Source organism: Acomys russatus, chromosome 12, assembly GCF_903995435.1.
Source record: "Acomys russatus chromosome 12, mAcoRus1.1, whole genome shotgun sequence".
Taxonomy (NCBI): Eukaryota; Metazoa; Chordata; class Mammalia; order Rodentia; family Muridae; genus Acomys; species Acomys russatus.
The window spans coordinates 40,009,457-40,153,635 of NC_067148.1; positions in this window are offsets into that span (position 1 = coordinate 40,009,457).

Sequence of the window (144,179 nt, forward strand, 5' to 3'; positions counted from 1 at the left end):
CTTCTGCCTGTGAGCCGGAGGAAAATCTTTGGGCATGTCAAGTTGAAAAGACACAGAGCAGACACTGTTCTTTCAGGGTTGTCATGTTTTGGACTGGAATCTCTGGTTTCACTGGGTTCAAGTCCAGCAGGCTAGGAAACACCTTCTGGAGTCCATAGAGGCCTTTCCACATCTAAAGGCTGCCTGCAATCCTTGGCTCAGGAATCTTTCAAGCCAGTGATATTGGCCTGAGTTCTTCTTGTAGCCCATCACCAACCTTCCTCTGCTATCACGTCTTCTCTCACTGCATCCTCTTTCCTGCCTCATTTTCTCATTTTTAAGGCTCTTCATGGTAACATTAGGGCCAACTATCCAAACGTAATTTCCCTAATTTAAGGCCACCTGATGAACCACCTGCAGTTTTGTGTCACCTGATGAACCACCTGCAGTTCTGTGCCACCTGATGAACCACCTGCAGTTCTGTGCCACCTGATGAACCACCTGCAGTTCTGTGTCACCTGATGAACCACCTGCAGTTCTGTGTCACCTGATGAACCACCTGCAGTTCTGTGTCACCTGATGAACCACCTGCAGTTCTGTGTCACCTGAACTTCAGTCACCCTTTGTCATGCAGCATCACATGCAGACAGGACAGGAATTAGGATGTCACCTCTTCAAGGGACTGTTATTCTGTGTTATAGTAGTGATAAAGATGTCATGCAACAGATCTGGTATAAAAGGAGATTTATTGTAGGAAAAGGGTACTATACAAACCAAAGAGTCCTACACAGAGACAACACACACAAACACTGCATCCATGCGCACACACAATACTCACATATTATTTAATTTTATGTGTCCTGTGAGAGGGCAGAGGCCTACCATGGCATGCATGTAGAGGTCAGAGGACAACTGTTGTGGGAGTCAGTTCTCTCTTTCCACCACGCGGGGCCCTGGGAATCTAACTCAGGGCTTCAGGCTCATCCGCAGGCATCTTCATCCAGTGAGCCATCTCTCTGGCCCAGAGTATTTGCTATGATGCCTTAGCAGTGTCTTAGTTAGGGTTACTGTTGCTGTGATGAAATACCATGACCAAAAGCAACTTGGAGAGGAAAGGGTTTATTTGCCTTAAAATACCACATTGTAGTCCACCAGCAAAGGAAGTTGAGACAGAAACTCAAACAAGATGGGGGAGGCAGGAGCTGAAGCAGACACCATGGAGGGATGCTGCTTACTGGCTTACTCCTCATGGCTTGTTCAGCCTGCCTTCTTATTAGAACCAAGAATCACCAGCTTAGGACTGGCACTACCTCCCACATTGATCACTAATTAAGAAAATGCTCTGCAGCTGGACCTTATGGAGGCATTTTCTCAGTTTAGGTGCCCTCCTTCAGATAATCCTAGCTTGTGTCAAGTTGACAAAACTAGCCAGCGCAGCCTGTTTCATTGATAGGATGATGACCGTTCTCAGGGAAGAGAGGAGCCTGGGACTATAATGCTTACATCTGAGAGGAGAGGTCAGCCAATTGTCCACTTCGGTGCTAACCAAAGACTTGTTCCAGGTAATGGCATGCCTGTACATATCGGTGTCGTTTTTACTCAGCCACCCAATGATATTTACTCCCTTTACACAGCTGTGCTGAGAATATGGGAGAAGTCTGGACTAGGCTGAGTTCTGGTGGAAACCCATGCCCCTGTAAGTAAGGAAAGACCATGGCACTGCTCCAAGGCTCAATGGCCCATATTTAGAAAATTGCACCAGTGGCTTCCTGGCCCCCTCTCAGCTTGATTATTTATGTTTTGGTCCATGTTTAGGCAACAGAAAGATCTTCAATGAGAATAAAATTCCATCACACATCTTGGTGATGGGCCATTTTCTAAGGTAGGGTGTGTGTGTGTGTGTGTGTGTGTGTGTGTGTGTGTGTGTGTGTGTGTGTTTGTATTGATGTGTGATGCGTATATTGCCTCATTTTTGCATATAAGTGTATTGCATCCCCTGGAACAGAAGTTGAAAGTGGTTGTGCACCACTTGTATGGGTGATGGGAGCCAAACTTCCTGTCCTCTGAAAGAGCAACAGGTGCTCTGGTGCTCTTAATTACTGAGCCACATCACCAGTCCCATCGTTCCCCCGCCTCCCCCGCAAACTGCTCTTTCTGTTTGTTGAGGCAGTGTCTCACTATGTAGATCAGAATGGCCTCAAATTCACCGGTCTACCTGCCTCTGCCTTCCAAGTGCTGGGATTAAAGGCATTCACCACCACACCCAGTTACGAAGTACCACTTTTTTGTTTGTTTGCTTGTTTTTTGAAACTGGGTTTCTCTGTGTAGCCTTGCCTGCCCTGGACTTGCTTTGTAGACCAGGCTGGCCTCAAACTCACAGAGATCCTCCTGCCTCTGCCTCCCGAGTGCTGGCATTAAAGGTGTGCGCCACCACGCCTGAACGCCTGGTCCTGAAGTACACTCTTAAAGGGAGAGCTGCACATTTATCTCTAGCCAGCACCACCCACAGGGCTTGATATTTTCTGTTGCCCAGAATGTTTAAAATGGAAAGAAGGTCATGAGAAAAAAAAGCCCAACTCCCTGCAGGATCGGCGACAGCGGCTTCATCTGTAGCCACCGCTCCTTGTTACGGAACCTCTGCGCCAGGTACGTGCGCCTGGGTGATGTTCTGTCGTCTGTGGTTAACCCTCATGTAATCTCAGTGGGTAACAAGAAGCTGAAGTCCCAGTGTGACTCACAGCAGTTACCTATTCTGGGTGGCCCGAGGCACATCTCCGAGAAGCGTGTACGGGATCGCTTTAAGACGTATGATGGGAGCTGAAGAGACCCACCCTCTTCTGGCTTCCTTGGGTATATCAGGCACACACATGGTGAACATACATACACACAGACACCAGCACATAGACACAAAGAAAAGATAAGTAAATCTTAAAAGAACAGAGGTCCTGAGTTCAATTCCCAGCAACCACATGGTAGTTCACAACCATCTATAGTGTGATCTGGTGCCCTCCTCTGGCCTGCAAATATATATGCAGGCAGAGCACTGTATACATAGTAATAAATAAATAAATCTTTTTTAAAAAGGAGCAAGAACAAAAAGTCACAGAACGTGTTACTGCTCCGGTGTGGGAGGGATAAAGGATCAGGTGAGCCTTATGGAGAAGGTTACCCACAGTTCCTAAGTAGAGGCGTGATATGCCTCACCATGCAGGGCCACAAGGGGGCAGCACCATCAGCAGGTCATCAGGAAGCAGAAAGGGAGTGGAAAACAATGTGTTTTCAAGGGAAAGAAAGGCTAAGGTAAGTTAAATCTAAAGAGGGACAGTTAAAATAATTTTCTCAGGCTCCTGATGTAAGCTATGTCCCCAGCTGTCTGGTACCTGGCCTGGGGACATTGGCTGAAGTGGGGAAAATGGATAATGGATGTAGTTGGGGTGGGGGGCTTTGGAAGGCCTCATGTGTGGAAGGCACACTTAATAAGAGAAGAGTTAGCTACATGTTGGGACCAGCTACCTGGGAAGAACAGTTGTTCCCAAATCAGCAAGGCCCAAAGACATCAAGTGTCATGAAACACAGAAGACAAAAACTCAGAGTTAGAACCAGTGCAAACCTGTAATCTTAGCTCTCTACAAGAGGAGTTCAAGGTCAGCCCCTGCTACATAGTGAATTCGAGGATAGCCTGGGGTGCACAAGGTCTTGTCTTTTAAAAGGCAAGACTCAGAGCACAAGATGAGCATGGAGTGGACTGGCATGCGCTGGCTCAGCCCCCTCAGCAGCAGCTCCCAGCTCCCCAAAACTTCCCATGGACCTCTCAGATGCAGAGAACACCTCTGGATTGACAGTAAGATAACTCTACCAGGGGCTCTGGGAAAAAAAAATCCTTTGTTCTTAAGAAGAAAACCACAGGATAAAGAAAATAAAATAGGCACAACGATCTGTTATCGGGCCATGAGAAGGATTATACATAATGCATACAAGCTTGAAAACATTATGAAGGAAAAAACACTAGACGCAAAAGCCCACAATCTGCATGGTTCTGTTCCAGAAATGTCAAGGCTGTAAAGACTGGAGGCAGAGAGTGACTGGCTGAGGCTGGGAATGAGAACAATGAAGAAAGCTTTGTCACTGGGGTGCAGACTTCCTTTTGGGGATGGGAACATTGTTGGTGGCTCCAAAGGCTGTAGAGGTACCTCTGAAGTGAGTTTTGACATGGTTAGAGTGGGGCCTTTGTATCATGAGAAGAAAGAGAGAATCCATGTGGGATCGATGCCTCCCTCTGTGTGGTAGGTGGAAGGAGACACACAATGCAGCCATTGGAGCAGTCCTGTGACAGGGACAGGCCCAGGGCTCAGAAAGATGCCCTTGGACAGCACTGCTCAATGGTGGTACAGCAAGCACTGGGCCACAAGTGGGAGATATTGGATGCTCCATGAGAAGCAGACATTACTAGAGTGGTCCACCTCCCTTCAGACCTCTGCCCAACTCTGTTTCCAGTAGGGGCCTTCATAAAAACCTGTGGGCCAAGGAATAGCCCCTGGGATCATCAAAGGGCAAGTTGCTTCCCTCCTGTCTTCCTCATAAAGTCCCCATCACACAGTAGAAGCAAAGAACAGGCTTGACTCCACCTCCATGCTGGAAGGGAGAAGCCAACTTTGTTCCTGGGTAATGGAAGAAAGAGGGCAGGAGCACCAGAGCAGATGGCCTCCCCTTGTGTTGTTTCCCTAGAGCCTGGTAGTTCTTTTGAACTGAAAAAAAATCTATCTCCTAGTAGTCCTGGAGTAAGCAGTACCCTTGTGACCAGCAGTTCAATGGGAATGGTTCTCTGCAGGATGGACACAGACCAGCCACTAGCCATAGAAGAGCTTGCTGTCGAGGACCAAGATTGTTTCGACTGGCTGACATTCGTACATATAAAAATAGTTTTATGACATTTAAATTTGGAAATCAAATTTGAGCTTGCAATGTATGTGTGTGTGTGTATGTGTGTGTGTGTGTGTCTGCGTGCGAGCTTCAGAATCTCTTTAGGAGAGAAAGAATAAAAGATTTTATCCCATGGGAATCCACAGGAAATGGTTTGGGGGTGAAGATCCCAGCCATGGGGAAGGAAAGGGGAGCAAACTACAAGGTGACAGTGAGACTGGAAGGAGCTAGCTGTGGTGGAGTCTTGATCCCAAAACTGGAGAGACAGGGGCTGGAGGGTCACCTTCGGCTTCTCCCAGGCTAGGCTAGGCATTGTTACACTGACAAAGAAAAGATTACAGAAACCCCAGGAGCCACATGCCCACCTGCAAAGGGACACACACACATTCTCAAAAACACATACATGTGTGAACACACTCATACATACACACATTCAGACACATTCACATATATCTGTATGCATGCGCACGCGCACACACACGCAAAATGCCTAGTTGTCAGGAACTTGGAGGAAGAGACATTTTCAATAGGAACTGAGATCTCTGCAGATTTTATTTTCCTTATTGGATTTTGGTACTGAATCTGCACTATTTTCTGCAAAGGACAAGTCTTATTTTCCAAATAAGAAAATACAGTTTGCCTTTAAACATATTTTTAAAGTCATGATGTCCACGAAGAGGAGGTTCCATAAGGCAAGGAGGTGCTTCCACATCCTCTCACATGCTTAAGCCCCACCCCTAGCCCCACCCCCATCTCCATGTGTTTGAAATGGTTCAGAGTGTTTTCCTGGCATTTTTAGGTGGCAATTATTCTCTGAATCCTCAGTCAGTCATCGGTTCTCTCAGTGGCTCCAGCAGTAGTTTAGGGTTCTGACTGAAATGCTGCCAATCACATACCAAAGATGACAGGGCTCAGCTCATTGAGAGAAACCTATGGAAATGTGTGCCTTGCAGTTGGAAGCTTCAGCAAAGCCCAAGTCTCTGCTGTGAAGAACAAAGAACACGCTCCGCACTTTGCACTGAGCTACTTGAAATTCAAGGTGTTTTCCTTGGTGGAGAATGTCAGGACTTCTGGGTGGACAAACACTGCTGATGCCGTCTGCTTCATCACCAGTCAGCCCAGGCACTGTCTTCCCTGAGGAGCTCCTATGCCCTGTTTTGCTTTGTCTTTTACCAAAAAAAAAAGCTATCCAGCAGTTTACCACAAACAAAATTGCCAGCTTCACCCCACTGAAGCCCAAAGAAAAAGGGCTTGACTGCCAAGTGTATTATGCTTCCCTCAAAGCTTTCTCTTCTTTCTAGTTTTAATTTCTCTTTTTAAAAAACCAAAACAAATGTGTGTATGATGTGTGTGGTTGTATTATGTTTTGCATATGTGCATATGGTGTATGTGGTTGTACGTATGTTTTGTATGTGTGTGTCTGGTGTGTGTGGCTGTCTGTGTGGGAGGCACATGTGGATTTAGAGTACATGGTCACATATGTATATGCGAGTGTATATAAGCAGAGGCCCAAATTTGATGTCCAGTGTCTTCCTTTTTCCACTCTAGTCATTGAGGCAGGACCTGCCAATTGAACCAAGATCTCACCAATTGGCTTGCCTGCCTTAACTAGCTTGTCAGGAAAATCTCATGTGTATGTCGGGAATACAGACAAACTGCCCCACCAGCATTTATAAGGACGCTGTGGATCTGAACTCTGATCCCCATGATTTTATAGCAAAGGCTTCATTCACTGAGCCATCTCGTTAGCCCTAAAACTTTCAAATGTGTAAATTTCTACAAAGGCCGTAAGGTACCCACTTATTCCATGTGAATGAAGCTCTTCCCTCTTGAGACCTTCTGGGTTTCTCATCCATGTCTCTCCTTCATAGAACCTGTCCCAACCACACTGGCTTCACTTCCTACACTATAATGTTCTTCAGACTTCCACCTTCATGCCTGGGACAGGCCAGTATCATGATGTCACCTTATGACTCAGGATTCGGGATCAATAATGCCTGTAACTGGGTAGTGTAAAAAGAAAGAAGTCTGAGGACATGATCCAGGCATCTGCTCTGTCTCCTTCAGGGGCATTTCTGCTGCATCATAACTCAGTGAGCACACCTCACGCTGAGATAGAGAAAGCTGAGAGAACCCTGGGGCGACCACTGATGGTCTGAATCAGGTATTTAGCAAGTGCAAGTATAATCCTTTGGGAGGAGGGGGTATAAAACCATTTTTGTTTACCAAAATCCCCAATCCTAATTTCCTGGGGCCACTTGAAATTCAGGCACGGTAATAGTTGATGTTGATTGTCAATTTGACAGACTCTAGAATCTCCTGAGAGCTGGGTCTCTGGGCATACCTGCTGGTAGTCACCTTGAATACATCCATTGAAGCGGGAAGACCCGCCCACTGTGGGCGGCACCATTCCCTGGCTGCGCTCCCTCCCGACCTTGCTTCCTGATCAGGGTCCTGTTACCTTGTCATCCCTACCATGATGGATCCCAGCACCCAGGAATCAGAGACATGGGTCCCCTGGCAATCTGGCTAACCATAGAGGAGCTGGTTGCTGGACTCTGGGTTCAATTGATAGATGCTGACTCAGTGAATAAGACAGACAGCAATGGAAGACCCTGGATATAAACTTTGGGCCTTGAAATGTGAGTTAAAAATAAACCCTTTCTCCCTTAAGCTGATTTCGTCAGGGTATTTTATCACAGCAATGGGGAAAGAACTCAGGACAGGCACCTTCTATGTTAGCACAGATCCCACAAACAGGCTGGTCTAGGCCTGACAGGCAGCTTCTGTGGTGACCTCCGTGTGTATGTCCAGGAGTACAGGTCCATCTTACTGCGCCATCTCAATACTAGATGCCAAAGGGCCACTGACTTAATACACTACAGTCCAAACCACACTTAGATACTTGTGAAACAGAAACTGGCCTCTTATGGCCTGATTTTTCTTGCTCAATAACGATTAACATTTATTTAAACTGAGGTCTAGGGTCAAATATTTGTGACCCTATGCGTCTAGTCTCCTCTGTCATGCTTTTACAGCCCATCTCCCCTTGCACAATTCGGAGGACCTCCAACTCTGACCCACACAGATGCCCCACCTCCCCCACATCTCATGGCACCCCATGTTGTAAGAGGAATCCTCTCCCTCTCCCTGGGGCCCCACTGTAGAACAATGACTCCCACGAAGGTCCAAGCTCAGGCCTAAAATTAGAATGAGGCATGTTGAATTAAATCTAGGTTTGGCAACAAAGTGATTCCTGCCTCTGGGATTCAACTCTCCAGACAAACAAAGAAGCCACCCAAGGCATGTGATTCTTTCTTGGCGAGACTGCTCGGGTCATTGGCCATGCTTGTGAATCAGAGGTAACATCCGGCCCTCAGCCAGCTGGGTTTTCCCAACATAGCACCCACACCCCAACTTAATGATTAGCTATTATTCTTTCCTCCTCTCCTCCCCAGCCTTCTTTCGTGTGGTCCAGAGTTATCCCACAGATGCTTGCGTCGGGGCAGATGATGTGAAACCCAGATGAGAACCGCACGAATGAAGGGAAGAAAGTGATTTTGGTTTGACAATGAGAGACCTCAGTGCACATGTGATGCAGGGACGTTGTTGCGTCCCTAACGCCCTCACAGGAAGTGTGCAAAAGGATCAGAGAGCAGAAACGCTTGACTGTGTCTCTTGACAGTGTCATGGCATGTGTCTATTCCCTGCCTCAGAAGACGGTAGTCTCTTCTAGTCTCTCTACTGTGAGAGTATCTACACAGGGGGTCTCACGGATAGGGAACTCAAAAGCACACACAGAGCCTTGTGACTCTCTCATGCATGCTTGCCACGGGCAGCATTTAGATGGAGACTGTCAGGTTCGGGGAGTAAGATCCATGGTACAGCTGAAGAGAAGCCATAAGCACTCAAGGAAATCTTGGGCTGGGAGATGCTTCAGCCTACAAAGGACTCATTGCACATGTATGAGGTCCTGACTCAGATCCCCAGGATGCAAAAATTAAAAGCCTAGTGTCCTAGTTCAAATGATACGGGCATGATAAACATCATGACCAAAAGCAACTAGGGGAAGAAAAGGTCTGTTTCATCTTTACAGCTTGTAGTCCATCATAAAGGGAAATCGGGGCAAGAATTCGAGCAGGAACCTGGAGGCAGGAACCAAAAGCAGAGGCCATGGAGAAACACCGGCTGCTTACTGGCTAGCTCTTTATGGTTTGCGCAGCTTATCTTTTTTTTATAGTACCCAGGACCAACTACAATGGGCTGGCACCTCCCACATCAAACATCAATCAAGAAAATGTTCCACTGCCCTGCCCACAGGCCAAGAGGATGGTGACAACTCCTCAAGTGTGTGCCTGACACAGTAGATCTGGTGCAGATGTTGCAGAGACTCTGCTTTCTTGCATCCCCCTTGCACACCAGGCAAGAGATCTCCAATGCCTATCATCCCAGTCCTGGGGAGGTGGAGACAGGTAGATCCTAGGACCTCACTGGCCAGCCAGTCTAGCTAGAACAGCAATCTCCAGATTCAGTGAGAGACTTTGTCTCAAAAATTAAAATACAGAGCAACTGAAAAAGACATCTAACATCTACCTCTGATCTACACACACGTGTGCACATTTGTACAATACACACATGTCATATATGTACACACACAGAGACCAAAGAGATCGTAGCCAAAGTTGTTTAAATTCAAAAGTTCCTCATTGAATTAGCTGATTTCCAAGTATCTCTGCCTTCTATTCATCCATCCATCTATCCATCCATTCATTCATTTGTGCTTCTTCTTGAGTATTTACTACATGTGAAGTGCAATTCTACCAGTAATTTTTCTCCTGGAACTCACTATATCCTAAAAAGGAACATCTGAGAGAGAACAAACTATCACATGAAATTAAGTTCAATTTACTTTCTCTGAATCATATTGGGTAAAGTCAGAGTATAAAGTCAAATATAGAAAGACCCAATATTCTTTGCTTTTCCAGATAATTACTGGAAGTCTGAATCTGAAAATGTTTGCTCCCTTTTGTCTGACAATTATTTACAAGTCCCCACAACAGAAGCCATCCTTAGAAACACTTGATGGATTGGGGACGTCAACATCATTGTATTTTGCCTGTCATTTATTATGCAAATATTTCCTTTTGTTCAAATGTCTCTGGAGACCATGAGATTGAACTGGATCCAAGGAGAATAGGTAGGAAATTCTTCTATGGTTTGGATAAGAGGCCCCAAAGGCCTAGGTGTCAACAGTGTGGCCACAGTCCATGGTGCTATGGGGGTGGAGGTCTATAAGGCGGGGCCTGGAATGAAGTGTCAGGTCATCTGGAGTACATCCTCAAGGTCAACTGCAGGAACCCAGTTCCCTCCCATCTGTCTTGGTTTCCCAGATGCCTTGAAGTGAACTACTTCCTCCACCACACACCCCAGCCACCACTTGTCATTCCCCTCACAGGGGTCCAAAGGCAACAGGGTATGGTCTGATGCTTTCAAACTGTGAGCCAACGTAAGTTTTCCTCTTTTTTAAGTTGATTGCCTCAGATATTTTGTGATAGCCATGCAATTCTGAATGACATAAACTCACAAGGATGATAAACTAAAAACCCTAGTTTGCCAACTTAGACCTGCTACTTCCTCTTCTGGGACTTGGTATGGGGGTGACAATTCCTCGGAGCAAATATTTCCTGCCTTAGAAATGAGAGCCATTTGGGCATCTATCACACTGTTGCTGCTGCTCAGATGATGGCCTGATTGACACGTTAGGTCTGGTGCAGACACTGCTGGAGGCTGTGTTTCCTGCCTCTCCCTGGTTCACAGATCTCAGATGTTTTCATTTGTTTTGGGTCCAGATTTCAGTGGTGGAGAAAACCTATTCGGAGTGAGGGAGACAGCGCAGTGGGTAAAGCACTAGCCTCCCAAGCATGAGGACTGGAGTTCAGACCCCAGAACCTATGTCAAAATGCTGGGGACAGGGCTGGAGAGATGGCTCAGAGGTTAAGAGCACTGACTATTTCTCCAGAGGACTGGAGTTCAATTCCCAGCACCCACATGGTGGCTCATGGCCATCTATAATGTGATCTGGTGACCTCTTTTGGCCTGCAGGTATACATGCACTATGTGCATAATAATAAATAAATAAATCTTTCTTTTTTTCTTTAATGCTGGGTATGATACTATAGAGATGGCTCAGAGGTTAAGAGTATTTGCTGCTCTTCTAGAGGACCTGGGGTCAGTTCCCAGCACCCATATCAACTGATTCACAACTGTTTGTTACTCCAACTGTGGGGGATTTGGCATGTATGGCTTCTGCTAAAACCTTCATTCATGTTCATGTACACACATGCAAACACACACACACAGTACACATAATTTAAAAGAACAAAAATTAATCTAGAAAACACCGGGCTTGGTGGTATACACTATCACCAAGAGATTTTTACGTGGCCCTCGATATGTTGGTCTACTGATTACTATACAACTCACAAACATTTGATGATAGTAATAAATCATAAATAAATATATTTATGCTACACCAATTCTTTGGCATACATACAGTTTTACCATAGTCAACAAGGACATCAAATTTGTATACAAATGAGATGAATATGCTTATTTGTTTTTACATGAAAATTTTAAATCATGGCTGAATGTTTGATGCTGAAGAACACAGATTCTCTTCAACGTTTTCCAGTTGATAGATGCTTTGATTTTATAATCGTCAGTACTGAGAATGGCTCCCTGCCGGAAGTATGTAATAGTCCCATCAGGAATTGCTGGGAATTCTGTCTTCCATGACCCAAATTAATTGAATGATAGTTTTAATGAAATTAAAGTCAGAATCCAAACAGCGATTTTTTTTTTCAAACAGCAATTTTTTAAAATCAAGGTTTCTAATATAATGCAATCCAAAGACATACTAACTCAGTACTTTAATACTGAGAAATAAGTGTGTGAAAATATTAAAGTTTTGTGTTCTGTCACTAAAACCATTATGCCATTGTAAGAGCAGAAAGGTTTGTATGTGCCAGGAGAATCACGGCCTCTCACGGCACAGCAGAGTCTCCAGTCTGAGCAGAGGTTCTTAAGACATGCCAGCATGCACAGAGCTAGGCACGCGTGTTGTGTGTTCAGAACCAAGGCTGCAGCGAGGTCAGGAGGTGCGATACGATAAGGCCTGTCAGAAACCCCCTGGATTTTCACTGTGTACTTCATTTTGAAACCTCGGTGCATCTTCTGTCACTAGAAGAAAATATTTGACTCTGTAATTGACAAAGAGTAGATGTGATTCGGCTGGTAACTCGGGAGGCTGGGAAGTCTGAGAGGTGGCGCTGGCACCTGCTTATCATCTGGTGAGGGCTTCCTTGCTGCATCACAAGGGGGCCGAGAGCACACGGTGAGACTGGGCAAGTGTGTACACACTCCAGTCTCGCTTTCTCTTCTCATAAAACTCTCAGTCCTGTCATGGGGGCTTTCCCCTAATGACCTCACCTGCTCTCTCCTCTTACTCCAATACCGTCAACATCAGGATTTGAGGATACGGTTTCAACATGAGCTAAAATCATGGGCACTGGAGCAGTGGTTACTAACTATACCTCTCTGTCCAGTGAGTGGCATGATTGGTTGGTTGCTTTGCCTGAAGGTTTCTCCAGCAATGAAGATCATGTAAGCAGCTAGTAGCCAAACTTGCTACCATGTTCTGCTGAGAATAAAACTATTGCTGGGTGACGTAGCATGGAAGCATGCACCTGTAATCTTGGGAGGATCATGGGTTCAAGGCCAGCCTTGGCTACACAGAAAGACTCTGTCTCAAAAAAAAAAAAAAAAAAAGCCAATGAGATGTTTCAATATGTAAATGCACTTGCTACTAAACTGGATGGCTTGAGTTTGAGGGACCCACCTGGAGGAGGAGAGAGCTGCACCTCACACAAGTTGTCCTCTGATCTTCTCACAAGGCATTTAAGCACCTGAAAACAAACAAATAAGAAAGAGATGATAAATGTAATTTTTAAAAATCTGTGTCAAAAAAAACCCAACCAACCAAACAAACAAAGAAGTTTTGCTAAGGAAAAGAACATTAAGGATGAGGGTAGCAACTAAGAACGTTCTCAGTACAGACAGTGATGTTTAGGACCCGGATCCATCCGTGTCTAAGCCTGGGTCCCTAAGCTCCTCCATGGTGGACTGGTGATGTTGGTGGAGTTGGGTGTGTGCTGCCCTGCGCTGCTTGCACTTGTCTGTGTGGAGTTTCTGTAAGATGACCCAGAGTCTAGACAGAAACAAAGGGAGGGCAAGATCTGCTTCACTCTTTCTTAATCCCGTACAGCTGCCTTGCCTCCACCTTCAGCTTTTCTTCCTATTTCCCATATTTGCATTATCACTTATGTTCACATTCCATCCCATGCAGCCTGCTCCAGGCTAAGCTTTCCAGCATGGGTCCAGGGCCACTTCGTCCTTTCCCTAGGAACCATGGGGAACGTTTGATGTCACCCTGTGTTCTGAATCACAGTGTTAGAAGGTGTGGGTCCCAATCTGCCCTCTTCCTCTCTAAGAGTGGATCTGCACTGTCTCCCCCCATCAGAAAGGGAGAAGAGGCACCTCAAAACAGTCTGTCCCCTGGGAACTTGACGTTCTGACTGCGCAATGGCTGTTGGGATGTTGGGTTTCCTTATTTAACGTGTACCCTGCTTCGTGGGAAATACTTGTGTGTTAAGTAAAAGTGTGATGGGCTGACTTAGAACAAATCCAAATAAAAACAAAGCAAAAACTCTAAGCTTTTCCTGTGGTTTTAAATTTTTTTAAAATTTTGTTTGTATTTATTTATTTGTGTTCATTGTTTTCATTTCTAACCATTTATTACTGCTTAATATAACTTGCTTATGAGCAAATATAAGTAAAGTTTGTGATTAATTTTTTGATACTACAACTTAATTACATTTTTCCCCTTTCTTTTACTCCTTCCAAACCATCTCCACTCTCCTTAAAGTTGATGGCTTTTTAAAAACACTAATTGTTATTGCATATATACATTTATATATATGTATGTTCTCAAGTATAACCTGTTGAGACCATATAATGCTATTGGCATGTATAGTTTCAGGGATAGCCATTCGGCATTGGATTACCTGTTGGTTTGTTTGTTGTTTTGTTTTGAAACACAGTCTTTCTATGTAGTCCTGGCTGTTCTGGAGCTCGGTTTCAAGATTTTTATCTAGGGTTTTCTAGTATAGGAAGATATACAGTGATTTGATATGCAGCTTTGATAGTTGCATGCTGAAGACATAAATACATGACTGAGGAAGTGTAAATAAATAAATGTTTTCCGTGAATGTTTGAATAATCATGTTACAAATCTTTGCATTTAATGATACAGGCTCAAAGTGAGCATACTCAGAGATTGGCAAAAGCCTTCCCTTTCAAAATGTAATGGATTTTCTTGATGAATACCAAACTGTTTAATTATATCTGTAGCTTTAGAGTAAAAAAAATTAATTGTCATCAAACTAGTCATGGGATAGTAAAACATTCAAAATCTGTTGAAGAAGTAAATGAACAGTCTGCATCATGCTATCCTGGTGGGGAAGTCACCACCAGGGACATTGGGAGGAGGTATCTGGCATGCGGTTAGCCGGAGGGCATCAAGACGCATAGCATTGATTAGGGAGCTATGGCTAAGATTGGCTGAAGGCCACATTACAAAAGAGCTGGGAATGGGGAGAGAAGGAAAGCTTCACTTACTGTCAGTATCATAATCATCACGATGGCACTGAGAAAGAAATGGGGATGGACCTGTTTCTGCAAAGCTCTCTGGGTCAGAGGAGATGTATGGTGCTGCTGCCGCCATAAGAACCAGGGGAAAAGCATCTGTGAGGATGGAGATAGCCACGCAGACACAGGATTGAGGATGGAGATAGCCGTGCAGACACAGGATTGAGGATGGAGATAGCCACACAGACACAGGATTGAGGATGGAGATAGCCACACAGACACAGGATTGAGGATGGAGATAGCCACACAGACACAGGATTGAGAATGGAGATAGCCACATAGACACAGGATTGAGGATGGAGATAGCCATGCAGACACAGGATTGAGGATGGAGATAGCCACGCAGACACAGGACTACCGAAGCTCCGTGTAGAGCCATCAGAGATTTCACTAGATCCCAAGATCAGTGCAAGAATGAGGCCACAAGCCTCTCACTGAGGCCTTGTCAATTTTTCATTTTGTGTTACAGTGATAAAATAATCCTGACAAAGGCAAGTTAAGGGAGAAAGGGTCAACTTCAGCTCATGGTTCAAAGCACAGTCCATTATAGTGAGAAAGTCCAGGCAACAGGAACTTGAAGCAGCTGACCATATCACATCTGCAATCAGAAAAAAAATTCATTTCTCTTTCTCCATATTTACAGTCCAGGATCCCAGTCAGGGAGTGTTTCCTCCCATCTCAAGTAATCAATATAATCCCATACAGAGGCTCATTTCCCAGATGAGTCCAGATCCTGTCTAATACTAATCTTCACAGACCTGAGGTGAATGAGGCTCCCAGCAGCCTTTTCTTGCATTGTCTGTCATGTTTTATTAAGGTCCGAGTAACAGAAACCCCTAACTTATGCTAGGAACGATGCTGTTCAGGCTTTTGTTTTGTTTTATTTTGTTGGCCATCTTTTTAGACTTTTTTCTTGCATGTTGACTTCTTCCTCAGGTAGTCTGCCCTGATGATGTAAGATAGATGTCCTCAAGATCCAAGATGGCTGTCATGAGGCTACAAGATGGCCACCTTCAGGATACAAGCTGGCCACCTTCAGGATCTAAGATGGCACTTAAGAAATAAGATGACCTCTTTGATGAAATAAGATGGCAACCCCCATGATGGCCTCATGAGATGATTGCCAGTGACAGTCAAGAATGAGTTTCTTCATCCATACTTAAAAGGGAAGGGACTCACTTTTTCCAACACCAACACACTCTGTACACATCTGCCCATCACAAGCCTAAATGAGTAACCAAACTGACTGAGTAGTTGCTGATGGGACTTGCCTACAAGTCTCCTGGCATGCTGGAGACAACTCAGAGGACCATTCATGTGATCGACAACAGATTAGGGAAATCTTTGTAACTTTTACTAAATAAGTCTACATCATGAGCCCTAGTAATCCTCCTAGAAGCCTTTTGATATAAATACTATCATCATTTCTATTTCACACTTGAGCAAACCGGGGATCAGAGATTTGACTCATTTTCAAAAAGTCTCAAGGGTAATTACATGAGAGAACACAAGACCATCTACCTCTAGACTTCTATCCATCTTTCCCAATAGAACAAGAGACTCACTTTGAGCAATCCCTTGGTACGGTGACTATGAGGCTCCACAGGCCTCCAAGGCCAGGGCATCTCAGTAGCTGTGCTTTGAGCCTTCAGAAAGGCTACACCATTCAGCTCTGTTATCTGGTATGGCAAAGAGACAAAGGTAGGCCCACTGCTGAAGGATCTAGTGCTCCTCCTCTGCCAACTTTCACCTGAGTTCTCCCAAGCTTATGATGTTTCTACTATCATCCTCTCAGGCCCCTCGCCATGAGATACCTCCTTGGCTAACTCCCCAGTCAGTCATGAGACCCTGGAACAGGTCTCTCTCTCTCTCTACACTATTCCTGAGTCCACCCATTCCCTGTATCTCCTGTGATGCTGAGCAATCAGAAATGTCAAAACTAGACAAAATAATAAGGTAATAATGGTCATAACTAGGGACTCTTTGTCACTTGCCCCATACCAGTTCTCTGTGATTTCTTACCTTTGTTCATGCTGCCTTCAGCATATGCTAGAAAGGAATTATTGTTAGCTCTGTTTCGGGAGAAACTGAGGCAGGCTGAGGCTGAGGGATCTCCCCAGGGTCTGACCCAGGCAAGTGAGAAAGTCTTTAGCCTAATCACTCCTCTAGCCTTCTTGCGCAATGGCCGCTCCATTGTGCTGTATTTAGAGAACTTCCCCCAGCCTATTGGAGGCATGCAAGGAACCCGGAGCCTGATATTCTCAAGTAAGCTGGTTGCTGTATACTGTATAAAGTCCACAGGACTCTTACATATGGGCATTGCTGAAGTTCTTTGGTGCCATCACACAGCATGTGAGACCACAGGCCCCTGCCTTTCACAAACACTGCACCATACATATTCCCCATATTGTCCATTGTCTTCAAGTATGTCTTCTCTCACACCAGTAAAACAGCTGGACTACAAAGCCTTGACATTCAATTAACCATTCGCACTGTTGTTAAACATCAGAGCAGCTAATTCTTTGCCATAACAAATGGTGCCGTAAGGAGCGTCTCCCTGTATACAGCTTCCCCTGTGGCAGTCGAATTAAAATTACCTGCAAGTGTGGAGATAAGGACGAAGGCCTCAGTGAGTGACGGCCTGTCATTTGAGGTGAGAAAGGCAGCTCTTGCATGCTCTGTTGAGCCAGCCCATGCTTCTGCCTGCTTCTTGTTGCCCCAGATATGACACACACACACACACAGGCACCTCGACTTGCAGCCCCTGAAGCCTGCTCCCCAGTCTGCCTCACCCTGAGGCACGTATTCATCTCCCTCTTAGCTGCCTGCCCTCAGTGGAAGGCCATCCGGGGCCCAGCACAAGACAGCTAGCACTTCTCATTCCAAGTCAGGTGGCCTGGGTCTAGACAGACTGGTCCTGCCTTAGTCAGAGCAATGCTCTTGGCTGCCTCCTCTTCTATTTGTATTAAGTACATTTTATTTTATGTGTATGGGTGTCTTGCCTGCAAGTATGTCTGGACACCATGAATATGCCTGGTGCCCTTGAAGACCAAAAGAGGGCATCCAATCCCTGTCCTTGAAACTGGAGTTATAGACAGTCGTGAGCTACCATGTATGTGCTGAGACTCAAACCCAGGTCCTCTGGAAGAGCAACAAGTGCTCTAAACCACTGATCCATCTCTCCAGCCCTGGCTGCCTCTTCTGAGATGAGGATGGTGCCTGGTGCATGGCCATCTATTGAATAGGTAAGTGAAAGAACGCTCAGACTGTCAATCACTCACCAGTACACCTGCCTCATACAGGCAGGCAAAGAACCTGATGCCTAGAGAGTGCGGATAGCTTATACAGACCACAAATCCATTCACCTAGGGAATAGTGCCCAGGCCAAGTCACCCCTCACCATTCCTCTCCCATGTTACTCATCTTTTCAGATGCGGCGTAGTCCGTTCTTAACCCTGTAGCTGGTTTTTTACACCAATCTTTATCAAAGTGCTTCTGCCTCTCAGTGTCCATGTAGAATTCAATCTCTAGAGTGTGCAACATCTTAAATTCAGCAGGCAAACGGTTATCCAAGCTGACTCTCAGAAAAAAAAAAAAAAAAAAAAAAAAAAACCATCACACTTAAGCCCTAAAAGACTATATCCAAAGATCCCTTTGTGATGTTCTTTGTCCAAGTCATATATGCATTTGGACACATGAACACATGTGTGTATACACACAGACACTTCTATGTCAACTGGCAAGGAAGAGAGAAGAGGGAGTTCTGCCGTGAAGCACGTTCCTCAGACACGGAGGAGCTACATAAGCCTCCTGAGAGAGTGTTCCGAGCCCCAGACTTGTCACCTATTTCTAAGACTCCATTAGGATCCCAAACAAAGAAGGAAAGCCACGCCACACGAGAGCTGTTTTTTTGGGAATTAGGCTCCTAGGGTGACCCTAGAGGATCGTTTCCCAGACCAAGGGAAGACAGTCTTAGGTCACCTGAAGCATGCTCTGTGTCTACATTCACAGGGTTGCTTTAAAACAGAAAGCATGGAGAACCGCCTCGGACCCCATCCCACCCAGCTATGGCCTCTCTTAGGCCACAGGAGTCTTCAAGCTAGGCTTATGAGAATGAATGCCAAGGCCAAGCTCTGCCCCCCCTCTTCCTTCCCTTCTCCCTCCCCCAACCCCTGTCTTTCTGTCTCTGTCCATCTGTCTGTCTGTGTCCACATTTATATGCACATATGTGTATATGCATGTGGAGGCCAAAGACCAACTTTAGGTGTTGTCCCTCAGGTTCCATCCCCCCCGTGCTGTTTTTTGAACAAGGTCTCTCACTGGCCCGGATCTTACCAAGTAACAGGCTAGACTAGCTGACCAGGGGTCCCAGGGATTCTCCTGTCTCTGCCGCCCCTGAGATGGAGTTACAGTGTATTCCACTATGCCTGCCTTTTTACGTGGGTTCTGGGACTCAACTCAGATCTTCGTGCTCAGGCCAGGCCCTCCGCCCACTGAGCCATCTCTCCAGCCCCAAAGCTTCTTTCTTATTCACTGTGCGGCCAGGCATCCTTGGAGTCAAGTTTTCCTAAAGTTCACACCAGACATAGACAGTGACCTTGACAGTACAGGCGTAGAGTTCAGTGCAGCCATTAACATAGCCAGTGCTCCTGAAGCATCCCATAACCCCGCTGTGCAGTCCCACGCAAAGAGTCTATAGCGAAACATAGAATCCTTTGCTGACCCTGATCCTCATAGCGCGCAATCTCTATAAAACAAACTGGCAGAGCCGCTGTCAGATGATGGTGAGAAGTCACTAGTCTGCAGCTCCCAAGGAACTTGTCCTTGCAGTGGCTCTTTTCATTCACAGGAAACACTTGCATTCAGGAAGTGGGACCAGGATTCCATGCTTGCTTTTTGAGACTGTTGTGTGGAGCTCCTGACTCAGCCCTAGTGCCTCAGAGGAAAAGAGGGAAGCTGATTCTTCATGGGGATGCAGGCTGGGCTCCTCAGAGTCATCCCCAGTATCAGAGGTGGCCTTTCATCTAGGGCTGGAGCAAAAGGAGGAAGGACAGACTGCTCCCTTCTTCTCTGGGCCTCTTGACAATCCTTGCCTCTACACTGTGCTCCTATGTATCCAGCCTGCAGTGCCAATATGAAAGCGTCAGTTCAAACCCCACCCCCAAAGAGGCAAAGCTCATGGTGGGAAGGGGGGAGAGGGAGAGAAACTGCCATGTTCTGAAATAGGCAGGGACTCGGTGTCTTCCTCACTTTTGTATCTCTATGTGTGTGTTTGGTAGTGGGTGGCTGATGGGGGAGATGGTTCTGGTTCTGAAAAACCACTGGAGTCAGGAAATAACTGACTCATGATCCAGGAAATTTTCTCTGTCCTTGGCATGCCCGCAGAGAAAAGGGGACCAGAATCTGCATCTTTCCGAGAGCTAGGGGAGGCAGGGGAGGAAGGGAAGGCAGGGGGAGGCAGGGGAGGCAGGGAGGCAGGGGAGGCAGGGGAGGCAGGGGAGACAGGGAGGCAGGGGAGGCAGGGAAGGCAGGGAAGGCAGGGGAGGCAGGGGAGGCAGGGGAGACAGGGAGGCAGAGAGGCAGGGAGGCAGGGGAGGCAGGGGAGGCAGGGGAAACAGGGAAGGCAGGGGGAGGCAGAGGAGGCAGGGGAGACAGGGAGGCAGGGAGGTAGGGGAGGCAGGGGAAGGCTTGGGGAGGAAGGGGGAGGCAGGGGAGGCAGGGGAGGCAGGGGAGACAGGGAGGCAGGGAGGTAGGGGAGGCAGGGGAGGCAGGGAAAGGCTTGGGGAGGAAGGGGGAGGCAGGGGAGGCAGGGGAGACAGGGGAGACAGGGAGGCAGGGAGGCAGGGGAGGCAGGGGAGGCAGGGGAAGGCTGGGGGAGGAAGGGGGAGGCAGGGGAGGCAGGGGAGCCAAGGCATGCTTCTCCTTCCAGGACTACACATACATGTGTCTCTCTCCCGGGGTGGCTGCTGCTCAGTCGGCCTCAACACACTGGGTAAGAATAGTGTGATCCCTGTACGTGTCTAAAGTGGACTCCCGGAGGGAAGGGCTTGTGAAGAAGAAGTGATTCTTGGGATCAAATCCAAAAGATGAGTAGTATTTATCTCTTAAACAAGATGCCAATAGGTGGGTGTGGTGGTTTGAATAAGAACCGCCCTCATAGGCTCATATATTTGAATGATTAGTCACCAAGGAGTGGCGCTATTTGAGAAGGATTATGGGATGTGGCCTTGTGGAGGAAGTGTATCACTGGGGGTGGGCAGGTGAGTGTGCTTGCAAACACACACACACACACACACACACACACACAAACACACATGCATGCACACACACACACACACACAAACACACCTGCATGCATGCATGCATGCACATATAAATGATCACTTTCTTGCAAATAGTATGTTTTTTTTTTTCAAGCATTCTTGTTTCAGAAGCATAAATATTCAAGCAAAAGAATAAGCTTTTGTGGGCTGGAGAGATAGCTCAGAGGTTAAGAACACTGACTGCTCTTCCAGAGGTCCTGAGTTCCCAGCAACCACATGGTGGCTCACAACCATCTATAATGTGATCTGATGCCCTCTTCTGGCCTGCAAGTGTATGTACAGGCAGAGCAGTGTATACATAATAAATAAATAAATCTAAAAAAAAAAAAAAAGAATAAGCTTTTGGTGGGATTACTCAGCTAAGTAGAGGTGTTTTCTGCCAAACCCAATGAGCTGTGCTCAGTCCCTGAGACCCATGTGTTAAAAGGAGAAAACCAACCCCTGCAAGTAATCCCCTGACAGTCACATGTATGCTGTGGGGTATACATGCCTCCCCAGTAAATACATGAATGTAATAAAGAACATGGGGGGGTGATTCTCCTGAATAATGTGCCAGCATGACAGTGACACTCTAAGACACCTGACCTAAGAACAAATGTCTGAAATAAGTGGGAGAGAGGAGCAAACAGGAGTCTGGACTGTGCTGCACCGTGCTGGACTGGTAAGCCATGGTCCTCCAATATTACTGCCACCCAGACCTTTCCAGGTCAGAGGGAGTTCTATAACATTTTGGGACCTTTATATAGTTATTTCAGCTAAATGCAAAAATAGGAAAGAGGCTGATATTTCAAAAGGGTAAAGAAACATGACACCGAAATGTAGAACATGCTCATGTCATCCTTTGCCCCTGAGGAAAAAATATTTTAACATTGAGATAGAAAGTAGCCTCTTCGAGGCAGGAGTTCATAGCCCCATCTACAGACGAGAGCCTTGGGCAATAGAAACAAGGACGTTTTGCTGTGGCCGAGGGATCACAATGGCTGAGTGACACTGGGGTGTCAGCATCACTCGCTCCAGCCCAGTGATCCTCAGTGCCAGCCTCATTAGTGCCCTGTGATGCCTGAGTGATGCCTTATATAACACTTTGTAAAAATTTTATTTATTGTGCATGTGCATGCACATGTGCACTTTGGAGAGTCAGTTCTGTTCTTCCACCTTGTGTTTGAAGCAGAATCTCTGTCTCTGTCTCTCTGTGTATGTATCTCTGTGTGTATATTTGTGTCTGTGTGTGTGTCTTTGTCTCTGTCTCTGTCTCTCTCTGTCTCTGTCTGTCTGTCTGTCTGTCTCTCTCTCTCTCTCTCTCTCTCTCTCTCTCTCTCTCTCTCTCTCTCTCTCTCATTTCTGCCACTGTGCTGCATATATAAGCTTCTGGTAAATTCTCCTATCTCTGCCTCCCATCTAGCTGTAGGAAAGCTGGGATGACAAATGTGTATCAGGCCTTTTACACAGTTTAAAGGGCTCAAGCTACAGTCAGACCTCAATTATTACTGAACCACCTCCCACCCCCACATTGTATAATTTTTTTTGTTTGTTTGTTTTTGAGACAGGGTTTCTCTGTATAGCCTCGGCTACTCTGGTCTCACTTGTAGATCGGGCTGGCCTCTGCCTCCCTAGTGCTGGGATTAAAGGTGTGCTCTGCCACGCTCAGCTGTGGGGTTTTTTTGTTTGTTTGTTTTTTGATTAGACAGTTTCTTCAACCACAAATCAATCAACAGTACCGTGTAACAGGGTTTCCATTTGAAGTTGACGGGGACTGTGAGCGCTTAGCAACGTCCCCCTGTCCCCCACTGTCTTCCTTTTCTTTCCCTTCCTTGCTGGCTCCTCCAGAGTTTGAAGCTGAACTCTGTTGCAACCCTGAAGGATTTCTTCTGCTGGCTCAGACCACGGTGGCCTCTCTTCAGCACCACGCCCCCCCACACACACACACACACACACACACGCCCCAGATCTCAGGCTCCTAATTCATTCTCCTTGCCTGACTCAACTTCCACTCTGGGCCCTACTCTATTTCTTTGATTCTCCGCTAAAGAATGTTTCAGTAAGGAAGTGCTTTGAAATATAAGCTGACCTATCCTCCCAGATCAGGCAGTGGGAGCACAAATATAGAACACGTCCTGGGGAATAGATATTTTTATAAGCATCAAAAATGTTAATTTGCATTCTTTGGAGACCTCAGAACCGCCATTCCCTGTGTGGATTTGTGGACTCCGCTCCATGCTTTAGATCAGCATTGTTCTTTTTCCTCTGAGCGGGAGGCCTCTTGGCTTTTCACTGGGACAGGATGTTTCCCCGTTTCCAAACAGATGCAGATCAAAACTCCAACCGCTGGCATGTCAACTATGCCCTCATTTTAAAGTCCCTCTTACCATCCGGTTGGGATTTGGTGGGCGACGTTATTTAGCTTCCTGGCAGCCTGGTGGAAACTATGTAGAACTGAGACACTTAACCCCCTGCATAAGAACTTCAGCCAACAGTGGTCCCTCCCCGCTCCCCATCTCTGCTGCCTTTAGAACAAGACATCTTTTCTTCTACCCTGTCTTATAGGAACTTTGAGAGCACTGAGTTCTGAAATGAGGAATCAAAAGGGTTGTGGCTTTGCTGCCTTTCAGTCTCTGTGCACTTTGATTATTCTCCTTAAAGAGCTATCGTAGATGGACCAGAAAGACTTTAAAAGCGATATTAAAGAGCCGGGCGTGGTGGCGGGCAAGCAGATCGCTGTGAGTTTGAGGCCAGCCTGGTCTACAAAGGCTACACAGAGAAACCCTGTCCCAAAAAACAAAACAAAAGCAATATTAAAGGAAGTCAATAAGATAAAGTCAGTAGTCTAAACATACCACAAAACATCCAGAGCACTGGTTTAATTTTCATGTTTCCCGCTAGAAACATGAGCTGTTCTTTTCCAGGGACCAGAGCTTAACTTGACCCAGCCCTCAAAGACCTCAGGGAAGGGTGGAGATATGGCATAGTGGTAAAAGTACTTGAAAAAACATGGACAAAGCAGTGAGTTCGATCCCCAGCACCACAGGAAATCAAGGTGCCCACACCCAATGGATGATATCTAGTGGAATTAGATATGTCTTGCCTCTGCAGAGAACTGAAAAACTGAAACCCACTGTGTTAGGAAGGCATCAGCAGGCAGGCAGCGTGGTGCCAAAGTAGCTCACAAACACCAGAACAGGGTGTGGACACCTGCACCTCTGGAAGAGAAAGCAAAGAAGGCCAAGTAAAGTGGGCCATGAGAACATCTCTGGTGTTGATTTAGAAATCGTGGCTGCTGGTTGTGCCAGATGCCGGAGCAGCATAAATCCAAGGCGCATCTGGCTGGGAGCACGCTTCCCGAGGATGCCTGACAAGAAAGCATCTGATTTAAGCTCTCTTTGGGATCGATGGTTGGAGGTTACAATTCCGTAATAGAACCATAGATCAACAGGTTCTTTAAAAAATAAATGAGGCTGGGAGAACTGTAAACACCTGTGGATTGTTCTGTCTGGCGAGTTGAATCTGGGGCCTGCGTTGCCCACATGTGCCTGGAGAGTCGTGCTGAGAGCCATGGAAATGTCAGATTATTAAGAATTTATTTTTAAAGCCTTCATAAGAAAACAAGTTGTTTTGAGGGTCTAGTGCGGGCCAGGCTGGTTTTGTTAGTGACACACCTGGAGAGCTCAGAGCTACCCAAGCTCCAAGCTTTAGCCATTAGCTGTTGCTGCTTAACTAACCAATATTCGGTGACTTAAAGCCACTGCTTAATGGTTTCCAAGAGCCTACTGGGAATCTCAGCTCTATTTTAGATTCCTCGTGGTCAGCTGTGGACTGACAGGGCTGCTCTCCTGAAAATGGGAAATCTCTAATAATGGAGGGAAAATGTCAGCTGCCTCCCAAGGCTTAACTCAAGACCACCCTACTTGTTTCTGCCACATACTACTTTCTCAAGGGAGGCACAAGAAAAGCAGATTCCAAAGATGGAGAAGCAGACTCCACTCCTCCTGAAGAGAAAGCCCCTAAGTAATATCACAGCAGCCTATGCAGAAGCAGCTAAGAACAGCAGCCATTGCTTTTATTGGTCTCACAGGACTCCTCCTGAAGTGAATATTGTTGCTTTAATAACTATTTAAGGGCTGAGGAGATGGCTCTGTGGGTAAAGCGCTTGCTGGGACAGCATAAGGACCTAAGTTTGGTTCCTCACGCCCCACACAGAAGCTGACATGCGTCTATAACCCCAAGGCCAGGGTTGGGCAGAGACAGAGACAGGAAGAGCACAAGGACTTATTGGCAAATCAGTGGAGCAGTAGTAGTGGGCTTCGTGTTCAAGTTGAGACCTTGTCCCAAAAAAACTAAGGTGCGGAGGGATAGAGGAGGACACTGGATATTATCCTTTGGTTTCTAGATGCGTTCACATGAGTGCATGCCCCTGTGAACACATGTGAACACACACACAAATGTCTGGGGAGCTATATAAGTAACATGCAGGTGGCTCATAAAGAATCAAAGTGCTCATGGAATGCTGAAAGCCAGGAAAGCCACACAGACCAGAATCTTGAGGGCTCCCCACTTACAACCCAACACCTCCCAAAGCTCCACCTCCAGCACCATCACACGGCAGATATGGGGGAGTCAGTCAAACCATGACTGATGTTGAGTGAACAGCACTTGTTTTGCATAAGCATGTTATAAACACTGGTCACGAGTCAACAGCGTCATACCTGCTTCCGCTAAGGTGACTGTCCGAGGGAGTAGAATTCTCCATTTGGCATAAACTCATTTGTCTATAAATTTGCCCTTAGCTGACATAAGGTAATTCAGAGTCTATATTTATCCTCCCTGGTATGAATATTCATAATTTTACTGTAGAAATTTCAAAGCACTTAATTACAGGCTGTGGCCCCAGGCCCCACCAGGGGTTTTTATATAACACATGATATGTGCACTGAATAGCTTTTTAGAACCATAAAAATTCAGAAATCTTAAAAACAGATGCCTTAAGGTTTTCAGCTAAGGATTCTTATATAAGTTTATTGACTATATATAAACTATCCATAATATTTGAAGTATATCTTTTAAAATCTTTAGAAACATATTCAGTGCCAATTCCCACTTTCCCTGGCGTTTAAGAATATACGGCCATAAATTCAGTCCTATCTTCTCTCCAAAGCCCTAATGAAATCTATTCAGTCATCAGAAAGGAGGAGGCATGAGCACAAAGCAAATCTGGATGGAAGGGGGCGGGGTCAAATGAGTGGGAGGGGACAAGAAAGGATAACAGAGTGCATACGATCAAAATACATTACATACATCTTGAAAATGTCTTAGAGAAATCAATTGTGTATCCGTAACACACAGTAATTTTTAAAAAGAAAAGAAAAAAAATGGGTGGGACTTAGTTTCCCCTCCTCTTGACCATGAACTGGACCCACAGACTCGCTTCTTTTTTCATTAATTAATTGATTTATTTACTTTACATCCTGATCAGAGCTTCCTCTCCCTCCTCTCCTCCCAGTACCTCCCTCTCCCCTCCCCTTCCCCATGCCTCCCTTTCTTTCTTCTCAGAGGAGGGGAGACCTCCCATGGATATCAACCCGCCTTGGCTTATCAAGTTGTATTACGACTGGGCACATCATCTTCTTCTTTTGAGACTAGACAAGGCAGTCCAGTTAAGGGAAAAGAATCCAAAGACAGGCAACAGAGTCAGAGGCCACCCCTGCTGCTTCTGTTAGAGCTCCCAAGCTGTACCATCTGTTCTATATGTGTAGGGGTCCTAGGTCCATCCCATGGATACTCCCTGGATGGTGGTTCAGTCTCCGAGAGCCCTATGGGCCCAAGTTAGTTGACTCAGCAGGTTTTCTTGTGGTGTCCTTACAGACTCACTTCTAATGAATACAACACAGTAGGAGAGGCAGTCTGTCACTTGTAAGAGTGGATTATAACAAGGCTGCAGCTTCCACCAAGGGTGATACTCTCTCCCAGCCCAGAGAAGGCTAATGCTATGTGATGAGCTGCCCAGTTGGGAAATGAAGGAAGCCTTCACCATTTGTTATCAGGAAATGGAGGCCCTCAGGCCAACAGCCCACAAGGTCCTGAGGCTTATCCATGACCATGTACGTGAGTTCAGGAGTGGATCGTTCAACCTTAGCTGGGCCTTTAAGCAAAATTCCAGCCCAGGGCAAGAGCTGGCTGGAAGCCTCCTGAGATAACAGATGTTTGTTGTTTTGAGGTACTAAATTGGAGATATTGTGTTATGCTGCAGTATAAAATTGGTGAATCCCTCAGAATCCTTGTGTGTGCATGTGCTCATGCGTGTTTATGTGTACAAATGCTTATCTGTGTTTGAATCCACCTGCACACTTGCGTGTTTACACGTTGAGGCTAGAGGTCAGCCTTAAATGCCATTCTTGAGGGGAAGGAATCCACCTTGTTTTTAAAGAAAGTTTTTCCTGCTGTCCTCCAACTCAGCAAATATTCTAGGCTAGCCAGTGAGCCCCAGGATTCTCCTGTCTCTGCCTCCCCAGATCTGGAATTACAGGTATACACTACAGTGCCCAGCGTTTTTGCATGAGTTCTAGGGCCCAGACTTGGGCAGATCCTCCTGCTCCTGAGGCAGGTTCTGTACTGAGCGAGCAGTCTCCCAATACCACCCTGCAGTGGTTCATTTTTGTTTTTGTTTTTTACCATAGTATCCAACCTTTCTCTCAATACTCTTTAAAGTTAAGCCTTGTTTTGTTTCAGATTTCTTTGCTATTTACTGTTGTTATAAAAAACAACAACAAACAAACCTAAATCTCACATGTTCAATTTTACTAATGAAGACTCAGGAGCCATATGCTGGGGTGAAAGTCTACTAGCTCAGAGAGGCAGAGAAAGCACCCAGCGGACCTTCCTACTCAGCTCATGTCCCAGAAGGAAAAAGCCTTTTCTCTTTCTCCACACTGTCTTAAAAACCCTCATCTCAATGTCCCTCTTATAACTGGTTGCTTGCTCCATCTCTTGACCTATGGTTGATTTTATTAAATATTGTTTACAGAAAGCTCTTGAATTAAAGGTGTATGCTAGGGAGGAGTCACACCATAACTAGAAACAGGTTTTTCCAATTAACACACAATGTGATCAAATATCCTGTAACAGTTACCTTCCTCTTGGTGAGGGGAGGAGGCAAATGGGTCCATTTAGTGCTGTGCTCACACCACTGAACACAGACTGGCTCAAGAGCAATGGCCACACATCCAAGGATAGAGTGGGAGGGAGGAAGGGGAACGCTTCCTGAGGCAGAACCAGCTAAGCTAAGAGGGTTTGAGCTCAGTATAGAGAAATAACCTACAGTGCTTAAACATACACAAAGCTTCAAGAGGCAGCTGGACTCCTTCCTCCCCTCTCTCCAAGTGAATATCATGAGAGACAAATACACACACACACACACACACACACACACACACACGGCTTGTGCACACAGAAAGAGAGAGAGAGAAACACACACATTAGAACCAGTGGTTTAGAGTGAGATTTCTGCTCCTATTCAGCTCCTTCAATAAGGGCATGTAAGGGAAACAAAACAAAACAAAACAAAATTTTTCTCAGTTTTCGAGAGTTTGTAAAGACAGCCTGCCTCATTCTGGGGTAGTGAGAGGGAACCAGATACTCTTTGCAGAAAGAGATTTACCCACCAGTTCAGAAAAGACCTAGAGTCATCATAATCTGCCATTCACTAGCAGCACCCTAGTAATCCAGCTTGCAGGGGTGCTGGGCCTTCAGCAGAGATCGTAATACAGATCTCAGAGAAGATGCTCAAGGAAGCTTGCTTACAGCAGGTGACATGCAACACTAGCTGCCCAGCAGAAAGAGCGACGGGGCTCTCAACTAATCAGACCATAACCATCCCGTAAATGTTATGCACACAGTAGAACAATAAAGTTTTTAGTGCTGTGAGAGAGTGCTTTTCGTATAGTACAAGGTGTGGCCTCTTACTGTAGTTTTCTTCATCCTAACTGTATGTGTGGCTCATCATTTCTATGGGACTCGAATTATTTTTATACTTAATCTAAATATTACCCGTTTTCAATGGAGATCAAGGAGCAATGTGGAGGGCAGAGTTTGAAAATAATATCAAGACTCTTGTTAGAATCCTCCTTGAGCTGGGTATGGTGGGGTACACCTTCAGTCCCAGGTAGGTATCTGAGGGCATGGTCTACAGAGTGGGTTCCAGGACAGCCAGGTCTACACAGAGAAACTCTGTCTCCAAAAAAAACAAAACAACAAGCAAAGCAAAGCAAAACCAAAAAGAAAAACCCCACAACTTTCTTTACTGGCCTAGTGGGATGCCACCCTGGCCACCAAAGGGGGTTCTAAGAAAATCAAAAACCATCTGGCAATGGGGTTTGCACCTGGGCTCACCTGCCTCTTTTCTCTGGCTTTGGATGACAGCTGCAACTGTCAGGAAGGCCAACAGGAACAAGGGACAGCACTGGAACCTTGCTGGCAGGACAGAGCTCTGGTTTGCTTCCTCTTCTTCCGTGGACAATGAGGATTCCACACCCTGGATGGCTTGAGTAGCGTTTGTCTCCAAAATTGAATAGGAATGTGACCGGCACTGTGCTGGGTGGGGCTGGGAGGTGGGGGCTGTAAGGTACTAATTAGGTCTTTAAGTAGATCCATGTGTTTTTGTAGAAAGGCTTGTTGCCAGCAGGGTAAGCGGCTATAAAGTCGGGCCAACCCTCCAGTCCTCTCCCCTCAGTGTATCTACTTGCCTTTCTGCCTCCGCCATGAGCTGTTCACGTGAAAGAGACCTTACTTCAATATATAAGGTGGTCAAGAAAGACACCTACCAATCCCTGGCCGAAAAAACGTGCACACGCATACATGCATGCGCGCGCGCCTGCGCTCAAGGGAGGAGAAAGAGGCATTATTAAAATTTGTTCCTAAATCTGACAGCCTGTGTGAGCTGAAAGTAATGAATCCTAAGAGGAGGCAACCCACAGAGCCTGTCAGCTTCATGCTTCACCTGGAGCAGGCAGAGAGATTCATGGGAACTTCAAGGGACCAGGACACAGCACTGGGTGGACTCTGTATGGGTCTTCAAAAAAGCAAGTGATGGCTCTAGGTCAGCACAGGTGCACCATTGGTCACATCACCGCCTCTCCCATGGCAGCCACCTGTATGCTGAGGAAGAAACAGCACCGAGAGACTTCCAGATGCTGATCCCGGGCATGCAGTCCTCACTTGGAGTAAATGTGTGTGGCCAGAGGGAATTAAGCGGAAGGCTCCATAAATAGCTTAAGCTATTCTAATGCTATGACGACAAAGGCCTGGTCCGCAGACTCTGGTGCCTCCAGGGTTGCGGGTGGGGGTGGGGTTGGGGGTGCTGGACAGGAAAAGGCGGAGCCAGGCCATGAACCACAGGAAAGAACTGGCTCAGAGAACCTCAAACACACCCACAGCTTGACTGCTCCTTGGGGAATCAGGGTTACCAAAGGACCCAGATTCCCAACACAGGTCAGGAACCAGGCATTTATGGGAAATGTTCACTTTTAAATGTGATTTAAAAACAAAACAACAACAACAACAAAAAACCCACACACACACACACAAGATGCCTGCAGGACCAAACAAGATGTTTAAGTGCCAAAATTTGGTCTGGTGTACTGGTCTCCTCCACATACACAGAACTATATCGAAAGTCATAGAACAAGGGCTGCTGAGGGCCAAGAAGTCGGCCTGCAACAGGCCACTGTGGGTGCTGACATCAAGCCTTGAGCTTTTGAAGCTGCAGAGCAGACAGAGTACCTGCCTAGAAGAAAGAAGCAGAGATGTGGGGTGGGCCCTCAGGAATGGAAAGAGCAATGTGGGGCAACACATGTTAACATGGGCATTTCTAGCCTTCCTCTTCCATCCCCCTACAGTAAGAGAAGGGAAGAGACTGTGCGAGGAAGTCAACAGGCACAGGTCGCCGAGAATGAGGTACGCATGCGTGGCAGCGTCTCCAGAAGAAGGCTTAAGAAGTTGTTAGCGATTAAGATGACATCACATTCTCTGGGCTTTGAGAAATTCCAGAAGAGCTTGGGTTACCCTTGACTCACAACTTACTTGTAGGGCACTCAGGCAGGTGCTGATCTGGGCAGAAAGATATCTATATCCACTTGTGTTAGGAGACCCCACTCCCCAAGACACTGAAATATGGGCAGAATCCTGGGGCTGGAGCAGTGAAGTCTACAGGAGCCCGTAGTTTGGAAAGCCGAAATCAGATGCTTCGTGAGGTAGAGACGCACTGGGAACAGAGGCTGACTGGTGACTGACGGGAAGTAAACCTCATGAAGAAGAGAGAGGCAGCTGGGAAAGACGGGGTCATGTCCTGACTCCTGCTCGGCTCCTTTTCTCTCTAGCTCAGTCCTAAATCACAACCTATATAGCCCTACACCACTGTGCAGGGCGGTGCCTGAACCAACTACAAGTTAATGAGTGCTGTAAAATGCAGTGTGTTCCCCTGACTTCCTGTTTTGTTTTGTTTTGTTTCTGAGGAAGAAATAAATCTTATATTCGACTGTGAAAAAAGGAATGTTGAAAAACTGTATGACTGAGTCGACAAGACGCTGCTGGGTCTGTTTATCAAGCAGAAATCCTTTCTGTTGTCTGAAAACGGCGGTGAAGCTTTGTCTCATGGTCCTCTGAGGTCTCATCATGTGCCTCTGCTTTCTGAAGAAAGTCAAAAGGATATCTGGAAAACTGCTTAAGTCATGGAGTCACCCACAGTTCCCAGTGGGGAGGGGACCATCTGATAAATGCCGCTGGGGCTGAAGAGATGGCTGGGTCAAGACCCCTTTGGGAGTCAAATGACCCTTTCTTTCACAGGGGTCACCTAAGACACCGGAAAACACAGACAGTTACATTACAATTCAGAACAGTAGCAAAATTGCAACAAATATAGTTTTATGGTTGGAGGTCACCACACCAGAAGGACCTGTATTTAAGGGTCACAGCGTTAGGAAGGTTGAGAGCCGCTGGTGTAGAGGTAATGGGCTTGCGTGAAAACCTCAGTTTGAACACCAGCACCCAGATCAAAGCTGGGCAAGGGGCTGGTTTCTGTAACCTCAATGCTGGGTAGGCTGAGACGGGGAGGGGGAGGGGAACCCCAAGGTCTTGCAGGCCTAGCAGAATCAGTGAGCGGCAGGTTCTGTGAAAAACATGAGGTGGAAAGCAATAGAGGAAGACATCCAATTCTGACTTCAGGATTCCACATGTACGTACACACAGCTATGCACGTGTGCATTAGCATGTGCACACATAGATAGAAAAGCAACAAAAATAAATACATGTGGCTCTCAAGTTTGAATGAAAGGACAGCACGTGGTCCCTGGCAGTGCCAGTAGAGGGAAGAAGACAGCAAGCATTTCTGCACCAGCACCAAAGACCAAAGGCCGAGAGGCCCCGCCCCCTTTCTCTCATGGGAGTTGCCTGTCCTGGGAAGAAACCATCACCTATAACATAGAGGCAGTACAGGGGCTGCCTGGTAGACTGCTGTGGTCACCCAGCAGAAGCCTATGAGGAGAAAGGATTAAGAGAAAAGCCTTTGGGGAGAAACTTTCCCCACAGGAAGAGAGCCAGGAAGGTCAGAGGAGGTCTTAACCGTGACAGGAAGATGACATCTGGTCCCCATGACCCTGACCCAGCCCATAAATTCAGCCAGGATTCTTGGAAGAAAAGAGTGAGTCAAGGCAAAAAGAGACTTACTCATCACAAAACAGTTAGACTTGGGCTGCACAAAGGAGAAACATCTCCCCTGTTTAGGAGTCTTAACTCTCCAGGGGTCAGCCAGCATACCAGACTGGCTGAGCAGCAAGAGTCAAAGAAGTGGGCAGTGCCTAATACAGGAAATAACGTAAGACATCCTGAGATTTCCTGGCTGGGGACAGCCTACGGATGCTAGATACTGGGGATGACAAGAAGGGTCACACTGTAGGTGTGGAGGTTAGTCAGATCTTAGCTTCAAATTGCATAAGCTGCTGGAGGCTTCGGCAATGAGAGCCCAGGATCCCCTAATGATGATAGTATTGGCAGTAGGTCCCCCAGGTGGGGGAGCTTCCTCTCCATTACTTAATGGATCAGTGATCAGAACATACCTACTCTATAGTGACACTGATAGTGTTTGCAGACACTTCTCATAGATGCCACCTCCGTGGACTTTCATTTCCACAGCACCTGAGTTTTTGTGGCAATAGACAGCTTCCTCAAGACCTCCTGAGGAAACCCAAAGAACAAAGCAGATAATGCCGAGTTGCCACACTAGAAGATGAGATCAGAGGAGGAGTCTATGTCCAGCCCAGTCCTCAGTCTCAAGTCCTTTGTCCAGCCTGAGAATTCTATACAAAAGAAAAGAAAAAAGAAAAACCAACTTTGAAACACAAATACGTTTGTGGCTGTTAGTTATAATTATCAACTGGACAGTGACTAGAATCACCTGATGCACACATCTCAGTGAGAGGATGTCTAGGCCAGATTGGCATATGGGCATGTTTGGTAGTGGCAGCAGGGTAGGGGGGTGGTGGTGGTACCTGATTTACTAATGTTAATTGATTTGAGGACCCATCCCACTATGGGTGGCACCATTTCCTAGGCTCTGTGCTAAGTGTAGAGAAGGGGCTGAGCCCTCATAAGCATGCATGTATGCATGCATTTCTCTCTGCTCTTAAACGCGGTTGTGATGTGACCAGCTGCTTCAAATTCCTGCCTCGGTGGACTGTTACCTGGAATTGTAAGCGAAAATAAACTCTTTCTCCCTTATGTGGCTTTTGTCAGGATGTTATATCACAGCCAGAGAATGAAAGTAGGACAAAAGATCATGCTGTGAAAGTGGAAGTGGACAAAAGACGTCCCTGTGACCTTTCTTTTATGCAGCATTTGAAAAAGAGAAAAGCAACTCAGTGATAAGAAAGGAGTCCCTTGGGAAAGGCTCTAGCCAAGCTTACTGTATGGGACAACGCAGAAACTCAAGCCGGGCCATCTGCTAGTGATAGAGGGCAAAGCTACCCAACCCTGGACCATCTTACTCCCCAAGCCAGCATGCCAGCCTCCCACCAGCTCTGACACTTCATGAATATTCACGACCACTGGCTCAGCACTTTATCCCAGAGTTTGAGCTCTGCCCCTACTTTTTCCCAGACAGAAAGTCAGGTTGAAGAAGGGTGCAGAACTTGCACTTTTCAAAAATATTGCATTTAATTCTATTATTACCTTACCTTTCCCTCCCCAAAGTCTAGTGCTGATTCTTATCAGGTTATTCCTAACCATATCTAGTGGCAATGTCATAATGTCCCTGTCATGCAAAGCCTCAGATGGAGTCGTCTATCTCCCATTCATGCGGCCAGCTCTGACCCGCAGGAGTGAGGAATCGCACTAGTTTTTGAATGGGGAGTCAGTTCAGAATATCACATGGCAGAAACTCAAGAGTAACACAGGCCTAGCTGGGCCACAGCTCTGCTGCTTTCACTTCAGAATAATACTCATTTGGGTGACTTAGTATCACACGCACGCACGCGCACACACACACACACACGCACACACACACACACACACACGCACGCACGCACGCACGCATACACAGCATGGATAAAGGAGAAGCCATTACACCTCCCGGCATCTGTGAGATGTCGATGCAGCACAGGCCTGGTGAACCTTCTGCTCCTCCTCTGTCCACTTTTGCTTCTCTCTGGTCCTCAGTCAGTGATTGGCTGAGCTGGAAGGTATCTAGGCACCAGCACTGAGACAAGGCCACCCTCAGCCTTCACCATGGTCTGTACAGCCTCTGTGACCACTGAGCAGCTCAAACCTGAGCTGTTGCTCCGAGGAGATTAGGTTCCCATGAGTGTCAACTCACAGTATTTGTCAAATCATCTATATGCAACTTTTAATGTTGTCTCTGGTTAAAGACACCTAGTAGGATACAAATTTGTAAAAAGCGATTAATTATATGTAGTAGATTTATGTTTTATGATGAAATAGTGGCTGAGAAGGGTTTAACACTTCTTTCAACCTTCAGTAACCCACCCCAAATTTCTTTGGCTTTCAGCCCCACCCTGCTGTTCTCAACTCTCATATCATCTTCAGTCTAAAATTTAGTTTCCCCAATTTCCATCATTTCTATATCTTCGTCATATCCACAGATGGTACCCTTGGCACTTTCAATGCAGCCTCGTTCACAGATTGGCAAGCTTCCATTTCCCTTATCTGTGTATGTTGTTGACTCATTCACATTGCACTCGCAGCCAACAACACCTATCTCTCGATCAAAGCTGACTGCACACATCTATTTTCTCCTGAGCGCACATCACAGGCCTCACCCATGAAACATCTCCTTAGTATTGCATGTGGGGTCAACTCAAACACAGCTTGGCAACAAAACACTCAAGATTCAGAAAACGTGGCACAAATAAAGAAAGGCTAATTGGCAGCCCTGAGAGCTATAGCAAGACGGCCGAGTCACCTTGTTTGACCTCAGAGCAAAGCGTGTAGGAAAATCAAAGGTTTGCTGTTTTGCGCACTCTCTGAGGACCACTAACGAACGAACAACTGCAGTATTGGCTTGGGGGTTTGGAGAATATTTTAATGAACAGATAAGTTTGCAAACGCAGAGGCTGTGGGATAAGGGTTAGCACTGTAAGATGCTCCCTCAAGAGTGAGCATTGACCGTGTTAGCTGGTTCTGCCCATAGGGTATCCGGGTGTAGCCTCTCCAATGTGGTGGTCTCAGGAAATTGGACTGCTTATTTCTGGTTTTCCGTTTTCAGATAAGGTGTGCTCCTGTGTTTGATGTCTGTAATTAAGCCAGATGGCACTAAGTAGCCTTATCTGAACTAAGGACTGGCAGGACTCTGAAATGTGAACGAAGGGTATTGTGGACTGGAGAGATGATGGCTTAGAGGGCAGAGCCTTTGCCACCCTAGGATAAGGACAAGAGTTCAGATCCCTAACACATTATGTACGTGTCAGAAGGGCATAGCAGCCCACCCATAATCCCTGCCTTTAGAGGACAAGAGAGCTAGCTAGCTAGAATAGCCAAATCAGTGAGCTCCTGCCTCAAAATATAAAGTGGAAAATTATTAAGAAGGACATCCAGCCTCAACCTCAGGCCTCCATGTGCCACACTTGGCATGAAAGAAAAGACCATAAAATACAATTTTTCCCCAAGCCTTTTTAATTGTCTTACAATGTGCATAAGTAACAACAGAGAGAGAGAGAGAGAGAGAGAGAGAGAGAGAGAGAGAGAGAGGCAATATAATTAATTACTTCACAAGTGGGTCATAAAAAGTGCACCGAAGGCAGCATTTTGTGAAAATTACTCTTCTGTTTTGGTCTCGTAAGAAATTATCAGTGTCTTAGTCAGTATTCCATTCCTGTGAAGAGACACCGTGACCACGACAACACTTCTAAAGGAAAGCATTTAATTGGGGCTGGCTTACAGTTTCAGAAGTTTAGTCCATTATCATCATGGCAGGAAGCACGGCAGCACACAGGCAGACACGGTGCTGGAGAAGGAGCTGAGAGCTCTACACAGGGCTCCTCATGCATGCTTCCTCCAACAAGGCCACACCTACTCCAATAAGGCCGCACCTCCTAATCCCTCTCAAGGAGTGCCACTCCCTGATGACCAAGCATTCAAATATACGAGCCTGTGGGAGTCATTCTGATTCAAACCCCCACAATCAGCAAGGACCCATTTAGGAAACAAGTCCATCACCATGTTCTTCCCTTGGCTTATACAAGCCTATGCTCTACCCAATTCAAAAGGCATTGCCATTTATTCCATTACTAAAAGGGATCAATTAACTCATTTAACACCTACCTAAGATACTCTCAATTATGCTGGAACATTGGGCCTGGCCCACGATGGCCTAGAAAAACTGGGACTCCCTATCTTTGGAGGTACCATAATAAATGCAAACCCAGCAACATCTCCAAGGCTGGTTTGCTTGCAATGAATTGTATCTTCCCAATTATGATACAAATTGCTTCCAGGGGGCACAAGCTGATCTCTTCCCTGTGAAGGCACATTGAGCAGACCTTAATTGGTTCACAAACTCCTGCAAACTATATGAGAGATCTGTCTACATGGGCAGCTTACTTTTGTAAGGAACTAATGGCGTGTCCGCAGTGATTAACGACCACTGTGTTCAAAGAGATGAGGCATTCAGAAATGACTCCTGCAGCAGTTTACTTGAATGTAGTGCATTTGATTCTTTCCCTAACTGGAGTGCGTCTGGGCTTTATTTCCTATTGTAATTCTGTGTTACATGTCTTCTAAACAACCCTAACCAGGCGGATCAAGGCAGTAACAGTTACTACTTTTACTTCTTTCTCCATTTCTACACTCACCTGTCTCTAAGCCAAGTCAATCAACTTCCAAGACTGTCAATCAACAGCAAGACAGGCATTTTAGATAATCAAGGCACAACTTTATTTCAGACTTGGTTCATTCCTCCTCTGCATCTAGACATAGCCTCCCTTGTTTTGTCCTGCCTGCTAAAGATGCTACTGTTGTCACAATACCGTTTGGTGTCTTTTCATAGAGTTGCGGGTCCTTTACCTTTGTCTGTAATGCATCCTGCGTTCATAGGTGCACAATGATTCAGGCCTTCCCCAGAATCCCAGAGGGATCACCCAAGACTGGAGAAAGGTCAAAACACGGGGGCTAGAGTGATGGCTCAACCACTGAGAAAAGTAAGCCATTAAAAACTGTTGTTCTATCATGAGGTCCAGGGTTTGGATGCCAGTACCCATGTCAGGAGGTTCACAAATGTCCGCAACTCCACCTCCAAGGGCTCTGATGCCTTCTTCCAGCCCCTGTGGGTGCAGGGACACCTATGTACATGTGCATGCACATACTCTCTCTCTCTCTCTCTCTCTCTCTCTCTCTCTCTCTCTCTCTCTCTCTCTCTCTCAAAATAAATCTTTAAAAAAATAAAGAAAGGTCAAAACAGTTATGCCTGGCTCAAAAGGAGTAGCATTCCACAGGCAGACGGATGTTTCAGTGTTACATTTTCACATGCACACAAAAGCTGTGGCCCGTCCCCAAAATGTCACAGTCAATCTCCATCTTCATGTTCCTCTGACATGTCCCATGTCCCCGAGCCTCTCCCCTCACTGTTTTCTATCACTGACTCCATCCTGGTTGGCACCGACTCCACTGGGACTTAAAGGATCAGAAACTCCTCCTTGTGCTGTTTGATGAGTTTATCATTTCTCCTATCCCAGAAAACCCTCCTGGCCCTTGCCTTGCTCACTCTTTGACGTAAAAGTAGCATCACCTCCTCCACGTTTCGGGAAACTCAAGACTCTACTGTCTGCTTGAATGGAGGATACTTTATGGGGGAGAAGGGGGGAAATGGACATTCTACAGAAACAAAATCAAAACAACGCTTCCAAGACATTCCTTGTAAGATGTAGTGACATTCGAATCTGATTTGAACATTGCCACAGTCTTGCACAGGCTAAGTCCTCATGAGAGGGTCTGGTAGCCAGGACAGCTTGGGGCCTGTGCTGCTCCTGGTTAAATACAGTAGAGGTTCTGGAAGCACATCCATCATTCTTAGATCCTCATTCATGATACCAAATTCTCTTAAAAAGCTCAGAGTAAATAAAGCGTATGCGCATGGGGGAGGGGCGGGGTCTCAGTGCCCTCCTTATTCTGTACACAGGGGACATCCTCTACCTTCTTGACCTGATTTTTCTCTATAAATATTCATATATAAACAGCAAGCCTTTATGAATATAAACATTTTCACAGTCAAGCAGACTATGTTTAAAAAAAATCGAGGCCATTCTGGGGCTGGGGAGTTGGCTCAGTCAGTAAAGTGCCCATCACACAGGCATGAGGAGCTGAGTTCAGGGCCCCTTACCAACATGAGATCCGGGCAAGGTCGAGCATGTCTGTAATTTTCACACTGGGGAATTAGAGACAGGTAATTCACAAGGGCTGGCTGGCCACTCCAGACAGCTAGTCTAGACAACTGATCTCTGGGTTCAATGAGAGACCCTGTCTCAAAAGATAAAGTGGATGGCAGGGGTGGGGGACCCCAATATCAACCTCTAGCCTCCACACACACACCCATACACATGCACATGTACCCAAATGCACACCCATGCACACACACACACACACACACACACACACACACACACACACACACGTGCTCCAAAGTAAAAGAGATTTAAGTACTGTTTGTCAATGGTGACCTCTATAGAATCTCCTGTTTATAGAGAATGCACCCAGAACAAGCCTGTGATTTTAATGATCTCCTCTCACAGTCTTTGATCCTGCAAGCAGCATTCTGTTTTTGGGTTGGGTTTGTTTTTTGTTTTTGTTTTTGTTTTTTTTTCCCTGTCCAAAAGAAATGTCCATGCATAATTCTCCGTGCCCTTCACCTCTCTGCGTGAGCTGCCTGAGGAGCATGGATTACAGGCTCGTTGAACACTGCCCTTTTAAGATTGTTTCAAATCTGCAAGGATTTGGCCCATTTTCTGCTGGGTAACTTCGTGTTTGCAGGCTTCACTTAGCTTTCTTTTGTTGAAGAATGTAATGAGAGCAAGCCTCCAGAGCTTGGAGATAGACAGACCGAGAGCTGGGCAAACCCCTTCGAAGCTTTTGGTCTAAGCCAGCAACCCCTCCCTGGAGGGGCTCCATGGGTACCTGGGGGCATGATCGCACTCTGGGAACAGGGTCTCTGTGGCCTGTAGGTTGCTCTCTGGTTTGGGATATGCAGCAAGGCTCCTGACCACTCTGTGGAGACTGCTCTTTTTTTTTTTTTTTTTTTTTTTTTTTTTTTTTTCCTTTCTGCATGGACCATATTTTGACTACACGAGAACCACAAGACAGAAATCCAGCCCACCCCCAGGCTTGTCTCTCGTCTGAACGGCTGCAGATTTCATCTGTGTGGTGTCTAGAAACTATCCTGTCCTCCTGTGACCATCCCGTGACCTCCTATTAAAAATAACTAATTTGTGTCTCTTTTTGAACCTCAAAGTGTTTCACAATCAGTTCCCAGATAAACCCCACAATGTCCCATTCAAGGCGGCACAAAAGGGCATGAGCCAAGCTTTCTTGGTGGTTACAATAAAAGTCTCAACCATGTGATTTTCTACTTTGGGTTACCCGCGTCAAAGACACTTCTCAGAAAATCAGACATGCTTTCCAGACCCACTAGGGCAAGTATTTCTGGCCTGTAAATAACAATATTTTGTAAGTACAGAACCACTTTACATCAAAGTCCATCAGGCTGTGTTTTAAAAAGTGAAGCCAATCTCTTGAATGGCGGCATGTGGCCTCAGGGACAGGGCAGGGAAAGAGAGGGGAGGGACACTTACTGAGCCTGAGTCTGCCCCAGTGTTGTCACACACTCAAGCTCACTTAACTCACATAACAATGTCAGAAGGTGATGTCACATTTTCCTACTTTGGTTTCTGTTTCTAATTGTAGCACTAGAGATTGAGCCTTGGGCCTCCTGCATATTAAGCACCATTACCCTACCCCTCAGTTCTCTATTTACTTTTTATTGTTTTTAGTCCTCTCAGAAGGTTGCCCTGGTTGGCTTCAAACTCCTGACACAGCCCAGACAGGCCTTGAACTTGCAGTCTTTCTACACCAGCCTCCAAAGTGGCTGAGATTCCAGGACTCTATCCTAGGCCTTGTTGTTAATTTCTTATTATAGATGAGGAAACTGAGGCTCAAAAAGGTCCTTCACCTCACCCAAGGTCATTCCAACCAGTAGAGTCAAGACGTGAGATTGCATGTGCATCATGCTAGCAGTTTCCTCGTGTAAAAGGAATTCTCTGGGGACCAGTTACAAGAAGCAGAAACTAGTGTATGAACTGGCAGGAGGCCTAGGTAGTAGAGTACCATGCCAGAGAGGAAAAAGCATCCATGAAAGAGGTAACAATAGCTTATCCTCAGAAATGGCCCCAGCCCAGTCCTCCAAGCACATCTGATTGGGTCTCCATTCCTCCAACGGCTAGGATGATCCGAGGAGGCACTGGGACTTCCCAAAGCTGCCAGGGTGGGAAAGGCAACAGATACAGATACAGACCAAGGTGGAGCAAAGGGTGGCCTTAGAGTAGGCTTCTTCGGTAGTGTCCTAGGTACAGTGAGGTGACACGGGATTCATGGATAGGGCATGGCAAAAAGTGTCTCTGAGAAGGAGCAGAGAGGAGAATGCTGCATGACTTTTTCTGGGGAGACAGGAACCCCAGATAGGGCACCAATGACAAAGCACAGAAGCAATTCCACCCAAGCTTTAGATGGGCGAACCAATGAGTTTATTGTGCCGGCTTAGAAGAGGATGGGGTGAGGGGCTCCTTACGGGAGCCTAGATGACTCAAAGCTGGCCCCAGCAGGGAACTTACCAGAACTGTATCCTTGAAACTCCATGCTCAGGCTCCACCCAAGAGTCTCCTCTCCCAGGCAATTTCTATTAGCATATTGCCTTAAAGAGGGGGCCTGTGAGTCCTGTAACTTTCTCTCACCCTCTGGCCTACTATACAAAGGGCACCAAGTCAGAGTAGAGCTGAGGCCAGGGGAGCCAACCATGGTATTTAGAAAATTAGAGCATTAGCCAGAGATAGCCAAGCTCGGTAGAGGAAGTAGTGTCCAGGCACTGGACTAAATTGTCAGGCAGAGGAGGCCACCTGGCAGGGAAACCTCATGACTAGAACATGCTTAGTGTAGCCAAAATTATCTCAGAATTATAGAAGAGCTCCTCAGCGTGGTTGGCCAGGCAGGGCCAGACAGGCATCCCAGAAAATACAGGGAAAGCACTGATCTAGCCAGTGTTGAGTGGATGAGAAGCAAGAAAAACAAGTTGCAACCTTCCATAAGCAGTAATGTCGGTAATGAGGGAGGTGTTTTGTTTAGAAATTATGTCTGTCTCCTGGCTATGAGTTCAGGACATGCTGTAGAGAGGGCTGTCTCATAAATAAGGTGGAAAGCAGCAGGGGAAGACACCTGACACAGACCTCCAGCCTCTCGACAAGCACAGTTGAGCGTACCCTCACACACATGGGTACACAGGTGTGTGTGTACCATATACAGCTACACATAAAGTCAAATCGAAAGGTTTCATTGGGTTCCATGTATAAAAGGGAACTGAAGGCAAAAGCTTAATTCTCAGGCACAGGCAGCTCCTCAGGAGGAGAGGGGAGAAGGGAGGTGCAGGAAGAAATGCGGACAGCAGGTAAGCAGGCTCTGGTATGCTCTCAAAATGCCGTCTCAGCCATCACACACCTGCTCCGGATGAGCACCGACAGCTGCTAAACTTGGGCCGTTTTTGGAGAGAATCCCAAGCGAGCCAACTACTGTGCCCTCCCAGCTCCCCAATTAAGTGTGGCATCTGCTGAGTCACAAGTTCTGAGCGCTCCTCCCAACAAAAGTGCAGACACTGCCCAAAGTACCTGTGTGCCTGGGAGCTTTGGAAATGAGGAGAGGCACAGGGTGCTTTCTGAGACCAAACGTGACCAGGATATACAGATGGACCTGTCTAACATACACGCTAGGAGGCTTCTTGAAGCCTGAGAGGAAAGCCGTTCTCCAAGTCACATTAAAAGAAAATCAACACCCCTCCCATTGCCTGTGTGTGTGTGTGTGTGTGTGTGTGTGTGTGTGTGCGCGCACACACACACACGCGCGCGCGCACTTTCTGAGGGTAAGATATTATTTTCTCTGATTACACACACACACACACACACACACACACACACACACACTTCTTTATGGATCTAGTTTGCTTTCTCTTGCTATGATAAATACCATGACTAAACTTGGGCTTGGGGGCGGGCAGTGAAAGGGTTTGTTTCATTCACCTCTTTGAGGTTTTTTTGCTTCTGATTTCAAAATGGTTGCTGTTCCCCTACCCCCAACCAACCTGGCACTCGGTGTTTCCAGTGTTCCTTCTCTGTTCCTGAAAGAAGGAAGCCTAGTGGCGCCACGTCTAGTGTGGACTCTTTAACTGAGGCCACTCCGTTCTAGTGACCCTGGAGGGCCACCTTTTTCTTTAACTCAGAAAAGTTTGTGCCCAAATGTCCCCCACTTGGTCTAGCCCTCCTGAAGAGCACAAAGTCTTCCCGGGCCGTTGCCCGCCCCCCTTTCTTTTGTCTTCATGTCTTTTTCAGACCCTTGGCTTCTATTTCAGCAATGGGATATTCCTGAGGCTCACAGTCCACTCAGGCAGCAGCGCTCCGTTTCTTCGGCATCAGGTCTGGTACGTGTTGCTTCTGCGTGGGTTTCTGGCCCCACTCCCATAGCCTCTAGCTCCAACTCCTTGGCAGAGCTTCCCACTGAGGAAGCCTGTGTGGTCCCTCCTGCTCCTTAGAGAACCCTCTCTCAGGAGATGCTCCCTCTGCTTTGGTTTGGTTTTCTGAAGTTGCTCGTCCCCTGGCTGGTGACTTGCTATCCATGATTTTGTGCTCACTGATTCTCAGAAGCAGCAAGCCCTGGTGGGTCGCTGTAAAGAAGCTCGATGGATTCCGGCACATGTGACTGAAATCCCTACACGCATCTTCTGGGCTCCATGAAATGTAAAGGCAGGTAAACAAACAAAACAAAACTTGCCGGGCCATCTCAGCGACATGCATCCTATAGAGACCAGTGAGAGAGGTGGAACCCTGGCTACAGTGACATGGGGCATCATTTAATAGAGAATCTTGTTCTGAATTTCTTCTCACACCCACAGCCAACACTAGAATGCAACAGCCAAAACGTCTTGATTCGTTCAAAAGTAATCTTTACATTAAAGGCAGTCTTTAATTGGCAGATGAAATTGTATGGTTGTGTACAGAATGCGAATATATGAACTCTTAGCATTTTCTGGGAACCTAATATGTATATTAACTACTGGGGCCATGCTGTGTGGTCGGTCTCTTGACATCATTCCTTTTGTCCAATCATAAGTTTGTATCCTTCTACCAACATTTCCCAAAGTCCCTCCCTCAACAACCGTAATCCTCTGTAACCACCATTCTGCTCTCTCTGTATATATTTCTCTGAAGTCAACTTTTTTGGGTTCTCCCTATCAGTGAGGTCATGGCGTATTTGCCTGTCTTTACCTGGCTTACGTCATATACCATAATATCGGATGCATTTACATTGTCACAAATGCTAAGGTTCCCTTTCTTGTGGCTGAATAGTATCCCATTGTGTTGATTGCACAGCCACTGTGAATGGTGCTGCAGTGAAGATGAAATCTCTCTCTCTCTCTCTCTCTCTCTCTCTCTCTCTCTCTCTCTCTCTCTGTGTGTGTGTGTGTGTGTGTGTGTGTGTGTGTGTGTGTGTCTGTCTGTCTGTCTGTCTGTCTGTCTGTCTCTCTCTGTCTGTCTCTGCCTCTGTCTCTCTCCCTCTCTCTCTGTCTCTTTCTCCCCCTCTCTCTCTGTGCATCTCTGTCTCTGTCTGTCTCTGTCTCTGTCTCTGTCTCTGTCTCTTCCTCTCTCTCTCTCCTCTCTCTCTCTCTCTCTCTCTCTCTCTCTCTCTCTCCCCCTCCCTCTCTCCCTCTCTGTCTCTGTCTCTGTGTGTGTGTGTGTGTGTGTGTGTGTGTGTAATTAATCGATGATATGATGGTTTTATTTTTAGTTTTCTGAGGAAACTCCAATTCAAAAATAACTTAACTTATGAAAAGCAACTAAGGAATATAATACAATACTGTGTTTCTTTACCATAATGGGAAAAATGTGCACACTATTTCATAACTTGTTTTCTAGTTATTTGTTTGTTTGTTTATTAAATGTGCATTGGTGTTTTGCCTGTATATATGTCTGTGTGAGGGTGTCGAATGCCCTGGAACTGGAGTTGTAGACAGTTGTGAGCTGCCATGTGGGTGCTAGGAATTGAACCCTGGTCATCTAGAAGAGCAGCCAGTGCTCTTAACCATCGAGCCCTCTCACCAGCCCCAGTAACTTGTTTCCATCTGATATCATATGCCCTAGTCAGCTTTAACTGTCAAGTTGACATAGCTGGAGTCACCAGAGGCAAGAGACTCAACTGTTCCAACCAGGCACACTGGACTAGTCTGCAGGCATATCTGCAGAGGACTGTCGTGATTATTAATTGATGCAGGAGGACCCAGCTCTCTGTGGCAGCACCATACCCTGCACCGTGTAGGAAGGTGAGCTAAGTATGATCCTGCAAATGAGCCAGCGAGCAGCGGTCCTCCCCGGTTCCTGCTGCAAGTTCCTGCTTGAGCTCCCACCCTGTGGCCCCGAAGTATAAGGCAAACAAACCCTTTCCTACTCTAAGCTGCTCCAGGATGAAAGCAGAACAGCTCGTGTGGTATACCTTAGACCCTGTCACGTTTCATAGTGTGCCGCTCTTTGTCACAGGTATATGACTCCATCAGGGCTGGCCAAATCTGCCAACAGTCTCATAATGATGGCACAACGGCTGCCTCAGGGTGGGTTTCTGGGTTGGTTGGTTTAATGTCTGTTTTGTTTGCGTTGTGCTTTCAAGGATACCTGATGATTTCAATAATCCCTTAGATATTCTTGACACACAAATTAAGACTTTATAAAAATATTTTGGAGATGTTTATTTACCTAAATAATTTTTTAAATGCTGTCAAGAGAACTCATCTTGAAATGTGAGGCCAGGAGGGGTTGTATGGCAGGATATTTTCTTTCCTATAGGTTTCTATTGTCTGTTTTTACACTAAATATAATGCTATTATAAATGTAATTAACAATCCACAAGGAAATATTGCTATAACAGGACCTTCATGGTAACATACAAAGCCTGTCTCTGAAATATGGAGAAAGTATGTATGTGTCTGAAATATACCAGCTCACAAAGGTAGAGACTTGACCTTATGCATGTGGCTCCATAGGAGCAAGGAAGGCATGTTGAATTGAGTTTTGGTGCATTGTGGGAAAGGTCACATACACAACCAGTGCCGAGAAATCCCCTGGGACAGGATCATTTGGTGGAAATGCCAGAGTGGTCCTGTGCGATACCTTTACCTTCTTGCTTAGCTGCAATTCAGGATCAAAAGCCCAGGTGTGAGTGCTAGCTAGTCTCCTCTTACAGATGTGCAGAGGCTCAGCCAGTATAACCGGTGTCGGGGTGGGATGGGGTAAAGAGTTCTGCTCAAGTTCGACTGACTCCTGCCCTCTCCTCCCTGTCCTGTCCTCATCTTCTGCTGGATTTGCTCAGGGTCACAAGACAGCTCCCATAGCTCCCACAGCGCCTGGGGGTGGGGGTGGTTGTGCCTGGCTTCTTTGCTCGTATCTAGAGAGAACTTAATTCCCGAGCTTCGTATCAATCGAGTGACACCCAAATCCATCCCTACAGCGAGTGTCGGACATACACTGCTGTTGCCCTCTGTCCAGAACCGATCATCCTGGCAAGAGGAGGTTCTATGATCCACACATATCAATTAAGGCACACCCTTAAACCCAAGAGGGACCAATCCCAGTCAATCTTAAACTGCTGAATGGGGAGAGAGGTCAACAGATGCTGGTCAGAGACATCTGCTCTTCCTTCTAGGTTTGTGTGCCCAGACAGGAGTGGAAAACCATTGTGTGCTGAGCGTATTGGACACTAAGCAAGAGGTTTTCACTGATTAATTCAGCCCTGACAGTTATCCCTCGGGGGGATTGTTACTTCACAGAGAAGGCGGTGCCAGTGCCGAGAATTTGAGTCATTTCCCTCAGTTCACACAGCTCATCTGCATCAACACTTCTAACACAGACTTCATACACTGTCCGGCCCAGGCTGTCCGTGGCTCAAGGTCAGCCAAGTTTATCATGGAAAGTGCATCTAGAGGCTGCTCTCCGGAGTTTTGTCATCCTCTGTCGTTTAAAAGTCACCAGCGATCATCTGGAATATTGAACTCGTTTTGCCTTTCTGATTAGGCATTGTATAGCCGTTGGGGTTTGGGATATCAGATTCTGAAAATGGTTTAATCAGAGCTGACGTAATGCTCACTACCCAGGTGCACTGGATTTTGGTGTTTGTTTGTTTGTTTGTTTGTTTGTTTATGACATCAGCTCTCTGCACTTGTCCCAGGTGAGCAATCATGATGCTACAAACCAGAGACTTGGATGTAACTCAAAGAACTGAGGACACATAATGAAAATGGAAAAAGCGATCTTCAGGGGGGCCTGCAGAGGTCTCTGCTTCTCCTCCCGGCCTTGTGGCCGTGCCAAGGTCGGGTCTGTGTGCAGCCTGCTGAGTGTAAGATGGGGAGTAGGGTCTTCTCTCTGCCCTGAAAGAACAAGGGCTATGGCGGCCAATGCAGTGATAAGACCTGCAGAAATTCCCAGAACACTGATTGAAAGGGAAAATCCCACACTCCTTCCAAACTCTGAGGCTTCTACGCAGTTACTCCTGCCATTTTGGATTGGCCCAATAGTCCCTGGCAGCAATTCTGGCTGGGGGCAAGTGGCCCAAGTGTGTAGGGGCTGGTGGGTAGAGGCAAGTGTCTGCCCTGTTCACACACACACACACACACACACACACACACACACACACACACATACACACACACTGGGGTAGATGGTCTCCAAGGCCCAGCTGGAGAAGGCTTGAACAGCAATGGCCAGAACATCTGTCTGGTCAGAACATCTGGCTGCTGGTGGACGCAGTAGCCATTCTTTGTGCTCAAGCCAGAAAGAACTTTCTGCCTCTGACAAAGAAGGAGCATCAGTGGCTCCACAGGGCGAAACAACTCAGCTGCAAGTGAGCAGAGATGAGCAGAAGGGCTTCAAGTCCTAAAACTTTATACAGATGCAGTTTTTTTTTCTTCCCATAAGCTAATAGGACTTAATGTTTGGACTCATCTTTCACTGTCCTGAGCTTCACTGGCAAGGTCAAAATACCACCGAGAGAACCCCTTTCCTACAACAAAGCCCAAGATGTGAAGAGAAAGTGTTATTAAAACTGGTTTTTTTTTTTAATGGTACCGCAGTGTGGCAGCAGCGGGGAGGGTAGTGTACTTAGGGTGGGGGAGCTTGTGGCCGTGGTCCTGTATACATTGGATCCCAAGACTGAGATAAAGCATGAAAGAATGAACAAGCTGGGGATAAAGACATCCAATGTAATAAAATACAAAGATATTTCTTTCTTCCAGGCTTTCTCTTCCATTAAAGTGTCTTATTTGCTGTTTAATGTCCCTTTAAGACTTCAAATTTCCGTTTCAAAACTGGGAATTTAAATGAATGGCATTGATTTTTTTTTTTTAACCAAGCCTCTTTATGTTCTGCGATTCATTTCAACCACAAATGAAAGTGCACTTAGCTCATTCACAGAGTCTCCAAAATGGCACCATTTGTACTGTGTTGTGCACATGCTCCTGGGTTTGGTTCCACCTGGAACACAGCAGGGGTCCCGGGCCTAACCCACTCCCCATCGTGCACAGCTCCTCACACGAAGCTTCTAGCTCACTGCTCAGTGCAGAAGGACAGAAAAAAAAGACAGCCCCTCCACTGTGCACCCCTTCCAGACCCTCACTCTCAGTGTCTGTGGCGGCTGATCCAGGTCAGCACTGTGAGCTAAAGGGTCACGCTGCTGGTTTCCCCTCTTTCTTCCTTAATTAACATACAGAACAAGGATTTTACCGTGACATTCATGTGCACATATCATTGCCCTTTGCCCACGTTCACCTCCCATCACCTTTTGTGTCCCCACTTCCTTCTTCTCCACCCAGAGACCCCTTTCTGCTTTCATGTCATATACATGTGTGTATATGTGTATGTGTGTGTGTGTGCATTTAAACCTAAACTCCACATATAAGAGAAAACTTGCTATGTTCGTCTTCCTTCCTGCATTACCCCCCCCCCCCCTTGGTACCCCATGCCTTCCCTTTAGGCTCCACGTGCTTCTTCTATTTCTGTGTGACACATATTTTGATCTTGACTTTGCACAGGCTCAGAAATTCTGCATACTCATCCTGAGTCTGGCTTATTTCAGCTAACATGATAATTTTCGGTTCTGTCTGTTCTCGTGCAATTTGCATAATGTCATTCTTTACGAATGAATACGCCATTGGTATCCGTCCCTCTTTCCGTAGTCCTCTGTTGACAGGAGACCAGGCTGACTCCATATTGTGTCTATAGTGAACAGTGCTGCAGTAAAAATGAGTATGCATGTGTCTACATGGCATGTGGACTTGGACTCCTTTGGGTGTGTTCCCAAGGGTGGTATTCTCAGATGTTTGGTGGTCCTGAGAGGATATTTTCCTGTGTGATCTAGAAGTCCGAGTATTGAAAGCAAGTTTTGGATGCCATGGGATGCACAGCCTCTGGGGAGCAGGACTGCCTCCCTCTGAGCCCCTATCTGCCACTCAGTCACAGACTCAGTGAACAACCATGGGAGTCACCACAAATAATGACAGCAATATAATTCTAGGGAGATTTTTTTTAACAAAAAATAGTTTGTGTAACTTATGACATGTAAAAATGAATGTCAACTTTTAAAACATGAGCTCTCCTTTTATTAAAACGCCTTAATGTTAAGCATATTTCATTTCAGCAATTAAGAACTCGTGTTTTGTCTCTAGACAAACTGTGTTAAAGATTGGAGCTGACATCGTAACTGATAATGGCTGTATTTTATCATTGTAAATTAGATTTATTTGTTTGTTTAATATTTACTAGTAGCAGATTTGCCAAACTCAAAACTTCACGTGGTCCTAAAATGAAATATAGGCAAAGTTCTCCCTTCCTTCCCTGCTGGCTTCTTGCTTCTAACTCCTTTCGCCAAATGGATGGCTTAACTCCTCCTGAGACTGCTTCGTGTACATCTACAGCTTGTTAAATTGTGCCCCACACCAAATAGATCCCCCTGGCCTAATCCTTGGTAGCCTGCTGAATGTGGCCTCCCTTGAAAAGAGTCTGACATGTAATAAAGACCTTTGAGTAAGGCCACTAGAATAGACCTAAGTCTTGGGACAGGTGCTTTAAAAAAAAAAAAAATGAGGTGGAAGAAGATGAGAGAACCACTTAAGAGGACTATGAGGAGTCAGGCCAAAATCAGAGTGACATGACACTGACAGGGGCCACAGAAAGATGGGGCCCCCATAAGCTGGTCATAGAGGGTTCTCTTTAGAACCTGCAGGGAGCAGGAACCTGTTAGCACCTTGATTTGGGGCCTGATTTACAGAACCATGAAAAAGGAAAATTCAAGTTGTTGCTATTGTTTGGTTTGTGGCAATTGTCTCGTCACTATGGGAAATGGCATAGCTCCTAAGCACTGTGAAATGAATTCACTTTGTGTGGTATTCTTCTTATAAGGACCCACCTCCTGGTGAGGTTACATCTTTAGAGTTACAGCATAGGCAATCCTCAGGTAATGGGCTATCACAGACACAACACATCCTGTGACTGTCACCACCCTTCCACTGTCATCTCCATCAGGAGGTCTCTGAAGGTTGTACCACACCTCTGCGGCCACTGAACGGTAAGCATCACTCCTGTGCCAATTTCTGATGGAACCAGTAGAGGACTGTCTGTGCCTGCCATCTGTATTGTTTCTGTTTGTTTGTTTGTTTCTTCGTTTTAATTTTTATATGTGAGTATGTAGTCGCTAGTTTTAAAACTATTTTATTTGGGGTTCCTTAATGCCTCTACCTCCCTTCCAACCCCCCCCCACTCTAGATAGGAGAGAAAGAAGGCTAGACAGGACTGGGACATAGACCTTACTAGACTTAGTTCCGGCTGGTTAGGGTCTTCGGGTTCTTTGGGGCAATACCAATGTCGGTTGTCAGGATATTCAGTAGTCCAGCAAAACCAACAGTCTTCTTTCTCTGCCTGTCTCCTCAAAGTGTTCCTCCCTTCCTCCCCCCCCCAACCCTCTCTCTCACTTCCAAGTCCCCTTCCTCTCTCTGGAATCTGATATTAATACCCTCTCAGAATCCTCAGAAGTAAACTAACTGCAGCTAGCAAAGACCACCCCTCTCTCCAAGCCACATGAGGCTGTTATCAGCTGTGGACAAACTAAAAGCATCTCCATACCCCACACTTGGGTTTAAAACAAAAACCTGTTTACGTAACATAACTGAGTTTTTAAAGAAACCAAAACCTCCACTACAGTGAGAATTATATTTATATAATTTCTACACATACACACACACACACACACACACACACACACACACAATTCCTCCCACACTCCCCCAATTCCTGTTCAAATTCATGACCTCTTCTTCTTTAATTGCTGTTACACATATACATATGAATCAACTGCTAAGTCCATGTATTTGTTCTGTGTGTATATAATTATGGCTGATCACTTGGAGTTTGAGAACCTATCCCATATGAAATTAATAAGACAGTGACCTTACTAGAAGACACAGAGTATACTCCTTGACAACATGTATTTGCTATTACCAGTTATTTTGGAAGTCTTTTAAGACTTAATTACAGTTAAAAGAGTATTTTTGTTTAAGTGTGCACGTGTGCAAGCATGTATATGTGTGTGTATGTGGGGTGTGTGTGTGTGTGTGTGTGTGTGTGTGTGTGTGTGTGTGCAGGCACCTGAAATGTTGGATCCCCTGGATCTGGAGTTGCAGGTGGCTGTGAGTTGCCTAATATGAAAACTGGGACCCGAATCTCATCCTCTAGAAAAGCAGCAAACACTCTTAACCGCTGAGCCATCTTCCCAGCCCCCATCAGGATCTTAATTGTACAAATTCTGGTGTGCAATGTGATCACACAACATGCATCTGCAGTGTACTGTGACCAAACCAGGATTCTTAACGCTTCCATCTCCTTAAACACTTTAAAGGGTTTTATTAGCACTTAATAATTGTACGTATTTACTGGATACAGAATTTTGACTTATTCATTGGCCTGCTGTCACAAAAAGTCAAAATCCAGAATGGTTGTTAAACCCTAGGAAACGTGGAAGAAAAATATTTTCTGCTCTTTGATAATGCTGGGGCATAATTACATGTTTCCGGAATGGCAGCTTCGGGGAGTTTTGAAACACATAATTTAGCCTGCTTCTGCTATGTAAAGTGTTCTATTGGAGCAAGCAGGAGCAAGGCTATTGTGCTCAGTTCATCCAGAAGGTAGAAGCATAATTTATGCTTTTGGAGTGAGGGGGAGAGAATGAGCCCGAAGCGGCCAATTTTAATTTCTGTATTTTCTAATTTTTAACATCGAGGCTAAGCTCTAGTTATTGCCGAAAATAAATGTGTGTTGCTTACAGTCAAAGGCAGAAAACTCTGGGCTCTGGAGCCCTTTTGTCTGGGGATGGTGGGAACAGGGAGGGAAGAGTGAGCCCGCAGTGGCTGTCCCTGATCCCACAGGAGTGGAGAGGCGTGGAGAAGGGGAGGGGAAATGAGCTTAGGAAGGCAGGGGTCTGGAAGAACAAAATGTCTCAACATTTAGCAGCTAGAACTGTGTCCTGGTGCACAGCAGCTGGACGTAGCTCTGGAAACATTAGCATAAGCAAAGCATTTTGCCAAATACCTTCACACCCACCATGAGGTCTCACTGGGGAAGCAACAGTCTGAGCAAATGTTACTCCATTATTCCAAGATATGTGGCCCATCACACTTGGAGCCTGTATGTTGAGATTTCAAATTCAGCAGCCTTTTCACAAGATAATATCTACTTTTCACAATGAGACTTCAGGCTGTGCTTGCCTGACATGCACAATGCCTTAGTGTCAACCCCCACAGCACATAAACGGGGCACGGTGCTGGACACCTGTAATCTTAGCACGCAAGAGCCTCAGAAGCCCAAGGTCCATCCTACACTACAAAGTGAGTCTGAGGCTAGACCATGCCACCAAGCCAGTTCCATTTAGGATGAGGAATCCAACTTAAATATATATATATATTTCAAAGCCAGAGAGTAACCGGAGTGGGAAGTTCAGCGTCAAGGTCACCAAGAAGATTGCCACAGGATGAGGCCCTGGAGGTTGTGCTGTAGGTAGAGATTTCTGATGGTGGCAGTGCTGTGTGAGGTGAGGTACACTTCTGCTCAGTGACCTCATTCACAGAGACCAGCATCCGAGTAGAAGACAGCATGTCTACTCCACAGCATAGCTAACCCCAAGTCCCAGTCAAAATATTTCAAAGGAGGAGCTAGGGAGACAGCAAGGTCAGTGAAGAGCTCACTGTGTAAGCACGGGAGTCCAATCCCCAGGACCCATATTAGTAGGGCTTGACACTAGGTAATTCTAACCATGGAAAGGCAGAGACAGACAGATCCCTGATGTTTGTTGACAATCAGCTCTTGTTTCAGCGAGAGACTCTGTCTCAAAAAGATAAAGTGGAGAGGTGATTAGAGAAAACACTCCATGTTAACCTCTGGCTTCCAGTACATGCACACGCAAGCACGCACACACACAAACACACAATGGTATCCCTACTGGATTATTCTACAGGAGATGGTCTGGAGAAAGGCACATTGCTGCATTTAAACAGCTCCAATATCACAGTTCACCTTTTGCAGAGGTCCTGGCGACTGAGATGCCCCAGGTCCTCCTGAACCTGACCTGTACCCTCAGCCTCTATGGGGAAGATGGAGGTGTCTCCAATGGCCAGGGCTGAAGACACACGATGGGTCTTCACGCTGCTGTGCAAGAATCCCTGGCCCTGGCTGAAGCTTCTGTCTCTTCCCACAGACCCTCAGCCTCTCTCTCCTGAAGAAGTACAACCCAGCAGGTGCTGACAAGGCGAACACACTGTGTGCCATGTGTGCACCTCTGCTCGCTGTGCTTGCATATTTTATTTCTGGTTTCAGACTGAATAAGGATTCCGGATCTAAGCAATAGAAACTCTACATAAATTATTAGCCAGGCTGTGTTGGCTTTGTGCTCAGGTGAACCTTGCCCCAGTTTTAGCTGCTGCTTCCACTGCTCAATAACAATAAGTAGAGGGCTGACATCAGGGCCAGGTGGGGAGGGGACAGGCTGGCCCATGCTCCTGCTGTGTTTTCCCCACTTGGAGAACGCTTTGTCTATGGGACCTTAAATGGTGGAGAGGTCGGTGTGGCCCTGAAAAAAACCCTAACCATGAAGCTGAAGGCTGCCACGGGCTAGGAAGCTCTGCCCACTAGTGCCACAGTTAGAACTAACTTCCCCAGCCCCACGGCAAGCCAGTGATCATTAACTAGGAATGCATTTACTTTTTAAAGATTTGTTTATTTTTATTTTATGTGTATGAAAGTTTTGACTGCCTGGATGTCTGAGCACCGTGTGGGTGCCTGGTACCCACGGAGAACAGAAGGAGCTGGGTCCTCTGGAACTGGATGTATGGATGGTCTTGGGTCCTCTACAAGAGCATCAAATACTCCTAAGTACGGAGCTCGCTCCCTCTCTCTCTCTCTCTCTCTCTCTCTCTCTCTCTCTCTCTCTCTCTCTCCTCTCCAGCTCCAGGAAAATACTCATTTTTAAAAAGCAATCTGAATTGTATTATGCTCCATGTCGCTGACTACAGAGAGAAAATAGCCTGTGCTTGGTAAAGGAAGTAAATTAAATACACGTTATTAACGCTAATAAGAAACTAACATGAAAGAGTCAATGGTAGGAATAACCCGTTTGCTCCTATTGGGGGCGGAGGGAGACAAGCTGATCGGCTAAACGTTTGGTGTGAGGTATAAAGAGTTCCTTCTAGTCTTCTCTCAAGTCTTTTCCTTTTGAAATCAGCCACTGTAGCAAGGTGGGGCTTTTGCTACTGTTTTAGTTTGGTTTGTTTTTTTTTGTTTTTTTTTTTGTTTTTTTTTTTGTTTTTTTAGGTATCTTACACACAGAGATAAAAACACATTAAATTAAATCTATGTAGAAGTGTGCTATGGGTACACAGAAACCTACGCCACCTCACTCTAAAACCTAAAGGCCTAAACAGAGGCAATGGCATTCACGGATGCCTGGTTTTCCTCATCCCAAAGACAATGGTTTTCACAATGACCAGTCCAGCCAACTTGATTGGCTGATTCTGAAAAGATACATAAGAATAGCAATGCAGAGATGGAGAGGAGACATGACTCAGTGGTTAAGAAGAGTAGCTGCTGTCCCAGAAGGCCTGGGTTCAATTCCCAGCACCCACATGATGGCACACAACCATCTGTATCTCCAATTCCAGGGGATCTCATGCCCTCTTCTGACCTCTGAGGGCACCAGGCATGCACATGGTGCACAGACACACGCAGACAAAACACTCATACACATGAAACAAAATAAAAGAAAAAACAGCAATGAACCTAAAGAAATGCCCCAGCAGGAAGGTGCAATTGCTGTGCAGTGTAAGGGTCTGAATTAGAAGTCCCACCACCCAAGTCAAAACATCCCAACAAGACCATGTGTTTATGAACCGTAGGGCTTGGGGGGCTGGGGGTGGGGTCAGATCGGAGACTGGAGACTGGAGGATCCCTGGGGCTTGCTGCTCACCAGCCTAGCTTCAGGCTCAATGACAGACCCTGTCTCAAGGGAATAAAGAGGGGCGGGGATGGGGCTAACATCTCTGGCCTTCACACAGGCACACATGTGTGCATGCACCACATATAATAATAATAATAATAATAATAATAATAATAATAATAATAATAATAATAATAGCAATAACAATAGTAATAGCAATAAAAATGTAAAGACTCAGTGGATGAGAAGGGAATTAGCCTCCCAAGTATCAAAACACAGTGTAACAGGACAGTTAAAATGCTGAGATACTGGCATGAGGAAGCACTGTGCTGACAAAGCAAAATAGAGATTTTAGAGCTGGATATACAAACATGGCTTAATAAGGAAAGCAATTTTGCCCTTTTCCTGCCTGATTTGGAATAAATTCCATTTTTAAATTGGAAAAATATGTGTTAGGGTATATTTAATTTTATATTATACTAGTTACTTTTCCTATCACCATGACCAAATACCTTACAAGAAAACTGTAAAGGCTAATGGCATGAGGGCACAGTCCGTCGTGGTGGGGACATCAAGACAGCGGGGGTAGATCTCAGTAGTGCTGGAAGGAGTGTTAGGCTGCTTGTTCACACATGGGTGGATGAGGATGCAGAGATCAAAAGGAATCATGACCCTGCTCTAACCCTTAAAGCCCACCCCTGGAAATCCCTCCCTCCTTCCCCCCTTCCCTCCCTCCCTCCCTCCCTCCCTACAGTTCCATACCCTCTCCACACTGTGCTACTATGGGGGGACCAAGTATGTGAATACATGTGGCCCTGAGTGATAGTTTACATTCAAACCAAAACATACATCAATGTATATGTTCTATAACTTATTTCTCTGTTTATGTTGTTATATAGAGGTGCATATTTATCCTAACATACTTATGTTTTATATGTTTATATTTGAAAAATATTCTAATATTTGTTTATATGTCTCTCATAGGTAAATTCTATAATACTCAATAGAGAAAAACTATATATCTCCACCTACATAGAGCTCACAGCCTATACATAAAGTTCAGCATACACAATGCATGCATCTACATGTATATATGTAAACATTATATACATACTTTTGTATTTATGAGTTGGTGTGGGCTTGCTGTTGTGGTTTAAATGAAATCTTCCCAATAGCTCAAGCATTTGAATACTTGGCCGCCAGTTAGTGGTTGTTTGGGAAGGGTTAGGAGGTGTGACCTTGTGAGGGGAAAGTATGTCACTAAGGACTGTCTTTGAAGTCTCCAAAGTTCTTTCTCTCTGCTTCCTGTTTGTGGTTTCCAATGTGAACCCTCAGCTTCCCCGCCCGCTGCTCCAGTTGCCATGTCTGTCTGCTTGTTGCCACATGTCGTCCCCACCCCCACCAGCCCCCAACTTACACCATGATGGACTCTAACTCTCTGGAACTGTAAGCCCCAAATAAATCCTTCCTTTTTTAAGTTGCTTTGGCCATGGTGTTTTATCACAGCAATAGAAATCTTGCCTAAGACACTTGTCCATACTATAGTTTGAATGAATGTGTCCCTATACCCTCACGTTGGAACTCGAATGCCAAGGTGATGGTATTAAAAAGTTGGGCCATCAAGAAGTGCTGGACCGTGAAGCTTTATCCCCATTGGTGAATTAGGATTGTACCGAGTGCATCCATCTCTCTGTGACCTTCACCTTCCTCCTTCCAATGTGTGATGACACAGCAGAAAGGCACCATTGTAGAAGCAAGAGCACAAAAACAGTCCTTGGCAGTCACAGATCCTCAGCACCTTTGCCTTACATTACCCAGACTCCAAATGAGGAGTGAATTTATCAATTACACAATTTAAGGTATTTTGCTATAGCAGCCTTAACTAAGACAACATATTGTTATTATGGATTATCAGAATCAAAACTGAACCACTTGTGTCAGACACCAGTGAAAAGCCTGGATTAATAAACAAATAAAAGCTGGAGGGTTATATAGTAGGTAACCTGGTTTTGTGCAGGCTGTTTCCTGGGAGACTAAAACTTTCCATCTTGGAGGGAAGTTCCTGAGACCCAGGATGTCCCATATTCTAATGGGAGGGTGAAACAGCCCAGACTGGAGAGAAATGCCTTAAACTCAGGAAGAAACAACTCAAAAGCTTCAGGAAGTCCCTAAAACTGACCAGAGTCATTAGCCTCTTTTCCCCAAGCACACAGAGGCCTGCTCTAAGGCCTGCTGAGAGATAACCTCAGACCACCTGAGCTATCTGGAAGAAGCAGAAACCAACTGAGCCACTAGAAAAAGAACCACCCGCAACATGTTAAGCTCCTTGCAGGTTGTTCAGTGTTTTCCAGGTTCTGGTTTTTGCGAACTATCACCCATGAAGGAGTGGACTTTTAGTGATGCAGCTGTCTTTGAGTCATTTCTGCCCCTTTAAGTAACCTCTCACCCATATTCTATAAGTATCCCCAAGAAACTCAATAGCTTACCAAGTTGGACTTTAGCAGTATCTGTACCTTAGTCTGTTGTAGGGTCTCTATCTAGGGTGAATAGACATCCCTGGGGGACAGCTGTGTCTTTCCCCGCACCCCCAACCACACACACATCTGTGTGTCAGAGAGCAGGAATTTTCCCAAGAGACCCTGCCAGAGCCACAGCTTTGCACAGCAGTTCTGTGGAGTTGTCTTCCTGGGAACTGCATGCTCAGTCCTGGCCCAAAGCCACTCTCGCTACTGATCCCTAAAGCTGAGTATTATTGTTCCAAAACAATTTATGTAATCCTCCTCATTTTCCCCTCAGACAGCACTTGTCTCTTTGAATACATCCATAATTTACCGTGGTGCTCATATTCTGACTGCAGCACGCATGCAGAATTGTATGTACTATCTTCATAGATCTGTGTGTACGTGTGCGTGCATGCGTGCGTGCGTGCGTGCGTGCGTGCGTGCGTGTGCGTGTGTGTGTGCGTGCATGCCTGTGTTTGACAGTGGGAAGGTTCTTTGGAGAGTACAAAAGGGGAGAGGGGAGGCCAAGGAACAATCGTAAAGCGGGTCCTCACACTGCTGTTTCCCCAGGGGAGGAAGATGGCTCAGCCCAGGCAAAATAGCTTGGTCACGGCTGAGGCCTCAGGGCTCCTACGGCTAAGAGGTAATGACAGTAGACTATGGTGGAAGGAAGTACTCCACAGAAGGGACAAACTACCAGGGAATGACACAAGATGTGCTAGAGACAAGCCACAAATATCATATATATAAAATGTATCCTGGGCATACAGGGGAACCCACTGACCCTGTTCAAGGGGACAGAAGAAGGGTCCCCAAGCCAAATAAACATAAGAAGGACTCCTTGCTGGGTATGGTGGCGCACGCCTTTAATCCCAGCACTCGGAAGGCAGAAGCAGGCAGATTGCTGTGAGTTCGAGGCCAGCCTGGTCTACAAAGTGAGTCCAGGACAACCAAGGCTACACAGAGAGACTCCTTTGTGGACAGCTAGGAGAGGAAAGCACGAGAGACAAGCAGACACACGGAGGCCAGCTCTGAACCTAGAAGTTTGCGTGAGAGGCCCATCCTGCCAGCTGGAAGAGGAAGGCCAAGGTGATGTGGCAGAGACTGACACCCTGAGTCCCATGAACCGCATGCTGGCACCACAGCCCCGTGCAAGTAAACAGCAAGGCAAGAGGGTTACCGCACTCTGTTCATTCTCCATACAACCAAAGTGAGGAAGGTGAGGACCCCCTAAGGCTTCAGCCACAGTGGCAGGAAGGTGTTGAATGGAGACAGACAACCAGAAGGAAGCCCCACCCCATTTGAAAAAGCCTCCTGCCTGGATACTTAATACCTGAAGCCCCCCTCTTGTGAGGAACTTTGCAGAGTCATCACTGCCACCCCAGGGTCTTATCAGGGTGAGATGGCACCTGTCTCCACTGGCTTTGGTTGCCATCCCAAAATTTTTCCAGGCCAGAGAGCTTAAAACAGCAAACAGTTATCACCTTAGGGTTCTTCAGGGTGGAAATCTGAAAGCAAAGCTGGGGGCTGGGCTGGCTCTTTGGCAAGCTCTGCCTCTGGCTTGACGTGGCCAGTTCCCATAGTTGCTTTGTGTCCCAGTAGCCTCTTCTCATAAGGGTACTTAGCCCTTAAGTGCCCAACCTGATAACCTCACTTTAATTTAAGTATCTCCTGTGTGTGTATTTGTATGTTACATGTTCACAGATGTATGCATGCATACATACACATGTATGTATATATACACGTGGAGACCAGAGGACAAGCTTTGTCTTCAGGTGTCACTCATTGATTGATTGATTGATGAGTTGATCGACACAGGATCGTTCACAAGCCTGGAACTCGTCAAGTAGGCTAGGCGGGCCAGTGAATCCCAAGGGTTCTCCTTCCTTCACCTCCCGGTTCTGTGGTTGAAAGCACGTGCCACCATACCCAGTCTTTTCTAATGTGAATTGTTCTGGAGATCACTTCTGAGAACCATGTGCAGTCAGATGCTGAGCAACTGAGGTTCAGTGCACGGACTTAGGAAGACTCAGTCCACCCTGAACCATAAGCAGCATTTCCATGGATTGTGGGCACATCACCCAGGGTAGCCTCGTCCTCTTGTCCTGGCTGCGGAGCCACTGGCTCCAAGTCCCTTAATGTCTGGAGGCTGGTGACACTCCCGTTACGGGAGAATGGAGGAGAGGCTTCCATGCTTTGCCACACCCTTCTCTCTGCTGCCCACCTCTTCAAGACCACTGATGGACAGGAGAAGACTCACTGATGACGCATGCTTTAATTCCCTGAAGCTGAACAACTGCACCATCTTCACCAAGCTCTGATACACAGGGCAAGGAGCCTGGTAAGTCCATTGTCTGTCTCATCAGCCAGCACACAGCAGAACTGCTGGCATTCTCTTTGTTCCTGAAGGTGAAAAGATGCTAGGCACCATGGCAGCTGGCAGTTATTCACTCTGCGTCCTAATTAGATTTCTGTTGCTGTGATAAAACGCCATGACCATAAGCAGCTTGAGGCGGGGAGGAAAGGGTTGATTTTTAACTTATGACTTCCAGGTCACTCTCACTGAGGGAAGTCAGGACAGGAACCTGGAGGCCAGGAAGGAGGGTTGCTTCCTACACTCCATGGCTTCCTCGGCCTGCTTTCTTATACCACCCAGGACCACCTGCCAAAGGGTGGCCCCACCCAAAGTGGGCTTGTCCCTCCTATATCATCAATCATGAAAATCCCCCACAAGCCAATCTGATGGAGGGCATTTTCTCAATTGAAGTTCCCTCTTCCCAAACAATGATAGCTTGTATCACAGTGATATAAAACTAGCCAGCACAGCTTGGTAGTCGCCATGACAGGGACTGACCTCCACCTTGTTTCTCTCCAGACTAATTTTATTCATGTCAGTCCTGAGAAGACATACACTGAAAGGTGGTTAATCTTGATTCTCAACATGATGGGGTTTGGAGTCACCTAGGAGACACACCTCCAGGCATGTCCATGAAGGTGTTTCCAGAGAGGGCTAACTGAGGAGGGAACGGTCACTCTGAGAGTGGGCGGCGCCGTCTTCTGAGCTGGAATCACAGACTGAATAAAATGGCAAAAAGGAGAAAGTGAAGTGAGGACCAATATTCCCCTCTCTGCTTCATACATACTGCCTGAGGGCTGCCCCTGGATCTCAGCCTGAAGAAGAAATTGCTGCTGAATGTTACATATGACACCAGCTGTTTTGTTCTTGTCTTGGTTTCCAGAAACTTGATTTTTTAAAATTTATTTTGTTTTCTTCTCACAAAAGATTCCTATTTAAAATTCTAACATTGGGAAGGCAAATGGTTCTGTGGGTAGAGGTGTTTTCTGCCAAAGATGACCTTATTTAGTATCCAGAGGCCACTGGGAAAGAAAGAAAACCTACTTCTACAAGTTGTCCTGTGACCACCACATGTGAGTTACACACACCACATACATAACACACAGGTATATAAACACACATGAATACATACATACACACACACACATCCTTGTGCTAAATGGCATCTATATTTTGAAATATGGATATACTTTGTACTTTTACCTTTGCTGCTGACTGCCACAGGTCATCATGGCATGTCACATGCTAGTGAGTCCCTTTCAGAGGCAGAGCCTCCTTGTGAGTGTGAGCTCAGGCAGTCTGGGCTGGGCCAGTACTCCACAGTCCTCACCACTTCTTTGCAGGGCTTGCCAGTACTGCTGCTGACTGACTGTGTCCCCTTCAACATAAAAGTGCTAAGCCCTGTTGCCTCACAATGGGCTGGCTTAGAAACAGTCAGCACCAACATAATACCCCAAGAAGAGCCAAATACTGGACGAGGGTGGGCTTCCTATCGGGGTCACCAGCATCCATATGAAAAGTGGGAACTTTTGACGCGGAGAGACATATGGCGGGAAGACAAAGATGGAGTTGATGTTTCTGCAAGCTAAAAAGCCATCTCCCAAGCCATCAAAGCTTGAGTGAGGCCTGGAGCAGGTGTCCTTTTACACTTAGCCACAACTCTATCTGGTCTTCAGCCTCTAGAACTGCAAGTACTCGCGTTTCCAGCCACCTGCCATGCCTTGCTTCTTTCATGTAGTCCTGGGAAACTACTACATACTAAAACGTTTTACAGTACCACCTTCTCTTTTAATTTTGCCCAAAGGTATACCTGCCATATCGCCTCACTTCTCCCTTTTTGTGTGTGTGTGGCGGGGGGGTGGGGGGGTGGTAGTTTTATTCCTTTACTCCTTATTCTCTCTCACGTGTTTAGCAGGCTGGCCTTGCACGCACGATGTAGCCCATGCCTGGTTCATGTAGTGCCGTGCATAGAACCCAGGGCTTCATGTATCCTAGGCAACCTCTCTACCAACTGAACTATATCCCCATCTCCTCCTTCTCTTCCTCCCCCCGCCCCCTTTTCTCTCCAGATTTTCCAGACAGAGTTTCTCTGGGTAGCAATGGTTGTTCTGAAACTCGTTTTGCAGACCAGACTGGCCTCCAATTCACAGAGATCCGCCTGCTTCTGACCCCCGCCCCCCTTGTGCTGAGATTATTAAAGGTGTGTGCCACCCCGGCCAGCCAGTTCTGCTTCTTAAAGTGTGGTTCTATCTACTTAGCTCTCTGAAACTTTCCTTCTGCTCTCTCAAACCTCGCTCTCCTGCTGCCTTTCCTTGGTTGGTCTTATCTTTTTGCTGCCTGCCACCAACGTTTGCCTCAAGTCCTCTCAACAATTTCGCAGCTCCTGGTGGCATTAGCCCACGGCTTATTTTGTGTTTAAAGGCGCACACGTGGCATCACGGTGAGCACCCAACAAGCACCCGGTGGGAAGCATCCCCTGCCCTTCTCTTCTGCGTCCTCACCTCCTGCCATGTTTAGATCTGGGTTCTCAACTCACGTTCCCTCGCTCCTTCCTCTGCTCAGAGTCTCCTTGTACAGACAAAGCATCTGTTTATTGACACAGGTCATAGTAGCATGTGAGTCCCTTTCAGAGGCAGAGCCTCCTTGTGAGTGTGAGTTCAGGCAGTCTGGGCTGGGGCAGTGCTCCACAGTCCTCACCACTTCTGGGTCAGGCTTTCCAGTGCTGGGCCGAGCTGCATCCAGAGAGCAGGACTTTCCAAGAGTCACACTCTCTTATCCGTACTCACCAACATCAGAAGCGCTGCAGACACTCTGCCTTATGCACTAGCATTTCTGCCCCAAAAAGACTAAGACTATCTCTGTGGGCAGAAGATGCACTTCCTGCTTGGTGTCTGTTGGAGGAAGCCCAGTCACAGAGCTGTGGAGGTGTTTTGGGCAGTTTGCCTCCAAGGTGATGTTTGCAGCAAGGCTGGGATTCATCGGTATGAAAACAAAAACAAAAACAAAAACAAAAAACATGACTTCAGCACCTCAGGTGTCTGGTAAAGAAGACTGGGGGGGGGGTGGGCATGGGGGCGCTGTGATCAAGTAGTGACTGCTGGCTAACACTTCTACTCTGCTTGGGAGCTTCTTCTTTTGATTGTTGGAGGTTTTATTGTTTGTTTTGGTCATTGCTGTTTTGTGTTGACTTATAATATTTCTTGGGGCATACACCAACTCAATGTCTCATTTTTCAAACATTTATTAGGTAGCCAGAGAGATGTTAGGACTCACTCCCAGATGTACTTTTAATTGTCAAGGTAAATAGAGATGCTTCAAAACCAAGTTTTTTAAAATAATTTTTGGGGGGTGGGGGGACAGTCATTAACTGCTCATCCTTTTGATTTTTTTTTTTTTTTTAAATCTTACTTTCAGGCTTTGAAGATCATTAAAATGAATGTGCATGCTTGTGTGTTCTGTTCTGCTTGCTTTCCTAGGAGAAACGGCTCAGATGGGCTGGAATCCAGCTCATGCTTGGGGCAAGATTCAGTAAGAGATCCTATCTATGGAGAATAAGGAGGGGAGGAAGCAGGACACCCAGTGTTCTCCTTTGACCTCAGTGTGCATGCCCAAGGCACACAGGTGTGCATACACCACACATAGTGTAACACACACACACACACATGCACACACACACATACACATCACCTGTGAAGGGAGAGGTACACCAAATGAGATTTCAAGTAGATCAAAGGTGTACAGTTGGCTGAGAACTGGGACACAGACTATAAAGTCTTTGCTTTGCCTCTGGAAATAAGTTCCAGATGGGTCCAAAATTTCAAAATACATAACAAAGCCATAAGAACAATAGAAAAAAATATGAGTGAGAGGCTTCTGTGATGGAAGGGAACAAGGCCTTCTACAGTGACACTGAAGGAGCTACTGGGTCAGAAGGGTTTGACTAGGACATTGTAAAGTCCAAGAACAGAGGACATAAGTGGCCGCTCATCTGTGTATAAATCTCTAAATGTCACAGATGAAGCTAAAAGACTGCTAAATTAAATGTCTTACCCTTCTATACGTTGTTACAAAAACAAAAACATGCAAAGCCACCGATAGAAAATTAGTGAACATTAGCAAAGCATCAGAGGCTCGAGTTGAGAGCCATTGTATCGTGTCCCTGCGGTGCTGCTGAGTCAGCGATAGCTGAGAGGGTCGGGAAAACAAATCTACACCTAAGAAATAAAACATGCTTGACCCATCAGCCTTGTTCTCTTGCTTTTGCTTCAGCACAAAATCATATTACCTTAAATGCTCTCTATGTAAGTTCATTTTGTTGACACACTGGATTTTTTTAATTACATTTACTTAATTATTTAGAAAGTATATATATGTGTGTGTGTGTGTGCACATCAGTGGGCAACTGGTAAGAGTCATTTTCTATCTCCTTCCACTGTGTTGGAAAATGTACACATTTTGAATTTTTTCAAAGCTATAAATAGAATTAAGCTAGAAAATGTAAAGTCACTCATGTATTTCAAGCATATTTTTTCTTCTAAAATATCAAAGATGATCCATCAAAGTGAGAACACATGATTTTAATGATTGACTATCAAAATTTAAGATTGCAGCATTTAGGAGGCGAGGGATGCAAAGCTCAGTGCAGAGTGAGACCCTGTCTCAGAAAATAAGAGACAGAAGGGAGGGAAGAAGGAGAGTAAAAGAATTTAAAATCAAAATTACTTACACAGAAGTGAAATTTTATAATGTCGTTCATTAATTAAATCATATTAAGTAGTTTAATAAAAATAATGTTATTTTTAAACTTAGCATCCATTGTCCCTGTTGCTAACAGAGACAGTAGAATTGTGCTTCACACTCCACTCATGAAACTTAGGGGTGTGTGTGTGCGTGTGTGTGTGTGTGTGTGTGTGTGTGTGTGTGTATACATATATAATTGCTACATGCAATATATTAAAATGATAGCATTCCTATAGAGTAATGTGTGTATTTAAAATTCTATAATGTACAGAAACCATTTTAATCTTACAAAGAGAATAGCATCTACACACAAAATATTATATACACAGACGTTATTCTAACCCTCGTAGAGAGGGCGGCGTGCAACTACATATGGAAAAAGAAGAAACATGCATTATTCATAGTGCAACATGTTCCTTGGCTGCCATGTGCAATCACGGATGTTACTAATCTGGAACACTCTCCAGATTCAAGAGTTTGAACACTAAGAAAAGCCAAAAGAGTGGGGGAGGCACTCCACTCAACCAAGAAATCACACTTCTCATGCCAAAATATACTGAGTTCCTACTCCACTGGGTGGGGCTTCCATCAGAGCCCTTCCACTCACCAGGCCCCTCAGCAGACAGGTCCTCCTGAGTCTCAGCAGCACGAAAGACACCATCCTGGTGTCAAGGCAAGGTCATTGCTGGTCTCAAGGACAGGAGCCTCAAGGTGAGAGCTCTTCTCCAGGAACCAGAGTGGTGTTAGTTAGGGTGTGCCCAATGTATTCACACTGCTCACCCCCATCTTGAAGAAGGCATTGATTTTAATAGCATTTAAAGCCCAGTTTTCTTCCTTCCTTTCTTCCTTCCTTTTTTTTTTTTTTTTTTTTTTTTTTTTCTTTCTTTCTTTCTTTTTGAGCCCAGGCTATCTCAAAACATACTGTATAGCCAAAGTGGCCTCAGACTCATTACCTTTCTGCCTCAGACATCCAAGTGCTAGCTGGTATTCTTTATAGGTGTGTGTCACAATGCTCAGTTCAAAAGCCACTGCTTAATAAAAACAACTAAGAATACAAAAAACCCAAACAAACAAACAAAACAACAACAACAAAAACTCGTGAGTAAAATAAGAGTAGACTAGAAAATCCATTTGCAACATCTACAACAAAAGGAGATGCGGTCCACGAAGCCATTGTCGTGTGTGTTTGTTTTTATCTTTCAAGATTTTAAAAAGTACCCCCATTAGCTTCTTCATATAAAAGTGCCCCCAGAGGAAGATGCAAAACGATCATACAAACACACACAACACACCTCTTCCCCCCTTTCACACACACACACACACACACAAAGACTCACACACACACAAATGCACATACACATATTTTCAGCCCTGGCCTCCCAGATTAGAGGGCTCATGGTGGACATCCGCGTTGCACTAAGGGCCCAGCGTTGTCCAGCTCAGGACACCTGGCTCAGGAAGGAAGCCCACAGGGAGAGTACTGTGCAAAGACCTGTCATAGAGGAGCCAAGAGCTGCAGGCTTGGAGAGTCACCATCTCTGTCCCCCAGCTGAGTGAGGAAACATCCTCCTCCACCTCTGAAGTCAAGGGAGGAGGAACAGTGTAACAGAAGGTGAGCAGTGACCATCACAGTCGCTCTGAGGAAGCATGCGGACATGCTGGCTCCTGAGCTAGGGGCCTAGCAGCTTTCTGTGTATTCTTGGAATAAAAGCCAGCTCCATGAAACCAAACACAGCTCTTTTAATTGACCTCACCCTCTCTCCAGAACAAAGCTAAAGCCATCAGCACCTGCCAAAGCCTATTAAACTCACATCGTTCCTTCCAAGAAGATGTCTCTATGACATCATTTCTTCTTTTATAAAACACACTGGCTGGGCCAGGCATGGTGGCTCACACCCTTAATACCAACACTCAGAAGGCAGAGTCAGGAGGATCGCTGTGAGTTCAAGGCCAGCCTAGTCTACAAAGCAAGTCCAGGACAGCCAGGGTTAACACAGAGAGACCCTGTCTCGAAAACCAAAACAACAACAAAAACCCACACTAGCTAAAAGTGTTCTCTTACCATGACTAACGTAAAGCAATGATAAATACAGAACTGGCATTTCAGGACAAATAGCCAATGAGCCTAAAAATAATTTATTCTTATTCCCCATTAACTGTGCTAAGCACCCTTCTATTCAATGAAAGACTTTATAAATTACCATAAAAGAGAAATATTTCCAGAGCCAACCTTGAGAAAAGATGCCATCCATCATCACACTGTGGATATCGAGTCATTCCTCAGAACCTCGGGGGGTTGGACTCTTGTGATGGTTTCTCCTCTCTGTTGGCCTAATTGAACTTAGAATTTCCCAGTAGACAGTAGCACACAGCTCTCAGTATGTCCGAGGGAATGTTTCTAGAGCAGGACCAATTCATTCTGAATGGGGTGGCACCCTGCCACAGGCTGAGGGCCTGGGTGGAATAAAAGGGAACATAAGGAGAAAGGCCAAGCATCCCAGCACCACACTGCCCCCTCCATGTGTGTTCTACCCCCTGCCCAGGCAGAAGATGGACAGCTCTCTTCCACACACACTGGTGGGGACAAAACAGAACTCTCCTCCCTTCAGCTGTGTCAAGCACTTTAGTCATAGCCATGAGATTAAAAACAATGTCCTCAAGATAGCAAACTCTGGGGTAACCCTTCAGCCCTCAAAAGTATTTTTCCCCACAACTTTGCAAAAGGAAAACTGATCTTGACATAGGCGACTTTTGCACAAAGAAATGCCAATAGTTGTGTCTGGCTGAATGCAGTCGGTTGCTGACCCCTTTATAGAATTGTTTCTGCATCCCAGGTCTGATTTTATGGACACTGGGACACCCTACTGGTGCCCCCATCAGTAGAGAGTTAATAATAAAATCTTTGACATGTTCAGTGATTGTCACCACGAGAATCATGACTGAACTTTCTTCAAAGAATCCTTTAGTATCACAGGAAGACTATGAATGCTCAGCGAACCAGAAGCTACAAAGCCCAGCTTCCGTGTCCTAGGACACTATCAAACTTGCAAGAGGTGTCATTTGTGACAGGACTGTGACCTGGTCATCGAAAGGCAGCACTATTCTTTGAGAGTTGCCACTGGCTGTGAAGCTCCACTCTCAGACTCAGTTTCCCCTCTCTGGTTCAATGAAGATGATCTCTAATCTCTCTACTTTCTATGCTTCTACACCACCAAGCTCATCTGGCTCTGCCTTTGAACAAAAGATTTATGGAGAAGCACTGATGTAAATAAACTCTGTTCTAGTATAAAGCACAGGTCCACAGCACCCAAACTTAAGACATGGGTTCCTAAGTAACAACAACAACAAAAAATCTCGGCTGACCTACCCTTCACTGTGAGTGCAGGGTGTTCCCAACAGCCAGACTCTAGACTCTACAAAAGATCTACCACACTGCCCAAGATTGGAGGGAAGACCAGGATTTGAGCCTCTTATAAGGGACACTGGGTTAGTGAGGCAGATGGACTGTGTGGGCAATGCCTACGTGCCCAGGCTGGCTGCAGTCATTGTCAGTCACAGCACAGTTCCCAGGGCAGGTTTGCAGGAAATTATCTTACAACGGAAACTACCCTCCCAACCCCAAATTACCATAGTTAATCAAACACTGTAAGGAACAAATATGGCAGACATTGTGAATTTGAATTTTTGAAAGGAAAACGAAATAACTGAATTGACACACTGAAGTCCGTGAGTTCTGCCTACATGCATATGCAAACCCCCAGAATATGCATAGTCTTCTTTTTTTAACTGCCGACAGTGAAACGCTCACCAAATAGTATGAAACTTCAGGATGTTGCTCATTTGGGAGCTTTGTTGGCCTAGATTTAACTGACAGGGAAGGCAGTAGGTGAAACGGCACCGTGCTCTGCCCACAGCCTAGGAACAAGTTCATTGCTCACGTCCTGGGATATCCTTAAGGGATGTCTAAGAAGTGTCTGCAGAGCTGGGATGGGAGGGAATGGTGTTCTAGGTCCTACCTTGGGATGGTTCATTTCAGCTGTCAATCTGACCCCACTTAGAATCTGCCTTGGAGACACGGAGTGGTGTCTGTGAGGACCCTTCTAGAGAGACCCGCCCTAAACAAGGGCAGCACCTTCCAGTTGGCATTTGAACCATCAATCTTGACTGTCAGCTTGGTGGGACTTAGAATCACCATGGAAACAAGTCTCTGGGCTTGTGTCTCGGGGGGGGGGGGTTCCTAAATTAAGTGGGATGGATGTCACCTGTCTTAAGTGTGGGTGACACCATCCCTTGTTCTGGGGTCCCCGAGCAAATAAAATAGAGAAAGTGAGTGGAGCGCCAGTATGCATCTTCCTCTGCTTCTTGGCTCCAGATGCAATGTGACCTCATACTCCTGTAGATGGACTGTAAAACCATGAGCCAATTACGCCATCCTTAAGTTGCTCTTATCAGCTCTTTTGTCACAGCAATGAGACCTACAATCCAAAGAAAAAGCAGAGACTGTTCTTCTTCGGTGAGCACATCTGCTGGAGCTGCTACCATCTTCCTACACCCACTTCAGCCTCCCAGTGGGGATTAGATGTCCGCAGTTCTCCAGGGCACTTCCTGGCTTGCACTCCTGGATTGGGATTGCTGAGCCATCTCCAGCATGTAGATATCGGCGTTGAACTACCCAACCCCTAACAGTAAGCCAGTCTAATAAGCCCCCTTCATTAAATACATATATTCTACTGGCTCTACAGTGTAGGTGTGCCATAGGGTGCTGTTGGATCTTAACCCTTACGGCTAGTCCCTAAGGTGACAGAGGACGTGGGTCCTCCCATTGCAAGAGATACATTACCCAGAAAGCCAGCTAAGTGCACAGAAGTGGCTGCACACAAATGAGTCCCAAATACGCAAAAGTTCCAGCCATCTTTACAACATACTTTCATCCTGACTTCACTCTCTCCTCCATTTCTGTTTCCCTAGAGAATGGTGTCTAGTCATTTGCATTCTCAGTATTCAAAATCCATGAGATTCTGTTTGTTTGTTTGTTGTTGTTGTTGTTTTTCGAGACAAGGTTTTTCTGTGTTGCCTTGACTGCCCTGAAGTCACTTTGTAGACCAGGCTGGACTCGAACTCATAGCGATCCGCCTGCCTCTGCCTCCCAAGTGCTGGGATTAAAGTCGTGCGCCACCACTGCCCAGCTGTTTTGTTTTTTAATTCCTTTCACTTCACACTATCAATAACCATGAAGTACATTTTGGAACAGTTCCTTTCTGGAGGCCACATTTTCTGCATCACCATTAACCAAAGGGGAAAAAAAGTCACATTTTATCTAGGAAAGTTCACTGTCATAGCTTAAGTTGTCCCCGGAGCCACTAAACCCCTGGTCCTAGAAGCTGTGTATATTTTATGACCCACTTCCTGTTAACAGGCCCTAAATCCTCTGTAAAAATGTGGTCATTAATCAGAAGAATGCTTTCCAGCAGTCAAGTCTCATTCTCAAAGTCCCAGGGAACACACATCTCTTCTGGGATTGACATGTTCAGCCCCAGGAGCTGGCTCCCTGCTCTGTCTGTCAATAGGAATTTCCAGCTGAGGCCAGGAGAGCCTGTCCTTGATTTCGTTTTCATCCCCACAGCCACATCCTTCTACTTCTTTGATATGAGTTTATCCTGTAATCTAGATGTCATATATAATAGCACCTGTCTCTCACTCAAAACACATGTTGAAAAACAAAGGACAACTTCCTAGAACAAGTTAGTTTCTACCTGCATGCGATGTGAATGGAGTTTTGTACTCAGCAATCCTTCTGCTGGGAGAAGGTAGATAGATAGATAGATAGATAGATAGATAGATAGATAGATAAGGTGATGATGAAAAAAAGAAAATATATACAAACAGATGCTAGGTAATATATGGATAATAGGTAGATAAATGATAGATAAAATGATAGAGCAGATGATAGATAAGAAATAGATGATAGGTGATGGATTGTCTTAATATCTGAGTAATAGAACATCATTCAGCCTTTTCTCACTATCTGTGGAATAGAATATCATCCAACCTTTACATAAGAGATCCTGCATCCAACATAGATGAAAATCAACAGCAGACAGTGTGATGAGTTTAAAAAAAAAAAAAAAAAAAAAAAAAAAGCCAGAGAAAAGACAATGAGTACACACTCTCAGGTATGTGCAGAGGTAAGCAAACTCCAGTACTTAAAAAGGAAGACTGTGGTTGTCGGGGCTCAGTGGGAGGACATTTGTCACCAAGCCTAACAACCGAGTTTGATCCCTGGAACCCATATGATGGAAAGGGAGAGCTAACTCCTACAAAGTATCCTCTGGTCTCCGGCCACAAAAATAAATAAAAAAACAAACAGACAGACAGACATTAAATTTTTTTTTTTAAAGGCATGATTATCAGGGGCAAGAGGAAGAAAGGGTGAAACAGAGATCTGGGGCAAAGGCTGAGCAGCCTGTAGCAGCAGGAATTGGTCTGGACATCACAGATTCAGCAAGAGGACCATATTACAATATTGTATGGATACTGGAAATTCACTGAGAGATATGCACTTAAATTGCTCTTACAATACATCACGGAGACGGCATGTTAACCTGCCTGGCGACAGTATCCATTTCTCTGCATATATCCAGCATTGTGCTAGTCATTTCAAAAGTATCCAACCCAACACACCAATAATAAAGAAGAAAGCACTTTGCTTTTAAAGAATTGTATGTGGTGTGAGTGAGGTGATGCACGCCTGAAGTCCCAGCACTCTGGGAGGCAGAGGCAGGCGAATCTATATGAGTTGGTGACCAGCCTGGTGTATAAAGTGAGACCAGGACAGCTTAGGCTACACAGAGAAAGCCTGTCTCAAAAAGTCAAGAACCATACAACAACAAACTGTACATGGTAAGGCTTTTAGAGGGTGAATAGTTCAGCAGGGCAGCTCTGGAAATGCACAATGAGCACAGTAGTGCTTCACCCAACTCTTTGTTTTGCTGTGACCACCGTCAGCAAGAGAGCAAGCCTCCTCCCACACACCTCGTCTCCAGCCACAGCTGGGAACTCCCCAGAGAAGCCCATGAGCTCATGCAGAGTTTCCAGTTTCCTGTGGTGATTTGGGACTTCGTATCCACACAGGATGGACAGGACTCAAGTCCCAGCTGAGGCTCCCAAGTAAATGTGTAAAGGCTATGTACATACACACACACATACACACACAGAGCTCAACTCTAACAGCAAAGAACCTCATCCTTAGAGTGGCTTGTGTCAAACCCGAGTGCCCAGTGTGTCTACCCCTCCCTGGAAGGGGTCGAAGCGTAAGGAAGATTGGGAGATTCAGCCTCCATCTGTTTCTGTACAGTGTGGCCAGCTTGTCCTGACTTGTCTGTGATGTGTTTGAGAACCGAGGAGACTAGCAAATGGGTTATGTTCCAGACTTGGGCACCTTGCCTGTATTTTCTGTGTCCTTCATTCTCTGTCTAGAGATCTCTAGGTCGAGGGTGAGAGATGTCACTACTACCCCCGAAGACATCCGAGCAATCCAAGGAGAAAGCTTTCCTTTCCTAAAGCAGCCTCACTCCTCGTTCAGAAGTCCATATGGAACTGGTGTCATAGCTCAGTCGTAGAACACACACTTGGCATATATGAGACTTGGGTTTGGTTCTCAGCAACAAAACATGAGGACAAATTGCAATCAGCATGGGCATGCGTACTTCCATGAGAAATCTTTAACTGACCGCCAGATCTTCCTTCTTCCAACAGTCTTTTATGAATCTGCAGTAACCAAGCTAGGCTTCCTCTTGGTGGACAAGTATAGGCAAAGTTATCTATCCCAAAACCCATCTCCAAATACAAGCCAATGGAGCAAGGCAACGCCTGGCCAAGCATTGTAAGACATGGTAAATTCAGACATACTTTCTGCTGCCTCCACCTGACTGGGCAACCTCCTAGTCCCCTGCAGCAACCGTGATCTGTCTGAACTGGTTTCTTGCTTTTCAGATCTTTGCATGTTCATGTACTTCCTTTTCATGTTTCTGGAAAAAAAAAAAAAAAAAAAAAAAACCTAAAACAAACAAAAACCAAAACAAAAAAACAACAAAAACCCACCTCCCTAGAGAGGTCATCCTCAATGGATGTGAGGATAAGACACATCTCCATTTGTTTTCCAAAGCTTTCTGCTTCATTTGATGCAGCAGTCTTAGCTTCGCTATCACCACCATCATCATCATCGTCTGCACTTCATGCGACGGAGAGGGAGGTGTCCTTTCAATGTGTTGATAAATGTTCCACAAAAGAGGAGACACAAACGAACAGCAACAACAAAAACGTATAAAACGTTGCTCATGGTCATGGTCATGAGCCACCGCTCTACACCTATACAAAGGCAGGAGACAGCAGCGTTGGGAGGAAGTGGAGCCCTAGCAGAACCCTGAGGCCATTTTACTTCCTCAGCAAGTTGTTTGGGACTTCCTTACAAAGCAAGCATGTAGCTACCCTTTGTCCCCCACAAGTCTACTCCTAGGTGTAAAGACTACCCACAGCCAACAGAAGCATCATATTCACAAAAGGATGCAGAGAAAAGTGCTCACAGCACCTCAACCATAACAGCCCAACCAGGAATATAGAAAATGACTCAAATATCCATTACAGAGAAGGGAAGAAGAAAAAAATCAGCAGTGTGTCAATGCAGTGACTGTTACACTCAGCCATGAGGAATGGCAAAGGCCTGGTTCAGACAAAAACACAGAACAGTCCTGAAGACATGGGCTAGCGGAGTATCTTGGTGGTCAAATGCTGCCCTAGCCTGCACATGGATCTGGGTTCAAACTACAAATGCTCCCCCTAGGCCCAGACACTTAAACACATGATCCCCATACTGCTCCTGTTTGGGAGAAGTTCACAAAGTATGGCTTTGCTAGAGGAAGTAGTGATGGGGGAGGGCTTTGAGAGTACGCAGCCTCACTTTACTTCCTGTTTCCTCTCTGTGCTTCAGGCTTGGGGTTGAGGACGTGAGCTCTCAACTCCTGGCTCCCACTGCCATGCCTCCCTCATGCTGCCACACCTCTGTTCCAGGATGGACTCTTCACCGTCTGAAACTGTAGGCCCAGATAAGCTCTTCCTTAAGTTGTCTTGGCCACAGGGTTTTATCTCAACAGAAAAGTAACTGATGCAACACTGTTGCCATGTGGCAGGGATACAGACCTTCAGCCATGGTGGGAACTTTCTTGGCCCAGATGCCAGTAACCCTAGAGACTTAGAGCACCAGAAAGTCATTGGTCAACAAAAGCCAACGTGACTCAGCGGGTCTTGAGTTTGTCGCCTCACTCTGATAAGGATTAAAACCATGGACACATGGGAATAAGTGACATAAGAACAAGTTTTATTAAGATAAAATTTAAAAAGCAGAAGAGAAACTCCGCAGAGCAGGAGAGGTCCAAAAGGAAGAAGGAAAATAGCTAAACTGCTGGCCTGTGTCTTTTTAATGAGACTCACGGCAGAAACTGGACAAGCATTGAGGTGATTCCTATTGCTCCTGCCTAAACCTCTGAGCATGTGGCTGGAGAGATGGTTCAAAGGCTAAGAGCTATTATGCCCTCAGAGGGCCTTGGCTCCGTTCCCAGCAGCCCCCTACCAGCTCCCAGCTACCCCTAACTTCAGATCCAAAGGATTCAAGACTCTCTTCTGACCTCTACGGGCCTCAGGCACACATGCGGTGCACAGATATACATGCAAGGAAAACACCCATATTCACACATACATAAAAATATAATAAATACATCTATAATTTTAAAAAAAGGAAAAAGCCAGGTGTGGGGGCGCACACCTTTAATCCCAGCACTCGAGAGGCAGAGGAAGGTGAATCAATGTGAGTTTGTGGCTAGTCTGGTCTACAAAGGGAGTCTAGGACAGCCAAGGCTACACAGAGAAACCTTGTCTCGAAAAAACAAACAAACAAACAAACAAGAATTGTAAAAAAATAAAATAAAATAAGTCTCTGAGCATATTAAAGCCAAGCCAGTTAGGGGTCCTAGAATGTATTCTTTCTTCTAAAGCAACCAGATAGATGGTGATGACATTATGGTCACATCCTGCTCGCCCACTTAGAGCATGGCCGTCCATCTCTAATTTCTGTTTCAGTAGCCACTGACCTTGACTGTCTACAGGCCATTAACTCTGACCAGGATCTGACCAGCATCCTTGCAAATATTGTTGGCTCCAACCTGCTCTAGTGGGTGCCTTTCTGGCTGTTAACTAGGCTAGGCTCTCTGTGTGGCCAGCCTGTAGTCTCGACCGTGGGTCTGTCCCATGATGGCATACAGGAAGCTGACTCCTGTCTCAGCACCTCTCCATAGCTGCTCTATCGCCTCTGGTATCAGAAGAGTCCACATCACAGGATGAACCCACATGCAGTTACACACCGGCACACAGGCTCCTCGGTTAAGGGAGCCAGAGCTGTATTAACATCCATCAAGAGTAGGCTGGCTAACGGAGGGCAAGAAGGAACATTCCAGAGTGATTGAGATATTTTAAATCTTCATAGGGGTGCTGGGTTTCCATTTGTCAAAACTCATCAAACTGAATGCTTATTGTTTGAGCTTTATATATGGGGAAATATTTCTAGAACCAGTTTGACAGCTCAGCAGGTAAAGTCCCTTGTCACCCACGCAGCATGATGACCTGAGTCTGATACTCTGGACAGTGTAATAGGAGAGAACGGACTCCTGCAAGTTGTTCTCTGACCTCTACAAGTACACAGTAGTACACACTTCCAGGCCTTAAAATAAATATTGTAATAAGGGCCAGAGAGATGGCTAAGGGGCTGGGAGAACTTGCTACTCTTCCAGGGGACCTGGGATTAGTTCCCAGCATCCATACCAAATGGCTCACAACTGCCTGTAACTCCAGTTCTAAGGGACCCAACACCTTGCTCTGGCCTTTAGAGGGACCAGCACAAACATGGTACACACACTCAAGCCCACACAGATACACATAAAATAAAATAAAATTGTTTTTCATTATCTAAGTAATAAAAAAATAATCTTTGCTTTAAGTCTTTTCTGTAAGATTCTATGCTATACGATGTGATAAGTAAAAGTCAAAACAAGCAAAATAAATTTCTATAAAATAAGGATGGTAGTATATTAAAAATGAGGCAAGATTTGTGACTAAAAATATTACACATTTGTGCTTGGAGTCCTGAAAAATTCTCATTTTCAGCCTTGAGCAAGACTATTCATTCACAATTATTGGTTAAAGCTTGCATTCACATTTCTATGTATGTCAATTTCAACTTGTAAAATTAATTTTGAAAATACACCAACAGAATCCCAGCTCTAAGAAGTCCTGCTCAGCTTCAGAACGATGGTGTTCCACACCCATTTCCCTTATTCTTTTCACCCATTTTCCATGAATTTGTTGAAAATAAAGCAGATTGGCTTTTTTTGTTTGTTTGTTTTTGTTTTGTTTTTTGAGAAAGGGTTCCTCTGTGTATCCCTGGATGTCCTAGACTCACTTTGTAGACCAGGCTGGCCTCAAACTCACAGCGATCCACCTGCCTCTGCCTCCCGAGTACTGGGATTAAAGGCGTACACCACCACTGCATGGCTTCAGATTAGCTATCTTTTGGGGTTCTTTTTGTAGCTTTCCCGCTAATGGCCTCCAGGTTTTATCAAATAATGTAGTATTTCAAAATGTATACTTTCTTATTTACATAGCAGATAAGCCAATAGTAAATAATAGGTAGAAAGAAAGAAGACAGGTGATTGGTAGATGATTGATGCATAGCTATATGAAGGAGAGATAATGGATGGATGGATAGATATAGATAATGGTGATGATTAAGATAGATAGATGATAGATGATGATAGATAGATGATGAATAGATAGATAATGATACATAGACAGACAGACAGACAGACAGACAGACAGATGAACACTGCATTTTCAGGATCCTGGAATAATCAGATCCTAATTATTTTACTTTCTTGGCTCAGAAGCTTCCAGTTTCTATGGTAATCTACCACCTCCAGCCTTACCTAATGTTCTGAGATCCCTCATAATTGGACTGTGGCATTTGATTTCAAATCCCCCAGTATGCACCTGAGTGAACTGCTCATCATTTTGACAGTGTGTTTTACGATGAAGCACAAATTGCTACGCATTCAGACTGCACATCAAACACATTTGGAGTATGATAAGTATTCTGAAAGGGGAGGCAGTGCTATCATTTGCTAGAACTATCCACAGCAGGGGCTGGCACGGGTGTGAATAGCATCATCTATTACCAAGTCCACAGAGAGGGCAGACTCCAGGAAACAGCTGAGGGACTCACATTTAAAACTTGCTTTTAAACCTAATCTCTGACCATCATCCAGAGCAACAAGACTCCAGTGTGCGTAGATGTATATTCCGCCTGTTTTAAGAGACGGGGAATGAGGAGTCATGAGTGCTTTGTAATTTGCTCCTGATTTGCCTTCCATGACTCTAGAGAACGCACACGATTTTTGTCACCGTGAGGCTGAGAAGTAAAGGAAATACAGATTGCTCCACCTGTCTCAGGCATCACCAAGAAGCCTCCCCAGGTCTCAGGCAGGAAGCCCCTGCCAGACCCGGCAGGCCAATGGCACAGAAGGCCTGCCTGGCATTACCTGCTATTCTCTGCAGAATTATTCTGTAGCTCTTTTCCAGAGAAGCATTCTGCTTGAGAAACATGCACGACCCATCAGATTTCAGATTCCCAGGCTCAAAAATTGCGACAAAACAAATTTCTGTTGTCTAATCCACCCACTCTGTAGCCATTCGTTAAGACATTCCAAACAAAATACAATACATGACTATTTAACAAACTGGCTTAGTTCATGGAAATTTCTAGGAAGCCAGGACCACTCTGTGACGTCATTTTACAGAAAAGTCAGCTGATAGCTGAGGTCGCATAGGTGAAAAGCTAGGTGATAAGAAATCTCAAAATCTACTTCAAAGCAGAATGCCCAGGCGCTGCCCTATGCTGTGTACAATCAGCCAAACTCTTGGCCACCAGCGACAAATGCTGACTCTTGTTGCTTTAAGCAGAAAAGTCATTTAAGATGCAATGTGTAAAACCACTGAGAGAGCTGGAGAAGTGGGGGAGGTGAGGCACACATCCAGAATGGATGGTGGCTGCCATCACCCTTTATCCTAGATCCCTCATACCTGCAATGAGCTCTACTCTCACAGCTGGGAGGAGCATCCTGCTGGTCCTCGGGTAGATCTCAGCTCAGCACCCAGGCTGATGATGATGGATCCACCATCATGTGCCCAGGTGCCGTTACAGGATGGAGAAACGGAGGGAGGGAACACACTCAGAAGATGGAATAGTCCCAAATTACTAGGAAGAGATGTCAGTGCAGAGCAGCCAATAGGAAACATCCTTGGAAATTCTCCTGCCTGGTGCAGTCATAGAACACATAGGCCTGGGATCGATGCAAGAACTTTGGGTGCTATGGAATCTTTCACAGCCCAGTTATGCATGACTCAAGGACCCTGGGTACCAGACACAGCCACTGTCCTAGTTTGCTGTCTATTTCTGTAATAAAACTATGGCTGAAAGCAATGTGGAGAAGAAATGTTTATTTCATCTTACAGCTTACAGTCCATCATCATGAGAACCAGGGACAGGAAACCAAGGCAGGAAACTGGAGGCAGGAACTGGAGCAGAAGCCATAAAGAAGTGCTACTTACTACCTTACTCCCTATGGCTCATGTAGCCTGTTTTCTTACACAACCTAGGACCAGCTGCCCACAGTGGGTTGGCCCCTCCTACATCAATCATCAATCAAGAAAATGTCCCACAGTCTTGCCTACAGGGCAATCTGATGGAGGCATTTTCTCAATTGAAGGTCTGTCGTTCCAAATGACTCTAGCTTATGTCAAGTTGACAAAAACTAACCATTGTATCACCAAAGGTCACCCTGGAACAGTGGCTTGGAGTTATTTCATGTCAATGAAGACTTAGAAAGTGGGACTCTTAACAGGGCAGTGGTGGCACACACCTTTAATCCCAGCACTCAAGAGGCAGAGGCAGGTGGATCTCTGTGAGTTCGAGGCCAGCCTGGTCTAAAAAGTGAGTCCAGGACAGCCAAGGCTACACAGAGGAAACCCTGTCTTGAAAAACCAAAAACCAAAACAAAACAAAGAAAATGGGACTCCTATGGGAATGAGCAAAACAGAGAAAGGCTTTATTGAGGCGAGCTAGAAAGAAGTGAGAAAATGAGAAATCAGAGGAAAGTATGAGAAATTGTGGAGTATGGAAGGGGTCTCCAAGGCACCACCATCTTTCTAGGGCTTTTCTAGGGCTATGGAAGGACCTGGACAAAGGATGAAGTCATTGCTGTGGGACTCCCTAGTTCTCTGGAGCTACCACAGGAGAGTGAGTTGTGGTGGCTCGCCAGCTAACGGAGGGACCACATAGTCTATGCCTGCTCCCCCTGGCCTAACCAAGGAGATGATTACAGACTGTTCATATGCTCCCCACCCAGTTAGGGGTGGTTGAAGTGCAATTCTGTCCACCTCTGACCTGTGTTTTGTCAGGGACTGACCTTGACTGTCTGCTGCTGTTAGTGGCGGCTGGTGTTTCTATCATCCACCTTGCAAGCATCTTGCCATCTGTTAATTAGGCTGTATCCTCTCTGTTCCCACATTTGCACAATCATCTTATGGTTTTATCACAGTAGAGGGCTAACTCTATCCCAGCCACCAAGACGTAGCTGCGGTCTTTCCTCATTTAGCTCTTAGTCTGGGTGATGAACCAGGGTGGCTGTCTTAGTTGAAGCTTCTGTAAGATTTGGTCCATTCCAATTAGTTTCACTAGAAACAAGAATATACGAGAGACAATAGCACTAACAGGCTTCAGGCAGGTAGCAAGCATGCCTTCCCTGTCCCAGAGTCCTGTCCCTCCTCTTCCCTAGCTAGCTTGGTTGTCTCATGTCCAACCATAAGCTACTGCAAACATTCTCCTCACCGTTCTAGATCTTTCCTTGTTAAACCCTTGTGGTAGTTCAGGTATTTAAACACTCTGTACCTGATTGGTGGCACTGTTTGTGGAAGTTTAGGTAGTACAACCTTACTGGAGGAAGCATGTCACCCAAAGGCATAGTTTATAACCTCACCCCACTTCCAGTGGTTGGAGGGTGTGAGCTCTCTGCTTCCTGTACCTGCTGCCATGCCTCCCCTCCACAACCATAAGCCCAAGTTAACACTTTCTTCTCTAGGTTGTCTTGGTCGCGGTGTTTCATCACAGCAGCAGAGCGGTAACTCATACACCCTGAGTCTTCCTCTTAGCTCCAGCTTCTCCTCTCACTGCAACACACGAGCAACTCATACTGTTCACCATGGTCCCCCCTTCTCTCACTACCTGCAGAGAGCTTGCATCAGGATAATATCAAACAGGGTGGGCAAGAAGGCGTGGTCTTTGGTGAGTCCAGGACACAGATGACTGGATCTAAAGCGTCCTCTCTTCAGAAGGCACAGACAGCAAAACCTGCTCCACTATGCCAAGGCCCTCCAAGGACCCCCCCCCCCATGCACTTTCAGAGAAGCAGCATCAGCTGGTCTAGGAAGTAGGAAAAGGCCCTTGACATTAACCCCGGGATGACCTTGAAAATGCTATAAACATGAGACCCTAAAATCTATTTTATGGCTCTTCTGGAAAGAATAAAATCAGCAAATCAAGCTCTAGCCCACGTATTCCATTTTTGGCACCACCAAAAAATTTCTAATGGTGAAAAACCTGTCCCTGTAATTGAAAATATGTGTGCCAAAAACGTGAATAATGAAACTTCTCAATAACCACTAAAGGTGACAATTGGGTAGGTGGATACCAGATGGCTGCTTAAGAATAATTGCTGGGTGAGTTTCAAAGGTGCAAATTGCTATTCAAAGAACCCCGGATTTTAGACAAACTCCCACAGACAACTTGAGAACATATCCTCCAGCTGGATGTGTAATGAGGACCAATTCGTCAGGGGTCAGTTCTATGCGGTAGGGGAGCGTCCCCTTGTTATTAGCAGCCTAAAGAGTTATGGCTTTTGTGTGCTTGGTGACTGTGTTGGTTCTCTGCTTTTCATTCTTAACCAGCACTTAGCAGAGGGCATGTGGATTATCCAAGTCATAGCTTTCAACGCTAAATATCAAGTGCCAGGTTTTCTTCTCAGGCATTTGGGAACACATCCAGTGATGGGCTGAGGCTTGCTAGCTACATACAAGGCATGTGTTCTCATTGTAATTACATCAAGCAGCTAGTACTGGGCAGGGCAGGAGGCTGGGGACACCTAGAAACACTCTGTGGCTTAAAGTGAAGGCCATTGGGTTTTGGTCCATTAGCACCAACCATTCAGTTTTATGAACTTCAGTGAGAATATTACACAGGCATGCATCATGTAAGAGACAACTTTTCTTTAGCAGAAAGCTTTCTGAAAAACAAGTGATGTAAGGCAGGTACAGGTGAGCTTGATTCCCTGGAGCCACTCATGACCAGAGGACATCCACAGGAGCGCCACTCCCTGGAGGCTCACCAATGCCTGGAGCAAACCTTGTTTGTGGGGTGTCACTCCACCCTCAAGTTGCTTTCTGTACTATGTAGACATCACCCAACTGAGAACAACCAACCTATAACACCTAAGAAAATAACCTCACAACTTTTATATAATAGGCTTATCTAAGATGATAATAATAATAATAAAGGGCACTTATTTTGCTCACCAACAGTATGCCAAAAATGTAAGTCCTCACTCTCCAAAGAAATGTGTGAGTAGCTCACTCTAGCAGATCCATTTTCCCTTGCCAAAGGAAATGCTGGAAAATGTCCAGTTATGTTGGATCATAGTTTTTAAGACAATACCTGGCTTAAGTTAGCTATCTGAAGTCAGAAAACTGCATATTTGAATTCAAGAAAGCCCTGTGGAAGGAAGAGGCTGTGGGCACACTTGTGGAGCACAGGCTGTTTGCTCTTCAGCCAAAATGGGAGCCAGAGTAGACAAGAATAGACAAATCTCTCAAACACCAGAAAGGCACCCAAGGGATTGCCTGATAAAGCATGCGTGCATGTGTGCGTGCGTGTGAATCATGGGTGTGTATCCCAGTGTTATTTATGTGGGCCCTGGGTCCATTCATCTTCTCTCACTTGCTATGAACAAAACAAACAAACAAACAAACAAAGAACAAAAGACAAACAAAAACAAAAACAAAAACCTCACTTAGTATCCTCAACTCTCAAACTTCTCCCTTGGTCTCTTCTAGAGCTGGATCCTCTCTGGCAGATAATCCGTATGCATCATCTATTCTTAGATAAGTGTTGTAAAATCAGACGACAAAAGACACAACAGAACAAAATCCATCACTTTGCAGCAAAGCCAAAAGCCAAATAACCTTTCACCACTGCTGTTAAAATCGCTCCAGTCCTGTGAGGTCAGAGTAGCTCTCATTTTTTTTTCTGAGCAGTTTTATAAACAAAATTTCACAAGAGGATGTCTATAAAGTAAATGCTTAAGGGCATATCTGGCTATAAAAATACCCCATTAGTAAATATTTGGGGAAAGTAAAGTGTTTCTGAATATAGCACCACAATGAGTGAGGTCTAGAGCAAAGGAAAAACTGGAGTGAGGGTGGTGCTCAGCTGTGTGCTTGCCTGGCACGTGTGAGGCCTGGGACCATCCCTCCAACTTCAAAACACACAAACAAACAAAACCTCCTTAATTATAAATGTTGAATAAACACTTATTAACAGACATAGTAATGAGCTGTTACTGTTGAATCTGTTTTAATTTGTTGTTTTGGTGCAATGGCTAATCATGGCTGTCAGCTTGACTGCATCCGGGATCAACTAAAACCAAGGATGCCGGGCACACCTGTGAGCGATGTTCTTGATCAGATTCTTTGAAGCAGGAAGACCCACCCTAAATGTGTGCGGCAGCATCTTCTCCTGACTGCCCACATCAAGCGTGTGGAACAAGGACAGGTTGCTTTTTGCCTGCTTGCCCTCACTCCCACTGGCAAGTTCATCTATCCTGCTGCTGCAGCATCCCTTCACTGATATTAGACCCAGCTGCTTTGAGATTCCAGTGCAGACTGAAGACCAGCAGCTCTCCAGGAACCTGCCAGGCCTTCAGGGCCAGACTGGACCTGCTGAGACATGCCGCCTTGTGGACTGAACAACCATTAGATCTTCAACGTCTCCAGTATGAGCCAGCCATCGCTGGACTCTCCAGACTATACCTAAATCGTCCTAATAAATCTCCTTTTAATATATATTCATTCTCTCAGGTCTGTTCCTTCACAGAACCTTTGCCTAATACATTTGGGAAGGTGAGAAAATCCTAAACTCTTAGCAAACTGAAATGTATTGCAAGAAAAACAAATGGACACAGACAACTGAAAGGTCATGAGAGGTGAAGGCATGCTTGAGTCAAGATAGAAAGAAATTATGAGGACATGGGAAGAGAAAAGTGGTCACTCATTCTACAGTCTAATTCAGTGGTCCTCAATCTTCCTAATGCTGTGACCCTTTAAATACAATTTCTCATGCTGTATCCCCCCCAACCATAAATGTATCTTTGTTGCTATTGCATAAGTGTAATTTTGTTACTATTATGAATCATAATGTAAATATCTGTGTTTTCTGATGGTCTTAGATGACCCCTGTGAAAGAGTCATTTGAGCCCCCGGAGGGGTTGTGCCCCACAAGTTGAGAGCTTCTGGTCTCATAGCAGCTCCTTGCCAACTGAGAGGCAATTCCAACACTCTTAGCCTGCAGCTGTGAAGGCTGCAGGCATGCAGTAATTGTTCTTTCACGGAGGATTTTTATGTGAAAGAAACAGTGACCCAGGCTTATTACCTGGATATATATGACGTTGGATGTCGCCTCATTCCTTTCTGAAGACATCTGGACATCTCAAACACAATGGTTCCGATGAAACAGCCTAACGTGTTGTGTCCCTGCCAGCTAATCCCCTTAGCAACTTTTGGATGACAGCTGCTACAACCCCACCAAAACATTAAACAGGACTACTGAAAAACAAACCAACAGCAATAAGCTGCGAGCAGTGACTCTCCCTGGAGAGCTGGTACCCACACTTGCTGTGTGACTCACTTGCTGTGGCTCTTCTTTGAGAACACCGTAGGCATACTCTGCAGTGTGTCTTTCAGTCCTCTGCAAGCCTCCTTTCTCACCTCATGCTTAAAATATATTCAAATATCTTCCTCAAACCCCAAATCTACCTCATTCTGGCTACTCCAGAAATTCTTTTCTGCATCCAAGCCACAAATCAGAGGTTGGCCAGAGCTGAGTTCCCTTAAAGTCTAAGGGATGCTGAGGGTGACAAGAGGGAGTTGTCCCTCCTGTGCCTGTACCCCAATAAGCTGGTGTTCCAGCTGACGGCTATGGAAAGGATGACCAAACTGAAACACACAGGTGTTGGTGCACACCCTTAATCCCTGTACCCGGGAGGCAGAGGCACGTGGATTTCTGTGAGTTCCAGGCCAAGCTGTTCTATGTAGATAGTTCCAGGACAACCAAGGCTGCACAGAGAAACTCTGTCTCAGAACCAATCATTTTAAGTAAATACTGGGAAGTTGCTTTATAAATTCCAAGTCACAAGCAAGGGCTCTACAGTCATCATTTGCCTGCATTCCCTGTTACTATGTTAACAGTGCCAGACACTGTTAAATCCCAGTAAAGAATAAAACCACTACCACAATTTAAAGCCAAGTTTGAAGCAAGTAATTAAATTGACCAGGATGGATTCTGGTCAGGTTCATCTTTGCGTTCACAGAAAATAGTGAGGAGTCACCTTTTGCCGGAGCTTAAAAGGGCAAAACCCACAATTCACTGCATTTCCCAGCAGGTCCAATCAGGGGCAAGCATACATCCTGATGTATTTCCTGCCTTCAAACCTCCCCTACATCCAATCAGGGGCAAGTGTACATCCTAATACAGTTCCTGTCTGCACACTCCCCAACACACACACACACACACACACACACACACACACACACACACACACACGATCAAGCGCACGTGGGACAGACAGGAATTTACTCTTAACTGCAAACAGAACTCTTAACCCGAAAGATATGTTTTTCCTGTTTTGGTCTCACAACACCATGGGAAAAGTACAGGTACTGAGGTAAATGGCCCCTAAGCCATGGTTTGCTTTCCGTGTGCTTGGAGACAAAGGTCACTGAAATGAGATGAAATTCTAATCCGTGCTGTGTATCATGAATCAAAACACCAGGATGTCCCCTTGTCTTAGATACAGAGATCTAGACACAGAGATTTTCCTAGGACTGTCCCAATTCCCCCTGCAATCCCCACGTACCTCCATATTGGGCCAACAGGAACACCGGAAAGAAGGCACGGCCAGCCAGGGACGGGTAACAGCCAGCTGCAAGCAGGGTCTGGTCTGGTGATGGCAGGCTGCATCTGGCCTGATATGTAAACACAGCTCATTAGCATATAGATGATGAGGGTGAGCAGGGAGCTCCTCACTGAGAAGGAGCCACTGTGATAACCTCTGGGTCAATCTGAGTGGACTGGGCCTCCTTTCCAGATGGCATTTCACCCTAGTCTCCACGGCTCAGGTAACCTCCCTCAAGGCCCCTTCTGGTATCCATACTTGATGTCTGCCATGACCTTTTCCTTGCTGTCACCTTGGCGGTCTGACTTACCCACATCTGATCTTATTAATTCAATGTTTCTCCTTTGTCTTAGAGAATGGCTCCACTTCCATCCCATCTCCTTGCTCTGCCCTGTTGCCTTCTCTCTGTTCTATTTTCTATTTGATCAGCATCCTCAACCCCTTTTTTCTTTCCTTGTCTAGACTTCGTTCTTTTAATGCTAATAGTAGCTACAGGACAGATTTAAAGGGCCGTTCTTGAAGGAAGCTCACCATCAAACTTGCAAACATGCCCTGCGAGAGATCACCTTCTGTAAGGGAAGGGAATGGCCTTGGAGAGTGCTTCCTCCATGCCTCATCTGCCCAAGATAATCTAGTCACCAGCAAGCGTGTGTTAACCGCAAGATTGCTTCTCTCAGCGTCATTTTCTCCTCTTTCAATCCAGCATCCCGATCCATGGGCTGGAGCAACTTGACCCTGAGGGGGGGTCTTCTCACCTCTGTTAACCCAAACCTCACGAACATGGCCAGAGGCTTAAATAATCAATAGACCATATGCACCAGGTGGGAGATACAGCAAGACACAGCTGACAGCTGGGAACACTCTTAAGTAGCTTAAGTGAAGGAGAGAGGAGGCTATGGTTAAAGAAGCAATACTGTAGGAGGGGAATGAGGCTAGTGCTGTGGGTACCGAAGGCACCAGGGCAGGCGCTGTATTCAAAGAGCGCATCCAGGGTTACAGGGAAAGGAACAAAGGGCAGGGTGAAAGGCAAGGTGCCCAAGGACAAATGATAGTTTTCTCCTATTCTGACTGACCCAAGCCTATGGGTTCAAACCAGGCCACTCTTTTGTTGCTTTGTTTTTGTTTATTTATCTTTGAGACAGGGTTTTTCTGTGTGACAGTCCTGGCTTCCCTGGAACTCACTTTGTGGACCAGGCTAGCCTCGAACTCACAGAGATCTACCTGCTTCTGCCTCCCTGAATACAGAGATTAAAGGCATGCACCACCATGCCCCTAGGCCACTCTTTTAAGAGTGAGACCCTGGGGCTGAGGAGATGGCTCAGAGGTTAAGAGCACTGGCTGCTCTTCCAAAGGTCCTGAGTTCAATTCCCAGCAACCACATGGTGGCTCACCATACTGAGATCTTCTGGTGTGGAGGTGTACATGCAGGCAAAACACTATAAATATAACAAATAAATAAATCTTTAAAAAAAAAAAAAAAAAAGAATGAGACCCTGAACTGATCATGGTGGCCTTTGATTATAGCACACAGAGGCAGAGGTAGACAGACTGTTATGAGTTTCAGCCAGCCTGATTTATCTATGTGGCAAGTTCCAGGCCAGCCAGGCCTACATGAGACCCTATTGTGAAAAGAATCAGACTCAGTAGGGAACACACTGGCTTTGGCTAGTTGTCACATAGATATTTCAGAGTCAAGTGTTCAGATCTGACCTTATTGTTTTCCTGGAGAGATGCTACTCACCCAGATAAGGATCCCACAAGAGGCCAAAATACCACCAAAGCTCAACTCAATGAACCAATGAGTTGTATTGGACTTACTTATAAGAATATGGGTGAGGGGTTACTGACAAGGACCAGAAATGCCTTGAAGACAGCTGCACCACAAAGCCCACCACAGCGTGGGTGACAGTTCACAGAAGCTGGGAACCTGGAGCAGCACACTGCACAGCCTGCAGGCAGCTCAACAGGTTGAAGAGCGTCCTTTCTACCTGCCTAACTTGGTCTTCTTTGCGACTTGGCTTTTCTGAGTCTTTGGGGCTTTTGTTGTTTAGTCAGGCAGGGAAGGGTCATTGAATCTGGTTAGTTTCAGGGACTTTCTGAAGATCTTCTGAGTTGTTTACCTTCCTGTTTAAGGAGCTTCCCTGCTGGATGGAATGTTTGAATCCTTTGCACATTTTGCCAGTTCTGGTTCCATTCTGAGAAGAAGCCATCGCCCCTGAAGTCAACCACACCCAGCCTGGAACCTCATTCTGGATTTCTTCTCACTTGTCCCTTCACAGACTCCATAGTTTCTATCTCAGTGATGTTAGCATTGCTGAGTGCATCCTTTGCTTGGTCCCACGGACACGGGTCTCCTGACACATCTTTGTTTCTTCTGGTCTGTCTTCCTTAATCTGTATAAAAGGACTTTTTGAGTGACAGGTGTCACCATGTCTATCCCCCCACCCTCCGCCCTGGTGCTTCAAGTCTACAGAATAAAAGCCACAAATCTAAGAGAAAGGTCTAAGAACAGTAAGAGAAAAATATATTATCTTTACGGGATAGACTCTGCTCTCTGAGTGAGGTGATAAATTCTCATTCCTTTGCCATATACTTTGCCATGTTTCTTTTTCATCTTGGAAGTAAAAAAGAGTGGGCATTATTCTTGTGAGATATTGTTGGAATAAAAATCTTAGTTTATTGTTTCAGTGTTTTTAAACGTTTGAGCTTTTAAGATGGCTTTATGACCACAATCAATAAGTAACCAGCCCCTTCTTGGAGATGCATGAGCCTCGAGGGAGCTGAAGAGACAATTATTTTTTTTCTTTTTAGAAAAGGCTCAGTGGATCACAACACCTGGTGTCCTGTCTGGTGAGCAGGGTTCTATGTCTGTATTCACATGTCAGAAGGAGAGAAAGGGATCCCTGAAAGTTGCCCTCTGACCTGCACACCAGTGCTGTGCCACACACATGTATGTGGGCACATGTGTAATAAAAATTAACAAGCTAAAAGAAGAGTCTCTGTTTATTCCGCCCTCACTTCCAAATGTGTGTGACCAGATGTGCCCAGCACTCAGCCAGTGTGGCTACCGTCACTGAAGCAAGGCAGTGGCACCCAGGGCAATCTCTGGAAAACTGAGAATGACGCAATCAGCACATGTGCATGACCCTTTAGAAGCCCTGTGGAGCTGTGAGCAAGACTGGCCACAGTGTTTTCGGAGAACTTACTGTTATGTGACACTTGTGGCTTCATGCCACTTGCAATTTCCTAGGGATTTGTTCTGGGTGAGAAAACACTTTAGCCCAAGATCACAATAGCTAGGAAATGCTGTTCTGAAATGTACACGTGTCCCTAAGACAATGGGGGTGGGGGCTGGGAAGATGGTTCCATAGTTAAGAGCTCTTGCAGAGAATTGGAGTTTGGTTCCCAGCGCCCATGCCCAGCAAGCTAGCAACAGTCATCTGTAACTCCAGCTCCAGGGGATCTGAGACCATCAGCCTTCCCAGGCAGCAGCACCCAAGTACACATACTCACATGAACACACACAGACACATTCAATAAAAAATAATAATAAAATAAATATTTTTGAAGCCTTTAAATAAAGGACAACCAAAGTCACATCGTGACTCTGCCCACAGGGGACTGAGAAGCAAGATCTGGAGACCAGGGACAAACAGCTGAGTAGCTCAAGCTAAGCGGCCCAGCCTCAAGGTGCTGGGTACAGTGTCAGAAAGATGTTCCTGCAGGGACCTCTGATGAAGACTTGGAATGCCAAGGCACCGAACATTCCAAACGAGTGTCCAAAGGAGCATCAGTCCCTGGGACCCTGGAAGCTCCCAGCTGAGAGATGCAGGTTACTCAGGAGATGTCCACAAACTAACCACCTACAGTTCCACTCTCTCTACCATGAGGAACTGCAAACCCACAGCAGACATTTTAACCTTTTGCCAGGCACAATGGTGTGTGCTTGTCATCTCAGCACTCAAGTGCCAAGACAAGGGAGTGGCACGTTTGAGGGGGGTTCGATGCCAGCTTCTGTCACATTGAAACTGTCAAAAAGAAGGCAAGAAAGATTAACCTTTTAAAATGTGCAGTATGTGCTTCCATGCTTTTAACACAGTCTCCATTCATACTTTGAAACTATTGTCTTCTGTTGGTGTCTAAAAGGGCCTCTCACATGTTAGGTACACCTACCCTGACACACTGTGAGAGCCTCAGTTATGGAATGTCCATCCCGTTTGTCTAGTGTAAGGCCCAAGACTGGCCGAGGACACCCCAAGGCTATGTCAGCAGCACAATGGAGATTTATTTGCCCCAGAGAAACAAATGCCAGGCAATGAAAAGACAAAGACAGAGGACAAGAGAGAAAGGGAAGGGAACAAGGGACCAAGAGAGCAGGGGTGTTTGTTCTAGAGGGGGACAGGACAAAGGACTGCCCCTGGATAGAGAGGAGGCAGACATGACCCGTAGATGAATGGCAGTGTATAAAGGTTCAAGGGGAAGCCTCATATTAGAATGACCTGTTTAATTTTGATTGGGCGTGTTAATTAGGTGAGCCAAAGGGGGCTTTTGATTGCTAGACTTCAATACTTTGAAAGCTGGACCTTGCTAGTCAGCTTCAGGAGGAGGAAGTGGCCAAATGAGGGAATAGACCTTGGTGGCTAGCTTTAGGGATGTAATATACTGGTTCTAAGCAAGGCACAGGGAATGCGGGAGAAGGGCAATGGCTGCCAGAGCCATGTTTGCCACACTCAGGCTGGCTAGTGTCCCTTCACGCAGAGTAGGGTGTTGTCAGTTCCTCAGAAGCACACCCATAAGAGTATTTTCTGATATATTTTTTGGAGGCATGGTTTCTCTGTGTAGCCTTGACTGTCCTGGATACACTTGTAGACCAGGCTGCCTCTGCCTCCCCTAGTGCTGGGATTACAGGTGTGTGCCACTGTGCCTAGCTAAGAGTGCTTTCTGAATGGGTAAAGGTTTGTGTCAAAGGTAAGACATCCACACACACCAAAGCAGAGGAATGCACAGCACCCTTAGCTCTTAGGTGTTAAAAACTGATTGTGGAGCCATGTGGGGTGTCACACATCTATAATCCTAGCACCTGGGAAATATAGTCAAGAGGACCAAAAAATTCAAAGTCATCTTTGGATGCATAGAGTTGGAGGAAATACACAAATGCACATAGCACACACACACACACACACACACACACACACACACACACACACACACACACACACACACCTACCTCAAATCAGCTACAACAAAACCCACATGTGGTCTAGAATCACCAGCATTTAACACTAATCTCAAATCTGTTTCCCTTGATTGTGACTCCACCCAGAATGGGCAATGAAAATATGAATGTGGTTTATGTGGCTGAAAGGTAGAGAAATCTCTTATTACAGGAGAGAAGAAGAGAAGAGAGGAAGGAAAGAAGACAGCGGGAAGGAGAGCGGGCAGCGAGAGATTGTGAGTATGCCCTTTACAGCATTTTAAACAGCACGTGTGGAGAGAAGAGTTCCACCCACCTGTAGGTGGAAGAGCAAAACAGAAGAAAAACCTACAGATGGTGTTGTGCAGTGATTTCCTTTGGGTTGAAACATTCTTTCTGCGTGGAGGAGGGAAGCTCTTAAGATGGGGGAAGTAAAGAAAATGTGCAAGGCTCTAGAAGCCTACAAAGTCTCAAGGCTCCCAAGCTCCTCTGGGAAGGTAGACTGAAAACAGTGGCTGCAGAGAGAAGTCTTCTGTGACGATGTCTCTATGTCTGCAAGCCAAGTAGGGAGTTCTCTGGATGCAGGGCAGTGGTCATCCATGCTGCGGGGGTTTTTTAGTGATGAGCTGCCTTTGAGTCGCCCATGCTCCTGGATGTGATTCCAGTAAATTCTTTGCTTCCACAAGCTACACTGCCTTGAATCATTTCTTCAGCCTGTAATTAGTGCTCTATCTATGATGAACACATGTTTACTTCTCTCCAGGAAAAGTCATTTAACAAGTGGGAGCTGGAGAGGTGGCTCAGCAGTTATGAGTATGCAGGGCTCTTGCAGAAGACCCAAGTTCAGTTCTAAGCACCCACATTGGAAAGCTCACAATCACATGTAACTCCAGCTCTGGGAGATTCAACTCCCTCTTCTGGTCTCTGAAGGCAGTGCACCCACATGCACATAACCACACTTTTTTTTTTTTTTTTAATTTGCAGAAGGAAAAAAGTAATGTACCAAGTGAGTTTTCTAAAGAAATTACATTCATAGCAGTCTGTAGTATTTAAAAACACAAATTGTCTTCCAGTCACAGATAATTACCATTTTAATATAAATTGACACATTATATGTATTTATGAGTTACAAATGGATTGCTGGTGTGCTATATGAATATATATGAAATTAAATCAAGATATTTATCATGTCCATCCCATATACTCCTCTCTTTTTGTGGTGGTACTATTTGAAACTATACCTAGTGATTTTGAAATGTATAATACAGTGTTATTTACCATCTCTTGGTTACTTTTCTTGTTGCCATGATGAAGTACCTGACCAAAGCAACTCAAGGGAGAAAGAGTTTTTATTGGCTCACACGGAGATACGGTCTGTGATAGTGGGGAAATCTTGGTGACAGGAGCTTGAGGAGGCAGCTGGTCAAATTGAAGTGAATGCTCCCTGTTCAGCTAGTTTTCTTCTCTTTCCACAGTACAAGATGCCAGGTCAGGGAACCGTGCTGTCTACCTTTAGAGTAGGTCTTCTCTCCTCAGTTAACCTAATCAAGACAACACCTCACAGGCATACCTGGAGGGCTTATCACCCATTCTAGATCCTTCCAAGTTGACAACCAACCCTGGCCATCAAGATAACTCTATTTGCCATACCATGCAACAGACCTTGAGAAAGAAAAGCAACTCAGTGTATCCCTCTGCCTATCCTCTGCTCCACCTCGTCCCACCCCCACTCCAACCCTGTAACTACCATTTTAATCTCTGTGTCTGTTGTTTTAAACTCTACAGATGAGTGGGAACACGTGGCATTTGTCGATCTGTGCCTGGTTTATTTCACTTAGCATAATCGCTCCCCAGTTTCATCCAGATTGCCAGAACCGACAGAACTTCCTTCTCTGCTAGACCTGGTAGCATTTGAGTTGCCCATATGCCTCTATTTAGTTTCATTCACCTGCCAATGAGAACTTAGGTTCCGTAGCCATCATGGAGAACAGTGTCACAACCTCCATAAGAGTGCACGCATCCTCTGGCATTCTCATTTCAAAACTCCTGGGTAAATATGCAGAAGTAGGAATGTTGGATTATGCTAAGTTTATTTTCAGTTCGCAGGGAACTCTCAGTACTGTTTTCCATAGTAGCTGCGCTAATTTTCATCATCACCAACAAAGTACAAGTGTTTCATTTCTTCTGTATCCTTGGCAATTTGCATGCACATTTATGTATGAATGTGTGCATGTATGTGTGTGTGTGTGTGTGTGTGTGTGTGTGTGTTGCTGGAGACTGAACCCAAGGTCTTGGCTACATCCCCAGTACCCTAAGCAAATATCCTAAGTCTTCCTTTCCCTTAGCTACATCTTCAGTGCTTATTGTTTATTTTTTATTTGTTTGATTGCTTTTTAATTTGTTTTTGTTTTGCTGTTTTAAGACAGGGTCTCCCTCTGGCGCCCAGACTGGCTTTGGACTCACTTATACGCAGGCTGGCCTTGAATTTGCTGCTTCTTCCTTCTGGGTAGCAGAGATTACAAGTCTAAACAACTAGACTTAGTTTTTCCTCCTCCTCCTCCTCCTCCTCCTCTTCCTCCTCCTCTTCTTCCTCCTCTTCTTTTTCCAAGTTTTGTTTTATTGTGTGTATGTATGTGGGAATGTACGCATGAGTACAAGTGCCCTAGGAGACCAGAGGTGTCAGATCCTTCTGGAACTGAACTTAAAAGTCCTTGTGAGCTGCTATTCACAGCAGGTGCTAGGAAGTGAGCTCAGGTCCTCTGCAACAACAGTATGTGTTCTTAGTTGCTGAGCCATCTCTTCTGTCCTGGATATCTTTTATTTCCTTGATAACACACAGTCTGATAACAGTGAGTTGACACCTAACACTGTAGTTTACATTCCCCCAAATGTTCCGTGATGTTAAACATGTTTGCATACTTCTACTGACAGTCTGTCTATCCTATTGGAGAAATGTTTATTTCAAATCCCTTGCCCATTTTATAATCAGATTATTTTTTTACACTTAGAATTGTTTGAATTCCCTGTATAGTATTGAGTGTTCTGAGATAAAGCACTCAATCTTGGAAAGAAGCTTGTTAAGACTCAAGATGTTCAAAGGGGAGGTGAAACGTTCCATCCTGCAGGGAATTTGGTTAAACCTCATGAAGTAAGACAATTCAGCAGCCTTAGGAAGTCTCTGAAGCTAACCAGGTTCACTAGGCCCTTCCCTCACTAAGCATATATAAACATTAAGAACTGCTGAGAGACAAACAAGAAATCAACCCTTTTCTCCCCTAAGTCACTCTTGGTTATGACATGTATCACAACAGCAGACCCAAACTAGAACAGTCCACCCAGCAACTTATCACTTCATCTAGGTCATTTGACTTACTGATGTAACTTTCAATACTTTCTCAGGAGCCTCTGTATTTCTATGGTAGCTGTAATAGCTCTCTCCTTTCTGGTTCACCATGTCTTCTCTTTCCCTTATAGTTAGTCAAGCTGAGGGCTGTTGGCTTTATATTTTCAATAAGCCAACTCTTACTTTTACTGGTCTTTCTAGTTGCTTTTCTCATCTGCACTTCATCTACCTCTGTTCTTTATTGTACCCCCCTTCCCCCCCTCCCCCCCCCCCCCCCCCCCCCCCCCCCGCCGCTAACATTGTATACAGCCTGTTCTTTTTCTGTGTTCTGGAGGCTTGATGCTTCCAGGAGCACTGCCAGTCCCTGCACCTAGGCACTTCTCAAGTAGAAAGGGCTAGAACACAGTGTCTTCTGCTCAGCACCTAGCACACTGCTTGGTACACAGTAAGAACTTCAGACACAGTTGCTGCATGCGTAAGTGACTAAAAGAGGGAAGTAATGCATATTTAGAGTTACTTCCACAAGTAGTTTCCTCAGCCATTTTGCCTGCATCCTTTCTGGATTCTGCATGGCCCTTCTAGATTGTACACTGAGAGTCTAGTGCTCCCATGATGTCCTAGGTGTGTGTGTGTGTGTGTGTGTGTGTGTGTGTGTGTGTGTTTAAGGTAAATAACCACGATGGATAGACTCAACATTTTAGAGTTTGAAGTACAAACATTTCCCAGTATAGCAAACAGGTCACCCAATGCTCTCTGACTAAATTAGATGTTTTTTCTTATATGAGTAATCCTCATAAACTCTTGGTGAAGCTGTATTCTCTGGGCTGGTAAGGAAGTGGCAAAGAATAAAGCAGTGCCTGGAGGCCCTTGATTTTTGGTTCCTTACATGGTCCCCTTTGAACCCCTCCAACTTCACCGCATCCATTCCCACCTCTCTGAGTTCTTTTGGTTAAGCAACCACGCACAGCTCTTCCCAGCTGCAAGGTCTCTGCGCTTGCTGCCCCTGCCTGCCACACCCCTCCCTTCTCCCACTGTATCTGACCTCCGCAACACCCAGAGCTTTTGCTTTGTTCTTCACAGCTCCTTGGGTTTTCTTTAATGTCTCTATCATGGGCTTGTGGCTCTTTCCTTCTCCATACTAGCACCCCAGGGCATGAGCAGATCTGCCTGTCTCTCTGGGGCTCATCCTGGGCCGTGCCCACGGGTTGGCACATAGTAGAAAGTAAACAAGTACTTTCTCAACAGCCCTTGCTGTGCTTTAGTACTATTCAGCTGTCCGAGTAGACATGTCTGGTTTTGTTTAATGTTTTTTTTTTTTTTTTAGAAAGGAGGATATATTTACTTGATTCTGAAATATGTAATTTCCTCTTGCATACTTGCAATGTCATGAAAATGAGGACCTGTTAAAAAGTAAATTATAGATCAGCATCTCACTGTTTAATCTGAGAAATAATATATAAAGAAGGATTGCAGGTGTAGTTCAGTGGTAGAAGGATTTCTTAGCATGTTAGCTGAGGTCTTGGGTTTGATTCCCAGCACACGCACAAAGTCATTGCACACACACATATAGTCATTGCAACTTATTGCAAACAGTGAGTCTTAGACTTTTATCCCATAACAATAAAATACATAACATTTTAGGCTGAATTTAAAATTGGATTCATGCTTAAAATGTGTGTAGAATTTGTTTTCAGAGCAAGAAAAGCTAAGGGGTATGGGGGTAGTGTGCCCTCAGTTCTGAATTCTGAGAATTCAGCTGTGCCCCTTGGTGTCACATACACGGTTGACCCCAGTGCCAAGGCTATTACTTTTTTAGACTCACAGCTGACTTTCATAGTTTTATTTTTGGAAGTGAGGTTGAGGTTTATTTAAAAAAAAAAAAAGAGGTTTAACACAGATTTAAATGTGGGTGTTAAGAGGAAAAGAGAACTGCCTTTTAAATTTTATTTTGTGTGTCCTTCAAGACACAGTTTCTCTGTGTAGCCCAGGCTGTCCTAGAACTCACTCTGTAGAACAGGCTGGCCTCCAATCAGAGATCCTCCTGCCTCTGCCTCTGCCTCCCGAGTACTGAGGTTAAAGGTAGGAACCACCATGTCCAGATTAAAATATTAATGTTTTAACTTTTGTTGCTGCTGTTATTCACTTACTTATTCATCCCTGCCTGATATTACAGCCACCTATCTAGTTTGCGTGGCGGCGGAATTGAACCTAGGGTTTTGTGCATGCCAGGTAAGCACTTTACCAACAGAGTTATGTCTCCCAGTATATTGATTTGCTTATTTTGTTGTTGAATTGTTAAGACCAAGACTTGCTGTGTAGCCCAGGCTGGCCTCAGGCTTGAGGTTCTCCCAACGTGGCCCCTGAGTGCTAGATGACATGTGAGCACCAGCACACTGGCTCACAGCTCACTCTTCCCACTGCAATTAACAAAGGGTAAACCACAGTAGCTTGTTATGAGCCTAACTTTCTATTCAAAATATTAGCCTAAGAATCATGTACATACGTTGTCAGTTTTAAAACAAACACAATGAAAGTAGATGGAATTTCCTGCAGATTCGCTTAAATAGCCTCTTAAATGTGAAATTTTAAGCAGAGGGCATTTGTTACTGAGAGAAAGCCTGAGTCTTTAAGGAAGCGGCTTTGTCTTCAGTCTTTCTTGTTGTCTGAAGAGTAGCTGTGGGGCTGTGCTTAGAGTCCTGGGGGTTTAAGGGCAGGCAATCTCTCTTCACACTCAAAGCCAGACACAACAGCTTCGAATTCCTTTCTTATTTTTTAAAAAACGTTTTTTTAACTCATTTCCCCCCCCCCCCCCCCCCCCTGCCTCTGTGTGTGTGTGTGTGTGTGTGTGTGTGTGTGTGTGTGTGTGTATGCATGTGCATGTTTGTGGGCTGCTCATGTATTGGGTCTGGTGTCAAGCAAATGAAACACAAAGGACACCCTGTAGTGGAGCAAAAAGTTTATTTTCCAGGCAACAGGTACTGGCAGCCAGGGATGCAGCTCCAACCTCCAAGCTCCAACCTCCAAGCTCCAACTTCCAACCTCCAAGCTCCAAGCTCCAAGCTCCGGGGGGGTGGGTAGTGGGGGTAAGTGGTAGCTGCGACACAAAGCAAGCTTGTTACAGTCTGTTTAAAGCAACAAACCATAAGCAGAAAGGTATAAACGAGAAGCGGGAGGGAAGTCTTATCTGGACTGGTCAGTACCAGATGGATTCCTTATTTTAGGGGTTGGCAGGATATGATAAGGACCAGGGAGCCAGCAGTGTTGGAGTCAGCAACAGCAATCTAACTTGGGACTGGGAACATCTGTGTGTCCTTGGCTAGTGGGTGGTCCCTTTGTTCTGATGGTTTTTTCCCCCCAGAACTGAAGGCCTGTGTGTTAAGATGGAGGACAGGCCTAAGATGGAATCTGGTTTGCTAGTCCTTTCCCGAGAGGCCACAGGTGTTCCACGCCTTTGGTGCTGGAGCTACAGAGGAGCGATCCAGGTGATGTGGATACTGGGAGCTGAACTCTAGTCCTCTGGGGAGCAGTACATGCTCTTAACTGTCGAACCATCTCTGCAGCCCCAAATTTGAAGTTCTTTTCACTCATTCAGGTGAATGGATTTCTGTTATATGATTGATAGATAACAACTGTGGGCTGTTGTACATATAACTCTCTCTTCAAATACTATTGTACGGCTCTCATCCTCCACTGGGAAAGCATCAGATACTACATGCCACCATCTCTTCTTTAGCTAGGTTATATATGTATGCATTTTTATTTATTCTTTATTTATCCTACTTGTATACAATGAAAGATGATCATACCCATCTGCCATTAACTTTCCCTGGTTCGCCTCTCCTAGTTCCACCCGCCTTCTGCTTTTGCCTTTTCACTAACTCACTAAGCCCAGTGATCATTGTTTATCTGTGCATGGGTGTGGGATCATCCAGTGAGAGGGGGGAACCCCACCAGTGGTTAGTTACATCCTAGCAGCTCTCGACTTTTCACACCACTGTTTTGATCCGTATTGATTTTTTTATTTTGTGGCTGAGCACGCATCCTAATAGATGGAGAGGTGCTTTACTGATGGGCCTGCTTTTGATTCCTAAGTAGTTATTCCCTATATGACATTTTACAGGTGGTCGGAGCATTGTGGCACACTAGAGTGTGTCTGCAGAGTTCAGGACAGTAAGCTACTTTGGCTTTAGTGTCTTTGCTGGGGACTCAGCACACAGTAGGACAGCAGTGTTTGGAGGAGGTGGAACATTGCTGGGTTTGGTACTAGGTATTCTGTGTGGAGTCTCTCTTCTCTGCGTCTCAATTTCCTGGACACAGAGGTCAGAAGTCAGTGGCTTTTGCATCAGTGTAACAAAATAACAAAGTAACAAAATACCTCCTCTAGAGGGTGAGTGAAGCTGAGAGATTAATTTTGACTCACGGTTTCAGAGGGTTTTTCAGTTTGGAAGGTAAGGGGGCGGGGCTTAGTCCTGGTGGAGGGATGCTTAAGAGGCTTGCTAACGTCTTGGGTGGTCAGGAAGCAGAGCAGAAGACCCTGGGGCCAGGCTCTCACAGGGAAAGCCCCAGGCAGACCCCAGCAATTAAAGCGTCTACAGCTTCACCACACCATCCCCCCACCCCCAAAAGCACCACTAGGCTGGGGGATGAGGCTTCAAAACGTGATTCCTTGGCGTAAATTTGAAGCTTAACAACACATGAGACATCCCCAAAGGGCAGTTTCATAGTACACTGAGCACGCATCTGCAGAGAAACCTAGGCAGAGCTTAACCAAGTCTTGGACAGTCTCCTTAGCCTGCTTCCTAAAAGCAATGTGAACATCTCTTTGAAAAAGGACATTTAATTTTTGTTGTTGTTTTGCTTTTTTTGTTTATGTTTTCTTTTTCTCTTTTGTTTTTTCAAGACAGGATATCTCTGTGTAGTCCTGGCTGTCCTGGACTTGCCTTGTTGGCCAGGCTAGCCTCAAACTCATAGCGATCCGCCTGCCTCTGTCTCCCTGAGTTCTGGGATTAAAGGCACACGGCACTACACACAGTATAAAAGGATATTTCTATTTGGAGTTTATTTAAAAACCTGGCTCATTCATTTGGATTTAATATGAACCAAAGAGTTATTTGTCAGAACATGTATATACAAATAACAGGCTGTGTCTGTAAGTAATGTACTGTGTGCCCATTATCTTAATCAATCCTTAAAGCATCATACCCATCTTTCTTTCTTCCTTTACATTTCTTTATTTATGGGGAGAGGGCTGTGCACGTGTCACGGCATGGGTATAGAGGTCAGAGGAAACCTCCTTCCATCATCTGTGGTCCTGGGACTAAACTCAGGCTGTCAGGCTTTGCACAACAGGTGCTTTCACTTGCTGCTCCATCATCTCACCTGCCCAACCACACCTATCCTAAAATGAGAAAACAGGCACAGGGTGGCCTCACTTGATGTTACCCAGGCATCAGGTGGTGGAGGTAGCACTTGAGCCCAGATAATCAGATTTCCCAGCCCACCACACTGTCTTTCAGTGCATGTTCATGTGTCTCTCTGTAAGTTTACATATCAAATTCACACAATATGTATATATATACATACACACACACATATATATACATGTACATAGTCTTAATCCTCATTGAAAACTTAGACTAAGCCTCTAGACAGACAACTAATCCACCTACACCATGAGATTTTCAAGAGAGGGTTTGACTCAGAATCAATGTTTGCATTTATACCACACTTTTATGTATATGTATATATACATAATTTTTTTTTTGTTTTTGTGTATGTTTTGAGACAAGGTCTCATGGATCCTAGGCTGACCTGGAGCCCACTCTGTAGGAGAAGCTGACCTTGAATTCCTGATCCTCCTGCCTCTGTCTCCCAAATGATGGAACTATAGGTATATGGCACTGTGCCCAGCTCCTGGAATTCTTTAACCCATGACACAAATGAGCACTATTCTCGTACTGAAAACACTAAGTTATTGACTTTTGCTGTCTCGTTTGCACCAGTAATTCTCGCTGAATATCTGAGCATGGTGATTGTTTGGAGTCGCTCATTTTCTCCTTCCTATACCGTCTTAGAGATCTTAAAAAAAAAAAAAAAAAAAAAAGGGCAAGTCATAGAAACTGGTGGAGCCACAAAGCATCGGTTCAACAGGACAGGAAGCATATCTGGAGACCTCAGTCCTTCCAGAACATGCATAATGCGTCACAGATGACTTAACCCAAACACACAGTGTTCTCTCTCTCTGGTTTAACTCTCCCAAAGTCAGATGTGACTTATGATAGGAAGGAGTGGCCTTCTCTCCCTCTTCCTTACTTTGCTTCAAGATCCTGGACTGAGTTTACTCCTCACTCCTGGAGGCAGGCTGGCTTGAAGACTAGACCACATACTCTGTCCCAGTGGGCACTGGAGCCCACACCCTCTGCTCCTGCAGGAAAAGCGCTTAGTTCATTCTTGTTGTGGTCTGGATTTCTGGCCAGCTTCATACTGCGATGTGTGCTACGTGGACCTTTGCTTTCTCACCTCATTGCTCCCTTTTGTGCTTTTTCCTCAGTGCAGCTGAGGAGCCTCTCATGTGCTGGATCACTTGCCGTGTTTCAGGAATCATCATTTTATACCTTCGATCATTTACAACTCGCTTGTCTTTTTCAATGTGTTGTAAGTATTTCTTCTTCTGAGATAGAGTCAGTCTGTCTTCAAATTCCCAATCCTCCTGTTTTATCTTTCTGAGTGCTGGGATTGAGGTACATGACACCTAAACCAACAGGCCTCCCACCCTAAGACAGTATTAAAAAAAAATTTTTTTTTATTTTTGTTTCATGTAAGTGAGTGTCTTGCTTGAATGTGTGTCTGTGTAACACAGGTGTGCCTGGTGCCCAGGGAAGGCAGACGAGGGTGTGAGATCCCCTGAAACTGCAGTTAGAGATGCTTGTAAGTAGCCACAAGGGAGCTGGGAACAGAAGCTCAGTCCTCTGGAAAAACAGCCAGTGCTCTTAACCTCTGATCCATCCATCTTTCCAGTCTCCAAGACAGGGTCTTGTGCATCCTAGGCTGACCTTGAATTTCCTGTGTAGTGGAGTGCGACCTTCAACTTTTACTCCTCCTGCTTCCTTTAATTTCAGTCCCTGTTCTTCCATCTCTTAAGTGCAGGCTTCAGCCACCACATCCTCGCCCCCCCTCCCCCCACTTATTTAACACTGAGGATGCAACCTAGGGCTTTGTTCTTGTTGGGCAAGCACTCTACCCACTGAGTTATATCCCCAGCCCATGGTCGATCGTATTCTCCCTCCTTCTGACATAATTTAGACGTTCGTCATTTGAAGTAGCAGTAATACAAATAGCTAATATTTAGTGCCGGCTACCTCGTCCCAGGCACTCTGCGCAGACTTAGGCTCTGTGTTTAATGTTCATAGTCATATAGGTAAGTGAGTTTCAGAGAGGCCCAAGGATTACAGCACAGCAGCAGACTGGCTCCTGGCATGCCCTCCACAGTCTGGATGCTTTTGTCCCCTCCCCACAACACAGGCTAAGCTAGGCTGCACCTGCACCTTTAGGAGATGGCTGCTGCTGCGTGTTGTTGTTGGTCTTCTTCTTCTTCTTCTTCTTCTTCTTCTTCTTCTTCTTCTTCTTCTTCTTCTTCTTCTCTTCCTCCTCCTCCTCCTCCTTCTTCTTCTTGTTTTTCAAGACAGGGTTTTTCTCTGTAGTCTTGGCTGTCCTGGACTCGCTTTGTAGACCAGGCTGGCCTCAAACTCACAGCAATTGGCCTACCTCTGCCTCCTTAGTGCTAGCATTAAAGGCCTGTGCGACCACGCCCGGCAGGAGACGGCTTCTTTTAAGGTCTACAGGTGCACTTTAGGAGTAATTGTGCTCATGTTCTAAGAGAAGACAAAATGTCACCCTCTGAGCCCTGGATTGACCTGTGTGTTTACCTGAATCCACCAGGCCTGTACCTAGAGTAAATAATCCTCCATTCCTCTGAAGGGAGGCTCCCAGACCGGAGTGTGCAAGGCTTGCGGGGACGGGGAGCATAAAGAACATGGGGGATAGAAAACTCCTGGCCAGAATTCCGGCTCTGACGCCCCCAACCCCCGCCGGATATGACAATCTGCGTTAACGTTTAAAGTCACTTTGAAAATAAAAAACGGTTTCTGTCGCTAGCGATGATAGTGAGGGCAGCAGGCTCAATAGGCTGCTGAGTTTGGATCTGTGACAACATTAAAGATGTGCTTGTTACTGGCTCCAGATTGCAGCCTCAGATCCCTGACACTCTTTGCCACCGCAGTCGAAGGCTGGTTCGACCTCAGTGAGGCAGTCAACCCCACCAGCCTCTGTCCACTCCTGTGAGATGACTCATGAGAGCAGCCAAGCGTGGACTTTTGCTCCGTGGCTTCGCAGTGCATTTATTCACCGAGCTCGTGCCCGAGCGTCTACTTCTTTGCCCGGGAAGCCTGGGCAGAGGGAAGTGTAAATATGCTGACATGTATTGAGTTTGCAGTCTGCCTAGCAGGCAGATCTCCTCCCCTTGTAGTTGTTCCATAAGCTGACTTTTTTTTCTTACTGTTTAACCACTGCCGGGGGACCGGAGGCGCCACCAAAACCGAGCACCAGCGGCCTCCATCAGATATCCTCTGGGTTCAGGAGCAAAGACCCCTCCTCCCCAAGGTCTCAACCCCACTCCCTCAGCTGGCGCTGTTAAGGAGGAACACAAGGAATGTTGGCGGGAATCGCGCCGGAGCAGAGGAGGCGCCAGGCAGGCAAGCGGCTTTTCTCTGCAAGTGGCCGCTCGATCGGCCCCGCCCCTCCAGGACGTCCCTCCCCCTGCATCCAGGCCCCGCCTTCGCTAAGAACTGCCTTCCCTCAGCTCCAAACACGGCCCCTATTCGCTCCAGCCTCTTATTGGACACGCCCCTTTGCTCACGCCCCGCCCACGTTCCGCCCAGTCTCATCTAGGTCCCGCCTCTCCGGCAGAGACTGTTACTAGAATGAGGTTCCGCCCCGGGTCTCAACGCTCCAGCCAGGGCTTGACCCCGCCTCTCACTTCCGCTCCGCCCCCAGATTTAGCCCCGCCCCTCCCGCGGTCTCTGCTTGTGTTCCACCCTCCTAGCGCCCGCTGCCTGCGCCCGGGCCCCACCCGCACTCGCGCCCCGCCCCGGCCCAGACCACCTCTGCGCCCGCGGGCGGGGGCCGAGCGCTCTGGGCTGTCGCGGCGTCTAGGCACCTCATCATCTCCGCTGCCTCGATCGCCGCCGCTTTGGTTCTTGGAGCGGCGGGCATCCCCGGCTGGGCGAGCCCCGCACGGCGAGGGAGCCGCAGGACCCTTGAGGCGCCATGCGAGCCAGGTAGGCGCGGCGAGAAGCCCGGGTCCGGACGGCGCACCCGACACCCGCGCGCGGTGTGGCTTCGGGCGGCATCCCGGGCACAGGGGCGCGGCCAGCCCAGAACAGCTCTAGCTCTGGGTTCCCTGCTCTCTGTGGTCAAAGCCCAGCCCGAGCTATGGATCGTAGACGCTAGGGCCTGGGGCGCGGGGAGGACGGAGAGGGGTCTCGGCACCACCCGCGGTTCTGGGGAGGAGCGTAGAGCGCGCGGCTCTCGGTTAAACTTGGTGACAATGCACATTTCAACTTCTTCGGAGAGCCCTCCTGGAGGATGAAATTGAAAACTCCAGTTTCTGTCTTGACTATCGAGTGACCGAGCAGCCTCGAGGTGACAGCGCCGGAGTGTGCGGGTAGGAGCGGAGGGATAGAGGAACCTTGTTCTGCAAGTGCTGTTTACAGGGAAGTCGCTCTGCGCCGCCGACTGAGTCTTGTTAGAAGGTCCCAGTCTAGGGGCCAGGAGGCTCCTAGCTGGGTGGGATCTGGAGATGCAGTGTGCATGTTTTGGGGGACTTGGCAGTGCGGACTGGGGGACTGGCTGGCGCTGGCCCTTCCGGGTGTGGGTCGCCGGCAGATGCCGCGCGGGAGGAGCGGTGGAGAGCCCGCTGGCCTCTCTGTGTGCGCATAAGGTTGTGGAGCCTCGTGAATCAATGAGATTTGAAAGAGAATACCATGCTGGGCTTAGTTCGTATTTATTCTTCCCTTGTTAGCGCAGCATATTGCTGTTCTGTGATTTAGCAGCAGAAATAAAGTTTGCATAACTTTTGCTCTGATTATAAAAGCAACGAGTGCCCAGAGCAAAAATAACCTAAGAGACCCATGCTGATTCCTCATTCGTGGTGGTGGTGGTAGTGGGGAGTACGAGGAGGGGGCGGAGAATGACACAACCTTGTAGATTTAATCATTGGATTATACCTGGCACCCTCTTGCCTAACCCCAAGAAAACCCTCATGAAACTGTCCCCTCTCCACTTTTCTGATTGTCTCCAGAGTCCCAAGTTAGGATATTTTTGGCCTGCCTCACCACAAAGGCTGTTTCTGATAGACGTGAATCCCTTCTTGATGTGCTGGGGTTTTCCATGAGATGGGTGGGTCCAGATGGAGAGAAGTGAAGACCCAGTACCTCAGCCCTGTCTGTGATTTTGCTACCGAGCCTTGTTTAAAAAAAAAAAAAAAAAAAAAAAAGATAGTTATGATTCCCAGTCTGCTTCCTAGGCCACCATAAAAATTAATGGGTGGTTTGCAGAGTGTTTTGGCATCCTCAGATGGACAGCGGCTGTATTTCAATGTGCTGGGGAGCATTTAGCTGTTACACGGTTGTCATCCAGTAAAACAGGCTACCTAGAGAGCTTGGCTACCCGGCTCAGGAAGCAAGATCCAGGCAGGCCGCAGGGATCCCAGAGTGTACACTCTTACTCCCCCTTCCAAGTGAGAGGCTTGGAAGTAGCTGGTGTTCTCAAGGTTCCTTCCCTACTGCACCTCTTGGACTTGGGGGTGAGGTGGTGTGCCCGGCAGTCAGTGGGCATTGGTGACTGGTGTATGTAAAGTTGCAGAATGCCCTATAAATTTGCCTGCCCACAGCTCCCTCCAAGAGGGAACAGTTGGTTCTGGGAGGACGCTTGAAGTGAACAGCCTGGTTTCCCAGCGATTTGTTTTATGTCTCACGTGTTTACACCGACTGAACAATGACCGGCTCCGCTGCCGGCTGCAGAAATGCCAGCAAGGCCTCTGTGGACTTGCCTTTCTTTCCTGTTGTCCCCAGGTCCTGGCACCAGGCTTTTAATGTCCTTAAAGAACAATTAATAGGCACCCAGACAGAGAGGTGAGGCACAGGCTGCCTTTTGTCCTCACCCTGTCTCCCCGCCAAAAGCCAGGCTGGAAGGTTCTCTTCATGACACTGGTGATTCTTTGATAGTTTCGTTTTTAATTGTTGTTCCCATCATCACTTTGATGTGGCCCGGGGTCTGGTTGCAGACGTGAGCTCAGACAGGGGCTTTGGAAAAGGCCAGAAAGCTGGCTGGAAAAATCGTTGATGGGGCATCCTTCACTCTCCAGCCATTGTTAATAGAAGTTGTGCTGTTAGTTTTCTGGGTGGAGGTAGAAAGGGAGGAGGGGGGGTGGTCTTCCTGGAATTTCTCCTTTACTGTTTGGTAAGCCTGCAGGAGGCTGGAATTACTCCCCTCCAGGCTGTTTGCATAGACTTTCTTTTTATTCTAATGTTGGTTTCTAGTCTGATAATGAGATAGAATGAATGCTGAATGGGGTTTACACCCTCCAGTCCTGGGAGGCCTCCTGGCTTTGAGTCCTCTGTTCCCAGCCAATTAAGAGCCCTTGGCTTTCTGAAACCGTGTGTGTGTGTGTGTGTGTGTGTGTGTGTGTGTGTGTGTGTGTGTGTGTGTGTGTGTGTGTGTGTGTGTGTGTCTACTCCTGGGAGAGAAGGCCATTGGTGTCTCTCTGAGAACGCTTGACCAGAAGGAGGCTAGAGCCACTGCGTTCCTAACTTGTAATCCTGGCTCCCTGCAGGGTATCTTAACTCCCTGTTGGAGTCCTATCCAGCAAGTACACAGCCTTGGGGCTTCCTATTGCTTTGTTATTTTCAGGCTTGACACCTGTGTGGGATTGTGTTACCCTCTTTTCTCCTGAGACTTGGAATCAGGTCCCTGGGATATCTCTCAGGGCCCTAGAGATAAAGCACCAAGGTTTCTTTGTCCCATGGCTATAATCTGACAACCGGGAATGGGGTTACCCAGCAGATAGCCATGCTCACGGCAGTTTGCCACCCCCTTTCCAACACAGCTTCTAGTGGCTTCAGCTAGGTCCTGGCTCCACAGAAACTCGCACAACACAAGCTCTGCAGCTGCCCCTCTTTGGAGAAGTGACAGGAAAATTATTGACCAAACCCCAAGACACCCAGGGAACAATGCATCTGCATTCAGTGTCCTCCAAGAAGCCTTGGCCAGATGCTCAGTAGGCCCCAGGGCATCTGTGTTGCATAACTCCACACCCCAGGCATGGAGGCCAGCTCCTGGGAGAAGATACAAGTCCGTAGAGGGCGGAGATTGCACCATGTTTCAGAAATGAAGGCTTTGAGGTTGAGTTTAAAGGAGGGAGAGGTGACAGCCTCTATAGAACGTCTAGTCTCCTGCCCACCTTGCTAGGTAGGTACCTTCAGTTGTCAGCAAGCTATGGAGCACTGGTACCCGTTTGATGCCACTAAAGAGAACTAGACATTTGTTGTGTAACACTCTGTTGCATCCTGTATGGACCCTTCTTAAACAGGAAGGTAAGCAACTCAAAATAGTTTCAGGAAGTTCCTGAAACTGACCAGATTCACTAGATCCCTTTTCAGAGTAAGCAATAAAAAGCAGAGAGCCACTCTCAGACAAGCTAAGCTGCAAAGATGACTCTGAGATCAGATCAGCTGCCTGGAAGAAGCAGAAGCCATCCTCGCTGCCTGGAAGAGGCATAGACAAATGGATTGTCTTAGAAAGGACACTGCTCGACCTGTTGAGCCTCCTACGGGCTATGCAGTGTGCTCCAGGTTCCCAGCTTTTGTGAACTGTCACCCATGCCGGGGTGGGCCTTGGCGATTCAGCTGTCTTTGAGTCATTTCTGCTCCTGTAAGTAACCCCTCACCCACACTCTTCTAAGTAACCCCAAATAAAACACATTGATTCACCAAGTTGGACTTTGGTGGTGTTCGTACTTTGGTCTGTTGTGGGCTTCCCTGTCTGGAATAAATAGACATGTATGGTGTCTCCCCAGTAAAAACCTTGTCACAAAACAACATCACACACTGAGAACCCAGTGACCCTTGCTGTGCATTTTTGGAGTCTTCCTGTATGCACTTAGGGGAGTCCGCACAGATACTGTTGTCGATAGGAAAGCTGGCAGGATTTTGCTGAATCTTGCACCTCAAAGAGTTTAATGCATGCTTGAGCCAGGATTTGAACCTAGATTCATGCATTCCAGAGGCCTCCATCACCCCTCACTGAGTGCCGAAATGAAGGAAGCAAACGCTCCCAGTCATGCATTTGGGAGTGTTAAGAAACCGGCTGGATGCTGTCTTTCTTGCACAATTCTAAACTAGCTCACACTCTGAAGGTGGTGAAACCTTTACAGCCGTGTGGAAGGCAGCCAGCGTGCACCTCCAGTCCTGCAGCGGATGTCCTCACCCTGCCTGTCTGCCGAGCAGAGCTTGGATGTTTCTAGAAGATCTGAGGTTCTGCAGATGGAAGAAGTCAGGCAGAATCGACCAGAGACCTGCCCTTGTCCCTTTGAGAGACATGTTCTGGCCTGATGACATCACAAAAATCAAGATTATGGGAAGACTGTTCAGTAAACGTGAGATAAGGATTCCACCTTCCTCTTTACGGCCAAATAAATGACACACTAATGAAATTATTCTTATCTGCTCAATGGAGGCTTGTCCCAGGAGAGCTTTGTGGATGCCTGTCAGCCCAACTCTTCTGAGCTGATTAAACAAACAAACAAAAAAAAAACAAGCCTCTCTTTGAGAGAACTTTATGGCTCCAAAATCTTACTCAGCCTTCTCCTGGCCACCATGAAGATCTCAGGGACCCTCCTGAAATCTGAGGGCCTGTTTACCCAGCCGCAGGTGTAGGAGGCTAAGAGCCAGGTGTGTGCTGGGAACCTGCTCCAGGGGGAGAAAACAAAGAGCCTGAATGGGACCATATGCCAATTTCTGTGGTGTAAACATTCCCAGCCTGGCTGATTTGAAGCTCCCAGTGTGGGCTGGCAAAATTCCTACACATGTAACTATATGTGGGAGTCAAGAAAATTTAAAAAACTGGTTCCAGCTCCCCTTGCATATGCTGAGCCCCTCTAACCCGTTCAGTAGGAGGACGTAGTTGCTTTGGTTGGGCAAGGTACTCCAGGAAGTAAATGTTACAAAGGGTTTTGGGTGGCGCCATGCAACTTAGTTTGACCAGCAAGGGGTCTTCAAAACTCAGTCTGCTTTAAAATCACTAGGGACCTCTCTGGGTGTGGGCTTCCAGGTCTGTGGAGGTAGGTGTGTGTGTGTGTGTGTGTGTGTGTGTGTGTGTGTGTGTGTGTGTTAAGATCAACCTTGCTGTCGTCCTAGGGAGTTACCCACTTTGTAACAATTCTAGATCTGTTTATTTTATTTTGCTTGCACATATGTATGTGCACCACATAAGTGCCTAGTTCCAGGGGAGGAAGTCAGAAGAGGGTGCCTGATCCTCTGAGACTGGAATCACAGGTGGTACCACCATGTGGGTGCTGGGAACTGAACCTGGGCCCTCTGCAAGAGTGACATGTGCTCTTAATCACTGAGCCATCTCTCCAGTTGCTTTCTAAGAAAAGGTTTTCCATTGGCCTCAGACTCACCAAGTAGACTGGGCCGGCTGACCAGTGAGTCCCCTCGCCCTGAGATTACAAACATGCATCCCCATGCCAGCATTTTTTTAAAGTGGGCTGTTGAGGTTGAATTCAGGTCCTCCTGTTTTTCAAGGCAAACACTTTACCTACTGAGCTGTCAAGTCCCCAGCCCATCTGTAACTTTCAAAAGCTCCAGGTAATGCTAACAAGAACCCAGGCTTGGATACAGTAAGGGATTCCTGTGAGAAGGGAATTGGACAGGCAGCTTGGGGTGAAGCATGGCCAAAATCCTAAATTTTAAGTTGGGGGTGGGGTCTGACGTTTCTCTGGTGTAGAAGATTATTCAGGGAAGTGCCCTGTTGCGGGGAGAGGCTGTCAGAGGCCAGTTTTCACACTGTTCTGTTGGAGTCTTGTGTGGCCTTTTCATCACAGGATAATGGTAGGACCTTCCTTGTTGGGTTTTGGTTGCTTAAGACTGAGTAGATGCTTTGGTCCTTGGGTGTGTTTGATGAGGTGATCTTGCAAGTTAAAGCAGAGGTAAGGAAGCCCAGCAGCCTTCCTGGGAACTACTCAGGTAAAGGAAGGAGAAAGTCCAGGCCTCAATCAAGGGTCTTTTTTTAAAAACCACTGGGCTTATGCTTTATCTACCATGATTAGCAGTAAAATGATTTTAAAATCTAGTTTTCTTTAGTACCACTAAGTACACAAGAGAGAAGTGTCCTTCAGCCGCTAGCCATGGTTAGCAAGGCATCTTCAGCCCTAGCCAGGTGTGTTTAGCAGGTCTGGTTGGGAGGAGGCATTGAAATCCCCTGGGTGGGGCTGGAGAAACGGCATCTTGGTTAAGACCACGGGCTGCTCTTCCAGAGGACCTGGGTTCAATTCCCAGCACCTACATAGCAGCTCACAACTGTCTATAACTCTAGTTCCAGGAGATCTGACAACCTCACTCATACATACATGCAGGCAGAACACCAATGCACATAAAATAAAGATAAATAAATCATTAGAAAGAAAGTAAGAAAGGAAGAAAGGAATCCCCCGAGTATACTATGTGTAGTATTTAAGGAGACACCAGGTCACAGACAGGGGAGAGTAGGACCACAGGAGACGGGACAGGCCTGGACTCTTCTCTCCTTTGTGGGAGGAAGGGCTTCTGACGCTTACTGTGAAGTTGCCGCCTTGGAGCACCCGTGAAGGAGGGCGGGAAGGCTGAGGGTGAGCCATTGCGGAAGCGGGTGGGGGGATCAGGTGCTGTGTGAGGAAAGGGAACTGAGAGCCCTAGGTTGAAGGCCTGGGGACTTGTGCGTTAGGCCTGAAGGAGCTATTAAGATAGAGGGGACGCTTCTAGGACAGAGGAGAGCAGTCGTCACTGGTAAGAGAAGCAGGACCCTCGGTTGAGGGTAAGCAGATAGACAGGATGGCCGCGAGCTGGTGTTGGGCAGACATCATATGGGCAGGAGGACGAAAGGTCCCAGGGAGGAGTCAGAGATTTTCCTCATGACTAGCAGGTTAAGAGTAACCTAACCACTGCGTTCCTGCCCAGGCGTTACAGTTGCAGCCTTTTTGCACCTTGAGGAAATGAGGCGCTCTTGTTCTAATGACATGGTTCATGGGATACCTTCATCCACTTAAGCCTCCCTGAACAGAGCGCCTCTGGCTTCCCAAGGTCAGGAGCTGCCCTGCATCGCTTATCTGTGTGTCCAGTGTGTGTGGGTGAGTGTGTGTAACTTAACCTGTGTGTGGGTGCGCATCTCTGTCCAGGTGACCATGCATGTGTGCAGAAGCCAGAGGACAGCCTTGGGTATCACTCCTCAGGCACCATCTCCTTGGCTTTAGTTGATTGAGACATTATCCCTCACTGACCTGGAACTCAGCAGTAAGCTCCAGAGGTCGGTCTGTCTTGTCTGTCTGTCTCTGACTCCCCAGTATTAGGATAAAAAGTGTGTGTAGTCACACTCTGGTTTTAGTTTCATTGGGTCCTGCGGCCTTGAACGTAGGTCCTATACTGCCTGACCTTCTCAGCCCCGCCCTTTACATTTTATAATCTATGCATCTTCCATGCACAGTAGGCCTTCAGCCACAGCATGTCTGATGGGGGAGGGTAGGAGGGAGGGAGCGAGGGAGATCGATTAATTATTTGGGCATGGTGTAGTCGTCAAGTGATGACTTTGTCCTGCCATACAGTGACAAGCCTAATTTTCTCTGCTTAGGCATCTTGGTACTCTTAAAACTTAGAATATATGACCAGAGTAATTTCTGGCTTTAGTATTCTGGCTTATGCATAATAATCAGCTTACTTATCAGTGCTGTCAAGTAGCCATCCCGGAGTTGTATGCAGTTTAATTTTTAAATAGTGCAGACATACCCTGCCTTTGCTTACCAGTGTTATGTTATTGCTCTTTGTAAAGGGGCTTGAATGTTCAATAGCTTTAGGATACAAAGTGGTCCATGGAATACCCTAAAAAAATTCAAGGGCATTTAAGCATCTGAAATTCACCAAGAACTATGGCTCTGACAGGCAGCAGTGTCAAGAGTTTGCATGTAGCTCGTGTGTAAATGGAAAATCAGGATACTATGTAATGATCTAGCCGAAACCAACTCAAAGGTGTTGATATATTGCATAGAAAAAAAAAATCATGTAGCATGCTGGCCCACAGCGTCCAGGTGTGGCCCAGTGGTGCATAGAGGGTGGAGAGAGCGCAGCCCCATGGTCCTGTCTGCTACAGTTTGCCCTTTGCCTCAGTCCTCTCAGGACATCCTACCACGAAACTTGCGTCTTCTTGTTGCTGAGCTTCACTTCAGAAATCTGCCCCTGAAGCCTTTGCAAGAGCAGTTCTATTGCTGGCAGGACTGGGGAGCCATTGAACAACTAACCTTTTAAGCGGGTGGGGCCAGGAAATGGCATTTGAATTTGGTACCTCTCCAAGTCTATAGAGGAGGTGAGACTGTGGGTGACATCAGGATCCATCCCCGACAGCCATCAGCCACTGCAGACCGCTGCTGTTCCCACCTGCACACTTAGTTTTGTTTGTATTTTCATCAGAATTGTTTGGATAGAGGCAAAAGACATGTCACTGGCGACACACACACACACACACACACACACACTTGAAATAACTGCTTTTTTTTTAACATACGAGTTTTTTTCTGTGGTTTCAGATTCTTCCTTTATTGTGCTTTTTTCCTTTTAGCCGGCATTGCGCCATGTCTGTTAGTAGCTGTTTCTTTGTGGTCAGTCAAATCTGAACCGGGCTACTTTGCATAACCCCTAAGTCATCCAGGAAGATCCCGGCTGGGAATTAGGTAACTGACTGCCAACCAGCTTCTCCTAGCACACTGCTTTTGCACCAGGCCGTTGGTTGTGACAGACAATAGCTGAACAGGGACTTCGGTGAGCTGGAATTTGAGAAGTTCCTTTTCCCAAGGGGCCTCTCCAGTGGCCTTTCGCTGGGCCTGTTTCGGTTTTGAGGAGAGAAACATCACAGTGCAGAGGGACCTGGGCTTCCCTGTGTGTCACACATCTTCCTTTTGGACGAGGGGCCTGTAAGCGGTGACCTCAGGGCTGACCTCCTGCTGTTGGGGTATCCAAATGAGAAGTATCTATACCCTGTCCAAGGTGGATTTGGGATTCGTTTTGGCTTGGGGCCTCTTCTGAGTCTTGTTGCACACTGGCGTTGTTTTTAAGATGGAGCAAATAGAGCATTTTATGGCCAGGGGAGTGACCTGATCAGGGATATCTCAACATCAGAACAGTGCCAGGTTTTGATGCTTTGGACATTCCATCTGACCTTTAAAGATCAAACATGTTTACCTTGCCCTTTGTTCAAGGACCTGGGAGGAGGAGGAAGAGGTGGAGCAGGATGGAGGTAGAGGAGGTGGGATAAGGAAGAGGAGGAAGAAGAGAGATGAGGTGCTGCAGTTTGCTCCCCAGGCTCCAGGCATAGGCTGGTCTGTTCTGCCTCACAGCATAGAAAGACCCGGCCAGGTGGAAGCAGGCTGCCAGAGGCTTCTGTATTGTGCTTGGCCTGGGGCTTGGGAAGCGTTGACAAAGTAGACATTTACCTAAAAACTAGTACAACCTCACCCCAACCAAAACCCATTTTGGCATTGGATTCACATTATTACTCAATAATTTCATGTTCCTTTTAGAACAAAAGGAAGTGTTAAAGGGGGAGAGGAAAGTTCACACCAGCAACGGTCCACACAAGGATGGCGGAGCTATTCACATTGTTGTGGGAGGGACTGGGATACTTCATGGTGCTTCAGGCATACAGGGTTTTTTGTTTCTGTGTTTATAAATACATTACTCCCCCACCCGATCCCCACTCCCTCCCCGAGACAGGGTTTCTCATGTTGCTTGCCTGTCCTGGACTTGATCTGTAGACCAAGCTGGCTTCAAACTCACAGAAGTCTGTCTGCCTGTCTCCTTGAATGCTGAGATTGAAGGTGTGCACCACTACGCCCATCTAAATACTTTTTTGGTTGGGGTTTACCATATAACATTTCACATTATTTTACCAGACTGGTTCTCGCTCTGTTGCTCTGGCTAGCCTGAAATTCACTGAATAGACCAAGTTGGTCTTGAACTCAGAGGAGATTCTCTTGCCTCTGTGTCCAGAGTCCTGAGCACTGGCATTGAGGGCGTGCTTACCATGTGACCACATAGATCATATGTGCTGAATATAAGCTGCATTCCAGGGAACAACTCATAAGTATAAGCAAGCATCTTTCAGTATAAACTTCCCTCCGAATGACACTTACTTTTATTTTGTTCAAAATCTATAAAGTGCTTCCCACCATTTTAACTGATGGTGACTGTCATGGCTGTATAGTGAAGGCCCCCCCCACCAGGCAGTGGGGGACATTTCTGATTGCTCTCAAGGCTGTTTTCCTTGCCTACCCCTCTGAGCGGCTGACTCCCTAAGGTATACTGAGGGGCTGACTCCCCAAGGTATACTGCCTTTAGACATTGTGCTTCTGTTGGGACCCTGGAGTGGGTTTGCCGGGGGGGGGGGGGGGGGGGGGGGGGCGAGTGGTGCTGCACCTAGGACAGGGAGGACAGGTGGTGACTTCCATGTGTTCAGCTTGCAGAGCCGAGGCCCTGAGCTGTCTTCAGGTTGTACTGTAGTGTCTGGAGGTTTATGGACACTTGATCGGAAAGACTGCATTGTGATTTAGCTCAGGGAACGAACGGTGCTGAGCTGACTTTTGGAACCTCTGAGTTCATTGAGAGAAGCTCCTGGTCCAGGCTGCTGATGGCCACAGTTCTGTCTCCAGACTGCAGTCCAGTGTCATACGACTTCTCCAGTCTGGCAAGAGAGGAAAGCCAATCTATGGGTGGAATATTTTTTTGGCCTGTCTCCTGAGAACGGTTTTGGCACTAGCTGTTTGTGTGACTCATCTACCTATTGCTTACATGAAGCAGCATTTTGGGAGCCTTGTTAAAGACCCTAAGGAGGGTCAGGGACTAGCTTGGCTGGCAATCTGGACCGCTCAGGGCTCATTAGCTTTGTTATGTGCTTCAGAGTGCCAGGTGCTCCCTGTTTGAGGTCGACCTCTGGGTTTAAAATTAACTCTTTCACTGCCTGACTAGGCAGGTAGAGGAGGTATTGGGGACCCCAGAGACAGCTCTGCCTGGGTCACTGCCCATCGCAGGGGAGAGTGTTAAAGCACACAGGGAAGGACGGTAGGGCTTGCAGGTTGAAGTTGGCCCCCAGGATTCCCAAAGAGCTTTATGACATGAAGGAATAAGTAGGCCAACCTAGGTATGGTAGGACTTTTGGGGGCCAGTGGGTAGTCAGGTACCATACATGGGGAATCCAAAGAACCGAAAGGGTTACAGTAGTGACAGAATTTCTGGAGTACTCGGAAACCAGAGGCCCTTCTGGGTTTCTGTCAGCTTTGAACTTCATTTGAGGACATTGGGGACATTTGATTAGATGTGTGGGCATGATTTGAAAGGCCAGAATGCAAGCAACCCAGGGGGTGAGCAGTCCAGGAGGTGACATAGCTTGGGAGGTAACATGGCAAGGGGCTGAGCCCTCAGGTCCTTTCTCACCCTGGGTCCCTTCATCATAGTCTCGCTGTGCAGAGGAATTGGGCTCCTTGCCTGCAACCTCACATGAATGCCACACAGGTGGAACATTTTTCTCTAGTCTTGTGAGACGTTCCTAAAATTGCCCTCTGTTGAAGAGCCTTTCCTTACAGCTGGACATTTTATCGCCTGGTTGCCTCTGCCAATGGGAATAGCTGCACTGAGTCAGCCTTTTCTGAGGTTGATCAGGCAGGCCAGTCTCCTGTGAAGACCATCTTTTTAGCACCCACGTTTACTATACTATTAACTTGTAGTTCCCTGACTACCAGGGTGATGTCTCTTTAACGCACGTACACCTGGATTTGGATACAGCCTGCTCCTTAGAAGAAAACTGTGGTCCTCAGCATCCCCAGGGAGAGGTCAGAGGATGCAGCCATGAAACCCAAGAAAGGTACCGTGAGCACCTTTTAAAAAACTCATCTGGAGACTGACTGCTCGTTAAGCACGAGTGTGGTTCTCACTCCGGAGAGAAGGAATGCTTCCTCTGAGCAGGAAGAGAGTGGCCACACCAGCAGTTATTTCTGCAGTCAATACTGTGCCAGGAGGTTGGCTAACAGGTGACTGACAGAGCAAAATGCCCATTGACTGCTTAGCATATGATGGGAAACTGGGCATTATGGGAAAATCGCGGGCGCTTGTGACTCTGAGATTATTAATTTGTTTGTGGTTGTCTTTTACCTTCTGTCGATGCTGCTGGCAATCGTTTTGCTGAGCTTCCGCCCATGGCCTTGGAAAGGAACATGCAAATATCGCCTTGGTGTGAGATGTGACATGGAGGCGTCTCTCCCCGTTCAAGGAAACAAAGCAGAGCATACCTTTTAGCAAAGAGGGTCAGAGACACGGTGCCTGGTATTTGCAGAGTCTTGCCAGGCAGTTACTACAGCGTGATCTTTGACTTATTCAGTCTCCAGGGATACTCACAGGGTTAAATGGTCCTGACCCTGGGTTATTGAGAAAGAAATGTAGCCAGATGACGATGCAGGAAAACCCAGGGCTCTGTCTCTGAAAACACCAGGCAAACATGGGGAACCTAAGTACCTCCATCTTGGGCTTAACTCCCTGCCCCTCTCTACCTCTTAAATACCTGGTGCCTGAGGTTTCTTGGGCTGTGGCTACTGTTTTGCTCCTCTTGTCCTCATATGAATTTGAAGGTTCTGGAGAAACTTCAGAAATTCAGTAATTTTCATGGATGGCAGCTTCTTTTGATACCAACCTGTGTGAGCATCATCTGTCCAGCAGAGAGCACAACGCTTTGCTTTATTAAGCTTGCTTTATCCTTGAGAGAGGATCTTTTGGAGCGGAGAGGCCAAGCTTGTGTATTTTCTCCTCCTGATTCTTGGATGTTCATGCCCTACCCATCTCTAGTGTGCTGGGATAACTGTACTGATAGACAGGGCCTCTAATGTTTTTTGACAAAGCTGTCCGCTGTCTTCAGCATTTTGCCCGGAAGCTATTTTCCTGGCCCAGTTGAGGGAGTGGGGATTCTTACTGCATTTGCGTAACAGACAATGTAAGTCACAGTGCTGAGGGAGCCCTTAGAGTGGAGAACAGCAGAGTCCAGCAGTGAAGGACAGGCCTCTTCATCAGGCTCTTCTGCCCAGTCTGGACACCAGCCCTTCAGATGCCAGGGTGAACAGGCCATTGCTGGAACCAGTCTGAGGAGCATGGTGGGTGGGAGGCAGGAACCTGGGGTCATGGGTGAGATGTGAGAGTGGCCAGAAAATGTCTTGGAGCAAAGGCAGGAGGCAAGGCTTGACTGGGTGAGAGAGCATGGAGGTGCGAGAGGGGCCTCAGTCCTCACCTTGATGCTTATCTTTGCTGTCTCTCACCTCCCTGCCGCCCCCAGGCTACCTGGGCTCTTGGCCTCTTCTGGTGGTCTGTGTGCAGCAGTTACCACCCTCCACCCTCCTCCATGTACATCTCTGCACCTGAAGTGCAGGGCACTGATGGTTGCTCTCCTGGTAAAAGAGAATTCTTCCCCTATGCTGTGCCCAGCCTCTGCCCTAGCATCACAGCCACGCCCATCTCTTTTGCGTAAGCTCTTACTAATCTTGCCCTCCCTCCATAGATAATGTCATTGTAGCCATCTTGTCCAGAGCCCTGATGTAAAGTACTCCTGTATGGTATGACACTGGCTGTGTCTCCTCCATTAGAGCCTGCTGCTTAGTTGAGGCAGTCTGCTCATGGCCCGCACCACCCTGAGGAGGCATCTTAGACTTCAGTGGTCTGCCCCAGATATCTCTGCTCCGTATGCTGCTCTCTCTGACTGCCCACCAGCAAGAAGTCCTCCACTCAATGGACCAGAGTACTTCCTGGGCCTCCTGCCACCTGCACAGAGACCTACCCCTTCCCTGAGGGTGACCCGAGCCACCTGGTTTTGGTCACTAGTCCTCAGTGGAAGGAGTGAAGGAAGCATGAGGGCTGGTTGGATTGGCGTCTACTTTAACCGAGCGATAATAGTGATGCCTGACAGACTGTTCTCGAATGACCTTTCTTCTAACCTACTAGTGATGGCTGATGGAATGTTCTGGATATTCTTTGAACTCTACTCAGAGTGGGTATTTGAGGTTATTCTTGGGTACTTGCAAAGCCCTTGTGTTTTCTTTGTGATGGGGAACTTGGCATAGAACAGTTGAGTTAGTTGACTTATGATTCCTGCTGTATGTTAGGCGTCCTTGTTAGGCAGCCCCAGTATTGACAGAGGCATCGCTGTGTGGCTGGTGCCTACACTTCGCAACTTGGTGATAGCTTCCTTCCTCAGTTCTTCTGACATGTGGACCAGCTGCCCTGGTTCTAGTCTGTGTAGTCCAGGGACAGCTTCCTTTGTGTTGTTATGATAAGCATCGTAACCAAATACAACGTAGGGGAGGAAAGGGCTTATTAATTCTTTCACTTCCGGATCACAGTCCATTATTGAGGGAAGCCAGGACAGGAGCTCAAAGTATGAGTCTCAAAGCCGAGACAGTGGAGGAATGATGCTCGTTGGTTTGCTCTCTGGCTTGCTCAGCTAGTTTTCTTATATAGCCCAGAACTCCTCTTCATAGGGATTGACCTCCCACATCAATCATCAAGACAGTCTCTCCCAGACAAGGCCATTGGCCAATCTGATTGGGTAGTTAATTGAGGTTCTGTCTTCCCAGGTGATTTTAAGTGGTATTAGATTAACAATATAAAGTAACCAGGACAGGCAGTAAAGCTTACTGCAGCCCAGGGTTATCCCCCAGACCCTTTCTCCTCTTCCCAGCAGCCTCTGGAGTTGTAGCGTTGTAAAGTGTTTGTGGTGTTTTGTGTGGGCTTTCCTTTTGTGTGTTTAGTCTTGGTCTGTGAATAACTTTGGACTATGGAAGGTCTCTCTCTACCTCATTGTACCACACTCATCGTCACCAAAGCTTGGAGACTGTGTGTTGACATGAATGCTGACAGGGTTCCTGGGGGCTTGCAGTCAGTCCTGCCATGTCATTTTGTGATCCGTGGTGTGACCAGTGAGTAGTTGTGTGTCTTTGAGCCCCGCCTCCAGCAGTTCTTTCTACTTTTACTTCCTGGATTCACCCAGCAGACACACTCAGTACCCTCCACACGAGGACACTCCATTGCAGTCTTGCCTCTGTTCCTAGAACCCAGAATATAGATCCGATGGAGCCTTCTGGCCTGAAGGTGGCCGAGGGACTCGTAGTGTCATAGAGTGAGCCCAGACTTCTAGGATGGTGTGCAGAGTCTTTAGGCAGCTTTCCAGCATTTTACCTCCATCCAACCTCCCTTCATGGAAGGTTGGAACAAGTTCTCTCCCACCACCACTGCTGTTTGGAACCACCTGGAACCCTTGCAAATTGGGGTTTTGTTGTTTCTTTGTTGAGACAGAATCTCATGTAGCCTAATTCACCATGTAGCTTAGGGTGACTGTGAAATTTCAGGCCTGAGCCATTGGCTGAGTCAACGTGAATGTTGAGGGGACAGCACATAAAACATGGAGGTTCAGACCTGAGATCTGGGAACAAGGCTCTCGGTGGTATGAGGCACGGAGGGAATTCTGTGTTTTGAGTGATCTAAACTCACTATAGATGATTTAGAAAAACACAACTTGGCAGAAGAAATTGAAAAATCTGTATTACCTCAAGATCCATCACACAGACATTATTTTCAAAATGGAGTCCTTTGTGGTCAGCTTTGCACCTGGCTGTTTTTACTGTCCAGGGCACAAGGACAACATCCACTAGTAGGCACAGAGGTCACCTGCAGGCCTTCCAGCTGTTCTGGGGGAGATCACTTTTGTGAGCATCTCCAAGACTGTTCATCGACTTAGAACATGAGGCTGCCTGCCCTGTGCATTCTGGGTAGTGACAGTTTCAGCTCCCAACCCCCTTCAAAATTGGAACAGCTACAGAGCTGTACCACTTTGCTCTGCCTGGCTGCTTTCACAGAGACAGAATCATGTCCTAAGCCACTGCATTTCAGGGGAAGATGGACACCCCCTGCCCGTGATTGGACAGCTAAGCTCTTCACACCTTCCAGCTGCCTTGTCCTCCTTTCTCCAGCCCTGGGGTCTGGGGACCACATTGCAGACAGGATCTGCATCCCTGAACATCCCAGGTCATTTGGGTCCTTTGATTTCAGCAGCGTCTCACCAGGCATAGGATGAAGAATCTATTTGTGGGACCTTTGTAGAAACTGTGTGGGGCTTTTAGCTTCCGTCTTAGAGATGGGCTGGTGCAGCCATCTAGGGATGCTGTGATTCGGTGATGGTGTGGGGCTGCTTCTATTTCTTTCTGCATTTTACAGTGTCACGTAGCTGCTGCTTACAGCCGGGTGATAAGCTTCATAGTATGGGGAAAGCATGGGGTCCTTCCTTCCTCAGACTGTCGCCTGGCTAGTGCTGAGGAGAGGGAGGAATCTGAGCTGGTCTGCATCTCACACTGAGGTTGCGTTTCACGACTACAGGCCAATTTGTAATGGGGATGGTGATTTGTAATGGGGATCATAAGAAAGCACCCCGATTAGAAGCGGTCTGGAGTGTGCCTGGCACGAGCCATGGTCCTGCCCCTTGAAGCCGCTGTGCCCAGTCTTGCAAGCAGCTGCCTTCTTTCCTATTTTTTCCCCCAGGGGGTTCAGGAACTGCCAAGAGAAGGTAGTGAGCACTGAGCCTCAGGAGTCAGTTGTGTGAGGTAGTGGTATGTTTTAGAGAGTGTGTGCACATGAGAGCTCCTCTGAAGGCAGGTGTTACTGTGGTTTGCATTGTTATCACGAAATGGAATTGGTTCCCTGCCTTTAAAGGTTCAATGGCAGCTGCCAGGCTGCTTGCAGGTCCCTGGACTCGGCCTCTCTCCTGCTGTCCCCCTTCTCATGGCCCAGCGCCTCCAGCCCCCCCCCCCCCCACACACACACACAACAGTGGGACATGAGCCCAGAACCCTGGCTGCACCTGAGCACGGTGTCCTTCACCTCCTGCACCTGGAACCCATTGTCACTGGGCTTTGCTTGGAGACTCAGGCTTCTAGAATCTGATCAGCAAGGCATCTATGCGACATTCAGCATGTGGAGACACTTAAACACTTCAGCAGTTTGTCCAAGCTTGGACAGTCAGTCAGCAATTGGACATGGGTAGTTTTTCCTGGAGCCACTAGCTCCAGGGGGTCCTCTCACCTGAGCCTTCGAGCTTCCATGCATGAGCGTGCCTCCTCACTTTCCTGTCATGCTCATCTTCCGCACACAGTCCGACCCCAGGGAAGCCTGTCTCTGAAACCTGAGCCTTGTTCTCATAGCAAAAGGGGCCTACAGCAGAGTCCGGGGTCTGAGAACAGTGGTCCAGTTACCCCTGCAAAGGACACCTGCGAACTTAAAGCACCGCTGTCAGGTGACCCATCTGTCACTTGGGATGACCATCTCAGGCTGAGGGCACGCCAAGCTTTGTCAGATCTAGACTCATCAGAGAGGAGAGTGTAGATAAGCCCCCCCCCCTCCCCCCTCCCTTACCCCACTGCCCCTCCCTACACCCCCCCTCCCCAGGATCTGCTTGGCTTGTGGGCATGTCTGTGTGTGGTGTCTCGACTGCCTTGACTGATAAGATCTGCGTGGTTTGAGGCCCTGCCCTATAAAAGAGCAGAGAAAGCTGGGTGTACGAAGCATGCATACGTTTAGTGCGCTCTGCTCTTGATTATGTTTTTTGTTTGTTTGTTTTTGTTTTTTGAGACAGGGTTTCTCTGTGTGAGCCTTGGTTGTCCTGGACTCGCTTTGTAGAATAGGCTGGCCTCGAACTCACAGTGATCTGCCTGCCTCTGCCTCCCGAGTGCTGGGACTAAAGGCATGTGCCACCACACCCAGCCTCTGCTCTTGATTATAGATGTGATACGACTCGCTGCTCTGATGTCCCTGCTATGATGAACCGCAACCTGGAACTGTGGGCTATATAAAAGCTCGTCTACCCAGTGTTGCCCACTTGGTTGGGCTGGCGTAAAGAGTGTGGGGAAGGCAGGTGGTATTCAACCTCCTCTTTGAGTTATTCTGTGGTAAGCACAGGCCAGATCATCTCCTTGGGCCATTTTTTTTTTTCCTGCTAGTCCCACTGAGGCTGCATTGAGCTTACAGCCCACTCTAATAATAGCATGGAGTAGCTGCCTCAAGTGTATCCAGATGTCAGGGCAGGTGGCAGGGAACCAGAGGTCTTATGTATCGCTGCCTGCACTTAAGCCAGGGCTTCCATCCCCTGGATCTGTGCTCCCTGTTGCATAGTCCACATGGAAGCTGAGACTCGGGCCCCTCCGGCCGGCAGTGGCACAGGGGCATCTATGAGCAGAAAGGGGTAGGAGCCAGAGAAGGGACAGGAGCCTGGAGAAGGGGGTTCAGAGACGCTGGACAGGTGCCCACAGTCAGTCTGACTAGCAATGCTAAATCCTGCTCACAGTGTGCTGTGATGACAGTGGCCAGCCCCCTGGGTGTTCCTCCTGCCAGTGACACACAACCCCATAGGACTAGTGAGGCAAAGGCAAGAGAAGTTTTTAAAGCACCTGGCTGTCAAGGTCACCTAACAGCAAGGTATGGGGAAATTACACAGTCAAGAGGAGCCTAAAAAGACGTGACAACAAGATGATGTGTGGGATCCCAGAAGGCATCCTGGACCAGATGGAAGGACAGTAGGGAGGCAGTAATTGGGGAGGCCCAGCATCTCCCTTCTCTGTGAAACTGTGCTCAGCCAGCCTAGGCCTCTCCGTGCTGGGCCTCTGTTCTTTGTTCTGTCCTGGCGTGAACGTTTAGAGGTGAAGCTTCTAGGCAAAGCCCGGATTATCTCTGCAGAGAGAATTTGAGAAAGGGAGAGGAGTGCTGAAGACAATGGGCCATTAATAAACTGCTCTGAAATTCAGAGCCCAAGGCACCAGGTCTCGGAGTGAATTGGCAGGTGTATTGGGAACCTGTCAGGATCCTCACTAATCCTGCTAGTGACTTAGGGATGGGGAGGAGAGAAAGCCGCCTGAGATTAGCTCTCCTGCAAGGTTGACTGGCTGAGCTTTGTCCAGATACAGAGTCACATCAAGGCACCTGTTGAAGTAGACGGGGTTAGTTCAGTGTACAGTGTGAGCTTGGGTCTTGGAGTAAGCACATACACACACACACACACACATACGTGCACATGCACGCACACTCTGGGGTGGAGTGGGGGCGACCTTGCACTTAAGTTCCTGGTCTTAGACATGCTGCAAACCCCTAGCCCAGCATTTCTCAGATCTTGCTTGCCTGCCCAGAAATGACCTAATGACGTTGTAAGAATGCAGCACTCAGCCCAGCAGGTCTGGGATGGGGACAACGGCAAGCACTAACGAAAGCACTCACTGCCTGGACTGTGCAGAGTTCTGGGTACCTCTCAAGCGTTCCTCACCCATCGTAACCTTCTGAGGTGAGATACAGTCTGCGCTTCTAGGAGCTGAAGAATTGAGGGTGGGCAGGCCTTGTGGCTTGCGGGAAGTTCTATAGGGAAGGGTGGTACAGTGGTAGGTCTGTCCTGACTTCCGCACCTGAAGTTTTTCTGGTGGGACAGGTGTCAGACATCCCAAAGCGTCTATGTTTACACTGTCTCTGCTGGGTGAGGACCAGTCAGGGTGGTTAGCCACCTGTCTTGGCCTCTGAGATGTTGCAGTTGTAGGGGGGGGGGTCAGTGTGTAGATATCCTAGAGGTGTTCCTGTGATCCCTGGGCACGGACCTGGCTAGATGGGGAGAGCTACAGAACAGAAAAGCACACAGAGGGGACCTGACTTCTGTCCTGTGGTCCTCAGAGGCACTGTGACAGAAATGCAGCCAAACTTGGTGGTCTACCTAGGCTGGAGCCCCTAGGACCACCCTGCAGTGGTGGGTGCACCCTAACTTCACATTCACGCACCTCCCCACCCCACCCCCATGTAGGCTCACTGAGCTCAGAGCCCTGGCGTCATGTTTTGTTCCTCATGCCGAGACGCTGCTCTCTGAGCTTGCTGAAGTATACAGCTGAGGTTCTATCAGTTAAACATAGCCGCCTATCCCCACCCCCACTCACCTGCTCTGTCCCCCAGGAAGATCCTGGAAATTTGTGGAGCACTTCTTTTAGAGAAGACCTGAGTATTGTTGTGGGGATTTTCAGGGGTTTTCACTCCCTGGGCTGCCATACTCTGTGGTCACACAAGTTTGGGGTTCCAGCTGCCGACAGCAGTTCCTTCTCTGGTCTCTCTATACACCACCTGTTGAAGCACAGTCGTCTGTTTGGCTCAGCTAGTCTCTGATGTTGCTGAGGTGCGAGGGGCAGGCACAAGTGCCCTCGCTGCAGGGACCAGACCCTATGTCCCTTCACTGCGTGAAGTTCCAAGTCACTTGGTTCCTGAGGCACTCCCTGAACCCTCCTGGTCTCCTTCCTCATTGTAGACTGATGTCTCTCCCCAAGCGTGTTTTGGAAGGCAGTACTGGCACAATTGATTGCACACTCTTACAAACAGAATGCGGGCTTTGTGTGACTCCCGGCTTCCAACGATCCATTGGTGTTTTCAGTTCCCAGAGGGGTACAGACACCTCAACAGTAGGCTGCTTCAGGGTCCTGGAGGGGAGCCCCAATCCAAAGAAAAAAGATGAGTTTTATAGTTACAGCACCTGTATTTAATATGGGGAAGGGGAGAAATCTTTGGGTACCATAATCCCTACCCAGGAAGGGTAACATCACCTCAGAGAGGAATCCGAGGCTGCCATTGATGTTTGGGAAAGAGGATTTCCGGGCAGTGCAGTGGGCTAGCGCTGGCTGGATTCTTTCTCTGAGGAAGATGAACAGGGGTCAGTGATGCCCTGCAGGAACAGGCTGGCTTTTTTGAGGCTCTAAGTGTGCTGAGTAGCTGTTGCCACTTCCATGGGCACAAGGGACCACCAAACCAGGTGATCCCTTAACTTTGGGTAGATATAGGCAGAGCATGGGATGCCAGCACGGTCATTAAACAGTCACAGTAAAGAGCTTTGCTCAGACTTAGGCAGCCACAGCCGGCCATGCAGAGAACTTCAGCCCTTAACTTTGAAGGGCCCTGTTTTTCTCCCTGTTTGAACTGTTTATTTTTCTAACAGATTTTAAAATTAAAAAAAAATTATGCCTTTGAGCGGGTTTGCCTGCATGTATGAGCGCTATGTATGTGCCTGGTGCCCACGTAGGCCAAAAGAGGGCATCAGATAACCTGGCGGGAGAATTACAGATGGTTGTGAGCTACCATGTAGGTGCTGGGAATTGAACCCTGGTCCCCTGGAACAGCAGCAAGTGCTCTTAACCGCAGAGCCATCACTCCAGTCCCAGTCAGTTTCAATTTTTTCTTATTTTAACTTGATGGGTCTTAAGTAAGCACCCAGAGCTATCCCTGCCTTGGGTTGTGTGTTGACCCTCCTCTGCTGTTTGCAGTTAGACCACACAGAGTTCTGTCTGCTGTTCCCTCCTGCTTCTGGCTGGCCTACATTCTGCCTCTAATAAAATTCATCAGAATGATAATGTTCCAGAAGGGAACTCTATTAGTATGTGGCCTGCCCGGCATGGACAAGGCCCTGGGTTCTGTCCCCAGCACCACGTAAACTAGGCATGGTGGTACACACCTGTGATCCCAGGAGGATTAGAAGTTCCAGGTTTTCCTGGTTCCATCTCCAGCACCATTAGGCGGAACATGGTGGTGCGCTCCAGCTAGAGCACAAGTTCAAGGTCGTCCTAAGCCATATAGGGAGTTTGAGGTCAGCCTGGGCTATGTGAATCTCTGTCTCAAAACAAAACACAGTGAAAGGTCAGTGCCCCGTCTGTGATTAAGGGAGTAAGCTTGCTTGATAAATTGTTGCTTTGTTCACAAACTGCCCTATGGTTGGATGAGGGTGGCCTCACACTAGCAGGGGAAGCCACAAGCCACTCTCAGTTCCAGCCAGGCAATCTGGGAAGTTGATTCCTCCCCGTTGATGAGACTTTGGCCTTGCTTGAGAGGCTGAGATGACAGAAGAAGAGAGTCTCTTCACTGGGGCTAAACCAACCCTGACTATCGAGCCGCTGGAAGGGAGAAATGATCGACCTCTGTTATCTGTGGTCAGTTGCTGTGCAGTGCTGGTTTGCATTTGGCCCTCCAGCCTGCCCTTGGGTTCACCTGTGCAGTGCATAACTAAGTCTCTCCCACCTTCACTGTGGGGTTTTCTGTGGCATGCCTCTTCCTTGATGGATTTGCCCCTTCTCCTGAACTATGGCAGAATGCTACAGGGAAGGGCTTTGTGCTTGCTGTCCGCCCCAGCATGAAAACTGCCAGTGGAAATCAGATCTGCAAACTCTCACTCCCACCTCCACCCCCACCCCCACTGACTGCAGCCGGTTCCTCTGCATCAAGCTCCACACTGACCACCTTGTGATATTGGAGCTGGTCTGCCTGGAGTGGTGTGTATCTGATAAACTTTCAATGCAGGTACACCTGCCACCCCTCCCCCAAACTCATGTTGTTGTTCTCATTCGTTCCAAACAGAAGATTCTTTGTTTGGTTTTGATCTACTTTTCTCACTGGGCCCTACAAAGTCTTCGATTTTTTTTCTAGAACATAGCAAATACCAGCTCTTCATCTGTCTTTCATTGCAAGGACCTCTTTCTCTTCGCCCCACCCCCCCAGAAGTCTTTAAAACAGAGTGAGGCTCCTTGGAATCCTTCTGTCCCAGGGGATGCTTGGCAAGGTTGTTTTCCAGTCTTTCCCAGCCATGACCTGGGCTCAGGCCCTGGACTCCACCTTCTGAGCATAGCTCTGTCCAGGTGGAGTGCAGTTTGTGGCACACCTTCCTCTGAGAAGGCCTGCCTGAGATCTGCCTTCTCTCTGGGCTCCCTGGAGGTTGCTGCAAAGGAATGTGGGCCCCTGGCTGAGTGTTCAGAACACACACATTCCTGGAGCGAGTTAAAATTAGAAGAAAAAAAAAACTGCCACATTTCCTGCCATTCAGGCACAGTCTCTGGTGTTTGTTTGCACAAAGGTTCTTCGGTAACACTCTGGAGTGGGTTTCGGAGGAATGAGAGGTGAAGTCATGATTTTTCAGGAGGGAGGTGAGCGGGTTTCCATGGCGACCTTTGTTGTGGGCGTCACCCACTTTGAGTCCTTGCAGAATGATACTGAAATGGAAAGATGCTGTCAGACAACTCCTTTTGATAGTTCACAAGAAAATTTTAATTTTACTCATTTATTTCTAGGAGGCAGCTGTGAAGGGGAGTGAGTGTCGCAGAAGGGGCCTCTCTTTTAAATGACCCTTGTAATTTTTTACTTATTGACCTCTGCTTTCTGCTGGGTTCACCCCAACACACTCATCAGCCAGAGTTCTCAGGTTTTTAGGTTCAGCAACCTGTCCACAGCTAGGGTGTGAGGACCTCAGTTCGTTTCCACACATGGGCACTGGGAAGTTTCCACACATGAGCACTGGGAAGACTCTGCAGTCACCCACACAATACAGAGTTACTGAGTGGCTGCCAGCATCCAGGGGGTTCTTAGTGGACAGCACGAAGGTCTTGGTCTTTCTTCATAGAACACTTATCCTGGAGGTAGGGTGATGGGGGGAATGCGCATGAAGGAGAGGCAGGTGAAGCAGGGTTGGTGTGGGGCAGTGTTGGATAGGGTGTGTCCCTAAAGATACCCGAGCCCCAGTCTTTGTGATTGGACCTTTGCAGGCTGAGGGAGCCACAGGGGTCAAGATTTCTTGGTGTTTTACTTGATAAAGAAGAGGTTCAAGAGCCTCCCGCAGGCATCTACAGCACATTTGGGGCGTAGCACCCTGGAAGGAGCTTGGGTCACCAGGAGAGACTGGGAAACTGAAGGGTCTAGGATAGGACAAGGCTTTTCATGAATTCTTTTTAAGGGCATCCGATTAAGTTCTGGTAGGCCCAACCCTTAAAGCATTCATCCTTTCTCAGCGTCTCCAATCTGGGAAACGAAGGTTTTAGCTTTCAAACTGCATCCAAACCGTAGCATGGGCGTTCTTACCTCTGTCCTAAATACAAACACATGTGGCTTTGTAAGAGGGTGTAGAGAGAGGTGCGCCCACAGGAGCTGATGACAGACACGGACTAAACCAGTGTGCTTTGCTGAATGCTAGAAGCTGGGAAGGGCAGGGAAAGGGTTTTTAGCTCTAGTCCTCTCTGCTGCCTTTACCCTCTGGGACTGGGTTCAGGTTTCCAGCCCCTAAAACTGCGGGGGATACATCTGTGTTATAGCAGCAATAGGACACACAAGAATCTGGGGATCCAAAAAAGTGTCTGCTAAGTAGAACCCTGCCTTTTTTTCAACCCAGGATGGGCTTCCCTGCTGATTGGCCTGGGACCATGGCACCTGCATTAGTACCCAGATCTGGCCAAGAGCCCCAACCCCATGACCTGTGGTTTATCCTCACCCTGAGAGTGATCCGTGGCAATTTTACGTATTACTGAAGAAAACTGGCTGTTGGAGTACAAATGCCCCCTTGCTCTTCCCCTCGGATTTAGCAGGGTGTTAAACGCATCGTACCAATGGAATGAAGTGCTCGCTTGGCTTTCTAAATTGGGATTTTCTACAACAATACAAAGTCACCCTCCAGCATTGACCAGAAGCAGCCAGGAGGAGAGTGCCCCCTTTTTGTCATTCAGCCTCGTGTTTGTGTCTTGGCGGAAAGCCAACCCAGTGACCTAGAGCCAGCTGTACACTTCCCATCTGTTCTGGATTGTGACCCTCCAACCCCCAAAGGCAGAGCCTGCTATTTTAGATGGCGACTGCTCTCAGGAGCAGAAGTTTGGGTACCAGGAGGATGAGATGGGGAGAGAGAACAGTAGCAATGGGTGAACTGCTGAAGGAATGGTGTTATGGACCACAGACGCTGCACTGTGTTGGGGCCTTCTTGAGGAACTAGAGACCATGCCTTGGAATTTGTCCCTGAGGACATGGAGCATGGATCCTAGGGTTGCTTTGAGGTATTTACTGAGCCCTGGTGTGAGGCAATGGGGAGCATCCTACGTGTAGGGAGCACCCAGCATGTAATTGTCCTGGCTGCACCCTGAAAGAGGTGTGTGTGTATTGTGGTGTGATGTCCATTACGATATGATGCCTCTTGTCGGGTGGACTTCTATAAGGCTTTCCTTCTGACCCCTGAAGGTTATCAGGGAAGTGTATTAGTCAGAAACAGAACTGATAGAATGACTGTATATGAGATGTAAAAGCCTTGCAGGCTTTTAGTCTGACTGCTCCAGCAATGGCTGTCTCCCATTGGAAAGTCCAAGAATCCAGTAACTTTTCATTCCACAAGGTTGGGTGTCACAACTGGTGTTCGGTATACTTCTCGAATCCCAAAGAAGTAGGCTCTAACACCAGGGAAGGAGTGGAGAGTGAGGGCAAGCAGGCAGAGAGCTTCCTTCTTCCATCTCCCTCCACCAGAAGGTGTGGCCCAGATTTAGGGTGGGTGGTCCCACTTCCAATAATTCAATCCTGAAAAAATCCCTCACAGGTTTGCCAAGCTGCTTTGGTGGGGGGAGGGGTCGGTTAGTTAGTTCCAGATGGAGTCAGGTTGACAACCAAGAGTGGCTTCATGGGGAGTATTTCTGCTTCATGCGGTAGGCTTGGACACAGGTGAGTCTGAGCCATCATCGCTATGATGGTGCTTAGAAGGACATGGGGAGAGTTCAAGCGTGCAGTGACTCAGAGAAGCCTGTCCTCTCTGCTGGCTCACAGTCCTTGTCATTCCAGGCTGGGTTGGCGGTGGTGGGAGGTGGTACCATTTTGTTGTGTGCAAAGCGTGTAGGCAACTTTCATCTCCCATGTTCAAACTAACTTCTCTCCGATTCCCAGCACACTTGCTAACCTTGCTAAGTTGCTGTTTGGCAGAGGCAGGGGAGGAAAGCGAGCTGATGAGGAAGGTGAGGTGACAACATCTACAACAACGTTCTGTGTAACTTCACATCCCTAGGAGCCAAATGAGCCTTAGCTGTGTGGGGCAGGAACTGGGTTTATGGCAGGCTAAAGCCTTTCATGCCTAATTAATGGGGCTCATGAGGAGGAAGAAGAGCGGGACTAAACAGATACATGGAAGGGTCACAGGGTAGAGAGACTAAGGCAGAGCCTAGCTTCATTTCCACATGGTCTCTCTGGGCTGCTGGGTACTGGATCACTCCTCTGCCTGTGTTGTTGCTTCAGCTTGACCAAAGCCGGGAGGGCGGCTATGGGATCAAGGTAAGTAGAGCTAGCTGGCAGGTTGGGTGGTCCCTCAGCCTTGTATCACAGATTCCTAGGCTTCCCCAAACGCATTACAGTCCAACAGAGCAACTATCAAGTTGTCTTGTTTTTCAAGTTTGCATTATTTTTTTCATTAAAAGATACATGAGCTTAAAAATAAGATAGTTCTGGTGTGGTGGCACACACCTCTAATCCCAAGACTCTGGAGGCTGAGATGGGAAGATTTCAAATTGGAGGATTAAAAAAAAAAAAATTAAAGCAAGATATTTCTTACAGACTGGAAAGACAGTTTAGACTGTAAAGTGCTCATAGCATAGGCCTGAGAACCTGAGTTCGGTACCCAGCACTCACTCCTAAAGGTGGGTGTGGTGTGTGCTGGAGACGTGAGATGGGCAGGTCTCTGGGGCTTCCTGGGCCATCAGCCTGGCCTCATTGGTGGGGCCTCAGGTCCCAGTGAGAAACCCTATCTCATATAAACAAAGGGCAACTCCTAGGGATGACATCTGAGGTTCATCTCTGTCCTCCACATACACGCAGTACATAAACAGACAAACAAGTGACAGGCATTTGAGTTGCTTTGTGTTCTGGACAACAGTACGGTTATCTCCGATGGAGACACTGATGCGTCCTATGTGAGAAATATTTAAAGTACAGATGGGTATTATAACTTGATTCAGATTTGGGGCTCCAGAAAACATTCCCAGCCTGGTTCCCTTTCAGTTTCCACATCTGTTTGGGGACAGGGGTGTGACGTATTTGAAAGGAATGGTCTGAGATAATGTATCAGATTAGTGAACCACAGGTCCTTATAAAGTAAGCAGCCCCTCCCCCTTCCCACCTTGTCTGCTGTCTGGGCTTTCTCAACTGTGACTGTCATACCCCCACACACACCCCACCCCACCCACCACCCACCCTTCCCCACCCACCACCCACCCCTCGCTCCTCCTTTGCAAAGCTGAAGAGGGAAGGAGGGCTCTTGGTCCACAATGAGTCAGGCATGGCAAGAATTTGGGTCTCATTGAAAGGCTCGGACCTCTGGATGCATTTCTCTCTCTTGCCTTTTACCCTGTTGTCAGGGTGAGAGGTTGCCAAGGCGAAGGTTTGACCTGTATGTGGGAAGGAGTTCTCCAGAGGTCAGCTGACAGCCCCATCCTGGTGGTCCTTGGTCAGCAGGGCACCGCACTCTCTGCTGGCCCTGCTAGGCTGCTGGAGAGAAAGTCCCCTGGGAGGAGTTGGCAACCTTGGAGCCACCCGGTCTGTGAAAACTGGCAACTGCAGGGACCGTAAGTGATGTCATCTTATTACTCCGCCCAGCATCCAGGAGGGAGGATTTCACTATACCCCAGGGCAGAGCTGGCACTCAAGTCTGTCTCCCTGTCCCCCGTGGTCCCCCTCCCCCCGCTTGAGGACAGATCACCCAGGCCTTCACATACTCCTTTGCAGCACCTTCCATGTTCTGTGGGCACAGAAATTCTCCCAAGGCTCAACCACAGCTGCCTCCGTCCGCCCTTAGGCAGGATATTTAACTTTATCCAACTTCTAGACTTGGGAGGTTTTGTCACCTGTAAGTGAAGGGTGAAGGAAGGAAGTACAACATGGGACTTCATTATGTCCCTGCTTGCAGACATCTGGTCCCTGTGGCCTGTTTTGTATAGGACAGTTCTCTTTGTATGTGGTGCCTCTAATTATCAAGGTCCCAGATGTTGGCTTTGTGCTGCGTTGGTTCACAGTCCCAGCTCTGCACTTCACCATCCACAGAAGCCACTGAAGCCCTCCCTGGCCAGCTTCTGTTCCTTTTCTGCTCAGTGTGCTGGGTGACCGGGGTGGGGAGCAAGCACCTGTCAGGCTGCCTCACAGGCTTGCCAAGCACAGTATCTGAGACAACACATTTCAGGTTCAGTATATACCATTGACTTCAAAGTGTCAGCTGGAGCCCCTGTGATGAGTGAGTGTACATTCTCAGACCCACCTCAGACTTCCGTGTCAGGAACCTGGGCAGGGTGGGGACAGACATTGGTCTGTGGTTAATAGTTCTCTGATACATGCCAGGGTCTGGGAACCCCAGCCTTACTCAGATGTAAGTAAGAAATGAAGTTCTAAGTACCGGGAGTAGTTTGGCACTTAAGTATTGGGTGTCTTCTGTTTCAAAGAGATAAATGACAAGATCTGTTCTCCCTAGTGGTCCCTTTTGAAAAGGCAGAAGGGCTCACGGTGGGAGTTGTTTTTGTTTTTGTTTTTGTTTTTTTTTTCCCCCCACATGCCATGGAGAGCCTTGTTTTTAACAGGCAGGGGAATGGAAGTCCAGAAAAGTGTGGTGATGCCAGACCCATCAGCCTCTTCTGAATGCATAAGCACACCCATGACTGGCGGTCACCAACCCTCTGCTCAAGGTGGTTGCTCACAAGCTCATGAACTGCTCGTTCCCGTGGTCCCCAGGGGTGGTCCTTCTTCAACTAGGACAGAGGCACCCAGCCTTTGGAAGTAGCTTCTTCAGTAGCTTTCAGACGGTGATCACAGACAGCAGGTGAAAGGCTTCAGCCTCAGGGGAAGGCAGGAAGACGGGGAGTCTAAGGCCATCCTGGGCTATAGAGTACATATTAAGGCCAACCTGGGCTACATGAGACCCTGTCTCAAGAAACCAAAGAAAAGTAAAAACTCTCCTGTGGGTAGAGATCAGACTCTGAGGGCTATTAGGGAACTGGCTGGTGAGGTGAACAAGGCAGTCCAAACCTGGACAGATAGCTTTTCAAGAAAGGATGAAAACCAAGTCCTGGTAGTTCACACCCACTTGTGGCGAGGGCCTTCCCCAAGCGCGGTGCTAGGGATCAAGTTCAGGTCTCGTGTTTATGCAGCATGCAATTTACCAAAAGAGCTACCCCTGACCTCCATTGGCAGTTTCAAGAGTGTTGGTGTTGACTTTCACGATCAGTTTCAAAAGCCCCACCATTGCCAAATATTGGGAAGCCTGGGGTTGAGTGCTACAGCCAGGCCCTGGAATTTTCAGGGCTCTCCTTGACGTCACAGACTGCACTTGGAGGCTTTGGGAGGCACCAAGCCCTCAAGTGCTTTTCTCCTTCCCAGATTGGAACCAGTTCAAGCTATTGGCCTTTGAGGTTGGGCTGGGTTGGTTCTCGCGTTCCTCTGTGGCCACCTCCTTGTCTTAGCTCTTCTCCTGCCCCTCACTGTGCTGGCTGCCCTTGGCACCACTCCTGGCCTCCAGCCCGCACCTGTGGGTGGGGGCCCACTTGCCTCTGGCTTGAGCCTGCAGCTGCCTGGCTCTTTGCCCAATTGCGTAAGTAGCCTGGCATGGAACAGGGGCTTGTAAACATCTCTGGAAAGCCAGGGAACAGGTCTTTCAGCTTTTTGGGCCAGGAGGGCTCTGAAGCTGCCCCTTGGTTGTAGCCTAGAAAGCCCTGGAGGGGAGATTAGCTGACACTTTGGCTTATTCACATCAGGATAAGGACACTGCGATTGGGATTTCACGGGATGCCCACCTCATGAAATACTCGTCCTTTGATTCATTCCTCCCCATCCTCTATTTAAGAATGGATAAGCAGCTGGCTGTGTGGAGCCTGTAGAAGCAGATGACCATGTTGGTTGGGTTCAGCCCACAGGCTATAGCTTGCCTCTAGAGTAGGGCTTTCACCTACTTCTGTCTTGTGTATTCATGCTGGAACCTTAGCACTTGCCCATGGGGGTTCTGCGATGCAGGTATGAGGCCTCTACTTGGATCCATCGCTCTCCACTGGAGTTCTGTATCAGACAACAGGACTTGAGGTGTTGGCTGGAATAGAGAGCCATGCAAGGCCCTTCCTAGAGACTTGGAACAAGTGAGCTGGGGGAGGACGTTAGCTGTCCCAAGCCTGTCTCCCACAGCAGCATCCGGAATGGCAGCGCCCTGAGATTCTCTACCCTTGTTTTGCAGATGAGAATGGTGTGTTTGGGGTGATGGATTACTTGATGGGTAGTTTCAACGGAGAAGCCCAAGCCACTGGGTAGCACACGTGACAGAAATGAGTTTTCCTGGAGTCCAGCATGGATGTGGAGTGGGGGCCACTGTAAGGGGCTGGGCCTGGGACACCTGATGGCAACCGGAGGCCATTGGCCATTGCCAGCATCATGTCCATTCGTTGTCATGATCGCTGGGCATCTGCACGTTAATCCGTTTAAGCAAATCTCCCTGTCATGCTGGATTAGGCCTTGATGCATTTTTACCTCCTTAGAGATTTCTCTCTCCAGATGAAGTCATGTTTTCAGAGAGTTTGGTAGAGAGGTCATCCAAGAACTTGGAAACAGGGGCTTGCTAACTGTCCTGGAACGGGGTGTGGGCAGTCTCTTTCTCTCTGTCATTTGCTGTTTGAATTTGGTGAGATGGTGGCCATGAGGCTTCACTCAGCCTTCTAGGACTTAGCTAGGGTCAAGCTCTGAAATTTCATGTCCTCCGGGACCATGAGATATGACCAAGGTGACATAAACACCTCTTGTTGGGTAGTGGGAGAAGACACTGGTGCTTTGAGACTCCTGAAAACAAACCAGTGTTTTCCTCTTGGCTTTGGGGTTTGTAGAGAGTTCCCCAAATCTTTTCCAGTGATGGCATTGGTGTTTCTTGAAGCAACCAGAAAGGTAGGCATCTTCCGCCCTTTACATTGATAATTGGTCATATGGTTATCCTTGAAGTCATGACAACTGGGGAGCCTGGCTTTCTAGTCACAAGCTTTCTTTTGTTGTTCAGAGACCTTGGGTTTCCAGATAATTAGAGCAAGAAGAAGAGACGTGAACAGGGACCATCTGGTCCTGTCCTCTGGACATCCTAGCACAGCAACCCCCAGCCACCTTTCTCTCCCATTACTGCCTCTGCAATGGCAGGTGGTTAGCGGGCCACTTCTGAGTCAGCCTGGCTTTGTTGTGCTCAGGGCCTTTCCCTCTTCTCACATGAGCTTCCTGACTGTGGAGTCCTATATGCAGTCTGACAGGGATTCTCCAGTACTGAGGACTCCTTTGACCTAAGAACAGGATGGTTGGCCCTTCTCCAGCAAGCCAGGACGGCTGAACCATGGCGCCCTGAACGGCCCCTCCCACTGTTTTCTGAGGGCATTGAGGTCTCTCTTGTTTCTGAACATTTCTTCTTACGTTGTCCTAGTCTTTTTGGTAGTATACCTCAAGCTGACTGATGCTTTTTCTGGTGCCGATGATGTCAAACACTGCCTGTGTGTTTACAAAGCCCGTTGTTTCCTTGTGTGACATTTTCTGGGAAGCTTTAGCGTGGTAAGTTCCTCCCCTTCCCACTATACACCTCTGGTGCATCTGGGATTTGTATTTCCATTGACATGGAGGTTAAGCCCTAATGGGTGAAGTCTGTGCTCTGAAATCTCAGCGTGTGCCCTGGCTACGCAGGGAGGGGTTGTATGTTACATGGATGTGAGGGTGAGGCATGGGTGCTGGTCTTGAAGGTACGGGGCATGGATATGGGACTACGTGCATGACAGCTATGGCAGGTAGAGTGGCTTTTGAGGTAGGAAGATGACCAGAACGGGCTCTTCTCTTCCTACCCTGCCAAGGGCTGCAGCCCAATAAATGCCCACAGCAGTACAACCACAAAAGTTGGCCTGGGGTGGATGGCGCCGGGGGACTCAAGCCAACCCAACCATACCTTGTATGGTGGTTGAGTCTGCTCTGGCAGGTGGTTGTTCTGCGGCTGTCTCACTGAATACTCACAAGATACCTCTGGTATGTCAGAAGGGGACCACACTGCTCCATTGGTCTGGAATCTGTCTGAATTTGGCTGCTGCTCTGATAACAGCCGGTGGCTGGAACAGAAATGAGGGCAGGCTAGCCCCCCAGAGGTGGTTGCTGTGACCCTTCCCTGAGCAGGGCAGCCCCACAGATACCTCTTACAACAGAGCCCACTCTCAGAATCTTCTCACACTGCTCTTCTGTCTCGTAGGGCATCCCTCTTCTTCTGGATGGATGGTCGGGTCTTGGAGTTCTTCCTCTGACATCAGGAGGCCAACATCCCCCAGCAGGTAAGCAGCCCCTTGATGAAATTGCTGCCTTTACCCGCTGCCCAGCTGCAGCATTTGGTGCCTGAGGTGCACAGGCCCAGTGAGCATACGCAGGGGTAGAGAAGAAGGAAGACTCCCAGCACACAGAGATTCAATGACAGAGACAAGGAGCAATAACTTCCAGAAGTTTCTGGTGGCCTGTGCCGCCCCCCCCCCCCTTTTTGTGTCCTCCAGTTCACAGTGTGCCCAGCTGGGAAGGTCAAGTGCCTGAAGCTGGCACCTGTGTGTTTCCAGGATGGCCACATTCTGTTTACTTTCTGAGAATCCCCATTCATGTCCTATGGACAAACCGGCTGGGCAGCTTGTTCTCTCTGGTGACAGGATGGGGCAGGGCTTGGTCGCCTGTCCCGCGTTTGCACAAAGGAGCTCTTGTTATTCTAACATAAGTTGCCCAAGTCCAGTGATGAACAGTTGATTCCATTGGCCCTGAGGTTTATAGATCACCCCCCCCCGACACCAATTGTTGGGGTGTCGGGAGGAAGGGATGGACTAGAGGGTTAGTGGGGGCTTGGTGTTGTGTTCAGGGTTAGTTCCTGTTTGTGTAGGCCTTTCCATCTGGCTGTTAGTAGGACCACTGTCACTGTCCCCAGTAGAGTCAGTGGGGGAGAAGTTTCTACCTGATATGGCTGCAGCTTGTGTCTTGTATTGCCCAGTGGAAAACATTGCCTATAGCCACCGAGCTTAAGACTCCTGCTCTGAAGGCTGAAAACGGAGTTTGAGCAACAGCTGTTGGGTCATGTCATCTCCCATTCTGGAGGGTGTATGCATTTAAATAAACCCACTGCTGCCTACAAGAGTTGGTTAGGGGTTTTCTTTAAAGCCACAGTGCCCTCTGCAAAGCCAAGTAAGAAAGCTGCTTGATACTTGTTTCTATGTCTCTCCCCATCTTTTTGTCTTATCCACATGTGCACTAGAGTAGAGAGAATGCCTGGGTGTCCCGGGATACCACAAAGTATGCAGGAGCTGTCAGTCTCCGGGGCAGTGTTCAGGCTCCTGAGGTCTGAGGTTTTAATGCCCAGGGAGTGGCCAGCAGCAGGCCCTTTTCCTTATAAGTGCAGTTCCCTGCCCTGTAGCCGCTGATCTGTTTGGGTTGTGGAAACAAGCTGAGAGCCATCCACATTCCTCGCATTCTTCTGGGCTGGCATGGGCCAGAGTGGGGGGCCTGGGACTCTGAAGTTACTATCAGTTGCTTGATTCTCTCTGGATGAACTCAAGGGGTTCCAGAGGGTGGTGAAGCAGGAAATGGGGGAGGGGCTACTTCTACTCTCCCTCTCCCGCCCCCCCCCCTTACTGGTCTTGGCTGTACATTAGGTTGCTTGAGCAGGCCCCATCCTAATCTATGTTAGAGGAGACTAAAGGGACACTGCTCTTTGTCCTCAGCACTTTCCCTGGGTGGCCTTTGTGTGGTTTGCTGGCACTCTGCCAGAGTCACTGGGCCAGCGAGATGTCAGGGAAGAGGAAATAGGAAGAAAGATGCCCTGGGGTGACTTTGCCATCTCAAATGAGCCAGCAGGCCTTGGTGTCTCCCACCTATGAACCCAGTGAGGTGAGGCAGGCTGTTTGCTCACACTGAGGTGATACATCTTTGGGTGACGTTCAGGGACTAGACACCAGCTATCACAGCTCTCAAAGGGCCCAGCACTCAGTGGCTGTGATACCTTGGGGCCAGTTCCTGTGATTTTTGTCCCAGAAAACAAATGTCCCATGTTCTTGATCTTTAAGTTCCCAGCTTGGAGGTCACTGTGAAGGAGAGCTTCCCAGGGGTGCTGTGCCCAGAGTTCTGCTGGGGGGGCCATTTCGGACGTTGGCCCTGTGTTGTAGGTTCAGCAACATAGCCTGCTCCAGACCCAACTTTCCTCCAGTTGGAAATATTTTGCCCTGTGATCACACATGTTGCTGTTCAGTGTGGTGGACGCAGTGGTCTAGTCACCTTTGAGATGAGTGTGAGCGGCCCATGTACTTGTGATACAGACTAGGGATCCTGCTTGCCGGTTCGTTCCTTCTTCCAGTTAAAAGAATTAAAAGGCAGGAAAAATATTGAGCGCCACAGGTAGCATCGTAGAAATCTCAAACACAGCCAACAGGAGCAGGCAGAATCAGCAGCTGGAGAAAGGTTTTTATGAGGGGCAAGACACACACTCGTGTGGCAGATGCTCAGAGAGAAGGCCCTCTTCTGCAAAGCAGAGGAGAAATCCAGTCTCATTAGGGATGGTTTGTTTTGTTTTTGTTTTGTTTTTTGTTTCTAACTCTCTGAAGTTTTTCCTTCTCTAATTTAGAATTACTCAGTTTGAAGACAGGATGGTTGATGGGTCCATAGCTATTGTGTGACCTGTCCTGATCCAGCCTTGTACTTGCTGAGTCAGACCATCAGCAGGGGGCCTGCTGGTGGTAGACAAAAAAACCTACCAGGCCTTTGTTTTAAACTATCAGGCTTTTAAGATGAGTATGGTGGTGCATGCCTTTAATCCCAGCCCTCAGGAGGCAGAGGCAGGTGGATCGCTATGAGTTTGAGGCCAGCGTGGTCTACAAAGCGAGTCTAGGACAGCCAAGGCTACAGAGAAACCCTGTCTCAAAAAACCAGAAAACAAAAACAAACAAACAAACAGGAAAAGGCTGATCATCTTGGAAATTCACCACCTGTATTACCTAACCATAGCCCTTCTCCCTATCTGTCTGCCTGCCAAGGAGTCTGTGTAACTCCTAGTCTCCCACTAAGGCAGTTAGAGCTCAGCCAAGCAAGTAGAGAGTCTGAGCTCTCTGTTGTCCTGTGTGTCTCCTTGCCTCCCTGCCCCAGCTGCACCCAGCCCACTGCAGCTTTGGTGATCATGTGCTGTTCTGGAATTTTCTTAGACCCTGGGAGCTCTCTGTATGCACTGCCCATTTTACAAATGATAGGCCTCTGAGAGGGCCTCATTCAGGTTTAGCCCAGAGGGTTATTAGGAAATAGCAAAGCCCAGGCCCAGAATTCCACCAGGTTTCTGTGCCCTCCAAGCTGCCTGCTGCCTGCTACCTTGCTTCTTAGCTGGTACCTGGGAGGCCACAGGAGCCACTGGTTTTGTGCCATACCCCTGATCCTTTCACTGAGCTGTTGGGAGACCCACAAACATGAACCACAAATTAGACATTAACAGGTGAAGTTAATATTAGGATGCTAAGTGTCTTTAAACGTCAAGTAAACAATTTAAAAATTAAATGGCCTAAAAGGAGGTCCCATTAATCCATGGTGGCCAGACTTGTGGACTTTTCTTTAGGGCATTGGTTAAAACCACTCTGTGTAGCTACCTCCTGCCTGGACATTATGGAGAGTCACTGACAAATTTTGACTCTGTCTTATACCTTCAATCTTGAATGTCCCTCCGGGGCCATCAGCCTCGGAGTCATACTGGGGATGATAGAACCGTTAGGAGGAGTGGCTTTATGGGAGGACGCCATGGACTCACTATTGAGCTGTGAATTAGAGCCAGGACACAGGTCAGGAGACACTGGATGACACACTGAGTCATAGTAACTAATGCCACAGTCTGACTAACATGGAACACCCAGATGGCTCAGACCATCTCCAGCCGGGTGACATTCAAGTGCCGCGTCTGTCCCTTGGGTGCCTGTGGGGCTCTCTGGGGTCAGGTTTGACCTCATAGTTTCTGGCAGGTGATTAAGGAGGCTACAGGAGACTGTTCTGGGCATTTTCCAAAACCACTGCCTTGAAATAGCCACAAAACCTGTGCGTCTTCAGTCAATAAAGGGCTTCAGCTGAAGGCAGGGAGGACCAGCAGCTGCACAGGGGGCCTGGGGAGCCTGGATGGAGAAAGGAGCCTAAGCCTACTCACCGTTTTTTAAGAGGCTGCAGAGAGCCGCTTTTCAACCAGGTGTGCCCTGGGGACCAGTATGACATTCTGATCATATTTGAGGCTTTGGGGGGCAGGTTGAAATGGAAGAGAAATTCCAGAGTTACGTTAAGAGCTTTGGAATGTCTTGATGAAATACACGTGGACTTAGAAGTCCACTCTAGTCAGAGGTTCTCTTGCCCCCCAGCCCCTGTGCCTAGCATCCCCATTAGCTCAATGTTTAAAGCAAGCCGACTGAGCGGGCTCACATTTAGGAAAAACACGTGGACAGCATGGACAGCTCTCCCTGGTAGCCTCAAAGGTGGGGAATGAGACCCCGATCCCCTTGGACCATCCAGCCCTCTCTACCTCTGTGCTGTATTTACTATAATCCACGCACATTCTCCACAAACTCCACTGCGGCCCCGCATGGCTCTGGTACCTGATACAACATAGTGAATGCCGCCTAGTTTTCAGTGTGTTCTGGAGGGATTAATAGGGAAGAAAGACTCTGTACATGTCTCATGCAGACATGATTTTTAAAAGATTTCATCTCACTGTTAATTATGTGTATGTGTGAGTGCAGATTCTCTTGGAATACAGAAGAGGGTGCTGGGTCCCCTGGAGTTGGAGCTATAAGAGGTTATAAGCGGCCCGGCCTGTGTGATAGGAACTGAACGCATCTCTCACGGGCTCCTAAGCACTCTCTAGCCCATGGCATAATTTTTAAATACTGTTTTTCTTTACTCTTTGAGAAGTTCATGCGCATATATAGTGTATTTCTATCACATCCACTCTCTCAGTTCCCCTTGGACCACCACCACCACCACATCCTCTTTTCAACTTCATGTCCTCTTTGTTTATGAGCCACTGAGTCTAGTTAGCGCTGCCTATGTGCACAGGAGTGCGAGACCAGACCCTGGGGCATGTCTAGCCTACCAGGAGAGGTGACCACGCACTAGGTGATGTCCGGAAGACAGCATGTCACAGCAGCCCCCTCCCTCATTCTCCTGCTCTTACGTTCTTTCTGCCCCTCTCTTCCGTGATGATCCCTGGACCTTGGGGAACACTGATTTAAGTTCTCCATCTATGGCTGAGTTCTCACAGTTCGTCTCAGCATGTTGACCAGCTATGAGTCTCTGCCGCACACACTGTTTTTCGTCTTAAATATTTGTGCTTGTTTGGATCCCTGGATGCAGGGGCTCTGTTAAAGACAGGCGGTAGTTATTTATTTAGGTAGGGCCTCGCATAGTCCAGGTTAGCTCCGACATCTGACGCCTGCTTGCTTCCCATGCCTCCACCTCCATAGTGCTGGGTTTATAGGATTGAACCTCAGGCTTTGTGCAAGCAAGGTAAAACACTCTACCGACTGAGCTACATACCCAGCCCCGTATCTCATTCCTGGATTACTAAATTATCTCTATAAAGTGCTTATTCCTTGCTCTTCTAAGAGCTGAGTGTGATTGCACATACCTGTAATCTCGGCACCTGGTAGACAGAGGCAGGAGGATCTCTGAAATTTCAGGCCAGATAGGGTTATATAGTAAGACGGTCTCAAAAACAAACCCCAAAACAAGCAACCGTCCTCTAAGCACAGGTGTTTATTTTGGTTCTAGCCACAATAGCACTTGCATAAATTAATGTGGATTTACATAGATTAATTTAACATTTGCATAGACTAGTTTCCTTGGTCGGTTGTTTCCCCATCAGTAAACATGAAGCCAGGGTCTCCAGGGCTTCAAGGGAATTAACTCTGTGCTCAGATTTGATGGAGAAGAAAGGGACCAAGCAGTTGGAAAGACCCAGCGTCTTAACACAGCGAGGCCTGGGAACCAGACTTTGAGAAGTGAGGGTGCCTTCAGGAATTGCAGAATCACATGTTTGCCCTTGCCTGTGCATCCTGCCCTGCCACCAGGCCTCTGCTTCTCACTCAAGGAACATCTGACCCAGGGATAGCTGCCAGCCCTAGCGTAGCAATTCTTTATGGGACATGGCCTTGGCCACTTGGGATTTCTTAGTTCCCTGGAGAAGATGCTGGGACTTCTCAGTAGGGGACAAACTTGGATCGTGTGCGCCTGCAGTGTAGCCTGCTGTGTTGGTGTGTGACACCCAGCTGAGACACTCATTTCTACTTGGACGGAGACAGATTCTGGAGGCTAGTGTGCAGTGGACTGAAAATGACACAGCCACACTGCACTTGGCAGAGGAAGAAGCAGAGATTTAAAGATTGGTGGCTTGTTCAAAGTCTCATTGACGGGTCACCTATCCTGGCCCTGGCCCTTCTTGTCCAATGCTCTGCTGGTGTTGCCAGCAGCCCTGGACTGTGCGCTCACTGAACACATCTTGGGTCTGTTTATTATCATTTGACATTGGCCACACTCTGTCCACACAGAGAACATAATGGTGCATACGGGGCTCAGGAACTCCTAGCATGGTTCACAGAGGATTCGAAACTCCTGCCATCCCTGCAAACCTTCACAGGCACTTTGACTTCCTACACACCTCTGCTAGATTTTTTTTTTAATAGCTTAAATGTTTGTTTTATTTATTTTGTGTGTGCGTGGCTGTGTTGCCTGTATGTGTGTCTAGTGTACTGTGGAAGTGCAGTGCCACGGTGGCCAAAAGAGGATGTCAAACAGATCTCCTTGGACTTGGAGTCACAGATGATTATAAGCTGCTGTGTGGCACTGGAAACTGAACCTGGACCCTGCGGAAGAGCAGCCAGTGCTCTTAACTAGTGAGCCGTCTCTCCAGTCGTCTTTACTGGATTCTTTAAGTATTGACAGCCTGATCTTGGGAAAAGGCCTCCCAGGTAGGTCCTTGGAACTAACCATGGGCCAGTCCTCACGAAGCCATTGTCAAACATGTCCTTGATACGTTTTATTTCTTTGGCATTTTTACAGCGCTTAGGTTAATTTGCTCACTTCTGGAGGTGCTTTCCAGGGACTAAGACAAGCCCAGGAAGCAGGGCCAGGCTGCTTATAAGTAGGTGGTTCCTGGACAGGTTAAAGGCAGAGAGACAGTACTCCCAACCTCATTGAACCCTTGCTGCTGAGGTGTCGGGTGGACTCGTGAGGAGCTTGCCAAGGAAGTAGGTTATTTTGTTCTGTTTTTTCTGAGCCAGGGTTTCTCTGGATAGCCCTGGCTGTCCTGGAACTCACTCTGTAGACCAGGTTGGCCTTGAACTCAGAGATTTCCCTACCTCTGCCTCTCGATGCTGGGACTAAAGGCATGCGCCACCACCGATGCCCTTTGGAGGTTGGGTCTTAAGTGATCCTCTCTTTGGTCCTGACACGGAATGAGGAAAGGCAGCCCAGGTTTTATTCAGCACTGGGAGACTCATCTGCCGTTGGTTTATGGTCAAGCTTGGGCTGTGCTTAGTGTGCAGAGTTCCAATAGGTTTGTCTCTCTTGATCTTCTCCAGGCTAGGTGCCTTGGGCTAAGCATTCATTCAGCCTGCATTTTACATACAGGGAACTTGTGCCTCCAAGGCGAACAACAATTAAAGCAAGACCAACTGCTGAGCAAGATCAGCAAAGAAGTCTGTCTGGCAGCGGCAGAGTGCAGAGTGGGTGTGCGCGAGCCTCTGGCTGTGGTGGGATGCTGAGCACTTGGCTCCTGAGTGGCTTTGCTCTCTTGGGTTCGGGGGAATTTGACATCCTCTGGAGGGTAAGTCTGCATACAAGGCACTATGGGATACTAGGCCCAACCCAGGAAGCTAAGTTTCAGTAGGTTGTTGAACTTGGCCTAACTCAAAAAAACAAACAAGCAAACACCTGGAAATTCGTCAGGTATTCCACATGAGTGAGCATCAAACCGAGTATCCCAAGGATCTTTTGGACGTGTCACCCATCTCCCTACGGACAGCCCATCCCTGCCTGCTCTGAAGAAGTGAAGACAGAGCAGGACCACACAGCAGGACTCCCTTTGGAGGCCAAGTTGGCCTCGAACTCACGGTAATTCACCTGCCTCTGCCTCCCGCATGCTGGGATTAAAGGCATGCTCCACCACTCCTGGCACAAGTGAATTTTTTTAAAGACTGTTTGCCTTCTGAGTACATCCACAGACAGACAGTCTTCCGTTAGGCATGTCACTGACCCATCTCAGTCCTGGTGGCACCGCACCACCTCAGAGTGACTTTGTGTCAGTGTAGTCACAGAGTAACGGCTGCCTCAGTTTCCCTCCAGCACATTTTATGTAGACTCCTGGAGGTGATGGCCACAGGCGCACCCCCACTTGGTTCAGAATAAAGCTTGGTCTCATGACCCAGTCTCCTGGTGTTTGACTTTGGGATCCGCAGCTCCGTGAGTGTTTGTCAAGAGCCTTTTCCATCATGAGCTGTTAAGTATACAGAGTTAGGATGGTTTGTTCACTCGTGTTTTCAGCTTACACTGGGTGTTTCAGGACAGTCTAAGTCAAAGAACATTTGAGAATGTTCTGCAAGCCTGCAACTTTCACTGAGTGGATTCTTCCCCCTAGCATGACTTTTCAAGATTCAGTTTTACTGTGACATACATAAGCCTTCTACGTCTGCCTATGGCTGTATGGTAGTCTGTTTTGTTGGTCTGTTCATTCTTCAGTGGACACCGGGTTGTTTTCACCTCTTGGCAGTTGTGAATGACGTGGAATAAGCTGTTTTCATTTGTAGTTTTGAAGAACTGACTTCTCATGTCTAAGTTCCCTGAGCCCTTTAGCTGTTGACCCCTGCTCCCTCCCCCACGCCTGACCATAGTCTGTCATGAATCCCCAAGCCCTTAGGCTTGCTCTGCCGGTGACACATGTGGGTCAGTCACAACCTTTGCCGTTGTCCCCAGTGTACTGTGTGCGTCAACAGTAGTGTCCAGCAGCCATCTCCTAGTGAGGCCCCCGCCCCCCGGGGTGTCAGGACAACCCGAGATGAGGTGTGCAGTTCAGGAGTGAATCACACAGGAAGCTTTGTGAGGAAACCACTTCCGGGATATCCTTTGAGCTGTGACATTTGCATC